At 46.4% G+C, this 133086-nt stretch overlaps 1 long non-coding RNA gene across 1 annotated transcript; it reads right to left on the reverse strand.

Moving 5' to 3' along the window:
- Positions 1-48390: 48390 nt before the first annotated feature.
- On the reverse strand, positions 48391-117041 carry LOC141089329 (uncharacterized). Its single transcript, XR_012232249.1, has 3 exons — positions 116811-117041; positions 67666-67894; positions 48391-48475 (listed from the first exon to the last, which is right to left on the reverse strand). It is a non-coding gene; the product is annotated as an uncharacterized lncRNA (long non-coding RNA).
- Between the last annotated feature and the right edge of the window lie 16045 nt (positions 117042-133086).

Below are 133086 nucleotides of genomic sequence, written 5' to 3' on the forward strand. Positions count from 1 at the left end.
GGGGGGGTGAGAGGACCATGCATACCAGGATAGGGGGGTGAGGGGACCATGCATACCAGGATTGGGGGGGGTGAGAGGACCATGCATACCAGGATAGGGGGTCAGAGGACCATGCATACCAGGATAGGGGGGTGAGGGGACCATGCATTTCAGGATTGGGGGTGAGAGGACCATGCATATCAGGATTGGGGGGGTGAGAGGACCATGCATACCAGGATAGGGGGGTGAGAGGACCATGCATACCAGGATAGGGGGGTGAGGGGATCATACATTCTAGGATTGGGGGGCAAGAGGACCATGCATACCAGGATAGAGGGGTGAGGGGACCATGCATACCAGGATAGGGGGGTGAGGGGACCATGCATACCAGGATTGGGGGGGTGAGAGGACCATGCATACCAGGGTAGGGGGGTGAGGGGACCATGCATTCCAGTATTGGGTGGGGAGAGGACCATGCATACCAGGATAGGGGGGTGAGAGGACCATGCATACCAGGATTGGGGGGTGAGGGGACCATGCATACCAGGATTGGGGGGTGAGGGGACCATGCATACCAGGATTGGGGGGTGAGGGGACCATGCATACCAGGATAGGGGGGTGAGGGGACCATGCATACCAGGATTGGGGGGGTGAGAGGACCATGCATACCAGGATAGGGGGGTGAGAGGACCATGCATACCAGGATTGGGGGTGAGAGGACCATGCATACCAGGATTGGGGGGGTGAGAGGACCATGCATACCAGGATAGGGGGTGAGAGGACCATGCATACCAGGATAGGGGGGTGAGGGGACCATGCATTCCAGGATTGGGGGGTGAGAGGACCATGCATACCAGGATAGAGGGGTGAGGGGACCATGCATACCAGGATAAGGGGGTGAGAGGCCATGCATACCAGGATAGGCAGGTGATAAGACCATGCATACCAGGATAGGGGGGTGAGAGGACCATGCATACCAGGGTAGGGGGGGTGAGGGGGCCATGCATTCCAGGATTGGGTGGTGAGAGGACCATGCATACCAGGATAGGGGGGTGAGAGGGCCATGCATACCAGGATAGGGGGGTGAGAGGACCATGCATACCAGGATAGGGGGGTGAGAGGACCATGCATACCAGGATTGGGGGGTGAGGGGACCATGCATACCAGGATTGGGGGATGAGGGGACCATGCATACCAGGATAGGGGGGTGAGGGGACCATGCATACCAGGATAGGGGGTGAGAAGGCTATGCATACCAGGATTGGAGGGTGAGAGGACCATTCATACCAGGATAGGGGGGTGAGAGGACCATGCATACCAGGATTGGGGGTGAGAGGACCATGCATACCAGGATTGGGGGGGTGAGAGGACCATGCATACCAGGATAGGGGGTGAGAGGACCATGCATACCAGGATAGGGGGGTGAGGGGACCATGCATTCCAGGATTGGGGGTGAGAGGACCATGCATATCAGGATTGGGGGGTGAGAGGACCATGCATACCAGGATAGGGGGGTGAGAGGACCATGCATACCAGGATAGGGGGGTGAGGGGACCATACATTCTAGGATTGGGGGGCAAGAGGACCATGCATACCAGGATAGAGGGGTGAGGGGACCATGCATACCAGGATAGGCAGGTGACAAGACCATGCATACCAGGATAGGGTGGGTGAGAGGACCATGCATACCAGGGTAGGGGGGTGAGGGGACCATGCATTCCAGTATTGGGTGGGGAGAGGACCATGCATACCAGGATAGGGGGGTGAGAGGACCATGCATACCAGGATTGGGGGGTGAGGGGACCATGCATACCAGGATTGGGGGGGTGAGGGGACCATGCATACCAGGATAGGGGGGTGAGGGGACCATGCATACCAGGATAGGGGGTGAGAAGGCTATGCATACCAGGATTGGAGGGTGAGAGGACCATGCATACCAGGATAGGGGGGTGAGAGGACCATGCATACCAGGATTGGGGGGGTGAGAGGACCATGCATACCAGGATAGGGGGTGAGAGGACCATGCATACCAGGATAGGGGGGTGAGGGGACCATGCATTCCAGGATTGGGGGGTGAGAGGACCATGCATACCAGGATAGAGGGGTGAGGGGACCATGCATACCAGGATAAGGGGGTGAGAGGCCATGCATACCAGGATAGGCAGGTGATAAGACCATGCATACCAGGATAGGGGGGTGAGGGGGCCATACATACCAGGGTAGGGTGGTGAGAGGACCATGCATACCAGGATAGGGGGGTGAGAGGGCCATGCATACCAGGATAGGGGGGTGAGAGGACCATGCATACCAGGAATGGGGGGTGAGGGCACCATGCATACCAGGATATGGGGGTGATAGGACCATGCATACCAGGATAGGGGGGTGAGGGGACCATGCATACCAGGATAGGGGGTGAGAAGGCTATGCATATCATGATTGGAGGGTGAGAGGACCATGCCTACCAGGATAGGGGGGTGAGAGGACCATGCATATCAGGATTGGGGGTGAGAGGACCATGCATACCAGGATTGGGGGGGTGAGAGGACCATGCATACCAGGATAGGGGGGTGAGGGGACCATGCATTCCAGGATTGGGGGGTGAGAGGACCATGCATACCAGGATAGAGGGGTGAGGGGACCATGCATACCAGGATAAGGGGGTGAGAGGGCCATGCATACCAGGATAGGCAGGTGATAAGACCATGCATACCAGGATAGGGGGGTGAGAGGACCATGCATACCCGGGTAGGGGGGTGAGGGGGCCATGCATTCCAGGATTGGGTGGTGAGAGGACCATGCATACCAGGATAGGGGGGTGAGAGGGCCATGCATACCAGGATAGGGGGGTGAGAGGACCATGCATACCAGGAATGGGGGGTGAGGGCACCATGCATACCAGGATATGGAGGTGATAGGACCATGCATACCAGGATAGGGGGGTGAGAGGACCATGCATTCCAGGATAGGGGGGTGAGGGGACCATGCATACAAGGATTGGGGGTGAGAGGACCATGCATACCAGGATTGGGTAGGTGAGAGGACCATGCATACCAGAATAGGGGGTGAGGGGACCATGCATACCACGATAGGGATGAGGGGGTACCATGCATACCAGGACTGGGGGGTGAGGGAACCATGAATACCAGTATATGGATGACCATGAGAAAAGCATGGAGATTGCAAATCGATCCCTACTACTTTCAAGGACTGTCCCTGAGCATTGTTAATGGACATTGCAAATAGCAGTTGAACTGGAAACTGGAGGCATTTAAAATCAAAAAACAAATCAGATGGAATGAGTGAAATTATTGGAATGAAAATGTCCTCTCCTTTGGCACATCCTGTTTCTGAGCTGTGTATCTAACCCTATCCTGTGTGATAATGTCTGCTGAGCTGTGTACCTAATCCTCTCCAGTGTGATATTTTCTGCTGAGCTGTGTATCTAATCCTATTGTGTGTTACTGACTGCTCAGCCGTGTATCTAATCCTATCCTGTGTGATACTGACTGCTGAGCAGTGTATCTAATCCTATCCTGTGTGATACCGTCTACTGAGCCGTGTATCTAACCCTATCCTGTGTGACACTGATTGCTGAGCCGTGTACCTAATCCTATCATGTGTGTTACTTACTGCTGAGCCGTGTATCTAATCCTATCCTGTGTGATACTGACTGCAGAGCCGTGTATCTAATCCTATTCTGTGTGATACTGTCTGCTGAGCCGTGTATCTAATACTATTCTGTGTGATACTGTCTGCTGAGCCGTGTATCTATTCCTATCCTGTGTGATACTGACTGCTGAGCTGTGTATCTAATCCTATCATGTGTGTTACTGACTGCTCAGCCGTGTATCTAATCCTATCCTGTGTGATACTGACTGCTGAGCTGTGTATCTAATCCTATGTGATACTGACTGCTGAGCTGTGTATCTAATCCTATCCTGTGTGATACTGTCTGCTGAGCCGTGAATCTAATACTATTCTGTGTGATACTGACTGCTGAGCTGTGTATCTAATCCTATCCTGTGTGATAATGTCTGCTGAGCCGTGTATGTATTACTGTTCTGTGTGATACTGACTGCTGAGCTGTGTATCTAATCCTATCCTGTGTGATACTGACTGCTGGGCCGTGTATCTAATCCTATCCTGTGTGATACTGGGCTCCCCCTGCAGTCTGTGTCAGAGGGTGGTCTGTGTTGGCATGGTAATAAATTGTGTTATTTCCAGCTTTACAGAAGGACGATAACACCATAGAAATGATAAGAATAGTCAAAATTGTTTGTTGAATTGGAACGCGCTGGGTTAAAATTTCACCTCACAACATAGCCTATGACGCTCTCGGGGTCCAGACGTGTGACTGTGCCAAATTTTGTGGCTGTAGCTGCGACGGTGCAGATGCCAATCCCGGACATACACACATACATATATACACACACACACACATTAAGCTTTATATATTAGATATATATCTATAATAATAAATGCCCTAACCAGCTTCCGGTTGTAACAACTTCCGTCCAGTTGTAACCGGTGACGTCACCACACACACACGCACATGTTAACCCTCAACACACCACACCGCCTCAACACACACTCCTCTCACCTTTCACCTCCACTCATGTCCACTCACTCTTTCACTCCACATACGTTCCTTTCTCTCACTCCGTTTCTCATACTCACACCGTCATCGTCGCTGCCCCGACATCTTCCTCCGCCGCCGCGATCCAGGATCCAGACGTTCTCCAGGCCGCCGACATGTTCTTGCGGGACGCCATCTTGGATGTCGTGAAGTCCCGCGAGATTCAAGATGGCGTCGCCGCAACAATATGTCGCTGGCGTGGACGACATCGGGATTCAAAAAGATGGCGTCGGCGAAATCTCGCGAGATTACGCCGACGCCATTTTGGATCCCGATGTCGCCCATGCCAGCGACATGTTGTTGCGGTGACGCCATCTTGAATATCGCGGGACTTCACGACATCCAAGATGGCGTCCCGCAAGAATATGTCGCTGGCGTGGGCGACATCGGGATCCAAAATGGCGTCGGCGTAATCTCGCGAGATTTCGCCGACGCCATCTTTTTGGATCCCGATGTCGTCCACGCCAGCGACATATTGTTGCGGCGACGCCATCTTGGATGTCGTGAAGTCCCGCGATATTCAAGATGGCGTCGCCGCAACAACATGTCGCTGGCATGGGTGACATCGGGATCCAAAATGGCGCCGGCGTAATCTCGCGAGATTTCGCCGACGCCATCTTTTTGGATCCCAATGTCGTCCATCTTGCATTCGTGAAATTGCGTCATTTACCTCACGCCGACTTGCTGTGCGGACGCTTGGCATTGCCTGTACCACCATAACTACTGCTGCCTTGGTCATATGCCTGTTTACTGCCAGTGTCTAATTACTGGACCAATTTTCCTGTACCGCCATAACTACTGCTGCCTTGCTCCTCTGCCGGTGTCTAATTACAGGACCAATTTGCCTATACCGCCATAACTACTGCCTTTGTCCTCTGCCGGTGTCTAATTACAGGGCCAATTTGCCTATACTGCCATAACTACTGCTGCCTTTGTCCTCTGCCAGTGTCTAATTACAGGGCCAATTTGCCTCTATCGCCATAACTACTGCTGCTTTGGTCATCTGCCTGTTTACTGCCGGTGTCTAATTACAAGGCCAATTTGCCTCTACCGCCATAACTACTGCTGCCTTGCTCCTCTGCCGGTGTCTAATTACAGGGCTAATTTGCCTCTACCGCCATAACTACTGCTGCCTTGCTCCTCTGCCGGTGTCTAATTACAGGGCTAATTTGCCTCTACCGCCATAACTACTGCTACCTTGCTCCTCTGCCGGTGTCTAATTACAGGGCCAATTTGCCTCTACCGCCATAACTACTGCTGCCTTGCTCCTCTGCCGGTGTCTAATTACAGGGCCAATTTGCCTCTACCGCCATAACTACTGCTGCATTGCTCCTCTGCTGGTGTCTAATTACAGGGCCAATTTGCCAATACCGCCATAACTACTGCTGCCTTGCTCCCCTGCCGGTGTCTAATTACAGGGCCAATTTGCCTCTACCGCCATAAGTACTGCTGCCTTGCTCCTCTGACTGTTCACTGCCTGTGTCTAATTACAGGGCCAATTTGCCTCTACCGCCATAACTACTGCTGCCTTGCTCCTCTGCCGGTGTCTAATTACAGGGCCAATTTGCCTCTACCGCCATAACTACTGCTGCCTTGCTCCTCTGCTGGTGTCTAATTACAGGGCCAATTTGCCTCTACCGCCATAACTACTGCTGCCTTGCTCCTCTGCCGGTGTCTAATTACAGGGCCAATTTGCCTCTACCGCCATAACTACTGCTGCCTTGCTCCTCTGCCAGTGTCTAACTACAGGGCCAATTTGCCACTACCACTTCATAACTACTGCTGGGCAATTACAGGGTAAATTAGTATCTGTTTACTCTACAATACTCCAGGACGCCTTCTTCACTGCCAGATAACTGCCAAATAAACTCCTTTACCTGTGCCAACATGAGTCATAACAAAAAGTATGCCAATGCCAGTGAAAGGAAAGCAGCTTTAGCACTACGACAAAAACAACGCCGTGCTAATGAGACTCCTGAGGAAAAACACCATCGCCTTGAGAAGATTAAGGCTTATAAACGCCGTCGCCTCACACACGAATCCCCTAACTCTAAATCCATAAGATTGGCTGAAGAAGCCTCTGCACGCCGTCACCGCCGACAACAGATGGCCTCTTCCTCATCATTATTATTAGACTCACAACAGGATGCTTCCACATCAGCATGTGGAACAATTTACTGCTACACTTCATCCCATATGCCGTTCACTGACATAACTAATCAGCAATCTGTTTCTGCCCTATCAATACCACCATTCAATACCGATGCACAGTATGCCAATGCCAGTGAAAGGAAAGCAGCTTTAGCACTACGACAAAAACAACGCCGTGCTAATGAGACTCCTGAGGAAAAACAGCATCGACTTGACAAGATTAAGGCTTATAAACGCCGTCGTCTCACACACGAATCCCCTAACTCTAAATCTATTACATTGGCTGAAGAAGCCTCTACACGCCATCACCGCCAACAACAGATGGCTTCTTCCTCATCATTATTAGTAGACTCACAACAGGATGCTTCCACATCAGCATGTGGAACAAGTTACTACCACACTTCATCCTATATGCCGTTCACTGACATAACTAATCAGCAATCTGTTTCTGCCCTATCAATACCACCATTAGTCAATACCAACGCACAGTTTCTTCACATACAAGCTGCAGTTAGCCCGCAGAAAGTGCAACCAAGACAAATATACGTTGGTCTCAAAACTAGGCGCACCCCATCGGTTGGACATGCACTTCTACTACAACCTCACATTTTCACTAATGATGAAAATAGTATTACCGAACACAGCTGTGGTGACATGACCCATGTATGTGAGCATTGCGAAGCTTTGCATTTTGTAGCAGAGATACCTTCTGATAACAACTTTACGCTCTGCTGTCAGAAGGGTAAAGTCCATGTACCCATACTACAATATCCTGATGTCTTTACACGTTTGCTGAAAGGGCAAAGTGAATTTAGCAAAAATTTCATGGATAATATTCGAAGTATTAACAGTTCCTTTGCTTTTGCCTCCATGGGTGCAAATATTTCACCACCTCCTGGATATGGCCCATACTGTTTCCGCATACATGGCCAGATCTATCATAGAACTGGAACACTACAACCCTCAGATGACCAGCAACGCGCATTTGCCCAACTTTACATTCTCGATACCACTACCGCAAACGAACAACGCTTACGATGTAAAGAAAATAAAAAATGTCATCCTGCATTGATGAACATTATTGCCCTTCAAATCCAAACTATTAATCCTTTTGTGGAAGCTTATCAAATGTTACGTGATGTGGAAGAACAAGAAAAAATTAAATCTCTACAAAACGGAACTGTCATGCCAAACATCACTATGGCTATTAAACAAGATCGTACTCAAGACCCTCGACGCTACAATAATCCCACTGTCAGTGAAGTAGCAGTCGTGTTTCAAAATGACAATGGTGAGCCACCTTTCAATAGAGACATATTAATTCATTTAAAACCTGATCCCCATAACCCTTTAGCTCCAAAAACACAACAAATTAGTATTCTCCATAGCAATTTGGATGCCCTCCTCTATCCAATATTTTTCCCTTATGGAGACCAAGGATGGCATGATGGACTCAAACAACAAGGCAAAAGTTCGAGGAGGATCACTCAACTCCAATACTATTGCTATATGTTATCTGTCAGAAATTACTTTAATCCACTCCTCAATGGTGGTAAGCTAACACAGCAATATTTAGTAGATGCTTATGTCAAAATCGAAGCTAATCGCCTACATTACATCCGCAAACCCCAAAAAGATTTAAAAGTGGAGGATTACTGCCTCCTTCAAGAACATCTACTCAAAAAATCGGTTCAAAAGGGCATCCCTATTGGGAAAACCGTCATTTTACCATCTTCTTTTGAAGGCAGTCCAAGAAACATGCAGCAGCGCTACCAGGATGCTATGGCTATTGTTACAAAGTATGGTCGACCAGATCTATTTATCACCATGACATGTAATCCTAAGTGGAATGAGATTACTACACATTTAGAACCGTGGCAGCGTGTTGAACACAGACCAGACTTGGTTGCACGTGTCTTTAAAATTAAACTGGAATCCCTCTTAAAAGACATTAGCAGTGGATTATTTGGAAACGTCACTGCAATGGTCCATGTCATTGAGTTTCAGAAGCGTGGTCTCCCACACGCTCATATTTTAATTATTCTTGACAGCCTGTCTAAATTACGGACTGAGGCGGACATAGACAATATAGTCTGGGCTGAAATACCTGATGAAACAATCTACCCTCAGCTCCATAACATTGTTCTTCAACACATGATTCATGGTCCCTGTGGAGAACACAATCCTAATTCTCCATGTATGGATCTTGGAAAGTGTAGCAAAGGTTTCCCAAAACAAAACCAACCATATACCATCAAAGAAAAGGATGGCTATCCCACTTACCGCAGACCCATTGGCAAAACATATGAACACCATTCTAAGACGATTGACAATTCATGGGTAGTTCCATATAACCCATTTTTACTCACCAAATACAAGTGCCATATTAATGTAGAAATATGTGCTTCCATTCAAAGTGTAAAATATTTATTTAAATACGTTTACAAAGGACATGACAAAGCCAACCTTGAAATTTCCCAAAATAACATCCAACATGATGAAACACACCAATTTACGGATACCAGATATGTTAGTGCACCTGAGGCTGCATGGCGGATATTTGCTTTTCCTATGCATAAACAATCTCATGCCATCATTCGCCTAGCCGTACATCTGCCTAATTCTCAACCACTCTATTTTCATGAGAATGATTCTGCAGACAACATCCATCAAAAGCTCAATTCCAATTCTACACTTATGGCGTATTTCAACCTTAATAAGATCGACCACAATGCACATAACTATTTCTACCGCGAAATTCCAGAACACTACGTTTGGAAACAAGGCACATGGGAACAAAGAAAACGAGGGGGTCTCACAGTTATTGGAAGAATGTATACTGTTAGTGTGAAAGACCAAGAACGCTATTATTTACGTTTGTTGTTACTGCATGTAAAAGCTGCTACCAGTTTTGACAGCATTAAAACCATCAATGGAGTTATGCATGAAACCTTTAAGGATGCTGCGTTAGCACTTGGATTATTATTCGATGATAGCATCTGGAGACATACTTTAACAGATGCTTGCATTCTTAACATGCCTTCCCAACTTAGAGACATGTTTGCTTATATCTGTATTTTTGGCCCCCCCAGTAATCCACTTGAATTGTGGAATGAATTTAAGGACCATTTTTTACAAGACTATTGTCATACATACCACAGCAACACTGAAGAGTGTATCGATTGTGAAGGATATGCTATGAAAGATGTCCAAGATGTCCTCATAGTCCATGGAAAAACTTTTGCTGATTATAATTTACCACGCCCAGCAAAAAATATTAAACAACTCCTTAAACAATATGATAAGGATTATGAGTTAAAAAAAGCTGCAGAGATGAAAGAAACTCTTAATCAGGAGCAACTTTTTGCCTATGATGTCATTACTGAAGCTTTACAAAATAGCAGTTTAATACCAAAGTGCTTTTTTCTCGATGGACCTGGTGGCAGTGGAAAGACCTACCTATACCATCTACTTACACATCATTTAAGAGGACAAGGAGAAATTGTGTCACCTGCAGCAACTACAGGAATAGCATCTAACTTGATACAAGGAGGCCGAACAATCCACTCTCTATATGGCATACCTATTCCGATCAACGAAACATCTGTTTCCAGGATTAAAAACGATACAAATGCAGGAAAACATTTACAGAGTACAAAACTTTTTATTATTGATGAGTGCACTATGGTCCAAAAACATGCATTGAATGTGATAGATAGACTTCTACGTGACATCATGACAACAAATGTTGCTGAAAAAAATAAAACACCATTTGGAGGTAAAGTTATTGTTCTTGGAGGAGACTTCAGACAATGTCTTCCCGTCATCGCTCATGGAACAAGAATAGACATTGTAGATTCCTGCATTAAATATTCAGAACATTGGCAACATTTTACCAGACTACCGCTAATTAACAACATGCGCTCCACTGATCCTGAATACAGCACTTGGTTGCTTAAACTTGGAAATGGTGAGCTGTCTAATGAACATAACCTTGGAGAGGATGTCATTGAAATTCCTCCAGACATGCTTTGCACTGGCTCTATAGTAACCGAGATCTTTGGAGACCATATTTGCATTGATGTTAATGACCAACAAAGCCTCGACACTGCTGCATCACATGCTATACTATGTCCGAAAAATGATGACGTCGATTTTCTGAACTGTAAAGTAATGGATCGCATTAGTGGTGATTATACTGTATATACAAGTGATGATTCTGTCGATGCTGATGAGGCAGAGGAATGTGAAAACTACCCAGTTGAATTTTTAAACTCTCTGACACCATCAGGAATGCCATCACATCTCTTAAAACTTAAAATTGGCACCATTGTGATGCTATTAAGAAACCTAAACACCAAGAAAGGTCTCTGCAATGGCACTCGCCTCATTGTCATTGCCTTACTCTGCAACATCATACAGGCTAAAGTGATTACTGGCTCAGCTGAAGGAGACATTGTGTTTATTCCACGCATCGATTTGTGTCCTTCAGAAGCTGGGTTACCTTTTAAATTAAAACGTCGACAGTTTCCTCTAAAACCTGCTTTTGCTATGACCATTAACAAATCCCAAGGACAGACCCTCAATCGAGTTGGAATTTTTTTGCCCGAACCTGTATTTGCCCATGGACAATTGTATGTTGCATTCTCCCGAGTAAAGCAACGCAGCAACGTTAGGGTCAAAGTGGTGGATACACCACTTCAAGGACAATTGCTACCTAATAGCCCAAAAATCTTCACTAGAAATGTCGTTTACAAAAATGTCTTACTTTAAACTATTTAAGTTGGTCCTGGAATTGATAGATATATAGATATATAAATAATAGTTACATTCTAAATAGATATAGATAATAGACTTCTAAGACTTCTATACATAGCTTGATATATGTTATATATATAAATATTTTAAGCAGATAGATATATCTTACACTAATTATCTCTTTCACATATATGTCATAGACATATTTAAATCCATAAAAATATACATAGGTATAGGTATATATAGATTAAAAAAAAAAAGGCAAAAACAAAAAAAATTTAGGCAAACATACGTAGATTTCAACTACATAGCTAACACATACCTACATAACTTAGGTAATAATAATTAATTTTTTATTTATTAATAGAGTACTATTATTTCAATAGCACTTTACATACATCAGTAATACTGTCCTTCTTGAGGCTCACTATGTAAATATCTTATCCACATAAAAACATAGGTGTGATACATCTATCTACTATAATAAATGCGCTAAGCAGCTTCCGGGTTGTAACAACTTCCGTCCAGTTGTAACTGGTGATGTCACAGCACACCTCTTGCCATGTTAACCCTCAACACACCACTCCTCCTCAACACACACTCCTGTCACCTTTCACTATCTCCACTAACGTCCAGTTGCAGGATTTTAGAATACTCAAGATGGCGTGGCCGCAAGAACATGTCGCCGGCGTGGACAACGTCGGGATTTAGGATGGCGCCGGTGGAAGAAGATGTCGGGGATCGTGGAGCAGCGATGATGACGGTGTGAGTATGAGAGACGGAGTGAGAGAAAGGGTCGTATGTGGAGTGAAAGAGTGAGTGGAGATGGTGAAAGGTGAGAGGAGTGTGTGTTGAGGCGGTGTGGTGTGTTCAGGAGGAGTGTGTGTTGAGGGTTCACATGGCAAGAGATGTGTCACAATCCTCCCGATGCGATAGCATCGGGCCTTAATCTACTATAATAAATGCGCTAATCAGCTTCCAGGTTGTAACAACTTCCGTCCAGTTGTAACTGGTGACGTCACAGCACACCTCTTGCCATGTTAACCCTCAACACACCACTCCTCAACACACACTCCTCTCACCTTTCACTATCTCCACTAATGTCCACTCGCAGGATTTCAGAATACTCAAGATGGCATGGCCGCAAGAACATGTCGCCGGCGTGGACAACGTCGGGATCCAGGATGGCGCCGGCGGAAGAAGATGTCGGGGATCATGGAGCAGCGACGATGACAGTGTGAGTATGAGAGACAGAGTGAGAGAAAGGGTCGTATGTGGAGTGAAAGAGTGAGTGGATGTGAGTGGAGATGGTGAAAGGTGAGAGGAGTGTATGTTGAGGAGGTGTGTGTGTTTTGAGGTGTGTCACTATCCTCTCGATGCGATAGCATCGGGCCTTAATCTAGTATATATATATATATATATATATATATATATATATATATATATATATGTAGGTTTGTCCCCATAAAAGGAAGGTGGCCCAGACACATTTCTTGCACAGGAGCCCCAAGCTGTCAGTGTCCACCCCTGCTGACATCTATATATATATATATATATATATATATATATATATGTATTCTATGTGTATATATCTATTGTTTTGTAAGCTGACAGTGTGATTTTACAGTAGCTGCACATGAATTGCTGGCTTTTCAAAGGACACTGGTGCGTAAAAGTCGGACAGCACTCGTATGGTGCGAGTGCTGTGCGATTTTTTTCTCGCACCCATTGACTTCTATTGATAGATGCGATGCAATTTCTGATTGCAATCGCAGCATGCTGTGATTTTTCTTCCAGCCCGATCGTGATCCGATCTGAGCTGTAAAAAAAAAGCCGATGAAGACACAATCATAGATTAACATTGGTCCAAATTCAATTCGATTTTTTATCAGATTGAATTCTTCTGATTGCATCGCAAGTGGGCATAAGCCCTAACTCTATACCCCATCTATTCTTTCCATATTGATGTAGCAACTCTCCCTACACTGGTGATTCTGGAGCTGACTGGGATGAGCAGGGCGGCGCCAGGTCTGATATAGACCTGATGACGCTGTGCGGTCAGACAATCACTGTAATGCCACAACCAACTTGGCTGCGGCATTATAATGCGTGGCAGACAATCCCTGCATGTTGATTGGCTCTCTAAAGAGCAGCAAACATGCAGTATTGGGACCCGAGCTCCCTCCAAATAATCCCAGAAATGCTCGGCGGTCGCCGAGCACCGCGAGTACAGGGATGCTCAGGTGAGTACCTAGCATTACCAAGTATGCTCCCTCATCACTAGTGCCTAAATGGTGGAAGCCCCACACAAATGGCACCATTTTGGAAATTAGACCCCTTTGGGACCTTATCTAGATGTGTATTGAGTATCTTGAACCCTCAGGTCCTTCACAGAAGTTTATAACGTTAAGCCGTGAAAATAAAAAAATCACATTTTTCCTACAAAATTTTTTTTTAGCTACAAATTTTGTATTTTCACAAGGGCAAAAGGAGAAAATGGAGTTCACTGATTCCCCGTATGTGGTCTAAGGCTGGAGTCACACACAACGAATAAAAAATCGGTCCCATTTTAACGGTACGAAATCGCACAAAGAATTCTTGTCCAGGGATCCGTCTGTCATCCAATTTTCCGGCGATGAACCGATTTTATTCGCATCTAAGCATCAAATTGACATCCAATGTCAATGCCTGATGATCTTTCCTGTTGACTTGGAGAAGTCTTGCGATTTAATCGCAAGTCACACGTGTGGTGCGTTTTCAATGTGATTTTTAATCGCATCCATAGACTTGCATTGTCGAATCCGATCTGAAAATCGGTGACAATCACAGCATGCTGCGATTGTCTCGGTCCGAGGAATGGATGCGATAAAAAAACGCATGATGGGAGCAGCACCATAGAGTAACATTGGGACGAATGCAATGCGATTTTTTATCGCATTGCATTGGTCCGATTTAATCGCTAGTGTGACTCCAGCCTAAAACTACTTTTGAGGCACAGTGCAAAGCTCAGAAGGGAAGTGGCTCCATATTACAGTGCAGATATTGCTGCACTTGTTTAAGGGTACCATGTTACAGTGACAGTGCCCCTGAGGTGCCAGAACAGCAGAACCCTCCATAAGTGTCCCCATTTTAGCAATTAAACCTATCAATGAATTCATCTAGGGATGCAGTGATTATATTGACACCACAGGTGTGTCACAAACGTTTATACCATTGGGCAGTGAAGAAAAAATAAATTACATTTTTACCACCAAGATTGTGTATTAACCCCAAGTTTTACATTTTTACACTGGGAAATGGGCAAAAATGGCACCAGAATTTGTCCCACAATTTCTGCTGAATGTAGAAATACTCCATATGTGGCTGTATAGTACTACTTTGCCATACGGAGTGACTCGGGAGGGACAGAGCGCTATTCGCCTCCTGGAGCGCAGATTTTCCTAGACAAGTTTGTGGATTCCATATAAAGAGCCCCTAAGTGCTAGAAAAGCAGAATCCCCCTCAAGTGATGCCATTTTGGAAATTATTACCCTTTGGGAATTTATCTACAGTTGTAGTGTTGAGTTTGACTCCATGGGTGTTTTCCAGAAACAGGCATCAGTGGATGTTGCTGAGTGAAAATTGCAAACTGCCATTGTAATGGCCAGCACGTTGTAGTGACCAGTACATTATGCCCAGCCCATGCTTCTAGAAACATGTGTAGGGGGGAGGGCCCCGGAAAAGGGGCCCGTTGTGTGTCTGGGCCGGAACTAGGAGGGCTGTCACCTGAGCTCCCGAGGGGTACGTTCCCGGGGGGAGCAATTACAGGCCAGGACGGACCATTGGCCAGGAAACGTGGAGGCGGGTCCAAGAAAGGGGGCAGAGCGACTATAAAACAAGCGGTGCAGACCAGCAGGGGGCACTCGGCGGGGAGAGAGACGATAGGCAGGAGGGAGGTGTCTAAATGGCATCCAGGAGCGGGAGTGAGTCAGGACTTTCGGGATGGCAGTGACGGGGGCCCACCTGACAAGGGAAGAGGACGGTGCCGAGCAGCGTGAGGACAATACACAGCGAGACCCATGGCCACCTCTGCCTCGCTCTATACCGTGGCTGTGGCCTATACAGCAAGACCCGCGGCCACCTCTGCCCCGCTCTATACCGCAGCTGCAGCCTGTACAGCGAGACCCACGGCCGCCTCTGCCCCACTCTGTACCATGGCTGCAGCCTGTACAGCGAGTCCCACGGCCACCACTGCCCCGCTCCATACCGCGGCTGCGGCCTGTACAGCGAGACCAGTGGCCGCCTCTGCCCCGCTCTGTACCGTGGCTGCAGCCTGTACAGCGAGACCCGCGGCCGCCTCTGCCCCTGTTATGATTAGGTAATCAAGGAAGATAGCAGGGGAATAGACTAGGCAACCAGATAACCAGAGAGGTTGGTAACTTAGCGGATTGCAGACCCCTAAACTGACAGCACAACTAGAATTAGCCGTGGGATGTACCTACGATGCCCTAGATGCCTCTGCACAGCCAAAGAATTAACTAAGCCTCTAGAGAGAAAAGGGAAAGCTAAACTGCCCCGGAGTAGAACCCCAAAGGAATAGATAGGCCCCGAACATATATTGCCAGTGAGACAAGATGAGGCACAAAACACAGGCAGAAAATATTGTAAGCAAATGATGGTGCCCAAACTGTCTAGATAGAACAGGACAGGAAAGGATACTGTCTGCAATCACGCAAAAAAAGCAGCCTCATGAATTGGACAACGGTCCACTGCCAGACCGCTATGACCGCAGTGAGTCTCTCCTGATGAACCCACAGAGGGGGAAACGCGTTGAGAGTGGGCGGACTCCATCTCAGTGATCATACTATCGTGTACTTATGGGCTTATACTATGCAGCAACTGATGGTCACAGATAAGTACAAAATTTGGTTTTTGATGTGTGGGTTCACATTTATGCATAGATGGGCATCTGTATATCTGCCTAAGGTATTGATAGTGGTGTTTAGCCACTGACTGTTTGTATGCATTCATCAGTATGTGAACCTGTTACCTTATGTGATCCATCTTTGGTGTCTACGGATTTGTTTTGAGGGTATACTGCTGTTGTCTAGAGTCCAGGATCGAGGCTTTAGTTCGTCTTCATGTGTGTATGTCAGCAGATATGTTGGTATCATTACCCTTGCACGCAAAAATGGTATCACTGTAGCAACATGATGGATCAATAGACATATTTGTTGTGACTAATCATATATTGCGTATCTCTTTTAGTGGATTTTTTTTTTGGGGGGGTAGGGACTTTGAGGTTGTATCATACAATTTATCTAATACTTATCTAATGTGAGTGGTGTGAAGTAACTTAGGCTGCATGGACCCTTTACTCTTTCTGAACACCTATATCTGATTGCATAAAATACTCTATTGCATCCACAAAGATCTCATAAACAAGTGGATACAGGCCACCTGGCTCTCTTTTTCTGATCTTGGGTCTTATAGGGAGATATAGGAGAATAGGGACAGCCGACGCACGAGCCGGGACGCCATTCTCGTATTTCTTAGGGTGCCAACCTCCGCACCTAGGTAGGTGTTCAGTTAGGTCAAGCTATCTATAGGGCCAGATCACTCTTTTCCACACATCGGCTGAGTGTAATTGTAATTAGTGTGCAGCACTACATATCAATCTTGTACATATTGTTTTTGTCCCTCCCCTTTTCGTTTTTCTTTTTTTGAGGCTCTTATGGGCTGTTCTTGCAGGAATTTTTCCTGTTACAGTTTGTTATATCTCGCCTGAAACAGTTAACTGGCTTTTTGACTGGGTAGATCAGTTTCATCTGCAAGTTATCATCTATTTTCTAGTAATGATGGAAGCCCAGTTAGCCCATGGAAAAGGGGATATTTGTATCAAAAATCAGGATTAAGGTTTTTTAAAGGTACTTAATAAAAGTTACATTTTAATAGGGTTTTTTTCAGTAAGTCGAATCACGCAAAAAACCCTAACAAAAAATCCAACACATCTGATATGCAAAAATACTGAGGTCACACGACCTCTCTCCCACTAAATCAGAACTCTCGTATGAACTGGACGCAAAACAAAAGATACTGATATAACACAGGATTAGAAATACTGAAAAGACTGACATGAGCTGTGGCATATGGAAGAGTCCAGCACATGTCCCAGCAGGGAACAAGGCTGGACTCACACCAGCCATGCAGAAATCAGAGCAAAGCAAAAAATGGATCAAATGCAAAAATATTCAAGCAGACAAATAACTTATCTGAAATATGCAGGACAAAGCAGGAGGCAAGAAGACTTCCAAAATACTCAGAAAGAAAACCAAATCACAGGCAAACACTGAGGGAAGGTTGCTCACTTAAATCTCTCCAGTCTGTAACACCTGACCTCCAATCATCCTCCTCAGGTGATTGACTTCTGTCAGCCAGACCAGCTCTATTACCAGCAGCAACCACCAGAGGGAGCCCAAACTCAGAAGCCAGGTCAAAAGTGATCACAACAGCCCCGCTCCATGCCGCGGCTGCGGCATTTACAGTGAGACCCGCGGCCGCCTCTGCCCTGCTTGATACTGCGGCTGCGGCCTGTGCTCCGAGACCAACGTCCGCCTCTGCCTCGCTGCCCGACGAGACAACCCCGGCGGTGGTGGAATGGCCCGGGGCCTGTATCGCCCACCCAGCCCCAGAACGCAGGAACTTCCGAAGCCTTCAGCAACTCTTCTTTGGCTGGACCCAATGGCTAAGGCACTGCCCGGACATCTCCCGGACACCAACTTTGCAGGAAGTCAGAGACCGATAAGTGAATCTCCGTTGTTCATATCCCCGTTTAGCCCAAAGGTCTTTAGTCGGCCATACCGTGGCCATATAGCCGTCACTTCTCGCCGTACCATTTAGTTCTGTGTTATTGGTGTATTTGTGTTTGGCTTCCCTGCGTGGAAAACTGTTTGTCAGCTTTATCCTTTATCCATATATAAAAGTTGAGTTTAACCCTTACTCTGTCTCCGGCTCGTCACTGCATCCTGCATACCTGCTAGTACCACACAGGCACCTGTAAATTAGGCAGGCTCTCATCACTACAGAATTGCCAAATATGTGGGCGCTCTATGTGGTTTAGGCACACTGAGGCTCAGAAAGGAGGGGGCATTTGAATTTGGGAACCGAGAAATTGCTGAATTTCTTTTGGCAGGTGAGGAGCCATTTTGCTTTTCCAAAGCTTTTGTGCTACCAGTAACATGGAAGCCGCCTATATTTCATATAACAGATGACAGATCTGAGTGGAGACTTGCTTTTTTGTGGATTGAGTGGAAGCTTTTATTGGGAACATTTTGCATAACGTTTGGGATCATAGCTATCTGGCGCTCTACGCTGACCACTTACTTTGTGGTTTCCATCTAAATGTGATTCAGATGAAACCCCGATGGATCCATTCAGTATAGAAAGGCAGCAGAGTTACACTAGACTCCATCTGGCCTCTGTTCCGCTGTTTTCTTCTTTTCAGAAGTGCCCAAAACTGTGGCCAACAACATTTTTGTGCAATCCTAAAGAGACAGACACTCCCAGATCACAGGTGCTATGGCGTCCACTGTGCCTCCATCTGCCTCATTATAGGGAATTTCCCCCCGGGGTTTTGTCTGAATCACGTATTTCAGAGATTTACATGGAAAACTTCGCTGTAAGCGCTCAGTGTAGAGGGAAGGATAAATGTTCACCGAGCCTTACTGCGATCTTTGGGAGGCAGAATGAAAAAATCAACAGCATATGAAGAATTGGTTTTATTTATTTTTTATGCCATTCCTTGTGCGGTATAAGTGATTAGGTGACTTTAGTCTTTGGGTCGGTGCAATTACAGCAATACCATATTTATATCGGGTTTTTATGTTTGGCTGCTGTCACACACTAAAAGACACTTTTTATTGCGAAAATTAGTTTTAGTGTCACCATATTCTGAGAGCTATAATTTTTTCATCTTTCGGCCGACAGTCATGTAATGGTTTGTTTTTTGTGCGACGAGACGACGTTTTTAGTGGTACTATTTTCGGACACATGACATTTTTTGATCGCTTTCTATTCTGATTTTTGGGAGACAGAATGAACAAAAACCAGCAATTCAGGAATTGCTTTTTTTATATACAGTACTGTTCTTGGTATGGTAAAAATGGTAAGACAGTTTTATTCTTCGGGTCAGTACGATTACAGCGATACCTCATTTATATCTTTTTTATATTTTGGTGCTTTTACACAATAAAAACTATTTTATAGAAAAAATAATTATTTTTGCATCGCTTTATTCTGAGAGCTATATCTTTTTTATTTTTCTGCTGATGGAGCTGTAAGGTGGCTTGTTTTTTGCAGGACAAGATAATGTTTTCAGAGGTACCATTTTTATTTACATCCGTCTTTTTGATCGCGTTTTATTGCACTTTTTGTTCAGCGGAGATTGACAAGGAGAAATGATACTTCTTGGATATCGGCTAGATGCCTCTCACACAGCCAAACCAGATCTCACACTTTGCACTTATGAGGGGCAGTACCCCAAAACACAGTGTCTGCAAACTGAGATTCTGGTTTGGCTTTTATCCTAAGTCATGTAACAAGGCTCATTAAAGGGTCGACATTGACTGTTAGAATTGCTACTTCCAATAGGTGACACTAGAGTCCTAGTCCTCTTCCTCTCTGAAGAGACAATTTTCATATTTCCCAGAGCAACAATTTGCATGTTTTGAACTCAAAATTTGCTGGAATTATTAGCCAACGCCATATCGATTTTGAAGAGCAACTGGTATGTCTAAACAGTAGAAATCCCCCACAAATGACACCATTTTGGAAACTAGACCCCTCAAGGAATGTATCTAGATGTGTGATGAACACCCAGGTGCTTCACAGAAGTTTATAATGTTGAACTGTGAAAATTAAAAAATAAAATTTCATTTCTCACAGAAATTTATATCATTGGCCAGTGAAGAAACAATAATTAAGTTTGTATGCCAAAAATGTTGTTTTAGTCCCAAATAGGAAAAAATGAACCTCTCAGGTTGTTTTACAATTTCTCCTGAGTATGCCAACATCCTACATGTAATAAGGAACTACTTTTGAGGCACAGTGCAATATTCAGAAGGGAAGGAGTCCCAAAATTTAGTGCAGATTTTACTATTAAGACTTGCAGGTGCCATGGCCCACTGAGAGTACCCCTAAGGTGCCAGAATAGCAGAACCTCTCATAAGTGACCACATTTTACAAACTACACCTCTTGATGAATTCATATAAGGGTGCCGTAGTCATATTGACAACTCGGGTGTGTCACAGAATTTTATATCATTGGGCAGTGAAGAAAAATGATTACGTTTTTAAAACAGAAATGTTGTTTTAGCCCCAAATTTTACCTTTTTACAAGGGAAAATGGGTAAATGTGCCACCAAAATTTGTCACACAATTTCTGCTGAAAGTGAAAATGCCCCATATGTGACTGTACAGTGCTGCTTAACTACATGGCGAGACTCGGGAGGGACAGAACACCATTTGCCTCCTGGAGCGCAGATTTTTCTATTATTATTTGCAGACTCCATATACAAAGCCCCTAAGTGCTAGAAGAGCTGAATATCCTCCTCATGTGACATCATTTGGTAAATTATACCCCTTTGGTAATGTACAGGTGTAGTGCCCAATCGAATGTAATGCCCAGTGTCACGCTCGCGCCTTGGCTGAATGGCGCGAGCCGGGGGGGTTGTGGCCCCACTGCGCCACAAACCAGACTACCCTGGAAGGGGCGTAACTACGGCAACTACCTTGGTTTTCACTGGAGCCTCTGATGGTGAGGTCAGGCTTGTGCGGCAGGTAGCTGCCGGGTGCCACTCCAGGGTGGTGTCTGGCTGTGGCTGCTGATCCCACTCGGGAACAGGACACCTGGACAGGTGCGAGTGACAAGCAGGCTGAGACACAGGGCAAGCTGGCACGGCTTGGAGACACAGGACAGGCGGGCACGGCTTGGAGACACAGGGCAGGCGGGCACGGCTTGGAGACACAGGACAGGCGGGCACGACTTGCAGACACAGGACAGGCAGGCACGGCTTGGAGAAAGGACAGGCGGGCACGGCTTGGAGACACAGGACAGACGCGCACGGCTTGGAGACACAGGACAGGCGTGCACGGCTTGGAGACACAGGACAGGCGGGCACGGCTTGGAGACACAGGACACATTGGCGTGGTATGAGAAGGGGCAGGTTGGGACCTGTTCACACAGCAGGTGTATGCAGGAGGGAGTGGTGTATGCTGGAACAGGATCTGGACCTGTTCACACAGCAGGTGCAGGTATGCAGAGCCGCAGGAGTGCGGAGCAGGCAGAGCCGCAGGAGTGCGGAGCAGGCAGAGCGGCTAGGGAGCCGTGCAGACAGAGCGGCTAGGGAGCCGTGCAGACAGAGCGGCTAGGGTGCAGATGCACAGATAAAGCTGCGAGGGTGCAGATGCACAGATAAAGCTGCGAGGGTGCAGATGCACAGATAAAGCTGCGAGGGTGCAGATGCACAGATAAAGTTGCGAGGGTGCAGATGCACAGATAAAGCTGCGAGGGTGCAGATGCACAGATAAAGCTGCGAGGGTGGAGATGCACAGATAAAGCTGCGAGGGTGCAGATGCACAGATAGGGAGGACACATGGAAAGACACGGCAGAGAAGGAACGACAAACAAGGAGACTGACAGACAGAGGTAAGACTGAGTTCAGACAGAGACACAGGGACAAAGACACAAGGGCCAGGATATTCTGCCTCCTGGCAGGTGGACAGAGAACAGACAAGGCACCGGGAACAAGACTCAAGGGCCAGGATATTCTGCCTCCTGGCAGGCGGACAAGGTACAAAGCGAAACAAAGAGTATTCCTACAGAGAAGGAGATACACAGAACAGGGCCTGGCTTCCTCAGCAGCAAGATACTAACTGAGTTTAGACATTGCACAGGCAATGTTTCAGTGGGAGTGGCGAAACTAAATAGTCAAGGGCTCTAGGTGATTGGTAAGGGACAGATTACACAGGTGCACCCTGACTGCATAAGAACCAGAGAGTTCAGGCGCCGCCCCCCCTATACACACAGTCTGGAAACATGGAGAGCAGAGGCACAGAGCTGGCAACAGACAGAATTCACAGCATGGCTTGAAGCAGAAAGTAAGTTGGTGTGCGGGGGATGGGAGGCCATGCAGTGATGCCATCAGGGTTGTTACACCCAGTACTAGAGTTGAGCGAAACAGGTCAAAAAAATTGAAAAGTCGCCGACTTTCACCAATTTCACCTTAGCGTGAGGTCGGCCACGAGGTCGGTGACTTTAGCGCCAAAGTCGCGTTTCAAAAGATGCTTGGGCGCCCTTTTTGCAGCCAATCAGGAAGAACGGACACTGTGGGCAACGTGATGACATAGGCAGCGGTCACCACCATCTTGGAGAAGAGCATGCAAGTGATTGGCTTGCTTTGTGGGGCGTCACAGGGGGTATAAAAGGGCAGGGATGCTGACCGCCATGTTACTCATGCTGATCACAGAATAGGGAGAGCTGCTGCTGATTCTGTAGGGAGAGTGTTAGGCAGGGAAGAAGATACCAAAAACTGATTCTGCTGCTAGCGATTTTGCCTGTACAACACACCAGTCACTGTGCAGTGCAAGGGGAGGCTATATTTTGGTGCATCAGCTCTGTTGGTTATTAGGCTGCCTTTTAAGGCTACCTGGTAGCTGCATTCCTGTGTGCCCACTGCTGAGCAAACTGCTTTTTTCAAAGCAATCCAGATTTTATTGTTTTGTCCTTGTGAGTTACGGAGCGTTCATTTTTCACACACCGTACAGCGGTGTACGCTCCTCTCTCAGTACCATGTAACGGCTGTTATCACAGCCACAGTGAAGCTATCTGTGTGTGACTCTGTAAGGATAAGTCGAGGAGTTGTTCCGTTCTTACAGACCTCAACCTTATAGTTTTGTCTGGTTTTCAAACAGTTTAGTATATTTGCTGTTTGATTACATTCAAAACTATAGACAGACAGCGTGTGTCAGTCCGTATACTAAAACACAGAGCTTGACAATTTTACATACACTGGACAGCGGTGTACGTGCATGCTCCTCTCTCAGTGCCATGTAACGGCTGTTATCACAGCCACAGTGAAGCTATCTGTGTGTGACTCTGTAAGGATAAGTCGAGGAGTTGTTCCGTTCTTACAGACCTCCACCTTATAGTTTTTTCTGGTTTTCAAACAGTTTAGTATATTTGCTGATTGATTACTTGCTGATTGATTACATTCAAAACTATAGAGAGACAGTGTGTGTCAGTCCGGATACTAAAACACAGAGCTTGACAATTTTACATACACTGGACAGCGGTGTATGTGTACGCTCGTCTCTCAGTGCCATGTAACGGCTGTTATCACAGCCACAGTGAAGCTATCTGTGGGTGACTCTGTAAGGATAAGTCGAGGAGTTGTTCCGTTCTTACAGACCTACACTGTAGGGAGATTCCAGTTCTGCCCAATTCTATATACACCTTGTAGTTTGTCATACACTAGGCAATTTCTGCCGGTCACATTGCGGTGTTAAATAAACAGGGCCTGACTGAATCCCACAGTGTCCTGAAGTGTAGAGACATTCCAATTCTCCACAGTCCTCTATACACCCTTCTAACAGCATAGAGAATCTGCCTGTCATATTGCGGTGTTAAATAAACAGGGCCTGACTGAATCCCATAGTCTCCTGAAGTGTAGAGACATTCCAATTCTCCACAGTCCTCTATACACCCTTCTAACAGCATAGAGAATCTGCCTGTCATATTGCGGTGTTAAACAGGGCCTGACTGAATCCCACAGTGTCCTGAAGTGTAGAGACATTCCAATTCTACACAGTCCTCTATACACCCTTCTAACAGCATAGAGAATCTGCCTGTCATATTGATTGCGGTGTTAAATAAACAGGGCCTGACTGAATCCCACAGTGTCCTGAAGTGTAGAGACATTCCAATTCTACACAGTCCTCTATACACCCTTCTAACAGCATAGAGAATCTGCCTGTCATATTGCAGTGTTAAATAAACAGGGCCTGACTGAATCCCACAGTCTCCTGAAGTGTAGAGACATTCCAATTCTCCACAGTCCTCTATACACCCTTCTAACAGCATAGAGAATCTGCCTGTCATATTGTGGTGTTAAATAAACAGGGCCTGACTGAATCCCACAGTCTCCTGAAGTGTAGAGACATTCCAATTCTCCACAGTCCTCTATACACCCTTCTAACAGCATAGAGAATCTGCCTGTCATATTGCGGTGTTAAACAGGGCCTGACTGAATCCCACAGTGTCCTGAAGTGTAGAGACATTCCAATTCTAAACAGTACTCTATACACCCTTCTAACAGCATAGAGAATCTGCCTGTCATATTGCGGTGTTAAATAAACAGGGCCTGACTGAATCCCACAGTCTCCTGAAGTGTAGAGACATTCCTATTCTCCACAGTCCTCTATACACCCTTCTAACAGCACAGAGAATCTGCTATCATATTGCGGTGTTAAATAAACAGGGCCTGACTGAATCCCACAGTGTCCTGAAGTGTAGAGACATTCCAATTCTACACAATCCTCTATAAACCCTTCTAACAGCATAGAGAATCTGCCTGTCACATTGTGGTGTTAAATAAACAGGGCCTGACTGAATCCCACAGTGTCGTGAAGTGTAGAGACATTCCAATTCTACACAATTCTCTATACACCTGTTGTGAGCTCATCTGTTCATTCATCTTTTGTGTCCGAGGATCTCCCTCTTCTGCTGAAGGAAGGTAGTGAGGCTGATTTGGATGAAAGAAACCAAACACCTGATCAGGTGGATTGTGACTGGGTAACGGGAACTACAGACTGGATATAAGGCAGCCGACGCTCTTCTGAGTCGCTGGTGATTTCTCTGCTGGATTCTTGGAGACCAGTCTGATTCCTGCTTCCCAAAGATAATTTTTTGCTCTGCTATTGAACTTATTAGTTTTGGTTTGGTTTACCTTGCTTTTTGAGTTCAGCCATCCCCGGCCGGGGGTGTGCTGGATTCTTTTTCTTTGATCAGTGTTCTCTTTTGCTCTGCTTACAGAATATTCTGAGTGCTGATATAGGGTTTGAAGTCTAGTGACTTCAGGGTCCTTTTTGCTTATCAGTTGCGTAGGTAATATTTTTAGCAGGGTTTTCTCGGATTGCATACAGCAGCTTTTCTGTCCTGTCCTTTTTAGTTAGCTTGGGCCCCAACATGTGCTCAACCTATCTTTCTATCTGTGTTAGTGTTTTCATCTTGCTTCACCATCATTATATGTTGGGGGCTGCCTATTGCTTTGGGGTCTGCTCTGGGGCAGTCAGTTTTTCCCTTTTCTCTCTTTAGGCTTATTTAGATCTCCGACTGTGACGAGGTGTCTAGGATCACCGTAGGAACACTCCACGGCGGGGATATCAGAGAGCTTGTGGGGTTACTAGGAATTAATTTTTATATAAATCTTCTACTAAGGATAAAAGCACTAATGCACTGGTCAGATTGACGAGTGCACAGCAAGTGTTAGGCTCACCTGATAGGGTTGTGAGAGTCACAACACCTATAATCGCATAAAACAGCTGCAGCAGTCTGCACGAGGTCCAAGGACTTGGTACAAAGAGAAGGCTGGTAGTGCAACAAGAGACTGCGCTGCTGTGGTAGAATTCAAGATATCTTTATTTCCAACGCGTTTCCTGAGCCAGTCCCAGCTCACTTCATTAGGGCATCTATTTTGTATTGAGCTGGATGTATATTTTTTTGCTCTGGGTGTATACTCTCTTTTGAGCTATATGGTAGGGATATTTTTAGTGTGTCTATGTCTTTAATTTTATATTTAAGTTGAACAACACAATTAATGAATAATATTTTCACTAGTTTTGAATGTGTATTATGATAATACATCACTTAGTAATTTTTTGCAAATTTTCACAAGTAATTGGTCATGTATGTAATATTTTTCATTACACTGTCTTAGTGCTATCTATAATCTTACTATGTATTATGATCACATATCACGCAGCAATTTTTGCATTTTCATAAGTAATTGGTCATGTATGTAATTTTTTATTACTTTGCACCAAGTCTCATTTATAATTTTAATTTTTAGATGCACATATTGTCACAATAGTAGTATGGAGCTCTACGTATAGTTCATTGAGACATGGTCCTTTGGATATGTATTAGAATTAAATGATCCTTCATATAGTTCCTTGCATGATATAGTCTAATTTGATTTAACCGCTGCTCCTAGGGCGCATGTCTAGCTTTGTCAGCTCCGACTTTCTGGCGAGTAGACAGTAGGAGAGGAGTGCGCTTGCGCGGTCGCTATAGCGACGCGTCGCCGCTTCTACTCCAGGTCTGCGAGCCCGTAGTCATTTTCTTTGGAGTGTGACATTAGCGGCACATGCGCCATAAAAGCAGGAAGCGGCGGCACGTATTTAGGATGCGCCACATGGCAATTTAGCGGCTTTCTCATTTGTGATTGGCTGTCCACTGTATATAATGCTTACTTACCAAGCCCTTAGACACGCCTCCTGACGAAGAAGCGAAACGCACGTTGGGGCGACGGGGAAGCCAGCGCCATATACTTTAATCTTGTAAGTGCCCTTTTGGGGAATGTCTTTTTAGTCACACACCACTTTTTGGGATTATGAGGTATTTACTAATAGTGTAGAGATACAATTTGGGCACTTAAGCTCTATATAAAATAGTAGATAGGCTATGCCTGTTTCCATTATGGAAAGCTCCTATTAGTCCTGATAAGTTTATATGGATTTAATCCCAATGTGTTTATTGACATTTTAGTATAGCATATATATGATGTCTCTCCATGATATACTATTTAGTATTTCTTATAGTACTTTATGAATGTATGCTAATTTGGGCAATTGTGCAATATAGGCTCCCTGTTTTGTATAGCAGTGTCCTTGTCATTTCTTGTTTCATTAAATACTGTATGGTATGCTATTGCATTTAAGAAAATTTGTAATTTTTGGCAATTTATACTTTTTTCTTGTGGTTTATGAATTGAATTTTGAGTTTTTGCCTTAGTAATATTTTCTGGGTTGTGTTGGTTATCATTGCCCATCAATGCGGCCTGATCAGTGCCCATCAATGCGGCCTGATCAGTGCCCATCAATGCGGCCTGATCAGTGCCCATCAATGCGGCCTGATCAGCGCCCAGCAATGAGGCCTGATCAGAGCCCATTAATGCGGCCTGATCAGTGCCCATCAATGCAGCCTAAGCAGTGCCCATATTGGTGGAACTCCACTTTTACCACAGGCTCAGACTAGTGTGGTGCAAGAATCCCCAATAGGCAGCATTGGTCCCTAAAAGGTAACAGGTCCCCAATAGGTAGCACAGGTCCCCAATAGGCAGGTAAATGTCCCCAATAGGCAGCACAGGTCCCCAATAGGCAGGGAAATGTGCTCAATATGTAGCACAGTTCTCCAAAAGGCAGCACAGTTCCCCAGTAGGCAGGTACAGGTCCCCAATAGGTAGCACAGATCCCCAATAGGCAGCACAGGTCCCTAATAGGCAGGTACAGGTCCCCAATAGGTAGCACAGTTCCCCAATAGGCAGCACAGGTCCCCAATAGGCAGGAAAATGTGCTCAATATGTAGAACAGTTCCCCAATAGGCAGCACAGGTTGCCCAATAGGCAGCACAGGTCCCCAATAGGCAGGTAAATGTCCCCAAAAGGTAGCACAGTTCCCCAATAGGCAGATACAGGTCCCCAATAGGTAGCACAGATCCCCAATAGGTAGCACAGGTCCATAATAGGCAGGTAAATGTCCCCAATAGGTAGCACAGGTCCCCAATAGGCAGCACAGGTTCCCAATAGGCAGCACAGTTCCCCAATAGGCAGCACAGGTCCCCAATAGGCAGGAAAATGTGCTCAATATGTAGAACAGGTCCCCAAAAGGCAGCACAGTTCCCCAATAGGCAGCACAGGTTGCCAATAGGCAGCACAGGTCCCCAATAGGCAGATACAGGTCCCCAATAGGCAGCACAGGTCCCCGATAGGTAGCACAGGTCCCTAATAGGCAGGTAAATGTCCGCAAAAGGTAGCACAGGTCCCCAAAAGGTAGCACAGGTCCCCAATAGGCAGGTAAATGCCCCCAGTAGGTAGCACAGGTCCCAAATAGGCAGGAACATGTCCCCAATACGTAGCACAGGTCCCCAAAAGGTAGCACAGGTCGCCAATAGGCAGCACAGGTCCCCTATAGGCAGATCCAGGTCCCCTATAGGCAGATACAGGTCCCCAATTGGCAGGTACAGGTCCCCAATAGGTAGCACAGGTCCCTAATAGGCAGGTCAATGTCCCCAACAGGTAGCACAGGTCCCCAATAGGCAGCACAGTTCCCCAATAGGCAGCACAGTTCCCCAATAGGCAGCAGAGGTCCCCAATAGGCAGGAACATGTCCCCAATACATAGCACAGGTCCCCAAAAGGTAGCACAGGTCCCCAGTAGGCAACACAGGTCCCCAATAGGCAGCACAGGTCCCCAATAGGCAGGTACAGGTCCCCAATAGGTAGCACAGGTCCCTAATAGGCAGGTCAATGTCCCCAACAGGCAGCACAGGTCCCAAATAGGCAGGAACATGTCCCCAATACGTAGCACAGGTCCCCAAAAGGTAGCACAGGTCCTCAAAAGGCAGCACAGGTCCCCAATAGGACCCGGAGTTAAAAAGAAAAAAAAACAGTACTCACTTATGTCCCCTGCTGCTCTGAAGAGGCGCCCGCTCATCTCCGTCTTCTTCCTGCACAGGCCGCGTGACGTCATCAGGCCGCTCAGGCGGCGTGATGATAATCACGTCGCCTGTGTGGTCTCTGCTGCATACTAAGGGCTGCGCAACGCCTTTCCTCGGTGCCTCGTCCCGCCCGCGATTACAGGGCCCGTCAGCCCTGTAATCAGTGCAGTTTACTGTCGGCCTGGCCAGGGGCCGGATAAAAGTCCTTGTGGCCCGCGGCCCGTAGTTTGAGGACCCATGCTCTAGACCTTACTGAGTGTGCGGACGCTCCTAATGAATGCTGACCACCGAGGAGTGCAGACTTTGTGCACCGTGGTGTACAGAGAAAGCCACCGGTGGATGTTGATGCCAGTCTCTGACTCTGTCTTTACCTGGACCTCAGCCTGGGCGCTAGCAGGCTAGGCTACACAACACATGCGTACCAAGGGTAGGGGTTTCATAATGAGTCATTCACCAGAGACATTCATACATGCATACAACACTCACTCCATATGGTCTAATCTTTTCCTATATTAGCGCACGACCATGCGGTCGTGCAATCCTTTTATAGATGCAGCCTTCCGGGACCTTCCTGATGGTACAATCCGAGATGCAATAGGACCTGAGCATGTGAGCTCCGACCTCCAATGAGAGGACCTCCCACGGGCATGCTCAGTAGGAGAAAAGCAGGACTTAGTCCCAGGAGCGTCTGCTGGCCGCTGACTCATACATGGTACAATAGCTGAGCCTGGAGTAGCAACCAGACAACTAACATTAGCCTGGGCAAGACGCTGGGACCCACATCTCTGCTGAGCAGGAACCTCTGCGGCCTTAGAGGAATGGGAGACCACAGAGGACATGGCTTGAGATTCCCCCTGTGCAGTGGGAGAACCTCGGCGCCTAACATAGCGACACACCATTTGGCTGCTGTGGCGCCCTGCGCCGCTTACCCCGCCTCACACATTGAACTTATCAGCATCATAGATACCGATATGGTTAAAAGCAGTAATGGAGGAGAGAGCATCAGCTGACGCTCCCTCTCCCATCACTCTCCCTCTGCTTCTGACTCAGCAGGCACACGATGATGTCACATCATCGCGACCCACCAGTGAAGCTGATGATAGACTGAAGCAACACGAGGAACAAGGAGGAGGGGTGTGTATTGTTTCTATGTGTCTATGAGTAGTGTATGTATGTATGTCTATAATGTGTGAGTGTGGCTGCATTATAATGTGTGTGGAGCTGCATTATACTGTGAGATGGGGCTGCATTATAATGTGTGTGGGGGGCATTGTCACGGACACGTGTGTCTGGACACAGCGAGTACCTCAAGGCGAACCCATATGACACACGTGACCCTGGATACACTGCCTCCAGTGGGGCGAAATTAAATAATAACACGTGCAGCTGGATACGCCACCTCCAAATGGCGAATTTAAATATTACACGTATATATAAAGTAGTCTGGAAACTCCGCCTCCAGTAAGGCGAATTTAAATAATAAGGGGGGGGACCTGGGTAACATTAACAATGGTGGGCCCTGCAATAGGGAATAGGGAAGTGGAGACCTCCTGAACTCCCCTGAGCCAGAGTCCCTGCACTCCTAACGTTCCCTATGCCAATTCCGCACCGGGCGACGCACAGGAACCTAAAACCCTAGCTCGCCCTGAACCTAAAGCCTCACTAGGGAATTGGTCGGTGCGGAAACTAATCCCACCACTGCACTAAACACACGAGGGAAAACGACAATACAGGGGAAACTGTTGTGAGTTCATTTTTCCCTTCACCAGTGAGGTCTGATGAACTCCCTCTTCTGGCGAAGGAAGGTAGTGAGGCTGATTACCAAACAGCTGAGCAGGTAGATGATGACTGGGTCACAGGAACTGATGACTGGGTCACAGGAACTGATGACTGGATATAAGGCAGCCGACGCCCTGCTGCCTTGCTGGTGATCTTCCTGCTGGATTCTTGGAGACCAGTCTGATTTCTGCTTCTCAAAGCTAAGTTTTGCTCTGCCTTTTGTACACTTTGGTTCTGGTTTTGTTTGTCTTGTTTTTTGGAGTTCAGCCATCCCCGGCCGGGGGTGAGCTGAATTCCATTTTTGTCTCTGATCTGTTGATCTCTGGTTCTGTCTTCAGAATATACCTGAGTGCTGATATAGTCTTTTTGAAGCCTAGCGACTTCAGAGCCTGTTTTTCCTATCAGTCTGTTGGTTCATTTTTGGATAGGGTCTTTTGCGGATTGCAGAGAGCAGCTTTTCTATCCTGTCCTATTTAAGTTAGCTTGGGCCCCATCATTTGCTCAACCTATCTTTCTATCTGTGTTAGTGTTTTTCATCTTGCTTCACAGTCATTATATGTTGGGGGCTGCCTATTGCTTTGGGGTCTGCTCTGGGGCAGTTTAGATTTCCCCTTTCTGTCTTTAGGCTAATTTAGTTCTCCGGCTGTGATCGAGGGGTCTAGGGCACCGTGGGAACCCCCCACGGCTACTGGTAGTTGTTGTGGATAGGTTCAGGGGTCTGCAATCCGATAGCTTCCAACTTCTCTGGCTTTCTGGACTTAGCTATTATTTTTGTTTTTTCCTCCTTCGGTGACTCATCCATAACAGAATCGCCAGCCATACCGCAGATCCTAGGGTACTCAATAGCAGGAAAGAATTGTAAAAAAAAAAAAGTGTCAGAATTTCTTTGTGTATCTTTTTTCCTCTATATCTCTGAGGCCGTAGGGGGAATTTTTTTTCTCTCTCAATGGAGATGAAGCAATTGTCTGATCGTGTGGAGCAGCTCGCTGCAGAAGTGCGGGGAATTTCCGCCTATCTTACTCATTCACATGCTGCTGAACCAAAGATCCCTACTCCTGATGTGTTTTTTGGGGATCGGTCTAAATTTTTGAATTTCAAGAATAATTGTAAATTATTTTTTGCCTTGAAGCCTAACTCGTCGGGGAGATCCGCGCAACGGGTTAAAATTGTCATCTCTTTGCTGCGTGGCGATCCCCAGGATTGGGTGTTTTCTTTGAAACCTGATGATCCTATTCTAAATAATGTGGATGCATTTTTTCAAGCCTTGGGGTTGTTGTATGATGAACCTAATGCTATTGATCAGGCTGAAAAGGCCCTGTTGGCATTAAGCCAGGGTCGGGATTTTGCAGAGTTGTACTGTCAAAAATTCAGAAAGTGGGCGGTCCTTACTACCTGGAATGATGATGCCTTGGCAGCTCTCTTTCGGAAAGGTTTGTCAGAAACCGTAAAAGATACTATGGTGGGATTTCCTGTTCCCTCTGGTCTTGACGATTCTATGTCATTAGCCATTCAGATTGATCGGCGTTTGCGTGAATGCAAGACCGCACGAGAGGTGCTGCCACCTGTTGAACAAATGTCTGAACCTATGCAATGTGATAGAGTTTTGTCCAGGGCGCAACGTCAGGAGTTCAGAAGGCATAATAAGCTGTGTTTTTTTTGTGGAGATGCCGCGCATATTATTTCTGTCTGCCCTAAACGAGAGAAATGTTGTGCTCACACGTTTTCTATGGGTGGTGTTCAACCTAAATTTCTTCTGGCAATTACTCTGATCTGCTCCCTGTCCACATTTTCCGCCAAGGCTTTTGTGGATTCGGGAGCAGCTCTGAACCTGATGGACTTGGATTTTGCTAAACGTTGTGGATTTCCTATGACGCCTTTGCGGACGCCTATCCCTTTGAGGGGTATTGATGCGACTCCTTTGGCGAAAAATAAACCTCAGTTTTGGACCCAGGTGGTAATGCGGGTCGCCCCAGACCATCAAGAAAATTGCAGATTTTTGGTGTTGCATAATTTGCATGATACCATTGTTCTGGGGTTTCCCTGGTTGCAAATCCATAATCCAGTTTTGGATTGGAAATCTGTGTCTGTGGTGAGTTGGGGTTGTCGGTGTGCCCTTAGTGATGCTCCTGTTTTCTCCACCTCTCCCCAGTCGCATGATGTTCCTGACTATTTGGCTAACTTTTATGATGTATTTAGTGAGAATGAGTCTGCGTCTTTGCCTCCTCATAGGAGTTATGACTGTGCAATTGAGCTGAGCCCGGGGTGTAAATTTCCCAAGGGTCGGCTTTTCAATTTATCTGTACCCGAGCATGAGGCTATGCGATCCTATATTAAGGAGTCATTCGAGAAGGGTCATATTAGACCATCCTCTTCACCCTTAGGTGCTGGGTTTTTTTTCGTGGCTAAAAAAGATGGTTCATTAAGGCCTTGCATTGACTATCGTGCCCTCAACAAAATTACTGTTAAATATCAGTATCCGTTACCCCTGATTTCTGATCTATTCTCCAGAGTTAAAGGTGCTTGCTGGTTTACCAAGCTTGACCTCAGGGGGGCGTATAATCTTATTCGCATTAAGCATGGGGATGAATGGAAGACGGCGTTTAATACTCCGGAGGGACATTTTGAGTACCTGGTGATGCCTTTTGGGCTCACTAATGCCCCTTCTGTCTTCCAATCCTTCATGAACGATATTTTCCGAGACTTTGTGGATAAATTTTTGATTATCTATCTGGATGATATTTTGATCTTTTCCAAGGATTGGGACTCTCATGTGGAACATGTTCGGACTGTGTTCCGGATTTTGAGGGAGAATTCCCTGTATGTCAAGGGATCGAAATGCCTTTATGGGGTACAGAGGATTTCATTTTTGGGATTCATTTTGTCTCCATCAACTATTGAAATGGACCCGGCCAAGGTACAGGCCATTTATGATTGGGTTCAGCCCACTTCTTTGAAGGCCCTCCAGAAGTTTTTGGGTTTTGCTAATTTTTATCGGAAATTTATAGCTAATTTTTCTAGTATTGCCAAGCCATTGACTGATTTGACTAAGAAGGGTGCTGATGTGCTGAATTGATCTCCGGAGGCTGTTTCTTCCTTTCAGGAGCTGAAGCGAAGATTCACTTCTGCTCCGGTTCTGCGGCAACCTGATGTCTCACTCCCATTTCAGGTAGAGCTGGACGCCTCTGAGATTGGTGGAGGAGCTGTTTTGTCCCAAAAAGATCCTGTGACATCTAAAATGAATCCCTGTGCTTTCTTTTCCCGAAAGTTCTCCCCATCCGAACGTAACTATGATGTGGGGAATCGGGAACTGTTGGCCATGAAATGGGCATTTGAGGAGTGGAGACATTGGTTGGAGGGAGCTAAACACCAGGTCGTGGTCCTTACTGACCACAAGAATTTGATTTACCTGGAGTCGGCCAAACGCTTGAGTCCTAGACAGGCTAGGTGGGCATTGTTTTTCACACGTTTTGATTTTGTGGTCTCTTTTCTTCCTGGCACTAAGAATGTGAAGGCAGACGCCCTCTCTAGGAGTTTCTTTGCTGATTCTCCTGTTGTGACCAAGCCTGCTACCATCTTATGCGAGGAGGTAGTTCTTTCTACCATCTCGCCCGATTTGAGACGTGCTCTGGAAGAGTTTCAGGAGGACAAACCTGAGCGTTGTCCCAGTGGAAAGTTGTATGTTCCTGACCAGTGGAGGAAGAGAATGATGTCTGAAGTTCATTGCTCTGCATTGGCTGGTCATCCAGGTATTTTTGGTACTAGAGATCTGGTGAGTCGATCTTTTTGGTGGCCCGCCTTGTCTCGTGATGTCAGGAATTTTGTGCAGTCCTGTGGAACTTGCTCCCGGTCTAAACCCTGTTCTCGCTCTAGTGGGTTGTTGATGCCTTTGCCGGTGCCCAAGAGGCCATGGACCCATATTTCAATGGATTTTATCTCTGATATGCCTGACTCTCAGAGAATGACCGTTATTTGGGTGATTTGTGAAAGATTCTCTAAGATGGTCCATCTTGTTCCACTCCCTAAGTTGCCATCTTCCTCTGAGTTGGTGCCCTTGTTTTTGCAACAGGTAGTTCGCTTGCACTGGATTCCTGAGAACATTGTGTCTGACAGAGGAGTTCAGTTTGTGTCTAGATTTTGGAGGACTTTCTGTTCCAAGCTGGGAATTCAGTTGTCCTTCTCCTCTACGTTTCACCCTCAGACCAACGGGCAGACTGAGAGAACAAACCAGACTTTGGAGTCGTATTTGAGATGTTTTATTTCGGCTGATCAGGATGATTGGGTTTCATTTTTGCCCTTGGCCGAATTTGCTTTAAGTAATAGAGCTAGTTCTGTCACTTTGATGTCACCTTTTTTTTGTAACTTTGGGTTTCATCCTCGATTTTCTTCAGGGCAGGTGGAGCCTTCTGCCTGCCCAGGTGTTGACACTGTGGTGGAGAGAATGCACCAGATCTGGGACCAAGTGGAATAGTTGTCTCTCTCCCAGGAAAAGGCCCAGCGGTTTTCCAACCGGCATAGGACCATTGGTCCCCAGTTTAAGGTGGGTGATATGGTTTGGTTGTCATCAAAAAATATCACTATGAAGGTGGCTTCTCCTAAGTTTAAGCCTAGATTTATTGGACCTTACAAGATTTTGGAGATTATTAATCCGGTCTCTTTTCGGTTGGCTCTTCCTGTCACGTTTAAGATTCATAATGTGTTCCATAAGTCCTTGTTGAAGAGGTTTGTTGAACCAGTAGTTCCTGGGGTGGCACCTCCTGACCCTGTATTGGTTGAAGGTAACATGGAGTATGAGGTAGAGAAGATACTGGATTCCCGTCTGGCTAGACGGAGACTCCAGTATTTGGCTAAGTGGAAGGGTTATGGTCAGGAGGATAATTCCTGGGTCTCTGCCTCTGATATTCATGCCGAAAAATTGGTGCGTGCCTTTCATCGGGCTCACCCTGATCTCCCTGGTGGCATGGATGAGGGTTCGGTGACCCCTCCTCAAGGGGGAGGTACTGTTGTGAGTTCATTTTTCCCTTCACCAGTGAGGTCTGATGAACTCCCTCTTCCGGCAAAGGAAGGTAGTGAGGCTGATTACCAAACAGCTGAGCAGGTAGATGATGACTGGGTCACAGGAACTGATGACTGGATATAAGGCAGCCGACGCCCTGCTGCCTTGCTGGTGATCTTCCTGCTGGATTCTTGGAGACCAGTCTGATTTCTGCTTCTCAAAGCTAAGTTTTGCTCTGCCTTTTGTACACTTTGGTTCTGGTTTTGTTTGCCTTGTTTTTTGGAGTTCAGCCATCCCCGGCCGGGGGTGAGCTGAATTCCATTTTTGTCTCTGATCTGTTGATCTCTGGCTCTGTCTTCAGAATATACCTGAGTGCTGATATAGTCTTTTTGAAGCCTAGCGACTTCAGGGCCTGTTTTTCCTATCAGTCTGTTGGTTCATTTTTGGATAGGGTTTTTTGCGGATTGCAGAGAGCAGCTTTTCTATCCTGTCCTATTTAAGTTAGCTTGGGCCCCATCATTTGCTCAACCTATCTTTCTATCTGTGTTAGTGTTTTTCATCTTGCTTCACAGTCATTATATGTTGGGGGCTGCCTATTGCTTTGGGGTCTGCTCTGGGGCAGTTTAGATTTCCCTTTCTGTCTTTAGGCTAATTTAGTTCTCCGGCTCTGATCGAGAGGTCTAGGGCACCGTAGGGACCCCCCACGGCTACTGGTAGTTGTTGTGGATAGGTTCAGGGGTCTGCAATCCGATAGCTTCCAACTTCTCTGGTTTTCTGGACTTAGCTATTATTTTTGTTTTTTCCTCCTTCGGTGACTCATCCATAACAGGGAACACCACTTAGCTTTGCTCTGTTGCGTACGCTCCTAGCAACAGAGCCCACCACCTGTGTGCATCTTCTCCTCCACCTGGATCCATCACCATAACTGGATCCTTCACCATAGTGCAGCCTTGGAGCAGAGTCCACCACCAGTTGCAGCTGCCCAGTAAACAGTGTCCCAAAGATGAGTCCAGCTTCTGCCAAAAAGTCCAGCATGCTTGAGTCCAGTTTTCAGTAACCAAGTCCAGCATCCTGAGTGCAACTCTCACCATCGTCGCCACTCCACCAAGCCATGCAAGCACCTCCTGCTGACACCGTAAACTGCGACTCCACCATGCCATGCCAGCCCTTCCTGCAGACCACATAGCTGCCACTCGTCCCCTCTGGCTTGGCTGCGCAGGACTCATGTTCAGCTCCTTCCTCACCCAGACTTGCTTCCCAAATGATGAACACAATATCACCAACAGTGATTGAACACACCTGGCTCTCTTTTAGAGAGCCTCACACCTGATTTATAATTACGTGCACTAAACCAAAGAAACTATAGTGCACTACTACTCACCACCACCGGGGCAATTTAGAATGAACGACACCACGTGTAATAATTCTAATGGCCACCGGGGGCAATCACATCACTTTGGCACCTAGCCAAAGGAAAAAAAGTTCACTTATCCATTTAATCTGTCAGATCCACGCTGGATCATGACAGTACCCCCTCCTTAATGAGGGGCCTCTGGACCCTCAAGACCACTCCTCATAAGGGAAAGACCTACAGCGGGGACGCCCAGATCCTGAGTTCACCCCACCCCCCCCCTGAAACTACAGGTTTATGACAAACACACTGCTGGTATTGGCAATACATGTTCTGGAGGCACCACTCATCTCCACAACGCCGACATGGGGAACGAGTTTCTGTATGTGTATGTTTGCTATGAGCTGATCAGACTCCACAACACACTTCCACAAGATGTTTTTTGGTGGCCACCTGTTGTGAGTTCATTTTCCCCTTCATTACTGAGGCCCGAGGAACTCCCTCTTCTGGTAAAGAAAGGTAGTGAGCCGGATTATCAAACACCTGAGGCTGATGATGATGACTGGCTGAGTGGAGTTACTGACTGGATATAAGGCTGCCGACGCCCTTCTGCCCTGCGGGTGATTTCTCTGTGGGATCCTTGGAGACCAGTCTGAATTTCTGCTCCTCTAAAGCTAAGTTTGCTGCTCGGCCTTTTGCTTTGGTGCTTGACTTTGTTTTGCTTTGTTTTTCTGGATTTCTGCCATTCCCTGCTGGGGTGTGCTGAATTCATTTAGCTCTGTCTTCTGAAAATACCTGAGTGCTGATTTAGTTTTTGAAGCCTAGCTGCTTCAGGGCCTTTTTCATATCAGCTTGTTGGCTTATGTCTTTGATAGGGTTTTGGCAGATTGCAGACAGCAGCCTTCCTGTCCTTTCCTATCTAGGTAGTTTTGGGCCCCGTCTTTGCTCGGTCTATCTTTCTGTCTGTGTTGGTGTTTTCATCTTGCTTCACCGTCATTATATGTTGGGGGCTGCCTATTGCTTTGGGGTCTGCTCTGGGGCAGTTTAGATTTCCCCTTTCTTTCTTTAGGCCTATGTAATTCTCCGGCTGTGTTCGAGGGGTCTAGGGCATCGTGGGGGCCCCCCACGGCTGCTGCTGGTTGTGTTGATGGGTTCAGGGGTCTGCAATCTGATAGTTGCCAACTTCTCTGTTTTTCTGGACTTAGCTTGTATTTCTGCTTTTGCCTCCTACGGTGACTCATTCATAACAGAATCACCCGCCATACCGCAGATCCTAGGGTACTCAATAGCAGGAAAGAATTGTAAAAAAAAAAAAAAAAAAAAACTGTGTATATTTTTTCCTCTATATCTCTGAGGCCGTAGGGGGAATTTTTTTTTTCTCTCAATGGAGATAAAGCAATTGTCTGATCGTGTGGAGCAGCTCGCTGCGGAAGTGCGGGGAATTTCCGCCTACCTTGCTCATTCACATGCTGCTGAACCAAAGATTCCTACACCTGATGTATTTTTTGGGGATCGGTCTAAATTTTTGAATTTCAAAAATAATTGTAAATTATTTTTTGCCTTGAAGCCTAACTCGTCAGGGAGCTCCGCGCAGCAGGTTAAAATTGTCATCTCTTTGCTGCGTGGCGATCCCCAGGATTGGGCGTTTTCTTTGAAACCAGATGATCCTATTCTGACTAATGTGAACGCATTCTTTCAAGCTTTGGGGTTGTTGTATGACGAACCTAATGCCATTGATCAGGCTGAAAAGACCCTGCTGGCATTGAGCCAGGGTTGAGATTCTGCAGAACTGTACTGTCAAAAATTCCGAAAGTGGGCAGTACTTACTACCTGGAATGATAATGCCTTGGCTGCTCTCTTTCGGAAGGGGTTGTCAGAAGCCGTAAAAGATACTATTGTGGGATTTCCTGTTCCCTCTGGTCTTGACGATTCTATGTCATTAGCCATTCAGGTTGATCGGCGTTTGCGCGAACGCAAAGCTGCACGAGAGGTGTTGCCACCTGTTGAACAAATGTCTGAACCTATGCAATGTGATAGAGTTTTTTCCAGAGAGCAGTGTCAGGGGTTCAGAAGGCATAATAAGTTGTGTTTTTTCTGTGGAGATGCCTCGCATATTATTTCTGTCTGTCCTAAACGAGAGAAACGCTTTGCACACACGTTTTCTGTTGGGGGTGTTCAACCTAAGTTTCTTCTGGCTATTACTCTGATCTGCTCCCTGTCCACATTTTCCACCAAGGCTTTTGTGGATTCGGGAGCAGCCCTAAACCTAATGGACTTGGATTTTGCTAAACGTTGTGGATTTCCGATGACACCTCTGCAGACGCCTATCCCTTTGAGGGGGATTGATGCTACTCCTTTGGCTAAAAATAAACCCCAGTTTTGGACCCAGGTGGTAATGTGGGTCGCCCCAGACCATCAAGAAAATTGCAGATTTTTGGTGTTGCATAATCTGCATGATACTATTGTTCTGGGGTTTCCCTGGTTACAGATTCATAATCCAGTTTTGGATTGGAAATCTGTGTCTGTGGTGAGTTGGGGTTGTCGGTGTGCCTTTAGTGAGGCTCCGGTGTTTTCCACCTCTCCTCAGTCGCATGATGTTCCTGATTATTTGGCGGACTTTTATGATGTATTTAGTGAAAATGAGTCTGCGTCTCTGCCTCCTCATAGGAGTTATGACTGTGCAATTGAACTGAGCCCGGGGTGCAAATTTCCCAAGGGTCAGCTCTTCAATTTATCTGTACCCGAGCACGAGGCTATGCGATCCTATATTAAGGAGGCGTTGGAGAAGGGTCATATTAGACCATCCTTGTCACTCTTAGGTGCCGGGTTTTTTTTGTAGCCAAAAAGGATGGATCATTATGACCTTGTATTGATTATCGTGCCCTCAACAAAATAAATGTTAAATATCAGTATCCGTTAGCCCTGATTTCTGATCTATTCTCCAGAGTTAAAGGTGCTTGCTGGTTTACCAAGCTTGACCTCAGGGGGGCGTATAATCTTATTCGCATTAAGCATGGGGATGAATGGAAGACGGCGTTTAATACTCCGGAGGGACATTTTGAGTACCTGGTGATGCCTTTTGGGCTCACTAATGCCCCTTCTGTCTTCCAGTGCTTCATGAACGATATTTTCTGAGATTTTTTCGATAAATTTTTGATTATCTATCTGGATGATATTTTGATCTTCTCCGAGGATTGGGATTCTCATGTGGAACATATTCGGACTGTGTTCCGGATCTTGAGGGAGAATTCCCTGTATGTCAAAGGATCTAAATGCCTTTTTGGAGTACAGAGGATTTCTTTTTTGGGATTTATTTTGTCCCCGTCAACTATTGAAATGGACCCGGCCAAGGTACAGGCCATTCACGATTGGTTTCAGCCCACTTCTTTGAAGGCCCTCCAGAAGTTTTTGGGTTTTGCTAATTTTTATCGGAAATTTATAGCAAAATTTTCTAGTATTGCCAAGCCATTGACTGATTTGACTAAAAAGGGTGCTGATGTGTTAAATTGGTCTCCGGAGGCTGTTTCTTCCTTTCAGGAGCTGAAGCGAAGATTCACCTCCGCCCCGGTTTTGCGGCAACCTGATGTCTCACTTCCATTCCAGGTAGAGGTGGATGCTTCTGAGATTGGTGCAGGAACTGTTTTGTCCCAAAAGGATCCTGTAACATCTAAAATGAATCCCTGTGCTTTCTTTTCCCGAAAGTTCTCTCCATCTGAACGTAACTATGATGTGGGGAATAGGGAACTGTTGGCCATGAAATGGGCATTTGAGTAGTGGAGACATTGGTTGGAGGGAGCTAAGCATCAAGTCGTGGTCCTCACTGACCACAAGAATTTGATTTACCTAGAGTCGGCTAAGCGCTTGAACCCTAGACAGGCTAGGTGGGCCTTGTTTTTTACACGTTTTGATTTTGTGGTTTCTTTTCTTCCTGGAACAAAGAATGTCAAGGCAGACGCCCTCTCTAGGAGCTTCTTTGCTGATTCTCCTGTGGTGACCAAGCCTGCTACCATCTTAGGCGAAGGGGTAGTTCTTTCTGCCATCTCGCCCGATTTGAGACGTGCTCTGGAAGAGTTCCAGGAGGACAAACCTGAGCGTTGTCCCAGTGGAAAGTTGTATGTTCCTGACCAGTGGAAGAAGAGAGTGATGTCTGAAGTTCATTGCTCTGCTTTGGCTGGTCATCCAGGTATTTTTGGTACTAGAGATCTGGTGAGTCGGTTTTTTTGGTGGCCCTCCTTGTCTCGTGATGTCAGGAATTTTGTGCAGTCCTGTGGGACGTGCTCCCGATCTAAATCGTGTTCTCGCTCTAGTGGGTTGTTGATGCCTTTGCCTGTCCCCAAGAGGCCATGGACCCATATTTCAATGGATTTCATCTCTGATGTGCCTGTCTCTCAGAGGATGACTGTTATTTGGGTGATTTGTGATAGGTTCTCTAAGATGGTTCATCTTGTACCACTCCCTAAGTTGCCGTCTTCCTCTGAGTTGGTGCCCCTGTTTTTACAACACGGGATTCCTGAGAACATTGTATCTGACAGAGGAGTCCAGTTTGTGTCTAGATTTTGGAGAACTTCCTGTTCCAGGCTGGGAATTCAGTTGTCCTTCTCCTCTGCTTTTCACCCTCAGACCAATGGGCAGACAGAGAGAACAAACCAGACCTTGGAGTCATATTTGAGATGTTTTATTTCTGCTGATCAGGATGATTGGGTTTCATTTTTGCCCTTGGCCGAATTTGCTTTAAATAATAGAGCTAGTTCTGCCACTTTGATGTCACCTTTTTTTTGTAACTTTGGGTTTCATCCTCGATTTTCTTCGGGGCAGGTGCAGCCCTCTGCCTGCCCAGGTGTTGACACTGTGGTGGAGAGAATGCACCAGATCTGGGACCAAGTGGTGGATAAGTTATCTCTCTCCCAGGAAAAGGCCCAGCGGTTTTCCAACCGACATAGGACCATTGGTCCCCAGTTTAAGGTTGGTGATATGGTGTGGTTATCATCAAAAAATATTGCTATGAAGGTGGCTTCTCCTAAGTTTAAGCCTAGATTTATTGGACCTTACAAGATTGTGGAGATTATTAATCTGGTCTCTTTTCGTTTGGCTCTTCCTGTCACATTTAAAATCCATAATGTGTTCCATAAATCTTTGTTGAAGAGGTTTGTTGAACCTGTTGTTCCGGGGGTGGCACCTCCAGACCCTGTATTGGTTGAAGGTAACATAGAATATGAGGTAGAGAAAGTACTGGATTCCCGTCTGGCTAGACGGAGACTCCAGTATTTGGTTAAGTGGAAGGGTTATGGTCAGGAGGATAATTCCTGGGTCTCTGCCTCTGATATTCATGCCAAAAGATTGGTGCGTGCCTTTCATCGGGCTCACCCTGATCGCCCTGGTGGCGTAGTTGAGGGTTCGGTGACCCCTCCTCAAGGGGGAGGTACTGTTGTGAGTTCATTTTCCCCTTCATTACTGAGGCCCGAGGAACTCCCTCTTCTGGTAAAGAAAGGTAGTGAGCCTGATTATCAAACACCTGAGGCTGATGATGATGACTGGCTGAGTGGAGTTACTGACTGGATATAAGGCTGCCGACGCCCTTCTGCCCTGCGGGTGATTTCTCTGTGGGATCCTTGGAGACCAGTCTGAATTCCTGCTCCTCTAAAGCTAAGTTTGCTGCTCGGCCTTTTGCTTTGGTGCTTGACTTTGTTTTTCTGGATTTCTGCCATTCCCTGCTGGGGTGTGCTGAATTCATTTAGCTCTGTCTTCTGAAAATACCTGAGTGCTGATTTAGTTTTTGAAGCCTAGCTGCTTCAGGGCCTTTTTCATATCAGCTTGTTGGCTTATGTCTTTGATAGGGTTTTGGCAGATTGCAGACAGCAGCCTTCCTGTCCTTTCCTATCTAGGTAGTTTTGGGCCCCGTCTTTGCTCGGTCTATCTTTCTGTCTGTGTTGGTGTTTTCATCTTGCTTCACCGTCATTATATGTTGGGGGCTGCCTATTGCTTTGGGGTCTGCTCTGGGGCAGTTTAGATTTCCCCTTTCTTTCTTTAGGCCTATGTAATTCTCCGGCTGTGTTCGAGGGGTCTAGGGCATCGTGGGGGCCCCCCACGGCTGCTGCTGGTTGTGTTGATGGGTTCAGGGGTCTGCAGTCTGATAGTTGCCAACTTCTCTGCTTTTCTGGACTTAGCTTGTATTTCTGCTTTTGCCTCCTACGGTGACTCATTCATAACAGCCACCAATACATGCTCGTTCACACACAGGTCCGGACCTGAACGTTTATTGCCACACATTCGTTTGTCATTATTCGGTGAACTCATTCTTGGATCGACAACAGAGGTGTCCCCCTGCGTCACCACACTCACACCCCCGCTATTCACCAAGGGATACCACCCTCCAACCCTTTCACCATGAGATCTGCACCTCCCAGGGTTGGTTAATGGCGAGGGGTTTGATTTGTCCCTACTGCCCCGCAGCACACCTGCTGCTCACACCTGGAGGAGAAGGGGACAGGAATAGGAAGGAAATGTACACTCGCTGGTCGCCTTCCTCCAAACGACCAGGAGGGGGCGGCCTCTTCGGTGATATTGAAGATTTGGCGTGAGCCCCGCGGACTATACACCAGTCTGCTCACTACAGGGACGTACCCCTTCACCTCGGGGAACCCCAGACAGCAACATGGGGATCACCAACTCCACCCACCTGTCTGGTTACGTCCGCCTCTATGAACAAGTCCCGCTCCCCAGCAGCAACTCTAGGGGGCTTTTTACCAGACCTCAGCCGCCATTTTGATTTTCTGGTTGCCTGAGCAGAGGCCCCAGACCCTGATAACTGATGCTGCAGCGGCTCTAGCACACCTTGCCGCTCCCCACTCACCCCAGTGAGGCCCGGCAATTACTCACAGGTCTCCACATGGCCAAAGCTCACCAGAAAAAAAAAAGTAAGGGTTGGTGATACTGTCACGGTCACGTGTGTCTGGACACAGCGAGTACTGCAAGGCGAACCCATATGACACACGTGACCCTGGACACACCGCTTACAGTGGGGCGAATTTAAATAATAACATGTGCAGCTGGATACGCCACCTCCAAATGGCGAATTTAAATATTACACGTATATATAAAGTAGTCTGGAAACCCCGCCTCCAGTAAGGCGAATTTAAATAATAAGGGGGAACCTGGGTAGCATTAACAATGGTGGGCCCTGCAATAGGGAATAGGCAAGTGGAGACCTCCTGAACTCCCCTGAGCCAGAGTCCCTGCACTCCTAACGCTCCCTATGCCGGTTCCACACCGGGCGACGCACAGGAACCTAAAAACCCTAGCTCGCCCTGAACCTAAACCCTCACTAGGGAATTGGTCGGTGCGGAAACTAATCCCACCACTGCACTAAACACACATGAGGGAAAATGACAATACAGGGGGGAACACCACTTAGCTTTGCTCTGTTGCAAAAGCTCCTAGCAACAGAGCCCACCACCTGTGTGCATCTTCTCCTCCACCCGGATCCATCACCATAACTGGATCCTTCACCATAGTGCAGCCTTGGAGCAGACTCCAGCTTCTGCCCAGTAAACAGAGTCCCAAAGATGAGTCCAGCTTCTGCCAAAAAGTCCAGCATGCTTGAGTCCAGTTTTCAGCAACCAAGTCCAGCATGCTGAGTGCAACTCTCACCATCGTCGCCACTCCACCAAGCCATGCAAGCACCTCCTGCTGACACCGTAAACTGCGACTCCACCACGCCATGCCAGCCCTTCCTGCAGACCACATAGCTGCCACTCGTCCCCTCTGGCTGGGCTGCGCAGGACTCATGTTCAGCTCCTTCCTCACCCAGGCTTGCTTCCCAAATGATGAACACAATATCACCAACAGTGATTGAACACACCTGGCTCTCTTTTATAGAGCCTCACACCTGATTTATAATTACGTGCACTAAACCAAAGAAACTAAAGTGCACTACCACTCACCACCACCGGGGCAACTTAGAATGAATGACACCACGTGTAATAATTCTAATGGCCACCGGGGGCAATCACATCACTTTGGCACTTAGCCAAAGGAAAAAAGTTCACTTATCCATTTAATCTGTCAGATCCACGCTGGATCATGACAGGCATCAGCTGACGCTCCCTCTCCCATCACTCTCCCTCTGCTTCTGACTCATCGGTCACACGATGATGTCACATCATCATGTGCCACACTGTGCCAGCAGCTGATGAGAGCCTGGAGCAGCACGAGGAACAAGGAGGAGGGGTGAGTATTGTATATGTGTACTGTGTGTATGTATGTCTATACTGTGTGAGTGTGGGCTGCATTATACAATGTGAGTGGGGGCTGCATAATACTGTGAGTGAGGACTGCATTAAACTGTGTGTGGGGAGGCTGCATTATACTGTGTGGGGGCTGTATTAAACTGTGAGGGGGCTGCACTATACTGTCTGAGTGGGCTGCACTATATTGTGTGTGTGGGGACTGCTTTATACCGTGTGTGGCAGTGCTGCATTATACTGTGTGGGGGCTGCACTATACTGTGTGGGTGTGCTGCACTAAGCTGTGATTGGGGTGCTGCAATATTATGTGTGTGGGGGGCTGCATTACGCTGTGTGGATGTGTGGGGGCTGCACTATATTATGTGTGTCTGCATTATAGTGTGTGCAGGGGAGCTGCATTATACTGTGTGTGGGGGGCTGCATTATACTCTGAGAGGGGCTACATTATACTCTGAGAGGGGCTGCATTATACTCTGAGGGGGCTGCAGTATACTCTCAGGGGGCAGCATTATACCTTGAGGGGGCTGCATTATACTCTAAGAGGGCTGCACTATATTGTGTGTGTCTGCATTATAGTGTGTGCAGGGGAGCTGCATTATACTGTGTGTGGGGGGCTGCATTATACTCTGAGGGGGGCTGCATTATACTCCGAGAGGGGCTGCATTATACTGTGTGGGGGGCTGCATTATACTGTGTGTGGTGCTGCAGTATACTCTATGAGGGGGGCGGCAGTATACACTATTCGTGGGGTTTCAGTATACTCTACTGTATGAGGGGGCTGCAATATACTCTATGAGGGGGGCTGCAGTATACTATTTGAGGGGAATGCAGTATACTCTGAGGGGGGCTACATTATACTCTATGAAGGACCATGGTGAGTGCATTATACTAATGAGGACATGCATTATACTGTATCAAGGACTATCTGTACCCATCATTCTTCCTCAGCTGGTGTAAATAAACTCGGGAACATGCGTTGAACGACTTCAATATTGCCGATCACGCTCGCTTAACTGTCTGAACTCAGCACAGGTAAATAAAACCAAAAACTTTGTGTGATGGTGCAATATGTGAGCATTTGGGGCCCTCTTTGTCTAAAACCAGCCCTGCATGGCTGTGTAAGGGGGTACATTATGTCCTTGTGTTTCTTACTTGCCCCGGTACTATACATTTTAATATATACAGTATATATATATTTGTATTTAGAGTAATGATTTACTTCTAATTGATGCCACTGTGTATAATTTGCTATATGTGACAAGTGTACATATGTATAGTATTCTAGCTGCTGCACATTGTATATTGTTTTATTATAGGGAAAGTGAAGTGTTCCTCTCTGGCCACTAGATGGGGGCACAGAGATCATTGTTTCTACATAGTTAATATAGGAGGGGTCACTGTGGTTAAGACAGGAGGATTTCCTCATTATAGTCAGTCAGGGCCAGGGTGTCCATTAAGCTCGAGTGGGTTCTATAGCCCAGGCACCATTGTGACCACGTAACGTTATAAGCAGGAGCCCAGCCATCCACAGCAGCAGGCTAGAACAGCAACGGACTACAGCAGTGTTGGAACAGAGGCTAAGAACAAGGCCAGGGCAGTACAGGGATGCAGGTGGCTCCAGAATGTGGCAACTTATCGCATGGGCTCATGTCCTCAGATCTGGGGCAAAATGGCTGAGGGAAGGTGCAGTGAGTTTGGACTGGGAAGATGCTGCATCACCGCAGGAGACAGTGCAGAAGGGCAGGTCACTCACCATGTGGCAGCTGACTTGATACTGATACTCTCACGTCTGGGGTGAAACAGACTAAGGAAAGTCTAACTGCAGCAGAGCTGAACAGGGAGGACGCTGAGGAACCGTATGATATGGCCCGACCCGAGTATGTACTGTGTGACAGAGAGAGAAGTGCAGGGAAAGAGGAAGAAATGTGCAATGTGGAACCGGTAGTTAATGCTGTGTTGAACATGGATGTGCTGCCTAAGTAAAACAGTAAAGTTGTTAATTTGAAAGTTGAAATGGACTGTGTCTCAATTTGTGTGGATCCACCTAAAGGGAGCCTTCAGAAACACAGAGGAGACCCTGATGGAGCAGAAAGTGAAGCCACAGGTATGCTAAGTAATGGACACTGTCTTCATGTGATGGGAGGTCAGGGCACGACTAAACAGCTGGCCTCGGTCATGACTATGGCTCTGGCCCTCCCCCACAGCTGCATAGTTGCAGCCAGGTATATTTTTATCTGAAAAGCTCTGATATTTCAGAAAAGACATAGTTTAAAAATCTGGATGTGGAGCATAGGGAGAGAAGAGGAGACTAGGCTTCTTCCCACACTGATGTAAACAGAAACCTGTCAATCACCTAGAGTGGAGGTGGGAGAATGCGGCAGACAAAACTTGTTTTTCCTTATAGTTCTTGGCTGGATCATCAAACACCCAACTTCATTTTCAATGAAATGCCAAAGCGTTTCAGAGCAAAGTAAACCTGGCTGCACGATTTGTCGATTCTTTGTGCAGCCAGGGTTTGATTCATACTGCCTGTGGTTTAGGCAGCATATATCAGTTGACAGGTTCCCTTTAATTCTGCAGTGTGTGTACAGAGTAAGATGTCACTGCTGCACATGTTTGAAGAGTTATTTAAGAGCATTGTTGTCACAACAGTGTTGCGTATCCCAAGGCCAGGGGCTCTTTCCCTATCACTAGTGCAAGGGGTTTGATTACGTCTAATGGTAAAGATACCGAGGCCACGTACCTTGCTGAACTCATGAAATCAGATGGTGCAGTCTTCTGGCTCCTCTCTGTTGCGGCAATTCCGTGGCAATTGTTCTCTGCTGTGCATCATCCTGTGTAAACGTAAAAGTTCATATTCGGTCAATGTAAATGGACAGTCACCCCTGTTGTGAGCTCATCTGTTCATTCACCTTTTGTGTCCGAGGATCTCCCTCTTCTGGTGAAGGAAGGTAGTGAGGCTGATTTGGATGAAAGAAACCAAACACCTGATCAGGTGGATGGTGACTGGGTAACAGGAACTTCAGACTGGATATAAGGCAGCCGACGCCCTTCTGAGTGGCTGGTGATTTCTCTGCTGGATTCTTGGAGACCAGTCTGATTCCTGCTTCCCAAAGATAAGTTTTTGCTCTGCTATTGAACTTATTAGTTTTGGTTTTGTTCACCTTGTTTTGGAATTCAGCCATCCCCGGCTAGGGGTGTGCTGGATTCTTATTCCTTGATCAGTGTTCTCTTTTGCTCTGCTTTCAGAATATTCTGAGTGCTGATATAGGGTTTGAAGTCTAGTGACTTCAGGGTCCTTTTTGCTTATCAGTTGTGTTGGTAATATTTTTAGCAGGGTTTTCTCGGATTGCAGACAGCAGCTTTTCTGTCCTGTCCTTTTTAGTTAGCTTGGGCCCCATCGTTTGCTCATCCTATCTTTCTATCTGTGTTAGTGTTTTCATCTTGCTTCACCATCATTATATGTTGGGGGCTGCCTATTGCTTTGGGGTCTGCTCTGGGGCAGTCAGTTTTTCCCTTTTCTCTCTTTAGACTTATTTAGATCTCCGGCTGTGACGAGGTGTCTAGGATCACCGTAGGAACACTCCACGGCTACTGCTAGTTGTATGATAGGATTAGGGGTCTGCAATCCGCTAGTTTCCAACCTCTCTGATTTTCTGGGCTGAGCTTGCATTTTTGTTTTTTCCTCCTCGGTGACTCAATCATAAGACACCCCCCATGTAGACAAGCTAATGTGTGTTAAGATGAAACAAATCAAAAGAATAAATTTCCATCTTTATACTTTAAAATACTGTATATTTTGCCTTCAACAAAATACATGATTAGATAAGATATCATCAGGCGTAAATAGCTACACACATGCGTATCTGCAATATTTATTTAATCAATTAATTGAATTATGTTATTAATTTTTATGTATATCCCCTTACCTTTTTATTTATTCTTTAACATTTGTGTTGTCTATAGAGATCATGAATTCATCTATTTGACTATAATTCTGTTTCTGAGCAATGTTTTATTGTAAAACGAAAAAAGTGGTTTGGTACCGTGTTAGCCAGTAGAAAAAAATATATAAAGTGCTCTCAGTGAGAGAAACAAAATAATATGCAAATTGCCTCTTCAGAAAGAAAGAGGACTTTTACTCTACAGCGCCACCTATTGGTAGTAGCGATCCTACAAGTCACAATCAACCCTTTAACGAGTCTTGTAGTATGACTTAGGATACAAGCCAAATCAGAATCTTGTATCCTAAGTCATACTACAAGACTCGTTAAAGGGTTGATTGTGACTTGTAGGATCGCTACTACCAATAGGTGGCGCTGTAGAGTAAAAGTCCTCTTTCTTTCTGAAGAGGCAATTTGCATATTATTTTCCCAGAGGAGCATTGCACGGCGAATAAGTCTCCTTACCTTGACAAGCCACAGCTGGCATGTCACTCTCCGCAAGGAGAAACCTTACTTCTTAGACCCTAGAAACAAAATAGGAATCTTGTGGGTATGATACCTTTTAATGGCTAACAAATAATAGTGAATGTTGTTACAAAGCAAGCTTTCGGGACTGCTTATGTCCCTTCATCAGAAATCAGCCTGATGAAGGGACATAAGCAGTCCCGAAAGCTTGCTTTGTTACCACATTCACTATTATTTGTTAGCCATTAAAAGGTATCATACCCACAAGATTCCTATTTTGTTTCTCTCACTGAGAGCACTTTATATATGTTTTATTGTGTGACACTTTGTGGCTAGATTCTTATTGCATGTTTTATCGCTATTTAGAAAAACAAGCTCTTACATTTTTCTATTTGTACCAAATAAACATGTGACATTTTAAGCCATAACTATATAGATTAGATTATAGATTATATACAATTAGCTTACATGGGATTTGTGAAGCTTTTGGATTACAATTAGGCACTGTCAAAACACAAGTCAGTAACCCTTTACACAACCTCATATTTTATTGTAACCGTAAAGCTGTGCTACATCTTTATAGGGTCATTTCTGCAGTTTAATCTTTACAATAATTGTAATGAGAAAGTAATTACAAGAGATAGCTAATTTCATGAGAAAAAAACCTAACCCTCTCATTTAAATAAGAAGACAAAACCCCACAAACAACTTTTGTTCACACATGTCTACGTTTGCATGATTTACAGTATAATTAGTCCCTCAATACAGTGTTACACTCCAGCCCCTTTCCTATCAATCACTTTACAAGGCTTCACATGGGAATTACTGCTGGGATGAAAATTGCATTGAAGTCATCTATCAAGCTTTTTTTTCTCAGCATATGTGCAAAAAGAACTTTCTTCCTTAAAGGGGTTGTCCGGCCTTAGGCTACAAGTCGGCAATCACTGCGCGCTGTGAGATTTTCCAGTGCCGCTGCTGGGAGAGACCTCAAATATGTGATTTCCATGCACGTTATCACGTGACGACTGGATGGGCACAGCCTCGCTTAAAGCAAGGGTATTGAAAGCCGGAAACAGCTTAGTCAGAATGTGGCCCGAAATATATAAATCACATACTTGCAATCACATGACCGAGCACTCCCGGCACCTGTGAATCCTGACAGCACACAGTGCGCGATGTGAGGATTCACAAGTCTTCAGTCACATTGAGTAGCTGCAGAGTTGTAGTTTAAGACCGGACTACCCCTTTTACGTTGCTGAGTGCCCATGTTGGACTACGTACATCTTCCATTTCTAGTGTGTTATATATTAACAGTTAAGGTATTTTCACCTATCTGTAATTACAAGGCTGTTTTATGTAGAGGTTTGTGTAAAATGCTGTTTGTGAAGTTTTGTGTCCATAATACATGTGTACGTGTGTCGCAAAGTATAACTACTTCTAGTTTGTTTCACTGTGCACACATTTTTTATATAATGAAAATATTGCTTGCTAGTGTGAATCTCCATTGACTTCTATATAGCTGTTTGCTAATTTAATTATTTTACTCACTTATATAACGCCACCATATTTCACAGCTTCACAGACATCATCATCACTGTCACCATTGGGGCTAACAATCTAGATTCTTTGTCTTTGGAGTGTGGGAGGAAACCGGAGTACCTGGAGGAAACCCACTCAAACACGGGGAGAACATACAAACTCCTTGCAGATGTTATCCGTGGCAGAATCTGAACCCAGGACCTTAGCGCTAACCATTGAAAACCATTTTCACAGAGTTTTAAAAAAGAGAAATATCCTATTTTTAAATAACTTTCTGAAAATAACACAGGGTAATAATATTAATATTATTTATATACAGTATATAGCGCCAACACATTCTGTAGCACTTTATCATTGAGCGGGGACATGTGCCGACAATATACACATTCCCGAGTAACAGAACAGTTCCAGTAGGACAGAGGGCCCAGCTCAAAAGCTTACAATCTACAAGGAGATGGCGGGGGACCTAATAGGCAGAAGAAAAATCACATGCGTTCTATAGATGGTGTGCACTGGGGTGTACATGACATCCTCTTATAACACAGAAATCATATATAAATCAGGAAGGGCAGACAGGTTACCATGTCACACACCAGTTAATGCCTCAGTGTGTCCAAGATAGACGTTTTAAATAAATCTGTACAATTGTTTCCAATTAACCCTGTTCACTCTGATCTTTGCCATATTGATGTCTGTGCCCCAGGAAGGAAGTTGATGAATTGTAAATGATATCCTAGGGAGACAAGCGAGGCTGCACTTACATTTTTGCCTATAGCAATGGATCTATTACTTTACCCCACAATACAGGTTTCTCAGATAAACAAGTTACACCTAAATCTGTTATGTATCATGTGCTCTGTTTCTTTAATATAAAATTAAAATATCCAATAGATGATGGGTCTATACTGGCCCAGTGGAAATATAAAGCAATATCTTAAAACAAAAAACATAGGTATTTATTCAATCATTTACGTTTTTTAATTCACTTTTCTTTTTCTTTTTTTTTATTCCTTGTGGTTTTTTGCTCCAAATTCTCCCAAATGGCACACACTGATCATGAATTTTGCTTTAAAAATGTTTTTTAAATGTATCTTTTACATGTTTGTGACTTTTTAGAGCAAAAAATGATGCAAAAACTGCACCAACAAAAATCTGGCATACATAAAATCAGGGAGTGCTGGAAAGTCACACAGGATGAATCAATCAAAATATCTAGAAAACAGGTGAGCACAAATAAATAGACATCAGAAAAAGAGGGTTCATATTATTTCAAAACAAGTAGATCAGCACTCATATAAAGGCATGTTTACACTGGCCAACAAAAACTGAAGGGAACAGTGGTTTAATGTGATTTTTCTGTCCCTATAAAGCACCATGTTTTCAGCGGCACATTCCCTGTGTATGATCATTGTTATGCTGCACAAATGATTTGATCATTGAATGAATGAATAAACATTTGTCATTGATTGTCCAGCAGTCAGTCATTCATCGATTCTCAGCTTTTGTAAATGCACATTATGGGGTGGTCTGAAAGTAAAATTTATTTTAATCCTAAATATCTGTCTATTTAATGTAATAATCTTATTTCTTTTCTAATACACTTAATAATTTTATTAAGTCCTGCAACTGTTTTTTTGTTTGTTTTTGTTACTACTTCCTCTTCATTTGAGAATTCCAGTGCATGCTGGGATAGTCAGGAGAGTCGCCATCGGGATGCAGAGCATGTGGTCACTGCCGCAGCCTATAGGGGGCTTTACACATTGCGTTATCGCTAGCAATATCACTGTAAAGTCACCGATTTTGTGACGCAGCAGCGATATTGCTAGCGATATCGCTACATGTGATACTTACCTCCGACCGGCTCCCCGCTGGTTATCGCTGATCGCACGAGATCAGCCTAATCCATTTCTCGTTGTCGGCTTTCTGCTGGCGCCGATGAGCGAGCCACGGACGCAGGCGGAAGACAGACACCCTCGCTGCGTCTGATAGGTAAGAATGACCACCGATCGCTGCTGCGTCGCTAGTGAGATCTGCCTGTGTGGCAGCTCACTAGCGACCATTTAGCGATGCACCAGCGATCCTGACCGGGTCATATCGTGGTCGGGATCGCTGGTGCATCGCTAAATTTAAAGGGGCCTTAAGTCCCTAACCTGAAAGGAAGCGCCATCAGTAATCTCAGCAGTTGGGCTATTCCCTGCTCTATTGAGCATGAGTCTGTTGTCACACATATGCTCTTTAGGATCCTGTCATTGTGCAATATGCACACTGGCAGAGCGCTCCCATGCCTGCTGTGATCAGATGTGATAAGCCAGCAAGACAGCACTGTCAGTGGACATTTTAAAGAGAGACTGAGCAGAGCCCCCACAATTTGGTTGGAACTCGGATCAAAACTGACGAAAATCTGATGAAACACTGAAAAAAAATCACTGATGAAACTAGGACTGTTTTTCCTCATACGTATAAAAATGGACTTCTGAATGAGCCCTAATTCATAGACTACTACTCCCATCTTACCCAGTGCTGCATTTATTCAGCATATTACTTTCTGGGTGTTTGTCCAATGATTTATGGATTTATCTTTCCATCTCTATTGCTGAGATATGAGCTCTGACGTGCTTTCCCTTTCCTACATTCAATAAAATGGCTACTGTATTTCCTGCCTACTGCTTAAGTTTTTATACCAACCATGATAGCCGCCCCTCAAATAGATCAGATTCTATGCAAGTTGAATTGCAAATTGTTTAAATTCACCTGGACCTGCAAATGTAATAAAATTCTAGTCAAATTCGATTTGCATTGTGTCTATCTGATCACCTTAGTGATGTCAGCCCTATCTGATGAACGAGTGAATCCATTGTGGTTTCTGGGCTAAAAGAGTTTTGTTAAAGGGTTTGTCCATTCATTGCTTAATTGATGCTTAAGGAAATTACAGATGGCCGTCTTTCTGTCCCTCTTTAATAGCAGAAAACTATTGCAAAGGAGCAGCTTCTACTCCATAAAACATAGTTTCGATACTTGCTGTGTGATACTAAAACTAATATAATGGGATGGAGCTGGAATTTTCTCAGTGATCAGTCTGCTGTTATGATGTTTTGTTTTCCTAATGGGAAAAACCTTTTAATTTTGTAAGTTTAAAACGAAGCTAACTACAACTGACCTGTGCCATAAATATACTATCAGTCGACTATCACTACATTAGGGCAAAACAGCACCTACACAAATACTCTATACTCCATTTCGCTTTGATTTAGGAAAAATATTGATGTCCGCACAATAATAATTTTCCTACTACCTTTTTAGTATTGTCCGCACTATAGTAATATAGTGAGCATAATATAATCACTTGGAAGGCCCTAACATAGTTACTATTACAGGTCTCTAAATAGAAATGTGCCAGACTTGTGCCACTTTAATAAAGCACAATGGTCCTGTTCCAGAATGCTGAGAGTTCATGCAGAGTGCATTGCAGTGGCACACAGGTGAGTGCATGAGCCCCTTCCCTCATTGTCAGTGCAATGTATACAACAGAATATTTCTAGATTGCATTTCATGTCAATGTTATTTTTGTGTTTTAATTACTAGAATTGTACCCTGGCATCGTGAAATGTTCATGATTTGGACACTGTGTTAAGTTTTTAGTTGCTCTGATGTGATTACCAAAGGTCATTGCTAGTTTTCTGTATACTGCAGCATGGCTACTGTAAGGCTGATAAAATAGCCCACAAGTCATTTACCATCACTCATTGACTCTTTGTTTATTGTATTCACACCAAAATAAGGTGAATTTACTTTGTTTATGTTGTATTGTCTTCGGTAATATGCACATAGCTACCAATGATTGTAGATGTGACTCATGACCTGAGACCCCCACTGAGCAGTCCCAGCCATTAGCAGGCTTTCTGTCCTTTAGATCTCAGTATGAATTGATGTAGTGGCTATTCTGTTTGTGGAAAGAAACATGGTCTTCTATTCACTTGCCCATTTCCACTTTGTGTTGCTTTGTCTTGTCCTTCTGTTCCCTGTTTTGTAACCTGGTCACAACTTCTTGACCCTGTGTCCCCTCCTACACTGTGTTACAAAACCATGTACAGTAAAAGAAAACTTTTGCTTTTCCTGTTGAAGGATTGTGACAAAGTCTCAACATCCAACTGAGCCATGATTTTACCTTTACAGTTCATTTACAGGTAATGATTTTAGTTTTTTGTACCCAACATAATTGAATATACTGATCTGATATGAACATGACTGGTATTAAAAGTAGTGTTTTTCTACTTACTTTAGACCTCATTCAGAAGCCCATTTTTCATTTCTGCAAATAAGAAAACTTACTGACCTTACATACAGTATACTTTATAAAGACTTGCACTTTTCAATTTTGCTTTAACTGCATTTGCATATGTTACTATTATCTAATATATAAGGCTCAATGTGGGTTTGTATGTATGTGTGTGTGTGTGTGTGGCCGAGATTGGCATCTGCACCGTCGTAGCTACAGCCACAAAATTTTGCACAATCACACGTCTGGACCCCGAGAGCGTCATAGGCTATGTTGTGAGGCGAAATTTTAACCCTGCGCGTTTCAATTCACCAAACAATTTTGCCCCTATCTACATAAAGGGGAAAAAGTGAAAAGAAAAGTGTTGGAGGCAAATTGACACCTGCCAGATGTGAACAAGGGGGACTTAAAGAATGAGAGCAATGGCGCCAAAGAGTATATACTGTACAGTTGCTAAGGTGGGGCCCTGACATGGAATACTCACCACACACGGGGATATGAACACACACACAAAATGCGCCACACACTACCACGTGCTTCAACACATATACTACCCTCAGGACACATTTCACCACACATATGTAGGGTCAGTGGGCCGGACTGGGGGGTGGTTCCTCTTCTTACCGCGCAGAGACGAAACAGAGACAAGATGGAGGCAGGTTCTGGGTGCAACAGGTCCAAGTTTATTTTCCACCGTCCGACTGACGGCCCTCACAGCACACCGCAATATTTCTTTCTCACGGCCCTCCGTATCCAGGGCCACTTCACATACCGTACTTTACACCAGGGACGTATTTATACATACCGCCCCTTTTTCACTCTATGACGATCCTGTCAGCTCAGTCACTGTGGCCGCCTTAGGCCCGTACACCATCAGCACTTTACTGGTCAGTTTCATCGTTCCAAATACGGTGTCCTACACCTAGAGCCTCGTCTATACTGTGGTTCTTCCAGTCAGGACCACCCCCCTGACTTCCATTCACTTCAGTCCCCCTGGTCTGGTTTTCCTCACAGTGCACAAACTGTCATAGTCTTCCTGTCACTGGAACTTTCTGGAACGCTCCTGTCAAATTTATATCATTTCCGGTTCCCTGTAACTCCGCCCCCCATGACCAATGGTTTCCTAAGCCCTAAGCTGATGTCAAGTCCTTTGCTCACACTCCTCCCTGCCCTCTAAAGGTCAACTCAAGGTACTGCACGTCCACTACACTTTCTCAGCTGTTTCCCCACTGTAGTAACTGACACCTGTCTAAACTGTGCAAACCTTCCTTTCTCTGTTCTGACACGTCCGTCCGTCCGTCAGGTCACCTTCCCCACACACCCCCTTCCTTTGTCTATTGTCGTCCTCGACAATAATAATCCCTGCCTTCGTCGTTCTGAAGCTTCACCTACACTCTGTTGTCAGACCAGTTGTTGGGCCACACCCACTACCCGCGGGGGCCGAACCATACTGGGAGCACCATGCTCTGAGCAGCCAACTGCTACTCACCATCACGCACGCCACATGACAACGTCTTTCAAATTGGGCTAGGTACACCCATATTCTCTCTATGGCATGTACCTTCCCCTACTCTCCCCTTCTGTCACCTTCCACTGTACAGTATGCCATAATCGAGGCCTCACACCTACCAGATCATTGCCTGCGTCCATCTTTCTCCTTGAGTGGTGTCCATGGTGTCGGGGGACCTGACCTAGGACGGCTATCTTTCTCACGTCTTCCATCTCTTTTACCTTTCTTTCAGTTACAAGTCATGGTCGGCGTCTCGGTCTCCCAGACCTTCTCCACACATAGACCCCTTTCGGATCTCACACTTCCCTTTGGTCACACAGACCTTCCCTTACCCGGACCTGTTGCATTTTTCTTGTGGATATTATACAACAAAACAACTTTATAATATCACAGATATCCCATTTTTTATTTTTTTCATTTTCCTTTGCTTTTAAAACCAACATATAACAATAAAAACTTCACATGTTCTCCTCCCCCCTTCCTTGGATGTGGACACTCTCTCTTCTTAACATCCCCGCTTTGCCAGGCTTAAAACCAAAACTAAAAACCCAAACTTCTATATTAAACTCTTTTCTTTTTTTTTTAAACTCGGACGCAAACTGTCCTTGTGATTTGTGCAACGAAATTTCGAAAGTTCAAACCACTTCCTAGTGGCTGGCAGCAAGGGACCCCACAGCCGTGGAGCTCCTGGGATGAAGGGAGTGTCTGCAACAGTCCTCTTTATGGGGGCTTGTGTTCTTCTGGCTCAGCAATCACAGCTACCGCGTAGTAGCCGCGGGGGCAGTACTCTTTGTAGTACGACACCAAGTCCCCCTCTTGTAGAGCCCGGCCGTGACGAATAGAGGCCACATTAATATAGACCTACTGGCTGGTAGCTAGATTACGTATAAGCCCATACCCTTTGGCAATGTTAGTATACACCAGCCATCCCTTAGGCCTCTTAGCCGCCATTCCAGCCTCTCCCCCTGCGTGGAGCTGGTTCCATATCTCCCGCTCCCGGGCCTTCTACTTCCTTATAACCTCTGCGACCCAAACAGAGGGCACACTACAAGCTCGGGAGTCCGGTGGGCGGGACGCCGCCGAAGAGAGTGGGGCAGAGGCGGTCGATGATGTCAGTGGCCCAGCAGCCGCTGGGGCCGGGTGACGGATGGGAGCAGCTATGTTCCTAGGAGATTGGGCCACAAGGCCTGTCACACAGGCCGCAGTCGATTCCAGTGCCGGCATAGCAGCCACGGCCGCAGGGTAGGCGGCACCTGCAATTTCATCCGGAGCCAGGGCAGCGGCCGCCTTTTAAGATGCGGTCGCTAGCAGCAGAGGGGACGCAACAGTGTTGCCTACGGTCAGAATCCGCACCAGCGATACCGGGCGTGGCGCCACCGGGTGGAGTGGTTCAGGACCTGGAGCGGAGGCCCTGCTCAATTCTGCGCATATGGTAGGGCCCTCCTTGGCCGGGCTCTCGGGGACACAGGATGCCGCGCGCTGCGGCTGAATGGTAGGTGCCGCTTGCGGAGCCACTGTCGGGGCCGGGGGAACTCACACCTTCCCCGGCGCCGTAGCCTCCATCTCATCACGCGGCTCCTCCTGCAGTCTCCGCTCTTCATCCCGCCTTCCGGTGGGGCTAGCCTCCAGGCTCAGGGGCTCCGCAGGGAGGCTCTCCGCTGGTAACTTAGGTGGCCGCTCCCAGTGGTTCCGCACAGGCTCCGCTCCTTCACAACACATCCAGCTGCCTGCCCGGGGTTCTGAGGGGAACGTTTCCTGGCGTAACTCGACCTCCCGGTGCCACCGCCACTCTAGGCGCCCGATGCCCCGACATCCACAGCGTCTCATATCGTCCGGTGGGCAGCACTCGAATGGCGCCAGACAGCCACAGTCAAACTTTTTCCTTGTGCCACCCCCTCTGCTGGGTGGGGCGATGGCAGACCTTTCCACCCACTTGTCAGGGTCCAGTACATTGGAGCGCCGGCCTCCTGGCACATATCGCTGGCCCCAGGGGTACATAGGAGGGGGCCCCAGTCCATTGGGAACAACAGCAAACACCCGGAACTCTCCTCTGCGCTGTAGCAGCACCGCCATCTTGCACGAGTCCTGGTACCTCCCCGAATCTCCTGCTGGCGATGCAGATACGCCACAGCAGTTCCAATTTGTAATCCACAGGTGGGTAATTTGTATTCCACAGGTGTTTGTAATCCAAGCAGTGTAGTCCAAGTCTTTAGGGCAGGCCTGCCGCAGAAGATGATGTATTAATGGTGGCGATCCTGCCAACTACGCCAAGTGTAGGGTCAGTGGGCCGGACTGGGGGGTGGTCCCTCTTCTTACCGCGCAGAGACGAAACAGAGACAAGATGGAGGCAGGTTCTGGGTGCAACAGGTCCAAGTTTATTTTCCACCGTCCGACTGACGGCCCTCACAGCACACCGCAATATCTCTTTCTCACGGTCCTCCGTATCAAGGGCCGCTTCACACACTGTACTTTACACCAGGGACATATTTATACGTACCGCCCCTTTTTCACTCTATGACGATCCTGTCAGCTCAGTCACTGTGGCCGCCTTAGGCCCGTACACCATCAGCACTTTACTGGTCAGTTTCGTCATTCCAAATACGGTGTCCTACACCCAGAGCCTCATCTATACTGCGGTTCTTCCTGTCAGGACCACCCCCCTGACTTCCTTTCACCTCAGTCCCCCTGGTCTGGTTTTCCTCACAGTGCACAAACTGTCGTAGTCCTCCTGTCACTGGAGCTCCCCGTGGGGACTGGAACTTTCTGGAACCCTCCTGTCAAATTTATATAATTTCCGGTTCCCTGTAACTCCGCCCCCCATGACCAACGGTTTCCTAAGCCCTAAGCTGATGTCAAGTCCTTTGCCCACACTCCTCCCTGCCCTCTAATGGTCAACCCAAGGTACTGCATGTCCACTACACTTTCTCAGCTGTTTCCCCACTGTAGTAACTGACACCTGTCTAAACTGTGCAAAAACTCGCCACGCTGTCCCAGAGCTGTTTAAAAGATGAAAAATGAGCTGTGACTGGTTGCTTTCAGCAACAGTTTCCTTTGTAGACAGTTGTGGTAACTGAGGCCTATTATTCTTATCATTTCTATGGTGTTATCGTCCTTCTGTAAAGCTGGAAATAACACAATTTATTATCGTGTCAACACAGACCACCCTCTGACACAGACTGCAGGGGGAGCCCAGTATCACACAGGATAGGATTAGATACACGGCTCAGAAGTCAGTATCACACAGGAGAGGATTAGACACATGGCTCAGCAGGCAGTATCACACAGGATAGGATTAGATACACAGCTCAGCAGTCAGTATCACACAGGATAGGATTAGATACATAGCTCAGCAGACAGTATCACATAGGATAGGATTAGATACACAGTTCGGCAGACTGTATCACACAGGATAGGAATAGATACACAGCTGAGCAGACTGTATCACACAGGATAGGATTAGATGCACAGCTCAGCAGTCAGTATCACACAGGATAGGAATAGATACACGGCTCAGCAGACAGTATCACACAGGATAGGATTAGATACACAGCTCAGCACACAGTATCACACAGGACAGGATTAGATACATAGCTCAGCAGACAGTATCACACAGGATAGGATTAGATACACAGCTCCACAGACAGTATCACACAGGAGAGGATTAGACACATGGCTCAGCAGTCAGTATCACACAGGATAGGGTTAGATACACAGCTGAGCAGACTGTATCACACAGGATAGGAATAGTACACGGCTCAGCAGACAGTATCACACAGGATAGGATTAGATACACAGCTCAGCACACAGTATCACACAGGATAGGATTAGATACATAGCTCAGCAGACAGTATCACACAGGATAGGATTAGATACACAGCTCAGCAGACAGTATCACACAGGAGAGGATTAGACACATGGCTCAGCAGTCAGTATCACACAGGATATGATTAGATACACAGCTCAGCAGTCAGTATCACACAGGATAGGAATAGATACACGGCTCAGCAAACAGTATCACGCAGGATAGGATTAGATACGCAGCTCAGCACACAGTATCACACAGAATAGTATTAGATACACGGCTCAGCAGACAGTATCACACAGAATAGGATTAGATACACAGCTCAGCAGTCAGTATCTCACAGGATAGGATTAGATGCACAGTTTTTATGTGCAATATAATCATTATAATTTGTTATAACTACCCACAGTTGGTTACTATGCCCAGGCAATGCTGGGCTCTTCAGCTAGTTGTTTATAATTATACAGCATGCTTTGTAGGATGCAATATTATTGCTATGCTGTCCAAATAGAAAGCAATATACAGATTCATAAGACGGAATTTTTGACATTTGATCCATATTTATATCTGCAGAGTGGTAGAAAATGTTGAGAATGCAAATGACAATACAGTAAAACAATAAGGCTACGTCCAGTAACCGGCAGCACTTTGAACGCAGCACATGTACGCTGTGTCCAAAGCGCTGCCGGCTTTAGAATGCAGGTGATTCCGCATGTGTTCATTGAATCGTGCGGAATCACCGCTTCCAATACACTGGACTGGGGATATTTATCTTGTGGAGAGTGAGCGACTCCGCAAGATAAATACACATGTTGTGGTCTGGAAAGACGCACCGCATGTCCGTCTCCACAGGGAAGCCGTGGGAGCCAGTGCACCCATAGTGGGCATGGGATTTCTTGAAAGCCCATCCACTATGCTGTAACATCTGGCCCCTACAGGTTTCAAATAAATCTGTGTGTATTTTTCTATATATAAGGGATATTTATACAGAGGGCTAAAATTATAAACTTGGACAAAGTCGAAGGCCAACCTTGATCTCTATTAAAAAAATGTCTACAATTGAAGTTTTTCCTTATCATCAATGAATAATGAACATTTTATATGGAAACAAACTTAAAGGAGTTATTACACGAATAAAGTACATTTTAATTAAAAGATCTTATAATAAAACTAGCTGAAGAGCCCGGCTTTGCCTGGGCATAGTAACCAACTTTGGTTAGTTATAACAAATTATAATGATTATATTGCACATAAAAGCATTTCACATCATATATTCAACACTACAGATTTGCATCACAAATTAACTAAACGATTACCCAAGTGTTGATAGTATTTTATTTTCAACTCACTCAAGGTTTTTGGTTTTTCCTTTCGGTGCAAAGATGAACAGATTTTTGGCAGTTCCAACTCTTGAACAGACCACGTAAAGTTGACCATGAGAAAAGCATGGAGATTGCAAATCGATACCTACTACTTTCAAGGACTGTCCCTGAGCATTGTTAATGGACATTGCAAATAGCAGTTGAACTGGAAACTGGAGGCGTTTAAAATCAAAAAACAAATCAGATGGAATGAGTGGAATTCTTGGAATGAAAATGTCCTGTCCTTTGGCACATCCTGTTTCTGAGCTGTGTATCTAACCCTATCCTGTGTGATAATGTCTGCTGAGCTGTGTACCTAATCCTCTCCCGTGTGATACTTTCTGCTCAGCCGTGTATCTAATCCTATCCTGTGTGATACTGACTGCTGAGCTGTGTATCTAATCCTATCCTGTGTGTTACTAACTGCTCAGCCATGTATCTAATCCTATCCTGTGTGATACTGACTGCTGAGCAGTGTATCTAATCCTATCCTGTGTATTACTAACTGCTCAGCCATGTATGTAATCCTATCCTGTGTGATACTGACTGCTGAGACGTGTATCTAATCCTATCCTGTGTGATACTGACTGCTGAGCCGTGTATCTAATACTATTCTGTGTGATACTGTGTGCTGAGCTGTGTATGTAATCCTATCCTGTGTGATACTGACTGCTGAGCTGTGTATCTAATCCTGTCCTGTGTGATACTGACTGCTGAGCCATGTGTCTAATCCTCTCCTGTGTGATACTGCCTGCTGAGCTGTGTATCTAATCCTATCCTGTGTGATACTGCTGAGCTGTGTATCTAATCCTATTCTGTGTGATACTGACGGCTGAGCTGTGTATCTAATCCTATCCTGTGTGATACTGACTGGTGAGCTGTGTATCTAATCCTATCCTGTGTGATACTGACTGGTGAGCTGTGTATCTAATCCTGTCCTGTGTGATACTGACTGCTGAGCTGTGTATCTAATCCTAAATTTAAAAAAAAAAAAAAAATCACTCCTTCAGCAGCGTTATTAACACCACCTGAGGATAGCAAATCATGCCAGAGGATGATTTCTTTAGGACAAAGGAATGATTGGTTATATACAATTATTTCTGAGAGGAATATTATTAACAAACTTAAAAAAATAAATAAATAAATAAATAAATAAATATACCAGTATTTATTTTACTGGGGCCAAAGACAAGTCCAGAATGAGGAGAGGACTTAATGCTCTGTAGAACTACTATTTCTCTGAGTGGAGATAGAATAGAAAAGATTGAAAGAAAAAAAAAAACAAAGTCTAGGTAACTCACCTAATTTTCTAACCGCAGCACCATCGGTTTATTCCTATTAGGCCGGGGTCACACTGGCGAGGAATACGGACGAGTGAGAGGCGTTAAAAGCACGCATTACACACGGACAAATTATTCTCTATGGGGCAGCTCCCAACAGCCGTATATTTCTCGTCTGTATTCTATGGTCCGTGCCAATCGCAGCATGCTGCGATTGTCAGCGTAATACGCCAATGCAAGTCTATGGGTGCGCAAAAAATACAGATTACACACGGACCACACATGTGACTTGCGAGAAATGCGCAGGTCTTTTGGCTGGTGACAGGAAAAGGCCCAATCCATCATCAGGAAGCCTAGACATGCAAATCACCACAAATAGCGCTCCAGACATCCAGGAAGTCAGCCTCCACGGAGTACAGCAACGTCATGGCGCCATATTTCCTTAATGTGGAGATGCTCATTGTACTGGTACAGGAGCAGCCAGAACTCTGGGACTAACGGGATGCCAATTATGCAAACGGGACAAGAAAGGAGGCGTCATGGAGGCGTATATGTCGCCAGATGTTCCATGACTTTGGTGATCGGCCACGTGAGGAGCAGCAGAAACTGAGTAAGTACAAGGCCCAAAAATTATTAAAATTACCTCACAACCAAAAATGCATACAGATTCTGCCCCCCTCCCCTTCCTGTGCTTCTACTTTTTTCCTCATGAGGTGGTTAGATTTTGATGTAACACATAGTTTCACACTGCCATAATTTTGCCCAGGCCACAAGCTACAAATCATCTTCTTAGCCAACCAAGTTATTAAGTGTAGTTACTTGATACACGAACTATTCAGACCCTGTGTATCTGGCCTGGATGGGCCAATTAGATATGCCACCCTGGCTAGAAAGCACACCCCAGAAGGCCACATGCCTAGACTACTGGTAGCAAATGTGACCGATCAAATATGTGAAATTGATAATATTTCCAGTCACATTGCAGTGGAAGATGTTCTGAAACGCTGGCGCAGCATCCGGGATCAGTACCGGCGGGAACGTCAGCAGCGGTCCAGGAGTGGGGATGCGGGCTACGTAAAAAGAAAATATGTATATTATGACTGCCTCTCCTTCCTCGCCCCAATTCTGAATCTGAGACCGTAAGTAGATACCTCACACCACATTGCACCCATACTTTACAGGGCCAAAAATATTGATGTATTTTTGGCTCTGTTCTATTTCATAACAGAACTCAATCCAACCTTACGGATCGAGGAACGGGCTCAGAGACAGAGGCCATAATTGATCCTGTAGGGGATGAGGTGGCTGGCCCATCTTCTCCCCCAACAAGAAGCATGGGTGAAAAGTCATCACAAGAGAACCCATTGCCTGCCCAACAAACACCACCAGGACCGTCTGCTGCTGGGCCATCACCCATACTGGAGGAGCAGGGCAACATGAGCAGCAGCCCAACTGCCCAGATCCGGGGCTCCCCACAGGCTGCTGTAACATCCCGGCGAGGACGAAGAAGGCGGCAGTTGGCTGTTCAAGATACCAGGACCAATGTGGACACTGGGGTCCTAAATTACCTATCTACAGTCAATGCAGATGATGGGGAGGAGGCCTACTCACGTAGCCTTGCCCTTTATCTCCGTGCCCTTTCCCGTGAGGTGAGGTTCCGTATTCGAGGATGTTTTCAGATCCTGCTTGATGCAAGCACACCCCCCAATACCCCATATGAGCTTTTTGAATATCTGGAGAGGTGGCAGCTTTCCCCCAGAAATCTTATGTGCATGAGACCACCCACACAGATGCTTGTTCAAGCAGGGTCTGAACATCCTCAAATACGTGGCCCTACACCTCACCCCCTTCCTCCCCCTACCCAACCTTCCCTACAGCAGCAACATATGTCTGCCTCTAGCCAACCCCACCAATATGGCCACTTTTTCCCACCCAGTATTGGAGGCTGGTCCCAACCTGGTTGGGGACGACATGGCTATATTGGTGGGTACGAGACACGGGCCTACCCGCCCCAACAAGAAGCCCCTCAGCAGTATTACTCTTGCCACTACCCCCAACAATCACAGGAGGAAGGTCAGTACCAACATCATGGGGAACAGTATGCCCCCACATAGGGCAATGTTGGTCTAAATAGTCAGCAGCAACCACAGGCTGCTCTTCCGCCTTCTCCTTCCCCAACATTCTACAATTTATAAGTGGCTACAAACATGCAAATTGTTGATGCATACTGTACATCAGTGTCCATAAGCGGACTGATGGCAGGAGATGTCCAGTGTGTTACAACTGGTGCTAAAAATCACAATCCTAAGTAAAAAAGAGGTGCTCTACATCATCAAAATGATGAAAAAACTATAAAACGAACATTTATTATGTAGGTTTTCAAAGCATATTAATAAGCCACCATGACAGGCAAGGCTACCTTATGCGTTTCTGAGACATATTACATGTCTGTAAGAAATACAATATTTCACCGCGCTATACTGGTAAAGTCAAAGGATCAAAATAGACTACTCACTTGATAATACATAGAAAAGCCGTGCTGTCCATATAAAATTTGTAAATTTTTGGGCTGCTAACTTTCTTTCCAAATCAAGGCAAACAGCCTCAAGAACATCACGCTCTCTCTATGTATTATCAAGTGAGTATTGTAATGTGAACCTTTGAGTTTCCCTGTATAGTGCGCTGAAATATTGTCTTTTTTGCAGACATGTAATATGTCTCAGAAACGCGTAAGGTAACCTTGCCTGTCATGGTGGCTTATTAATATTATTTCAAAACATTCATAATAAATGTTTGTATTATATTTTTTATATCATTTTGAGGATGGAGACCTCCTCTTTTTGACTTTGGAATCCAATTGTCTAATGTTGCAGTGTTGTTATTGCATTATATTGTGACGACTCCTGGAGTGGACCCTCTGAGTCGTGACACCAACCCTCCCAGGGCGAGCTGACCTAGTGAAGACCACCCCCTATACAGGGAGTGTCAGGGGCAAGCCCCAGGGGGTGAGGCACCACGACTGCTGGCACCAGGCGGCCGGCTCACAGGAGACACGAGTGGGTGAGTGTGTCTGCAGGAATGTGTAAAGTGTGGACACGGGAACACGTGGTATACAGAGACTTCGTTCGTCCGGGTGTGAGTGAAGCAGGATGCGTGCAAGGAGCACGTCAGAGCTCTGAGTCAGGCAGCAGGTGTGCCAGGAGGTGTAACAGAGTACAGGAGCAGGGTGTGCGCCAGAGGGCACAACTGAGCATAAGACAGAGCGCAGGATTGGTATGTGTGCCAGGAGGCACAACAGAGTAAGAGACTGAGTACAGGATCAGAGCATGTGCCAGGAGGCACAACTGAGTATGAGACAAAGCACAGGGTCCGAGTGTGTGCCCAGAGGCACAACTGAGTATAAGACAGAGCATGGAATCAGAGTGTGTGCCAGGAGGCACAACAGAGGATGAGACAGAGTACAGGGTAAGAGCGTGTGCGGCACAACAGAGGATGAGACAGAGTACAGGGTAAGAGCGTGTGCTAGGAGGCCCAACCGAGTATGAGACAGAGTACAGTATCAGAGCATGTGCCAAGAGGCACAACAAAGTGCAAGGCAGGGGACCTGAATACAGCGCACAGCCAGGCAGGGACACGGCAGACCAAGCCAGGAAGCACAACAATTATCAGGCACCTCCCCTAGGGGGAGGTCGTCTGATATAGCACATGACTACTACTGGTTCCGGGTCAGGACCTAGCCAGAAAGCACATGACCACTACAGGTTCCGGGTTCCAGAGCCAACAATACAACAGAAAAGTATTGTTTATAATTGAAGAATTGGGAGCCAGAGTTCGGCGGCTTACGCACCCGGATATGTTTGCCATCAAGGGCCCCAATACAATTTGGAAACTGGCATTCCTCCTCAAAGTCCCTTGATATCCTCAACCTGTCGTCCATCCTGGGCTCGGGCATGACGACTTGATGTAGTCTTGTCCAGATTTCACTACATGTTGACCTGACTATGCCAGAAATGGTAGATCTTCCAATCAGAAACTCATGGTGTAGGGCAGCATAAGACAGGCCAGTGGCCAGGAAGCTGAAGAACAACAGAAAAGGAATATTTTAGAATGCACACATTTACAAAACAAACAGGTCCAAACATAACAAACTTGGTAGGATTTCAGAGCAAATAACACACACATCTTTGTTTGCACAATGAGTTAGTGATATTCAGTACATATTACACATAACATTCTGGTCTGTAAGTTGACACATAAGTGGACTAAGATGAGGGCATAAAAGTTCCTCCTAGAAGCAAAAAATACATACTTTGGCCAACACATCTTGAACATAGAGAATGTGGTTGTGTAGTACATACCGTATTGTGAGTAGAAGTCGCTCCTCTGCAGATATGGCTTTGCGCATCCTTGTGTCCTGAAAGGTGATCCCAGGGCGCACTGTCTCCAAGAGTCTATCAAATGTTGCAAGGCTCATGCGACAGTATTGGTAAAATTTAGCCAGATGCTCGCGCAGAGAAGAATAGAGGCGGTTAAAATGACCTCTTGTGAGTCGTTGCCTCAAAAGTGGATGTACCCACATGCGTCTCCTCCTCCGCGGATCCACTATCACTGTTGGCAGGCCTCAAAACCGTTAAATGTCCATTTTGCAAGGCTGCGAGAAAATCTCGTCCATACGGATGCCATACGGATTACATACGGATGCTGACGTGCAAAATACGCGACCACACCTTGCTTACGGATGACATACGAGCACTATTTAGGGGTCATTCTTCCGTATTACGCCTGTAAACTACGGACCGTATTTTGCGTCGGTTAGTGTGACCCCGGCCTTACTGTGGAGCACTAATAGTTAATAAGTCTCTAAATTTAAAGGGCTTACTAGACATAAAGGAGTATGATGGAAATTAATATAATAAAAGCACATTAAAAATACTTCCCTTATAAAACATGAATAAGATCTTTTGTAACAATTAAATAATCAACCCATCAGGTATTTTATGGTGAAATTCTTTAAAAACTCCCACCGAAAAATAAATATTAACCCCTTCACGACCTTTGACGCCACGTAGGCGTCATGAAAAGTCGTGCCAGAACGACCCATGACGCCTATGTGGCGTCATGACTTTAAAGCCCCCCTGCGGGTCGGGTGACCGGGGTCACTGAAAGGTCACCCGACCCGCAGATACAGGGGGCTTTGTAATTCACCACAGGGGGCGTGGCTTCGCCCCCACGTGGCTACGATCGCTCTGATTGGCTGTTAAAAGTGAAACAGCCAATCAGAGCGATAGTAATATTTCATCAATGAAAATTGATGAAATATTACAATCCAGCCATGTCCGACGCTGCTGTAGCATCGGACATGGCTGGAGACACCAATTCCACCCCCCCCACCGGCGATCGCCCCCCCCGCAACTGAATGACAGCGGCGATCTGCCGCCGCTGTCATCATCTGCCCCCCTCCCATTCCCTCTGCTCCCCGCCAGCCTCCGATCCCCCCCTCACCCCCCCCGGTACCTCCTGAGTCCCCCCGTCCCTCCCGGTGTCCTTCGGGTCCGGATGATGGGCGCCGCCATCTTTGAGGGCCCGAATCTGCCGGCTGCAGATTCCATTCTTTCATTTTGATCACTCTCACAGTGATCAAAATGAAAGAAAAAGTAAATAAACCCCCCGATTATCACCCCCATAGGTAGGCAGAACTAATAAAATAAAGAAAATATTTTTATTTTTATTTTTCCATTAGGGTTAGGGTTAGGGTTGAAAAGAGGGTTAGGGTTAGGGTTAGGGTTGAAAAGAGGGTTAGGGTTAGGGTTAAAAAGAGGGTTAGGGTTAGGGTTGAAAAGAGGGTTAGGGTCGAAAAGAGGGTTAGGGTTAGGGTTGGAAAGAGGGTTAGGGTTGGAAAGAGGGTTAGGGTTAGGATTGGAAAGAGGGTTAGGGTTGGAAAGAGGGTTAGGGTTGGAATGAGGGTTAGGGTTGGAATGAGGGTTAGGGTTGGAATGAGGGTTAGGGTTGGAATGAGGGTTAGGGTTGGAAAGAGGGTTAGGGTTGGAATTAGGGTTAGGCTTGTGGTTAGGGTGATGGTTGGGATTAGGGTTCGGGGTCTGTTGAGGTTAGGGTTATGGTTAGGGTTGGAATTAGGGTTAGGGATGTGTTGGGGTTAGGGCTGTGGTTAGGGGTGTGTTGGGGTTAGGGCTGGAGTTAGAATTGAGGGGTTTCCACTGTTTAGGCACATCAGGGGGTCACCAAACGCGACATGGTGCAACCATTGATTCCAGCCAATTTTGCGTTCAAAAAGTTAAACGGTGCTTCCTCCCTTCCAAGCCCCGACGTGTGCCCAAACAGTGGTTTACCCCAACATATGGGGTATCAGCGTACTCAGGAAAAATTGCACAACAACTTTGGGGGTCTAATTTCTCCTGGTACCCTTGGGAAAATAAAAAATTGGGGGCTAAAAAAATATTTTTGTGGAAAAATTTTTTTTTTTAATTTTCACGTCTCTGCGTTATAAAGTTCTGTGAAGCACTTGGGGGTCCAAAGTGCTCACCAGGCATCTAGATAAGTTACTTGGGAGGTCTAGTTTCCAAAATGGGGTCACTTGTGGGGGGTTTCTATTGTTTAGGCACATCAGGGGCTCTGCAAACGTAATGACGACCTCAGACCATTCCATCAAAGTCTGCATTTCAAAACGCCACTACTTCCATTCCGAGCCCTTACGTGTGCCCAGACAATAGTTCCCCCCATATATGGGGCACCAGCGTACTCAGGACAAACTGTACAACAACTTTTGGGGTCCAATTTATCCTGCTACCCTTGTGAAAATAAAAAATTGCGCACTAAAAAATAATTTTTTGAGGGAAAAAATTTTTTTTTTATTTTCACGGCTCTGCATCATAAACTTTTGTGAAGCACAGGTGCTCACTACACATCTAGATAAGTTCCTTAGGGGGTCTAGTTTCCAAAATGGGGTCATTTGTGGGGGAGCTCCAATGTTTAGGCACACAGGGGCTCTCCAAACACGACATGGTGTCCGCTAACGATTGGAAGTAATTTGCATTTCAAAAAGTCAAATGGCGCTCCTTCCCTTCTGAGCCCTGCCGTGTGCCCAAACAGTGGTTCCCCCCCACATATGGGGTACCAGCGTACTCAGGACAAACTGTACAACAAGATTTGTGGTCCAATTTATCCTGTTAGCCTTGTGAAAATTAAAAATAATGTGCTAAAAATCATTTTTGAGGAAAAAAAAATATTTTTTATTTTCACTGCTCTGTGTTATAAACTTTTGTGAAGCACTTGGGGGTTCAAAGTGCTCCCTACATGTCTAGATAAGTTCCTTAGGGGGTCTAGTTTCCAAAATGGGGTCACTTGTGGGGGAGCTCCAATGTTTAGGTGCACAGGGGCTCTCCAAATGCGACATGGTGTCCGATAACGATTGGAGCTAATTTTCCATTCAAAAAGTCAAATGGTGCTCCTTGCCTTCCGGGCCATGCCGTGCACCCAAACAGTGGTTTATGACCACATATGAGGTATCTGTGCACTCAGGAGAAATTGCGCAACAAATTTTAGGATCCATTTTATCCTGTTGCCCATGTGAAAATGAAAAAACTGAGGCTAAAAGAAAATTTTTGTGAAAAAAAAGTATTTATTTTTTTTACAGATCAATTTGTGAAGTACCTGGGGGTTCAAAGTGATCACTATGCATCTAGATAAGTTCCTTGGGGGGTCTAGTTTCCAAAATGGGGTCACTTGTGGAGGAGCTCCAATGTTTATGCACACAGGGGCTCTCCAAACACGACATGGCAACCGCTAAATATTCCAGCATATTTTCCATTCAAAAAGTCAAATGGCGCTCCTTCCCTTCTGAGCCGTGCCGTGCGCCCAAACAGTGGTTTATGACCACATATGAGGTATCGTTGTACTCAGGAGAAATTGCCCAACAAGTTTTAGGATCCATTTTATCCTGTTTCCCATGTGAAAATGAAAAAATTTATGCTAAATTAAAATTTTCGTTGGAAAAATTAAAATGTCCATTTTTTCTTTCCACATTGCTTTAGTTCCTGTGAAACACCTGAAGGGTTAATAATCTTCTTGAATGTAGTTTTGAGTAGCTTGAGGGGTGCAGTTTTTAGAATGGTGTAACTTTTGGGTATTTTCTGCCATATAGACCCCTCAAAGTGACTTCAAATGTGAGGTGGTCCCTAAAAAAAATGGTTTTGTAAATTTTATTGTAAAAATGAGAAATCGCTGGTCAACTTTTAACCCTTATAACTTCCTAACAAAAAAATATTTTGTTTCCAAAATTGTGCTGATGTAAAGTAGACATATGGGAAATGTTATTTATTAACTATTTTGTGTCACATAACTCTCTGGTTTAACAGAATAAAAATTCAAAATTTGAAAATTGCAAAATTTTCTAAATTTTCACCAAATTTCTGATTTTTTGACAAATAAATGCAAAAATTATCAACCTAAATTTACCACTAACATGAAGCCCAATATGTCACGAAAAAACAATCTCAGAATCGCTAGGATCCGTTGAAGCGTTCCTGAGTTATTACCTCATAAAGGGACACTGGTCAGAATTGCAAAAAATGGCCAGGTCATTAAGGTCAAAATAGGCTGGGTCATGAAGGGTTTAAAAGACATCCATAAATATTGAAAAATAAATAAATACATATAACGAACTCTATTAATAAATTAAATAAAAACCTCTGTGATCTCATTAACCCCTTCACACCCGAGCCTGTTTTTGCCTTCGTGACCGGGCCAATTTTTTCAATACTGACCAGTGTCACTTTATGAGGTCATAACTCTAGAACCCTTCAACGGATCCTACTGATTCTGACATTGTTTTCTCATGACATATTGTACTTCATGATGGTGGTAAAATTTTTTAGATATGAGCTGCGCTTATTTGTCAAAAAAATCAAAATTTGGCGAAAATTTAGAAAATTTTGCAATTTTCAAACTTTTAATTTTTATGCCCTTAAATCAGAGAGTGATATCGCACAAAATAGTTAATAAATAACATTTCCCACATGTCTACTTTACATCTGCACAATTTTGGAAACATAATTTTTTTTTTTAGGAAGTTATAAGGGTTAAAAGTTGACCAGCGATTTCTCATTTTTACAACAAAATTTGCAACACCATTTTTTTTAGGGACCACCTCACATTTGAAGTGAGTTTGGGGGGTCAATATGACAGAAAATACCCAAAAGTGACACCATTCTAAAAACTGCACCTCTCAATGTACTCAAAACCACATTCAAGAAGTTTATTAACCCTTCAGGTGCTTCACATGAATGAATGGAATATGGAAGGAAAAAATAAACATTTAACTTTTTTTCACAAACATTTTACTTCAAAACCATTTTTTTTTATTTTCACAAGTGTAAAAAGAGAAAATGAACCACAAAATTTTTTGTGCAATTTCTCCCGAATACGCAGATACCCCGTATGTGGGGCTAAACCACTGTTTGAGCACACGGCAGAGCTCAGAACGGAAGGAGCGCCGTTTGACTTTTTCAATGCAGAATTGGCAGGAATTGAGATCGGATGCCATGTCGCATTTGGAGAGCCCCTGATGTACCTAAACAGTGGAAACCCCCCACAAGTGACCCCATTTTGGAAACTAGACCCCTTAAAGAACTTATCTAGATGTGTTGTGAACACTTTGAACCCCCAAGTGCTTCACAGAAGTTTATAACGTAGAGCCATGAAAATAAAAAATCATTTTTTTTTCACAAAATGACCTTTTAGCCCCCAATTTTTATTTTCACAAGGGTAACAGGAGAAATTGCACCCCAAAAGTTGTTGTCCAATTTGTCCTGAGTACGCTGATACCCCATATGTGGAAGAAAACTACTGTATGGGCACACGTCGGGGCTCGGAAGGGAAGTAGTGACGTTCTGGAATGCAGACTTTGATGGAATGGTCTGCGGGTGCCATGTGCGTTTGCAGAGCCCCTGATGTACCTAAACAGTGGAAATCCCCCACAAGTGACCCCATTTTGGAAACTAGACCCCCAAGGAACTTATCTAGATGTGTGGTGAGCACTTTGAACCCCCAAGTGTTTCAGTAAAGTTTATAATGTAGAGGCGTGAAAATAAAAAAATCATTTTTTTCCCACAAAAATGATCTTTTAGCCCCCAATTTTTATTTTCACAAGGGTAACAGGAGAAATTGGACCCTAAGAGTTGTTGTCCAATTTGTCCTGAGTACGCTGGTACCCCATATGTGGGAGAAAACTACTGTTTGGGCACACGGTGGAGCTCGGAAGGGAAGTAGTGACGTTCTGAAATGCAGACTTTGATGGAATGGTCTGCGGGTGTCATGTGCGTTTGCAGAGCCCCTGATGTACCTAAACAGTGGAAACCCCCAATTCTAATTCCAAACCTAACCCCAACACACCCCTAACCCTAATCTCAGCCCTAACCATAACCCTAACCACAAACCTAACACCAACACACCCATAACCTTAATCCCAGCACTAGCCCTAACCCTAGCCCTAACCCTAGCCCTAACCCTAGCCCTAACCCTAACCCTAACCCTAGTCCTAACCCTAGCCCTTGCCCTAGCCCTAGCCCTAACCTGTGTACCTGCTTTTTTCTTTTTTTTTCTTTACTTTTTTTTTATTTTTGTGACAAAATCGCTGCGCTGCGATCTGACTCATAGTAACACCACTTCTCCTCTGATCTCACACTGACAGATGATCAGAGGAGAAGCAGCGTTACTATGTGACAAGATCGCTGCCTGGCACACAGTAACGTGACTTCTCCTCTGATCTCACAATGACAGATGATCAGAGGTGAAGCAGCGTTACTGTGTGACAAGATCGCTGCCTGACACAGCTGTGCCAGGCAGCGATCAGCTGTGCCAGGCAGCGATCTAGTCACACAGTAACGCTGCTTCACCTCTGATCATCTGTCAGTGTTAGATCAGAGGAGAAGCCGCGTTACAATGAGTGAGATCGCCGGGAAACAAGCAGCTTTCCCAGCGATCGCTCCCATTGGCTGCTGTGACGCTGACGTCATCAGGACCTGAACCAATCAGGTCTCGATGACGTCGGGGGTCCCAGCATTCATTGTGCACCGGGATCCCCGCTTTGTAAGGTATGTGGGGGTCCCGGGGGGCACAAAACCGCCGACAGTAGATAAACGTCGGCGCTGCACAAAGCCCAGCAAGCGCCAACGTTTATCTACTGTGGGCGGTCGGGAAGCGGTTAAGACCCTGTGGTTTGAGGCTTCTTAATTTATAGATCCAATATACCTCTTTCCTGTTTAATTTCATAATCCTATTTGGAATATGAGCAGGGATATGATCAATAGGAATATTTTTTAACTTATCAAAATCTTTATTATGAACTAAGGTATAATGTCTCGAAAGACCATGGGTAAGAAGACCTTTTTTATGTTGTGTCTGTGGGAATTCAGACGGAGATGAAGTTGTTGTTTAGTTCTTCCTATGCATTGCTTTCTGCAGGGGCATTCAATCATATAAATAACAAATTCAGAATTACAGTTTAGGAAGTAGGGTATATTGAATTTCTCTTTAGTGGAAAAGGAGATAATATCCATCATCTTAGGCCCAATACTCTGGCAGCATAAACAGTTCTAAAGTATCACATTTAAAAGCCCCTTTAATAGTGTTTGAAATATGCCTCTCATGGCTGTTGGTTACTGACTTGAGGCGACTAGGTGCTATGATGCTCCTGATAGTAGGTGCTCTACGGTACGTTATTCCAGGATTTCTTGGGAGGATTTTACTGAGGACAGGGTCATCAAGTAGGATGGACCAATTTTTCTGTAAAACCTCGCGGATTTCCTTGTGTTGATTGCTATATTGAGTTATAAAATTCATGCAAAATTTATTATCAGTTCCATTTTTAACATTATTCTCTAACAGCGCTGTCTGTTTTAGTTTCATAGAATTTTTATAGGCTCGTTTTACCAGATGTGAGGGATATTTCTGGGTTAAACATTTTTTTCTGAGAATAGCAGACTGATGTTTAAAATCAGTATCAGTGGTACAGTTCTTTCTGATATGGCGAAATTGATTGTTGGGGATATTTTTCAGCCATTTAGGATAGTGCCCACTGCTGAAGTGGATATAGCTATTAGAGTCAACTTTCTTAAAAAAGGTTTTACTACAGATCTTGTTATTTTCTACGAAAAGAGTGACATCTGAAAAGTTAATGCTAAAAACATCATAAAAAGCAGTAAAGGAGATACCCCAGTATCTATATTTTTTATTTTTTATTAATAAAACATTTATTTTTAATTGATTAAAATTTAGATCCTTGCAATTTAATTTTTAACTAATGGTTTATTTCAACATATGTCTCTTCCACATTGGATACACTTGCAGGAACCTGTTAGCATAGCCGAGTGGTCTAATTGCCAGGCAGCAGATCTGGAGGAAGCTGAGGCATATCTCTAGGAGTTTGTGTCCGAGATTTGCTTTTCTTGCTCAGTATATATGTGCTTTTTAATTTTTGTTATATGTTTTTTTTTTCCTTTTATTCAACAACCTGTGAAATTAAAATAGACATGTCAATATAAGAACAGCTTGTAACTATTACTATGAATTTTTATACTGTCTGCTAACTATGAACTTTGACATGTGTCATCTGACTGTTTGGAGCTCATTTTTTTAAATCTGTGTGTACTTAATGCACCACCTATGTATGCTTCATGTGGTATCTCCTGAAGAAGAGGTTGCAAAAAACCTTGAAACACATAGAATAAACCACTGTCAAACTTTATCAACCTTCTGGAATTTCATCATTTGGGCAGCGTGGACGAAATCCAAGTATTCCTTTGCAGAGCTCTGTTTCAGATAGTCGGTGACTGACTTGTGGATCTGCAGCAGCCCTTATCTATACATGCCTTGAATATCTACTACCAGGTGAGCAGTTTTTTGTCAAACCACTTACTTTATTTGTGGGGTAAGACCCTATATTGCGCTTGTGTCTCCCTCTTTCCTCACAATACTTATTCCTATCCAGTGTGATACTGACTGCTGAGCCGTGTATCTAATCCTATCCTGTGTGATACTGACTGGTGAGCTGTGTATCTAATCCTGTCCTGTGTGATACTGACTGCTGAGCTGTGTATCTAATCTTATCCTGTGTGATACTGGGCTCCCCCTGCAGTCAGTGTCAGAGGGTGGTCTATGTTGGCACTGTAATAAATTGTGTTATTTCCAGCTTTACAGAAGGACGATAACACCATAGAAATGATAAGAATAATAGGCCAAATTGTTTGGTGAATTGGAACGCATGGGGTTAAAATTTCGCCTCACAACATAGCTTAAGACGCTTTCGGGGTCCAGACGTGTGACTGTGCAAAATTTTGTGGCTGTAGCTGCAACGGTGCAGATGCCAATCCCGGACATACACACATACATACAAACATACACACACACACATTGAGCTTTATATATTAGATTAAAACATAATCACAAATGGGGCAGACTGGAATAATATAATATGTTATGTAACAGTAGTATAAATCATATGGCTGAATAACCTAATTTAAATACACAATAGCAAAGGATAAAAAAATGTAAATTAATAAATATAGATAATTAGATATGATGCCAAAACAAAAGTGCCCCCAAACACAGTATGATACCCCCATGATGAATTCCTGCACAGTACCCTCCACATGCACAATATGTTGACCCTACTGTACCCCCCAGCAAACTATGGTGACTCCAACACTGTACAATCTCCAACCTGTATTCCCCACACAGAAAAATGGATCACACATAATCCTCCATACAGGATAATAGCCACACATAGTTCTCAATACAGTATAATGGCTCCAGTTGGTCCTTTATACAGTATAATAGCCTCACGTTGCCTTTCATACAGTATAATGGCTTCACATAGTCCTCCATACAGAATAATGGGCCCATAATAGTTCTCAATACAATAGCCTCATATACAGTATAATGGCCCCACATAGTCATCTATACAGTATAATGGTCCCACATAGTCCTCCATACAATATAATGGCACCACACAGTCCTTCACACAGAATAATGGGCACCACAGTCTTCCATACAGTATAACACGCCATCGTTACTCCACTACTAAAGAAACCTGCTCTCGACCCATCCTGCACAAACAACTACAGACCAGTCTCCAATCTCCCCTTCATCTCTAAACTTTTGGAACGCCTAGTTTACTCCCGCCTTACCCGTTACCTCTCCATTCACTCCCTTCTAGACCCTTCACAGTCCGGCTTCCGCCCCCTACATTCGACTGAAACTGCACTCATCAAAGTGACCAATGACCTTCTGACAGCAAAACGTAACGGTGACCACTCTCTGCTCATTCTTCTTGACCTATCTGCAGCTTTCGATACTGTTGACCACCATCTCCTACTCTCTAGGCTCCAGTCACTACGCATTAAGGACACTGCACTCTCCTGGTTCTCTTCCTATCTCTCTGACCGCTCCTTCAGTGTTTTGTTCTCTGGCTCCACGTCATCTCCTCTTCCTCTTGCTGTCTGGGTACCTCAGGGCTCAGTCCTTGGCCCCCTTCTTTTCTCTCTCTACACGGCCCCAATTGGACAGACCATCAGCAGATTTGGCTTTCAGTACCATCTTTATGCTGATGACACACAACTATACACGTCTTCCCCCGACCTTACCCCCGCTGTACTACAGAACGCCAGTGACTGTCTGTCCGCAGTCTCCAATATCATGTCCGCTCTCTATCTGAAACTCAACCTCTCCAAAACTGAACTTCTTCTGCTCCCGCCGTCTACTAACCTCCCTAAATCTGACATTTCCTTCTCCGTGGGTGGTACCACAATAACACCCCGGCAGCTGGTGCGCTGTCTGGGTGTTATGTTTGACACCAATCTCTCCTTTACATCCCATATACAATCCCATGCCCGCTCTTGCCGCTTACACCTAAAGAACATCTCTAGAATCCGCCCTTTTCTCACTATGGAAACAACAAAAACCCTCACTGTTGCATTGATCCACTCTCGCCTGGATTACTGCAACGCTCTATTAATTGGCCTCCCCGTCACTTGACTATCCCCTCTCCAGTCCATACTCAATGCAGCAGCCAGGATCGTCCATCTGGGTAATCGGTACTCGGACGCGTCCGCTCTTCGCCAGTCCTTACATTGGCTGCCCATTCATTATAGGATCCAATTCAAAGTACTTGTTCTCACCCACAAAGCTCTCCACAGTGCGGCACCCCCTTACATCTCTTCTCTCATTTCTGTCTATCGGCCTAGCCGATCGCTGCGCTCTGCAAATGACTTTCGACTAACCTCTGCACTAATCCGTACCTCCCACTCCCGACTCCAAGACTTCTCCTGTGCTGCTCCTATCCTCTGGAATGCTCTACCCCAAGAAATCAGGACTATCCACAATTTGCATAGTTTTAGGCGCTCCCTCAAAACACACCTGTTCAGAGCGGCCTATCACATTCACTAATCAAAGTCATTCTCTGTGTAAGTGTGCGTGCGTAGCCCATTCACTATCTCCATCCATCCTTCACTCCTGCAAGATGGCTGGACCTTCATTGTAAATACACCATTGTAAATACACACCTGTACTCTGTATCTCCCTCACCTCATTGTAGATTGTACGCTCTCACGAGCAGGGTCGTCTTATTTCGTCTTATTTTGCTTTAATTATTGTATTGTTAGCGTTGTTACTTATGACTTGTGTTTTGAAACTGTTAAACTGTAAAGCGCTGCGGAATATGTTGGCGCTATATAAATAAAGATTATTATTATTATTATTATTATTATTATTATTATTATTATAATGGCCCCACATAGTCCTCCATATGAAATAATGGCCCCACCTAGTCTTCCATGCAGAATAACGGCCCCACATAGCTCTTTATACAGTATATAGGCCCCATATAGTCCCCCATACAGAATAACGGGGCCCACATAGTCCTCCATACAGTACATTGGGCCAATATAGCCCTCCATACAGAGTAATGGGCCCAACATAGTTGCCCATACAGAATAATGGGTCATCGTAGTCTTCTATTATTATTATGCATTTATATAGCGCCATTTATTCCATGGCGCTTTACATGTGAAAAGGGGAAATATAGACAAGTATAATAAACATGTGTAAGACAAGGGACACACAAGTACATAAGGAGAGGGGACCCTGCCTGCGACGGCTCACAGTCTACAGGGATGGGTGAGGATACAGTAGGAGAGGGTCTTCTATAAAGTATAATGGCCCAAAATAGTGATTTATACAGTATAACATCCCCACATAGTCATCCATATAGTATAATGGGCCCCACACTAAAAAAAAATAATAAATACTCCTCTCTCCTCATTCCCCCCTGCTCCGGTCTCCTCAGCATCTTTGGAAGCTCTGACAACATCGCTCCTGCTGCACTGAGAAATCAGATGCAGAGGAAGAAAGATAGCAGAGGAAGCGTGAGCTGACGGTTCCCTCATCTATAATTGCTCTCAAATGTATCAGCCTCCAGTATGTAAAATCAATTGAAAGTGCATTTCCGGGCAGGTGGGAGACAGTGTTTACGTTTCAGGCCAAATATAATTTCTCTGCTGGCCAGATTTAACATGTGTTGTCACACCTTGGGACTGTGGGCACTAACCGGGTCCCTAAAACTAGGGGTACCCTAGTCTAACCCTGTCCCCCGGATTACTCCTGAAGGTGGAGATGCCGGGTTAACATGACTTGCTGTGCTCTTATATCAACCTTTATCTGTCCCCTCCCCCACCTAAGTTGGTCGGAAGCCAAAGTGTATAGCAATACACTAACAAAAAAAGGGAAAATGGACAGAGATAAATGAAAATAACTATGATACAAAATGCATTCACGAAACAACAGAGTGGAACACGAGTGCGTTAAAGGGGATGTGCATACAAACAAAACTCCAAGCAAGGAGCTCCTAAACAAATTACCAAACATCAATTCCAACCACAAACTACACCTCCAGCTCATAACCAGGCAGTAAAAACTAACACTGGCAATTCATACTGTGAAGATCTGAAGTTATGGGTTGTAATAATCACCTAGGCAGGTTAACGACACAACTATTTTTATTCCATAAAATCCATGGTTGTACAACAAATCCATGTAGCCAGCATACAATGTCCTCAGTCCACAAGTTCCCAGTCTGGGATCTGTAATCTCCAAAACTCCATAGTCCATTGATTCATTCATCCCAGCTCGGATCTTCTCACATCGAAGTCACTCCAACCACTGCCTGATTCAACCCCTGTGTCAATTTCTTCCTCCCCCTTAAACATTATTCTTTATCTCACAGAGCAAAGCATATTCTTTTACATGGGGCTGTATGTGAGACCCCCTGTGGTGACTGCTCCCCTGGGTCTATTATTTCCATCCACACAATGGGCCTAGGAGTGGGAGTACAATGGTGTGAAACCTTGAGATACAAAGGGGATTGATAGGATGACTGGTTTACATTTAACTTTAGCAATCTACTTTCTGGCCTTAGGGGCCTGTCACACATAGCGAGATCGCTAGCAAGATCGCTGATTTTGTGACGCCTCAGCGCTCTCGCTAGCAATCTCACTGTGTGTGGCACGCATCAGCGACTGGCCCCCCCCTGCCGGGTATCGCTGATTGTGCAGGAATGTCCTGGGCCATTTTTTGATCGTTGGTCTCCCGCTGGCAAGCACTCATCGTGTGGCAGCGGGAGACCAACGATCAGCGAGCTCCCAGTACTGTAAGCAGATGTTGGGAGCTGGTATCCAAGGTAAGCAGCGGGTAACTAAGTGCCGCGCGCTTAGTTACCCGATATTTACCTTGGATACCAGCTCTCTGTGCGAGCACGCTGGTATCCAAGGTACACAGCACGTAACTAAGCAACATGCGCGCTTAGTTACCCGATATTTACCTTGGATACCAGCGTCCTCGCTGGTCCTGATCGCTGGTGTGTCTGCCTGTTTGGCAGCTCACCAGCGATCATGTAGTGATGCACCAGCGATCCTGACCAGGTCGTCTCGTTGTCGGGATCGCTGGTGCATCGTTTGGTGTGACGGGACCCTATGGTATACATAAGATCTAGCCTGCTCTTCTTCCTCTGCTTACTGTCACTGAATGGAACATTGATTCTTGAGGATGAACTGACAAGCAAGCAAATCACTAATAAAACACAGCAAGAAAATATCTAATAAAACACAACAATAATGGTGCTCCGTGCTGGAAAAAGTCTCTATCTCAGAGCTGTTGACTTGGCTCTACGTCTATTTGTCCTATAGTCTTTAGTAAACGGCCATATCCTCACATTCCTCCCCCACTTTTTTCAGCATGGACATGAATGTAAGAGGTTTCACCTTCATGAGAATGAAACTTTGTATCATCCAGTTTCCTCAAGGCATATGTGGTGCTTGCAGGTAAGCAGGATGCAGTGACGAGTCGCGAGACAATTTGGTGCTTTCTATAGTAACGTTTATAAGACTAGAGGGAACTTTCCTCAGTCACGGCCTGATCATCAAAAGGGGTAACACGGATTGCCCTTGCAGGGGTTCTATACAAGCAAACACAAACGGGTAGAACACGACTACTACCGGCAGTAGCCGGTCACTATAGGGCCATGGTATGGCCGACTATGGGTCCTTAATTATATAGCCAACTTAGCCGTCCAGACGTCCCTCGCCATTCGCGATGGTGGTCTTTTGGCGTAGTAGTCGCTGGGCCCAGCTGCTGAGGCTTTGATGAAGTCTTCTCGCACTCCGGTGCGCTGATGACACTGGAGCCCCACAGGCCCTGGCAGAGTCCTTGTACGGATGAACCGCAGCCCCTGGACTGGGGCAAGCGGTGGCTATGCGGGGAGGCGGGTGATAGGCCACCTGTGCAACTAGCAGCTGCGACGGGGACTCCGCGGTGAGAAAAAAGGCCCAGCCCTTGCCACGGAGCGGGACAGTGGTGGCCGCCGATGGCACTGGACTTGCCGCGGTCCCGGGTGAGAGCAGGGCGGCTGCAGGTGGTGGGAGACAGGCCGCAGCCGTTAGCTGGGGAGAGGCAGCAGCGGCCGCGAGCTGAGCTAAGGCGGCAGCGGCCGCAGGCTGGAGCGGGGCAGCAGGTCTCGGACGGTCGTCCTGGCACCGTCCCTCTGATGTCCTCTGTGAGTGTCTCCCCTGGCACTGGTAAGTCGCTCTGGCTCTCAGTCGCTCCCACGGTCTCCTGCTGCTTCTGTCCCGGTCTGCTGACACATTGTCACGGGAATTCCCCGCCTCCTTTATACTGGTCCCTCCCCCAGCCCATCTGTCTGTCACAACGGTCCGTCCCCGAACTCTGTCCCCCGGGGACAGTTTACCCCGGAACCTAGATGACGTGACGGCTCCCTTGGTTCCGGCCCAGACTCTCGACTGGGGCCATTCCTCCCACACATATTCCATGTGGTCCTTGCAAATAAACTCCTACAGTCCCCATTCTGCCCTGGTGTACATTAGCATAGAAGACATCTCCAGCTGGTCTCATATGATTTTTCAGATCCTGCCAACTCCCCGATAGGGGAAGCCCTGAGACGAGGACTCTGTATTTAGCTAGCTGGCACAGGTGTCTGTTTCTCCAGCGGTGTTCTCCATATCCTCCCCCTGATCCACGGTTGGACCTGGGAAACTCCACATGTACCTGATGGGAACTGAACTTGTATCTATTGCGTCCAACCCCAAAGTGCTGACCCCCAGATGGGGGGATGGGGTGGCCTGGTAAATAATGTTCTGGGGGGCCAGTATTTGGGCTGACCAGGGTGATGGTAGACCCAGAGTCCCTGGGCCCCCTCCCTGATGTCATTTACCTCCCCCAGGTCACATTCCTTCGTGGCAAAAGTCATTACATTTTGCATTTTGGCAGGGGAATGGTCAGCATGTTGAGATTGTTCAGTTCCTTCTAGGCTGATGCAGTGTGAACTGGTCCTTGGCTTTGGGTTACGACATTGGCCCAGTGGCACACCAACCCTGCACCTAGATTGTTTCCCAGCAACACATCTACTGGTAGGTGCCGCACTACTCCTACATCCACCATTCCATGACTGTGACCCCAGTCAAAATGCAGTCGGGCCCCCCAAATGTTCAGAGATTCTCCTCCGGCTATGTTGACTAACATCCGGCTGCCGTGAACAATCCACTGGTCCGGTACTAGATGTTCTTTGATCAATGTAACAGAGGTTCTGGAGTCATGGAGCCCCGCAGCCTCCACGCCCTCTACCCAGACCGGCTGCAGATGCTGGTTCATGGTCGCTGAGGTATCCCATCTTGTCCTGGACACTTGTCCTTGTACCACATATGCCTCTTCCTCTTCCGGTCGTGGTAGTGGGATCCTCGCTCCTTCAGCATTCCAGCCCCATTGTAGCACAGTTTTCTCCGGTTGATGACGAGGATGGTGTGGGCTAGAAAGTTCCCAGCATTCACTGGCAAAGTGTCCCTTGCATCCACAGTTATGGCAGCTTAACCCTCCATACCCAGATGTGGGCTGCACTGGGGGGCTTGGGAAATCTCACCCTCTTTGCACAGTCTGAAATCCCCTCCATTCCTCCTCTTGCCAGTCCATGGGTCTCGATGGTCTCCATGTAAGCTCCAGTGCGCAACTCGCTTCTTTCACATAGCCCAGGTCGATTAGCAGATGATCATCAGCCAATCTTGCAGCCTCATCCAAGCTGAATGATTTTCTCTCCGCCTTCCATTAATTTAAGTCACCTGAATATGTCCAAGACAGGTTCTGCTTCCCAAGCCACCAGTCGTACTATTCACTGGCTGCTTGCTACTGTATATGTAGTGTGTTAGCAAACTCCCAATGTTTGTGTGCTCCGGACTTGTCAGTCTCCCGAAACCTCCTCCAATAGGTTTCAGGCGTGAAGGCATACCTCTCTAGTAATGTGCTGCAAATGTTAGAGTAACATCTCTGGTCCCCAGAAGACATGTTATTGAAAGCTTCTCTTGCTTTTCCAGTCAGGCAAGCACTCAAAAATCTGGGCCATTCACTGACTGACATCTCATGTAGTAGGCAGAGGTTCTCAAATAACCGGAGATGTTCATCAATATCCGAGGTGTCCTCATTGAACTGTGGTACATTCTGGTACCTTAAAGATGGGGGCCAATATCGCCTGTAATCCACTGTCCTCTGTGCGGTGGCTGGTGGGGTTATTGTTACATGCACACCCAGATATTTGCATAACACTGCTGCCTGCCCTATCTCCGTGGCCAGCTCTCCTAGCGCATCCAGCATCCGTCTCGGCCATCTGGATGTCGGCCCTAAGCTGTGGTCCCTCCTCATGTTGTTGTTCACGGTCCCAGTCGTCCAAACATTGTTGCCTGCTTGTCCTCCGGCAACCACTCTAGCTCTCTCTCAGAGCAAAGCGTTCTCTGCTCATCTTTCTTGAGCCTCTTGTAGATGTAGTCTGCCATCTCTTCTGCCACATCACAACTCAGTTACTTTCCCTGGTATGCTGTCCAGTGATCCCACCAGCTGCCACCACTTGTGAAGATCTGAGGTTGTGAGTTATAATAATCACCTAGGCACGTTAACTATGCAACTATTTTTATTCCATAAAAACCATGGTTTTAGAACAAATCAATGTAGTTGGCCAACATACAATGTGCTCAGTCCACAAGTTCCCAGTCTGAGATCTGAGATCTCCAAAACTCTGTATCGGTGCTCCGTGCTGGAAAAAGTCGCTATCTCAGAGCTGTGGACTGGGCTCTACATCCATTTGTCCTATAGTCTTTAGTAAGCGGCCATATCCTCACACATACGTTCCAGAGGTGAGCATATATAGCAGAAGGGAGTGCACAACACTGAACAGCTGAGACAATCCATGTAGGAAAGCTCCAGGAGCTTCAACTGAACAGATCAACCTGGGCTGCTAGCAAGAAAAAAACTGCACTGTTTAATAAAATGGTGAAGTACTTCTCACCAGTGCAGGAGTGCTGGCCGCTATCGGTCACGGTATCCCCGTGACATGTGTGCTCTACATAAGCATACCAAAAACTGAGGCCTACTGAAAAGTGTCACACTTCTAGTATATTTCTACAGGGCCTAGTAACTAATGTATGCAGGTTTCAAAAATTGCTGAATACCCTAATGCAGGACAGACAAGGTGTACAGCAGCAATAAACTAGGTATTCATCAATTCCATTTATATTGTGCAAAATTACATTTTAATATTCATGCATCAAATTTGCATGCAAGTCAGTAAAATAATGATAACATAAAATAATTTTTTTTCCCTTTTATGTCTGAAATATTGCATTCTAAGATCTTAACACTATAGTAGCGCAAAATACCACTGCACGCACGCATATAAGCAATTAAAGTTTAATTGACAAATCAGCATGTGCAAATAGAGAGGACAGCAAGTGTTTTGGTTTGTCCCAGACTTTGATCACAGACTAGTCCATGCTCTATGATGGATAGCAGATACAAGGGCTAATTGGCCCATAGCAGTCAGTCCCTGTATCTGCACAGATATTAGGACATTGGCTGTGAACTTGTGAACATTGACTGTCCTTTCTATTTGCACATACTGACTTATAAATAAAACTTTAATTGCATATTTAAGTGAGTGTTGTATTTTGTATTATTGTTTGGCAGGACTTGCCCTACTACAGAGAACCACTGTTTTCTAGATACAAATGCTGACCAATTTGATTCAACACTAAAATGCTCGGGTGTGCATCGCTCGGGTCGAGCAAATTGGAATGATCGGATGCTCGACCCGAGCAATGTGCCCAATGTAAGTCTATGGGAAACTCAAGCATTTTTCCAGCACCCCCCCCCCCTCAGCGGTCTGTAGAGGGACTAGAAATTGTAGAAATCAATGGGAACAGTGCTCAAAAAACATGGGAACAGCATAGAGATCTCTGGAAGCATTTTTGACTCTTAAGGTACTGTCACACTTAGCGATGTACCAGCGATCCCGACCAGCGATATGACGCGGTCAGGATCGCTGGTACATCGCTAAGTGGTCGCTAGTGAGCTGCCACATAGGCAGATCTCACTAGCGCTGGGGACGGGGGTCGCTACTTACCTGTCACACCAGGCGATCCTGCGTCCTCCCGCCCGGCTCCACAGTCCAGCCTGTTCTCGCGCGATCAGCGATAACCAGCGGGGGAGCCGGTCGTAGGTAAGTATCAGACATAGCGATATCGCTAGCAATATCGCTATAACGTCACTAGTTATAGCGATATTGCTAGCGATATCTCTTAGTGTGACAGGCCCTTTAGGTCACTGCTGTGAACAATGTTGTCAGAGTCTTATGCCACTTTTACAGACTCACAATAAAATATACAAAAACGAAACCAAAATGGATTTTCCTGGGAAATATGTTAAGGAACATCCTTTCCAGGGTAATGACTTGTATATAAGGCAAAATAAACAACCAAAAACAAAAATGCTCCTCCACACCTTGGGCTATGTTCACACATAGCGTTTTTTTATGTTTTTTTGAACTTTAGCATTGCTTTCAACCAAGCCAAATGCATACAGTGGGAAATGTCATTTTAACATTTTACAACCTTATCTGGCCATGTGGTGTGTGACACATTATCAGACACATCCTGTTTCGTTTATGAAGGAGTGACTCTGAGAGTCACAAAGCCTATTTATATAGGGCCATCAGGTGGCCTTAATTCTTAAAGGACCAGCAGTCGGCCTTCATTATTCTTAGAGAGCCATCAGCAGGCTATGCTTTGTTGTTCCCATTATTAAACAGTGGGTCTCCTATACTGTTGTTGCGTATGCAATGTGTGGCAGGGCTGCCCAAAATTTGGACGCACCCCAATACCCCTTTGAAGAGGCGTACAGGAGGGCCTCCTGAAAAAATGTTCCTATTATTAGGAAGTGGGTCTCCCATAGTGTTTACTTAGGCTACTTTCACACATCCGTTTTTTTAAATCCGGCATGATGCGGCGAAATTTGTGTAAACCGGATCCGGAATTGGATCCGGTTTTTTCACATAGAATGTAATGATCGCCGCATCATGCCGGATGGACATGCGGCGCCTCCGGGTTTTGCCGGATACGGCAAACATGCGCCGTCCGGCGTCTGCAAAAAACGTTGGCTGCAACTTTTTTTGCAGCGCCGGACCGGCTTTTTCAACTGCGCATGCCCGGGCACTATGAGTTTTAACCCCACAAGTGCCCGGCGCGCATCTCTCTCTCTCTCCCCCTCCCCTTCTCTCTCTCCCTCTCTCTCTCTCTCTCTCTCTCTCTCTCTCTCTCTCCATACGCTCCATACCTTTCTTTGGCTGGCTCTCTCGTCCCCCTCTGTCTCTCTGGCTGCTCTCTCATCCCCCGCTGTCTCTCTGGCTGCTCTCTCGTCCCCCGCTGTCTCTGTCTGCTCTCTCGTCCCCCGCTGTCTCTCTGGCTGCTCTCTCACCTCCCGATCTCTCTCCGGCTGGCTCTCTCGACCCCCGGTGCTGCGGCTCCTTTAAATGTCCTCCAAGCCGCATCAGGGGCCGCATGTACATCCGGTGTCACCGCTGCAGGCCGGATCCGGCGGCCCGGCTATTCGCCGCAGGCCGCCGGACCCCTGACACCGGATGTCTGAAAGAGGCCTTATGCAGTGAATGGCTAACGTAGAAAAAATTAAAAAAAAACCTCATACCACAAGATATGGCCTTCCCAAAACCCTGTCTGATGACAAATGCACATATAGCAGGATGCAGCAGGCCCCCACTAATAAAGGCAAGGGGCACTACAGGTGCAAACTACTGGTAAAAACAACCACCTCACACCTACCAGACCATGGCGGGGTTGGTTGCCTAGTAGAAAAAATGCACATAGATAGAATCGTACAGTTGGAAGGGACCTCCTGGGCCATCTGGTCCAACCCCCTGCTCAAAGCAGGATTCGCTAAATCATCCCAGACAGATGTCTGTCCAGCCTCTGTTTGAAGACTTCTATTAAAGGAGAACTCACCACCTCCCGTGGCATCCTGTTCCACTCATTGATCACTCTAACTGTCAAAAAGTTTTTTCTAATATCTAATCTGTGTCTCCCCCCATTCAGTTTCATCCCACTGCTTCTAGTCTTTCCTTGTGCAAATGAGAATAAAGATGATCCTTCTACAATGTGACAGCCCTTGAGATATTTGTAGACAGCTATTAAGTCTCCTCTCAGTCTTCTCTTCTGCAAGCTAAACATTCTCAAATCCTGCAACCTTTCCTCATAAGACAGGGTTTGCAGACCGGTCACTATTCTGGTCGCTCTTTTCTGAACTTGCTCCAGTTTGTTGATGTCTTTTTTAAAATGTGGTGCCCAAAACTGGACACAGTATTCCAGATGAGGTCTGACCAAAGAGGAGTAGAGGGCAATAATTACTTCACCTGATCTAGACTGGAAGCTTCTGTTAATACATCCTAGAATTGCATTTGCCTTTTTTGCTGCTGCATCACATTGTTGACTCATATTCAGTCTGTGATCTATTAGTATTCCCAAGTCTTTTTCACATGTGCTGTTGCTTAGCCCTATTCCTCCCATTCTGTATATGCTTTTTTCATTTTTATTGCCCAGATGTAGTACTTTGCATTTTTCCCTGTTAAAAACCATTCTGTTAGTTGCTGCCCAATGTTCCAGTTTACTTATATCTTTTTGAATCCTCTCTCTCTTCTCTAGTATTAGCTATCCCTCCTAGCTTTGTGTCATCTGCAAAATTAATCAGTTTACCCTCAATTCCTTCATCTAAATTGTTGATAAAGATGTTGAACAATACAGGGTCCAGGACAGAGCCCTGTGGTACCCCACTTGAGACATTCTTCCAACTGGATGTGCAGCCATTTATGACCACTCTTTGGGTACGATCACTAAAGGTACTGTCACACTAAGCGATATCGCTAGCAATATCGCTATAACTTGTGACGTTATAGCGATATTGCTAGCGATATCGCTGTGTCTGATACTTACCTACGACCCGCTCCCCCGCTGATTATCGCTGATCACGCGAGAACGTCCAGGACTGTTTCTCGTCATCAGCGTCCTGCGGCGCTTCCTGCTGTGATGATGAGCGACGCGTGGACTCGGGCGGGAGGATGCAGGATCGCCTAGTGTGACAGGTAAGTAGCGACCCCCGTCCCCAGCGATGTCGCTGGTGAGATCTGCCTGTGTGGCAGCTCACTAGCGACCACTTAGCGATGTACCAGCGATCCTGACCGCGTCATATCGCTGGTCGGGATCGCTGGTACATCGCTAAGTGTGACAGTACCTTAAGCCAGTTATGAATCCACCTATCAGTTGCCTTGTCCATTCCATGCTTAGCCATTTTTTCAATAAGGATTGTGTGAGATACTTTGTCAAATGCTTTGCTGAAGTCAAGATATACTATATCTACAGCATTTCCCTGATCCACCCAATCAGTGATTCTGTCATAGAAGGAAATTAAGTTAGTCTGACATGACTTATTAGTTACAAACCCATGCTGGCTTCATTCTTATTCAGGTACTTACAGATCTTTCCTGGTATAGAAGTCAAACTCACCAGCCTATAGTTGTCTGTGTCCACCTTCTTCCCCTTTTTGAAGATAGGGACAACATTTGCTCTTCTCCAGTCTTCTGGGACTTCTCCTGTTCTCCATGAATTTTCAAAGATTATGGAGAGGGGTTCAAAATTTTCTTCTGCTATCTCCTTCAGTACTCTGGGGTGTAATTCATCTGGACCTGGAGACTTGAATTCATTTAGGTTAGCTAAGTGTTTCCTCACTATCTTTCTGATAATAGATATCCTGGATTCTTCTATTCCCCTAATAGGACAGTGAAGAACAGTTGATGTTACATTTCCTTTCTGAGAGAAAACAGATGCAAAATAGAAATTTAAAAGTTCGGCCTTCTCAACATCCTGTCTTACCATTTCATCATTTTCATCTTGTAAAAGTCCTATAGCATCTTTGACTTTTCTTTTACTTTTGACATATCCCCAAAATCCTTTATTATTGCTTTACGTTTCTTGCAAGCCTCAATTCATTGCCAGCTTTAGTAATCTGATTTGTGCCCTGCAAGTTCTGCAGACAGCATTATATTATTCTTTAGATATGCCACCCTCTTTCCCTTTTATAAACATTTCTTTCTTTTTAGCATGTGCTTAAGCTCTGTGTTCATCCATCCTGGTTTCCGTAAATGCTTTCTATTCTTTCATTCTTTTCGGAATTGTTAACAATTGTGCTTTGAGAATTTCATTTTTCAAGATTTCCGATCATTCCTGGATATTTTTGTCCTTAAGGATATTCAGCCATTGGATCCCTCCAATTCTCTTTCTGAATCCCTTAAAATCTGCCTTTCTGAAATCTAACCTTGACATCACACAGGCAAGTATGATACAAAGTGTCTTGCTTGCAACCTAATAATGTCGCCCATAGTATTATCAGGTGGGCTGCTCCAGCACTATAATATGCAACACACAATGACAGACCCCCAATAGACCAAGCCAACAGAAAGAGACCCGGCTACATCCTGCAAAAACTGATATGTTAAGTGCAAAAAATTAATGCATACAATGAATACATTAAATTAGGTATTGATTAATATATTTTGGCCAAAATAGATTAAGCCCGCAAGCCGCGTCAAGGCTCCTCATATTTGCGAGTCCTAACACTAATATCAAACAGCTAACAGAAAACACACAAGAGATGGCCTTCCCAAAATGGCCTTCCCAAAACCCTGTCTGATGACAAATGCACATATAGCAGGATGCAGCAGGTCTCCACTAATAAATGCAAGGGGCAGCACAGGTGCAAACTACTGATAAAAACAACCACCCCACACCTACCAGACCATGCGGTGGTTGGTTGCCTAGTAGAAAAAATGCACATAGATAAGGCTTGCATAGGACGCCAGTCACACAGGCAAGTGTGATGCAAAGTGTCTGACTTGCAACCTATTTGTTACGGCCACCACGCCGCGCGCCCTGCTCCGGTCTCCACCACGCACTCTGCCGCTTGCCTCCATACTGACCTGTCGGCACCGCAGTGTTCCTCCTCCCAGCGTCGGCGGCAGCGTCCTCCTCTGGCCGGTCCGCGGCCTGTGACGTCACTGCGACTCCTGCGCATGCGTCCTAGGCCGCGGCCGGCTCTCCCTGGCTGACTCACTATTCCAGCGGTGCCCTGACCGGCTAGCACCACCGGACCAATGGGAGCGGGTCCCTGCCTATATCAGGCCGCCCTCCCTTAGTGGAGGCGCCTGATCTTTAATGTTCCATTAGTACCCTGGGCCCCCTTGCGTTAACCTCTCTGCCTTGTGCTCCCTGCAGCCTCCGTTCCTGTTGTCCGTGCTCCAGCCTCCGTTCCTGTTGTCCGTGCTCCAGCCTCCGTTCCTGTTGTCCGTGCTCCAGCCTCCGTTCCTGTTGTCCGTGCTCCAGCCTCCGTTCCTGTTGTCTGTGCTCCAGCCTCCGTTCCTGTTGTCCGTGCTCCAGCCTCCGTTCCTGTTGTCCATGCTCCAGCCCTCCTCCTGTTGTCCGTGCTCCAGCCTCGGCTCCTGCTGTCCGTGCTCCAGCCCTCCTCCTGTTGTCCGTGCTCCAGCCTTCCTTCTGTGGTCCGTACTCCAGTCTCAGTCCTGCTGCCCGTGGTTCGTTCCTGCCATCCTACTCCAGTTCGCCTACCCGGGCCTAGCTCCTCAGCACGCTCCGAGCCGCCCCTCTTGGTTCCGGCTACCGTGGCATCCGAATCCCCGGACCTGCTCCTAACGGTCCCTGTATAGGGGTCAGTTCCACCTGGTTGCTCGTCCGGGGCCCCTCGGTGCCGCGGTCCAGAGGGTCCACTCTGGGACTTACGCCTTGCCTAGCGCGAAGGTAACAGTACGATCAGGCCATGGACCCCGCCGGTACCTCCGCTCCCTCTTAAAAGAAGTTGCTTTTCCTACGGGAGAACCAAGGGCGGATCATGTCCATAATGAAGTCTATGGAGTCACGTCTGTCAGCTCTCCAGGCCGCCGATCCGGGGAATGCTGCCCAGCTGGCCAGTCTCCAGCAGGAGCTGGGTCAGCAGCGGGATGCTCAGTCCCATATCTTGTCGTACATGGCTTCCGTGGATAATCGTTTGGTGGCCCTCCAGTCCGCCGCTGCGGCCGCTGTCACACCTCCTAGTCCAGCGCCGTTTCCTTCTCCCCGCCTTGCCAAACCCCCCCAATTCAGTGGGGACCCCAAGCAGTGTAGAGGGTTCTTGAACCAATGTAGCCTGCAATTCGAGCTTCTGCCTCATCAGTACCCCTCCGATAGGGCCAAGGTGGCCTTTGTCATGTCCCATCTGGAGGGAGAAGCCCTGTCTTGGGTCAATCCTCTTTGGGAGAGGGATGATCCCGTGGTGTTAAATATCCAGCTCTTCTTGGACACCTTTCAGAGGGTATTTGATGAGCCAGGCCGTGTAGCCTCCCTTACCGAGTCCCTTTTCAACCTTCACCAGGGCACCCTGACGGTCGGTCAGTATGCCATCCGGTTCCGCACAATGTCGTCGGAATTGAGGTGGAATAATGCGGCTTTGGTGGGAGCCTTCTGGCGTGGCATGTCGGGCAGGATAAAGGACGAATTTGCGGGTCGGGATACTCCCTCCACTCTCGAGGACCTCATCTCCCTGGCTACCCGCATAGACCTCCGTTTTCAGGAACGCGCACGGGAGTCTGCTAGGGATAGGAGACCCCCCAGGCCAGCTCCGCCTTCTGATCGGTCCTTTACGCCACGACCAGCGAGTTCTGCCCACGCTCCTCTTCCCGAGCCCATGCAGGTAGACCGGGTACGGTTAGCTGAGGCACGTCAGAGAGAGAGACGGGCGCAAGGTTTATGTCTCTACTGTGGAGGAGCCTCGCATTTTATCCATTCTTGCCCCGAGAGGACGGGAAACTCCTCCGCCTAGGCCAGGTAAGAGAGGCCTCCCTAGGTGAATATGATTCCTCTCAACCACTTACGTTATCTGTTCTTTTGCTTTCAGGGGAGAGGCGTGGGTCCGAGGTGGCCTACGTGGATTCGGGCTCGGCAGGCAACTTCATCCGGCGTGATGTGGTGGATAAATACCGGATTCCCTTGGTGGCCCTGAAGAATGCTCGTTGGATTGCCTCCGTTGATGGCAGACCACTACGGGAACCCATTTCCATGTTCACAGAAGAGGTTGTCTTGCAAGTCGGTGCTCTCCATCGGGAGAGTGTGGCCTTCTACGTGTTACCCGATTTGTCTCACGCCATTTTGCTTGGCCTTCCATGGCTCCGGACTCATCAGCCGGTCCTCGACTGGTCGTCTGGGGAGGTGTTGCGCTGGGGTGACCGATGTCTAGGTCGGTGTCTGAACTCTATTCCTCCTGTCGTCTCTGCACGCCCCCTCCGGGACTCTCGGGGCTTCCGGCGGCCTATTGGTCCTATGCCGACGTCTTCGACAAGAAGGAGGCAGAGGTCCTTCCACCGCACCGCCCTTTCGATTGCCCAATCGAATTAATCTCCGGTTCCACTCCTCCCAGGGGTAGGATCTACCCGCTGTCTCCTGCAGAGACTACAGCTATGTCCGAGTACGTCCAGGAGAACCTCGCCAAAGGTTTCATTCGGAAGCCTTCCTCTCCGGCGGGAGCCGGTTTTTTCTTCGTCAAGAAGAAGGACGGTTCGCTGCGTCCATGCATCGACTATAGGGGCCTCAACAACATCACTGTCAAAAATCGGTACCCTCTTCCTCTCATCCCGGAGCTGTTTGACCGACTCAGAGGGGCAAGGATCTTCTCCAAGCTGGACCTCAGAGGAGCTTACAACCTTATCCGTATCCGGGCCGGTGATGAATGGAAGACCGCCTTCAACACCCGTGACGGTCATTACGAGTACCTGGTGATGCCCTTTGGTCTATGCAACGCTCTGGCTGTGTTTCAGGAATTTGTTAACGAGATTTTCTGAGACCTCTTGTACTCCAGTGTCCTGGTATACTTGGATGACATCCTTGTCTTCTCCTCGGATCTTCCGTCTCATAGGAGGACTGTCCGTCTGGTTCTGCAGCGTCTCCGGGAGAATCGTTTGTATGCCAAGATGGAGAAATGCCTGTTTGAGCAGACCTCACTACCGTTTCTGGGATATATCATCTCCGACGCCGGGCTGCAGATGGATCCCGAGAAACTGTCTGCCATTCTCAAATGGCCCCGTCCCATCGGCACAAAGGCTATCCAGCGATTCCTCGGATTCGCCAACTATTACAGACAGTTTATCCCGCACTTCTCCTTACTCTCCAGGCCGATCTCTGCCCTTACCAGTAAGGGGGTCAGTTCTAGCTTCTGGCCATCGGAGGCTGAGGAGGCCTTTCACTCGCTAAAACAAGCTCTCTCTACGGCTCCAGTGTTGTCCCGTCCGGAGAGTAACAAACCCTTCGTGTTGGAAGTGGATGCATCCTCGACAGGCGCCGGGGCAGTTCTGTCCCAGAAAACCCCCTCTGGTCGCCTACGTCCCTGCGGGTTCTTTTCCAAGGCCTTCTCCGCTTCGGAGTGCAATTACTCGATTGGCGACCGAGAGCTCTTAGCCATCAAGTTCGCCCTGCAGGAGTGGCGCCATCTTCTGGAGGGCGCCGTCCACCCGTTTATTATTTACTCGGACCACAAGAACCTGGCTTACCTGCAGACCGCCCAGCGACTTAACCCTCGACAGGCCAGGTGGTCCTTGTTTTTCGCTCGTTTCGACTTTGAGCTCCACTTCCATCCTGGAGACAAAAACACCAAGGCCGATGCCTTGTCCCGAGCTTTCCAACCATCCGAGGCTAGGGAGGAACCATCTCACATCATCGAGCCTACGAAGATGATCACTGTGGCTCTGTTTAATTTGCTTTCTCCACCGCCAGGCAAGACGTTCATGCCGGAGAGTGCCAAGAGTAAAGTCCTACAGTGGGGGCATTCCTCCAAATTGGCTGGTCATGCCGGAATACAGAAGACCCTTGCTCTCGTGTCCCGGTACTATTGGTGGCCGACTCTCCACCAAGATGTAGCAGACTTTGTTGCCGCCTGTTCCTCCTGTGCCAGAAATAAAGTCCCACGTCGGTCTCCGTTTGGTCGGCTGCTCCCTTTACCGGTGCCTACATCTCCTTGGGAGAGCATCGCCATGGACTTTATCACCGACTTGCCCCGCTCCTCCAGCTGCACGGTGATCCTAGTGGTAGTGGACCGCTTTTCCAAGATGGCGCATTTTATTCCTCTGACCGGTCTTCCCTCTGCGCCCGAATTGGCCAAAGTCTTCGTCCATCACATTTTTAAGCTTCACGGCCTACCCCATCGTATTGTGTCAGATCGTGGAGTTCAGTTTACATCTAAGTTTTGGAGAGCGCTATGCCGGCTTCTGGATATTTCCCTGGACTTCTCTTCAGCCTACCATCCACAGACCAATGGGCAAGTGGAGGGAACTAACCAGACGCTGATCGCGTTCCTTCGTCACTTTTCCAACGTTCACCAAGATGACTGGGTGGACCTACTTCCCTGGGCAGAGTTCGCTTACAACAATCATGCCGGCGAGGCCACTACTAAGTCTCTGTTCTTCGTGGTATTTGGCAAACATCCCAGCATGCCCCTTCCTGTAATCCCGGTTTCCGAGGTACCCGCAGCCAACGTCTTCTCCCAAGAATTTTCGGAGGTCTGGTCCGAGACCAACTCTGCCCTCAGAAGGGCCAGTAAACGGATGAAGAGACACGCAGACAAGAAGAGGTTAGATCCTCCACCATTTCGCATCGGAGATAAAGTCTGGCTCTCTTCCAGGTATATCCGGCTGAAATTACCTTCTTACAAGCTGGGTCCCCGGTACATTGGTCCTTTTGAGATTCTGAAACGTGTCAACGAAGTCGCCTACAAGCTGAGGTTGCCTGCTTCGCTCCGTATCCCGAACATCTTCCACGTCTCTCTCCTGAAACCCGTGGTGCTGAATCAGTTTCAACCCTCACCTTGTCCTGTTCCCCGGCCGGTGGGTTCTGACGACACCTTCGAGGTAAGGGACATTCTCGCCATGAAGAGGGTTAGAGGTAGAACCTTTTTTCTTATTGACTGGAGAGGTTTTGGTCCTGAGGAGAGATCCTGGGAACCCCGGGAGAACATTAACGCTCTCCACATTCTTAGGAGATTTTTTGCCAATCGCAGTAAGGGGCGGCTTAAGGGGGGGGTACTGTTACGGCCACCACCGCCACACGCCCTGCTCCGGTCTCCACCGCGCACTCTGCCGCTTGCCTCCATACTGACCTGTCGGCACCGCAGCGTTCCTCCTCCCAGCGTCGGCGGCAGCGTCCTCCTCTGGCCGGTCCGCGGCCTGTGACGTCACTGCGACTCCTGCGCATGCGTCCTAGGCCGCGGCCGGCTCTCCCTGGCTGACTCACTATTCCGGCGGTGCCCTGACGGCTAGCACCGCCAGACCAATGGGAGCGGGTCCCTGCCTATATCAGGCCGCCCTCCCTTAGTGGAGGCGCCTGATCGTTAATGTTCCATTAGCACCCTGGGCCCCCTTGCGTTAACCTCTCTGCCTTGTGCTCCCTGCAGCCTCCGTTCCTGTTGTCCGTGCTCCAGCCTCCGTTCCTGTTGTCCGTGCTCCAGCCTCCGTTCCTGTTGTCCGTGCTCCAGCCTCCGTTCCTGTTGTCTGTGCTCCAGCCTCCGTTCCTGTTGTCCGTGCTCAAGCCTCCGTTCCTGTTGTCCATGCCCCAGCCTCCGCTCCTGCTGTCCGTGCTCCAGCCCTCCTCCTGTTGTCCGTGCTCCAGCCTTCCTTCTGTGGTCCGTACTCCAGTCTCAGTCCCGCTGCCCGTGGTTCGTTCCTGCCGTCCTACTCCAGTTCGCCTACCCGGGCCTAGCTCCTCAGCACGCTCCGAGCCGCCCCTCTTGGTTCCGGCTACCGTGGCATCCGAATCCCCGGACCTGCTCCTAACGGTCCCTGTATAGGGGTCGGTTCCACCTGGTTGCTCGTCTGGGGCCGCTCGGTGCTGCGGTCCAGAGGGTCCACTCCGGGACTTCCGCCTTGCCTAGCGCGAAGGTAACACTATTAATGACGCCCATAGTATTATCAAGCGGGCTGCTCCAGCACTATAATATGCAACACATAGTGACAGACGCCCCAATAGACCAAGCCAACAGAAAGAGGCCCGGCTGCATCCTGCAAAAACTGATATGATGAGTGCAAAAAATTAATGCATACAATGAATACATTAAAGGAGGTATTGGTTAATATTTTGGCCAAAATAGATTAAGCCCGCAAGCCGCGTCAAGGCTCCTCATATTTGCGAGTCCTAACACTAATATCAAACAGCTAACAGAAAAAAATAAAAAAAACTCATACCACAAGATATGGCCTTCCCAAAATCCTATCTGATGACAAATGCACATATGGCAGGATGCAGCAGGCAGGAGCCTTGACGCGGTTTGCAGGCTTAATCTATTTTGGCCAAATTATTAACCAATACCTCTTTTAATGTATTCATTGTATGCATTAATTTTTTGCACTTATATCAGGATGCAGCCAGGCCTCTTTCTGTTGGCTTGGTCTATTGGGGCGTCTGTCACTATGTGTTGCATATTATAGTGCCGGAGCAGCCCGCCTGATAATACTATGGGCGTCATTAATAGGTTGCAAGTCAGACACTGTGCATCACACTTGCCTGTGCGACTGGCGTCCTATGAAAGCCTTATCTACTGTATGTGCATTTTTTCTACTAGGCAACCAACCCCTCCTTGGTCTGGTAGGTGTGGGGTGGTTGTTTTTATCAGTAGTTTGCACCTGTGCTGCTCCTTGCCTTTATTAGTGGAGGCCTGCTGCATCCTGCTATATGTGCATTTGTCATCAGACAGGATTTTGGGAAGGCCATATCTTGTGGTATGAGTTTCTTATGCAGTGAATGCAAGGGCTGCCAAATCTTTGGAGGCACTCTAATGCCCCTTGGAAGAGACATGGAGTACGGCCTCATAAAAAAAATGTTCACATTAGAAAGGAGAAGGTCTCCTATGCTCGTAATACCCATGCACTAAGTGTATAGGCTGACAAACATTTACTCCTGTGGGGTATACATAAACACCCCATATACCAATTTTTTTTATGGGCATCATAAACACCCTTTAAGAAAATTATGTGGGTGTTGCTTTACAAACCACTTCACCATGGTGATATGGTGGTTGAGGATGAGGAGGACAACAGCAAATAGCCAAAATCAGGAAATGTATACTCATGTGTGGGTGTGAAGAGGTGCATGGGAACAGGCCTCCCAAAAAAGACACTGAATTTGAGTTTATGTTAGCTGCTATGATTCGGTGGTGTTGAGAAGTCTGGCCCAATTCAGCCCTTGTTCATTTTTATAAGAGTCGGCCTGTCAGCATTTTCAGTTGACAGGCGGATGTGTTTATCAGTTTTAATTCCACCAACGGCACTAAAAACCCGCTCTGACAAAGCTCTAGTGGCAGGGCAGGCCAGGACCTCCAAGGCATAGAGAGCGAGTTCATGCCACATTTCCAGCTTGGATACCCAGGGCTGCCACTAGGAATTTTGGGGCCCCATACTGGCAACATTTTCGGGGCCCCCTTGAGATTCCGCCCAGGCTCCACCCTAGCTCTGCCTCCACCTTTAAAACTGTCCACAGTCCCACCGCTCTGTACTGGAAAAACTACACCTCTCACCAATCACCCATTAACAGTTCCCATCACCAGATCACAAACTTAAACATCAGCTTTTGTTTTGGCTAAAAGATTTTTTTAATCTGCCACTAAGACAAGGTAGACTCCTCTGGTCGGGCTCTACTCTACTCTATCCTATTTATTAAACATTTGCTAAAATATCCAATACAATTTAGGTATATTTTTATTTATTTTTCAATTTTTAAAATGACCAATAATATCACATACAAGGGACAAATACCGCCATACCATGACCTAACACCATATTACCACCACATAGTGACCTATAATACCACATACAAGAACAAATACAGCCACACCATGGCCGGACCATATATTACCACCACATAGTGACCGAATACTACAATACTGATCATTAATAAAAAACACAATACTAATACACAGAAGCTCTGTATATAGTGTCAGTGTACAGGCAATAAAGTGATCACTGGTGACCTTATACACAGGAGCTCTGTACATAGTGTCAGTGTACAGGTTATACAGTGATCAATGAAATTATACACAGGAGCTCTGTCTATAGTGTCAGTGTACAGGTAATACAGTGATTACTGGTGACATTACGCACAGGAGCTTTGTATATAGTGTCAGTGTACAGGTAATACAGTGATCACTAGTGACATTGTACACAGGACCTCTGTATATAGTACACAGTGTATAGAGTCAGTGTACAGGTAACATACTGACTTACCAGTGATGTCTCTAGATGAAGTCCTTCATTTTTGTTTGTCATCTTCATCCAGCACAGACCGCTATCACTTCTTCCAGCCAGGGTTCATCTCTGAAGGAAATTACAGTTATCTAGATCACCGCTTGCAGAGTACTTTACTTTATTTTTTCCCAACTTGTACACTACACCAGATGAAGAAAAAAAGGCGACAGTGTTGCTCTGCACAGTGGCAGGACCACCCCCCATTTAAAACAGTATCCTCAAAAAATAAAATAAACACACCACTGCTGTAATAATATCCCTTAATTTGCCCAATGTCATGATCCAGGTTGGATTATGACAGATTTTGCACAAGTAATCTTTTTTTTTTCCTTTAAGCTGTTTGCTTAAAGTTAGTTTTGCCCCCGGTGGCCATTAGGGTCATTACACTCTGGTTACTGTAGTTCAGTTGCCCCCGGTGGCCGCTAGTTTTATTGCACGTGGTTATGAAGCAGGTGTGATTCCCTGGCTCCTACCTATAAAGGAGTTGCAGGTGGTCTCACTCACGTTTGGTGATATTGCTCATTTCCAACCAAGTCTGGTGAAGGAATGAGCTACAGAGAAGAGTTCCTGGCAGCTCAGGGGAGCTCTGGTGTAATAGCTTCAGGTGGAAGCTGAATTCAGGTGTCGAGCTTCAGGGGTGAAGCTGAACTTTGGTGTCGTACTCTGTTGCTGGGAGCAATAGTAACAGAGCTAAGCTAAGTGGTGTTTTTCCTTGTTTGTTACTTTCCTTGAGTGTGTATTAGTGCAGTGGTGGGATTAGTTTCTGCACCGTCTAATTCACTAGAAAGGGAAAGGTGCAGGGCGAGCTAGGGATTTGAGGTATCCAGCTTGTCGCCAGGTGCGGAACCTGCCTAGGGATCGTCAGGAGTGTAGGGACACTGATTCAGGGGGGTGCAGGAGGTCTCCACATCCCCGTTCCCTATTGCAGGGCCCTCCATTGTAACGGTTTCCCCGGTGTTTCCCTTAACTCTGTTTAAATTCGCCCTGCTGGAGGTGGTGTATCCAGTCACACGTGACATTACATTATCACCAACCTTAACATTTTTGTCTGGTGAGCCATGGGCCAGGTTCAGACTGGTGAGCAGTTGCTGCTGGTCCTCACTGAGATGAGCGAGGAGCTGAATGATGTGTTTAAGCAGCACCTGCAGCGGAATTATGGGTCTGAGGCCTACCCTCTGCCTCAACTAGAGGGTCCATTTGCGGCTTTGGCGAAGATGCGCCTTGGAGTCCCTGCTGGGGAGCAGGACTTGCTTATCCAGACGGATGTACCCAGGCAGGTGGGAGGAGTTGGTGTCCCCATGTTACTGCCTGGTGTTTCCCAAGGTGAAGGGGTACATCCCTGTAGTGAGCAGACTAATGATTTAGTCCTTGGTGCTCACGCCGAAACTTCAGTTCTGTCAGAGAAGCCGTGCCCCCCTGGCCATGTGAAGGAAGACTACCTGGGAGTGTATATTTCCTCCTCACCCTCAGAAGGTACTATGTCAGCGGAGGTGAAGGTTGGCGAGGTACGTGAGGGCATACCGGTGCTTGTGAACAGTGGAGAAAAAGTCAGTCTGGTGAATGCTCAGTTTGTCCAGACTCATGGTCTGAGGTGTGAGACACCGGACAAACCCATAAGCGTCCAAGCCATTGACTCTATCCCACTGAGCCAAGGGGGTTAAACCAAGTCGTAGAAGACATTGTGCTGCATAGTGGACATCATGACGAGTCCCAGTCATACCACGTCTTGGAGGGAAATCCAGCACCTATCGTTTTGGGCCCCCCTTGGTCTAAAAAACACAACCCAGTCTTAGATTGGTGGACTAGGGAAGTAGTCAGCTGGGAGCAGTCGTGAGAGGGCTGCTGCCTAGGGGTTACTGTCTCTGCCATCTCTCTACAATTGTCCCCTTCCTCTCCATTGAGAGCAGCGGAGGTGCTGCAGGAGAGTAGAGGCAAGGCTCAACCCTCACCATTAGCCAACCTTGAGAGGCGCAGACCTCGTAGTAGGAGGGGTTGGAGGGTGGTGTTTCCCTTGGTGAATTGCCGGGGTGTGAGTGTGGTGACACAGGGGGACGCCTCTGTTGTCAGTTCCAGAAAGAGTACACCGTATTGTGACAAACGAATGTGTGGCAATAAATGTTCAGGTTCGGACCTGTGTGTGAACGAGCATGTATGGGTGGCCACCAAAAACATCCAGTGGAAATGTGTTGCGGTGGTCTGGAATTCTCAGGTGATCGGGCCATATCTGGTGTCGTCTATCCAGGGCCCGGAGACTTACCAGCTGGAGTTACCCACAAACGTGCCCATACACCACTCGTTCCCCAGATCGGCACTTTGGAGATGGGTGGTGCCTCCGAAACATACATTGCCTATACCAGCGGTGCTCGTTTGTCATAAACCTGAAGTTCAGGTAATTGTTGGGGTGAACTCTGGATCTGTGCGTCCCCACTGTAGGTGTTTTTTTTTTTTGGTGAAGTGCGGTCTGGAGGGTCCAGAGGCCCCTCATTGAGGGAGGGTACTGTCATGATCCAGGTTGGATTATGACAGATTTTGCACAAGTAACCTTTTTTTTTCCTTTAAGCTGTTTGCTTAAAGTTAGTTTTGCCCCCGGTGGCCATTAGGGTCATTACACTGTGGTTGTTTTAGTTCTAGTTTTGCCCCAGTGGCCGTTAGGGTCATTACACTATGGTTACTTTAGTTTAGTTGCCCCGGTGGCCACTAGTGTTATTGCACATGATTATGAAGCAGGTGTGATTCCCTGGCTCCTACCTATAAAGGAGTTGCAGGTGGTCTCACTCACGTTTGGTGATATTGCTCATTTACAACCAAGTCTGGTGAAGGAATGAGCTACAGAGAAGAGTTCCTGGCAGCTCAGGGGAGCTCTGGTGTAATAGCTTCAGGCGGAAGCTGAATTCAGGTGTCGAGCTTCAGGGGTGAAGCTGAACTTTGGTGTCGTACTCTGTTGCTGGGAGCAATAGTAACAGAGCTAAGCTAAGTGGTGTTTTTCCCTGTTTGTTACTTTCCTTGTGTGTGTATTAGTGCAGTGGTGGGATTAGTTTCTGCACCGTCCAATTCACTAGAAAGGGATAGGTGCAGGGCGAGCTAGGGATTTGAGGTATCCAGCTCATCGCCAGGTGCGGAACCTGCCTAGGGATCGTCAGGAGTGTAGGGACACTGACTCAGGGGAGTGCAGAAGGTCTCCACGTCCCCATTCCCTATTGCAGGGCCCTCCATTGTAACGGTTTCCCCGGTGTTTCCCTTAACTCTGTTTAAATTCGCCCTGCTGGAGGCAGTGTATTCAGTCACACGTGACATTACACCCCTATGGTAATAATATCCTCCATCCTGGACCCAGTGTGTCTCTCTCCTGGCTCCAGCTATATGTTCTCCCATCCTCCCCTCATGAGTATCCATTCTGCCACCATGTGATGTCCCATCCTGCCCTATATACTCACCCCATCCTGACCCATCTGTCTCCATCCTGCACAGTGTCCTTCCATCCTGCACCGTGTGTTGCCATACTACAGCGTGTGTTTCCATCCTGCACCGTGTGTTTCCATCCTGCCCCAAGTCTCCATCCTGCCCCAAGTCTTCATCCTGCCCCAAGTTTCCATCCTGCCCCAAGTCTCCATCCTGCCCCAAGTCTCCATCTTGCCCCAAGTCTCCATCCTGCCCCAAGCCTCCATCCTGCCTTAAGCCTCCATCCTGCCCCATGTCTCCATCCTGCTCCATGTCTCCATCCTGCACCATGTGTCTACATCCTACCTCATCCTGGTCCATGTGTCTCCATCCTGCCACCTAAACATATTTAAAGCGGAAAGCCGCAATAAAAATAAAAACAACTTTCTCCTTACCTGGCCGTGTTTCAGTGGCGATGTTCCTTTCAGGTATTTCAACTGCGGACGTGCAAGCGAATGACAATGACATCATAGACCAGCGATGTGCACACTGACATCAGCTGCTAGCATCCGATTGGCTGGCGGCTTTTATCTATTGCTGTGCGGGTCCACACAGCAATAGAGTTTAACTGAACCTGCGTCTCGGACACAAGTTCAGTTAATGCATGGGCAGAATCCTGCTGCTGGAACCCAGTGAGCAGAAGAGATGGGCCTCATACCACCCCCTCTGCTCAATGGGCCCCATACGACAGTCAGGGCAGTAATGCCCTGATGGCAGCCCTGTGTATACCCAATAATTCAAAGGCACAGAGGAATCACGGAGGGTGTTGGTACGGTCAGCAAGGTACTCCCTCAGCACCTTCCCAAACTTTGCACTCCTTATGAGAGTACCCTGCTCCTCAGGACCTGTGCGATGGGAGGGTCTGAGAAAACTCTCCCAGAACTTTTACAGTGTTCCCCTGCCTCTGCTGGTTTGGAGTTATGTCTCTCTCGCCTGTATTCCTTGGTTGTCCAATGAACTGTGACCTCTGCGGCCAGCGTTTTCAGATGGAAATTTTTTCAATAATTCTGCAACATGGACCTTCTGGTACTTCCCCATTTTAGTAGACCTGTCTGCCTCGGGAATAAGAGATAGAAAGTTCTCCTTTTAACATGGGTCTAGAAGTGTCACCATTCAGTAATGACTGTCACCCAAAATTTTGAGAACGCTAGGGTCACAGGAAAGGCCGCGTAACACAATCTCAGCCATGCGTGCCAGACTGCTAACAGGCAAGACTTTGTGTCCTCACCAAAGGGTGACTGACCATGCTCTTCTCATTCTCCCTGTCCTCAGGCCATCCACTCTAGACAAACGGTGTGACAGTTGTGCTTATACTACCGTCTATAGCACAAGAAAGTATCTCCTGTTTTTCCTCCTCCTCTTCCTCATTGTCAACCAATCCACTTTGGGATGACATGAGGCTTGGCTGTGTGTAACTACCCTGTATGCTTCTTTGCTCCATGTCCTTGTGCTCTGCCGGCAAAGCATCCTCTTTCATTTTGAGCAAAGAGCTTTTCAGAATGCAGAGAAGCGGGATGGTGATACTAATTATGGCATCATCGCCGCTCACCATCTTGATGGATTCCTCAAAGTTTTGCATGATGGTACATAGGTCTGACATCCATGTACAATCCTGAGGTCTTATGTGTGGAGTCTGAAATGAATATCGATGGCCTTGTTGATGCTGGTAGTCAACAACTGCCACTTCTGCTCACAAATCCTTTCCAACATCTGCAGTGTAGAGTTCCAATGTGTGGAGACATCACATACCAGTTGGTGAGCTGGAAGCTGCAAGCGCTGCTGAAACACGGCAAGGGCGGCTGAAGCTGCAGCTGACTTTCTAAAATGAGCACACAGGCGGCATACTTTGGCAAGCAGATCCGGCAGCTCCAAGTAGGCTTTGAGAAACCGCTGAACCACAAGGTTAAGCACATGGGCCAGGCATGGTACGTGTGTGAGCTCGCCTCACCTCAGAGCCGCCACAAGGTTCCAGCCATTGTCACACACGACCATGCCTGACTGTAGGTTCAGGGGTGTCAGCCACAGATCTGCCTGCTCTTTCAGAGCTATCCACAACTCTTCAGCATTGCGCGTTTTGTTCAATAGTGGTGGGCTGCGGTCCCATAGTAATTGGGACAGGAAGGTCGGGCGAGAATATGTGGGTGTTTGTTGTGACACAATTTCAGCCTTCCCACGGCCTCGGCCTCTGCATGCAACATCACCATCACGTCCAGTTCTCCATCACATGCCATGTGCCTTGCCCATTTTAAATGGAGAAAAAAGGAGGTAGAGACAGAAGCGTAAGAACCAGTGCACACACAGTTCAAATATATATATAAAAAGGCTTTATTGAACACCAATGCCTGACAGACAGAAAATACATATTAAAAACACCATAAAAATCACAGAAAGCATGGACAGTTCAAACCTGACAAGGTAGACCATAGAGGCAATATATAAATGAGGGTGCAACAGTGAGTGATAAAAAGACTCTCACATAAATCACAACCAGGGCAACAGATGGAAAATAGTCTATATGCAAAAATATTGTTATATGTACTAATACCAGAATTAGGTCTTTAATAATCAATACCACATAGGAATTACTCCAAACTAGTGATTATACTAAAGCCATAGGCATCCTAAGCAATGATCATGTGCTATACGCATATATTATAACATTGTAAGAAAAACACACTCTATACAAAATGAAAAAATCAAAATAAAAATCACACATATATCACAGCTGGAGCACTATGCAATGTTACTTAAGCAGCTGCAGCGTATCGAGACTTAATTTGGACATGAGACCAATGATACAGTTAGGTCCATATATATTTGGACAGACACAACATTTTTCTAATTTTGGTTCTAGACATTACCACAATGAATTTTAAACAAAACATTTCAGTTGCAGTTGAAGTTCAGACTTTCAGCTTTCATTTGAGGGTATCCACATTAAAATTGGATGAAGGGTTTAGGAGTTTCAGCTCCTTAACATGTGCCACCCTGTTTTTAAAAGGACGAAAAGTAATTGGACAGATTAAATAATTGTAAATAAAATGTTCATTTCTAGTACTTAGTTGAAAACCCTTTGTTGGCAATGACTGCCTGAAGTCTTGAACTCATGAACATTACCAGAAGCTGTGTTTCCTCCTTTTTTATGCTCTGCCAGACCTTCACTGTGGTGGTTTTCAGTTGCTGTTTCTTTGTGGGCCTTTCTGTCTGAAGTTTAGTCTTTAACAAGTGAAATGCATGCTCAATTGGGTTGAGATCAGGTGACTGACTTGGCCATTCAAAAATATTCCACTTCTTTGCTTTAATAAACTCCTGGGTTGCTTTGGCTTTATTTTTTGGGTCATCGTCCATCTGTAGTATGAAACAAAGACCAATCAGTTTGGCTGCATTTGGCTGGATCTGAGCACACAGTATGGCTCTGAATACCTCAGAATTCATTCGGATGCTTCTGTCCTGTGTCACATCATCAATAAACACTAGTGACACACTGCCACTGGCAGCCATGCATGCCCAAGCCATCACACTGCCTCCGCCGTGTTTTACAGATAATGTGGTATGCTTTGGATCATGAGCTGTACCATGCCTTCGTCATACTTTTCTCTTTCCATCATTCTGGTAGAGGTTGATCTTGGTTTCATCTGTCCAAAGAATGTTCTTCCAGAACTGTGCTGGCTTTTTTAGATGTTTTTTAGCAAAGTCCAATCTAGCCTTTTTATTCTTGATGCTTATGAGTGGCTTGCACCGTGCAGTGAAGCCTCTGTATTTACTTTCATGCAGTCTTCTCTTTATGGTAGATTTGGATATTGATACCTCCTGGAGAGTGTTGTTCACTTGGTTGGCTGTTGTGAAGGGGTTTCTCTTCACCATGGGGATTATTCTGCGATCATCCACCACTGTGCTTTCTTTCTTTCTCAGGATGTACCAAACTGTAGATTTTGCCACTCCTAATGTTGTAGAAAATTCTCGGATGGGTTTTTTCTGTTTTTGCAGCTTAGGGATGGCTTGTTTCACCTGCATGGAGAGCTCCTTTGACCGCATGTTTCCTTCACAACAAAACCTTCCAAATTCAAGCACCACACCTCAAATCAACTCCAGGCCTTTTATCTGCTTAATTGAGAATGACATAACGAAGGGATTGCCCACACCTGTCCATGAAATAGCCTTGGAGTGAATTGTCCAATTACTTTTGGTCCCTTTAAAAACAGGGTGGCACATGTTAAGGATCTGAAACTTCTAAACCCTTCATCCAATTTTAATGTGGATACCCTCTAATGAAAGCTGAAAGTCTGAACTTCAACTGCATCTGAATTGTTTTGTTTAAAATTCATTGTGGTAATGTCTAGAACCAAAATTAGAAAAATGTTGTCTCTGTCCAAATATATATGGACCTAACTGTATATATAGTAATGCTGCATCCCAGAAAAACTGGTATGGACATAAATCTTCAATAATTTGTTTTCACAAGGAGGTTGTTACAGATCAATATCTAAACTATATCCATTACTGCCCTGAGTGGTGACCATGTGGCACATACATTAAGGATTACAAATAAGCACCCTCTGCAATAGCCCTGGGTAATATTTTTGCATATAGACTATTTTCCATATGTTGCCCTGGTTGTGACTTATGTGAGAGTTTTTGTATCACTCACTGTTGCACCCTCATTTATATATTGAACTGTCCATGCTTTCTGTGATCTTTATGGTGCTTTTAATACGTATTTTCTGTCTGTCAGGCATTGGTGTTCATTAAAGCCTTTATATATATATATATATATATATATATATATATATATATTTGAACTGTGTGTGCACTGGTTCTTGCGCTTCTGTCTCTACCTCCTTTTTTTCTATAGTGTTTAAGGCGCATGGTAGCACCCACTGTATTAATTACTAGCTGAAGAGCCCGGCGTTGCCTGGGCATAGTAACCAACTGTGGTTAGATATAACAAATTATAATGATTACTAGATTAAGGCCCGATGCTATTGCATCGAGAGGAGAGTGACACACCTCTTGCCATGTTAACCCTCAATACACACACACCTCCTCAACACACACTCCTCTCACCTTTCACCATCTCCACTCACATCCACTCACTCTTTCACTCCACATACGACCCTTTCTCTCACTCCGTCTCTCATACTCACACTGTCATCGTCGCTGCTCCATGATCCCCGACATCTGCTTCCGCCGGCGCCATCCTGGATCCCGACGTTGTCCACGCTGGCGACATGTTCTTGCGGCCATGCCATCTTGAGTATTCTGAAATCCTGCGAGTGGACATTAGTGGAGATAGTGAAAGGTGAGAGGAGTGTGTGTTGAGGAGTGGTGTGTTGAGGGTTAACATGGCAAGAGGTGTGCTGTGACGTCACCAGTTACAACTGGACGGAAGTTGTTACAACCCGGAAGCTGCTTAGCGCATTTATTATAGTAGATTAAGGCCCGATGCTATCGCATCGAGAGGATAGTGACACACCTCTTGCCATGTTAACCCTCAATACACACACACCTCCTCAACACACCACACCGCCTCAACACCTCAACACACACTCCTCTCACCTTACACCATCTCCACTCACGTCCATTCACTCTTTCACTCCACATACGACCCTTTCTCTCACTCCGTCTCTCATACTCACACCGTCATCGTCGCTGCTCCACGTTCCCAGACATCTTCTTCCGCCGGCGCCATCCTGGATCCCGACATTGTCCACGCCGGCGACATGTTCTTGCGGCCATGCCATCTTGAGTATTCTGAAATCCTGCGAGTGGACATTAGTGGCTCACCATTGTCATTTTGAAACACGACTGCTACTTCACTGACAGTGGGATTATTGTAGCGTCGAGGGTCTTGAGTACGATCTTGTTTAATAGCCATAGTGATGTTTGGCATGACAGTTCCGTTTTGTAGAGATTTAATTTTTTCTTGTTCTTCCACATCACGTAACATTTGATAAGCTTCCACAAAAGGATTAATAGTTTGGATTTGAAGGGCAATAATGTTCATCAATGTAGGATGACATTTTTGATTTTCTTTACATCGTAAGCGTTGTTCGTTTGCGGTAGTGGTATCGAGAATGTAAAGTTGGGCAAATGCGCGTTGCTGGTCATCTGAGGGATGTAGTGTTTCAGTTCTATGATAGATCTGGCCATGTATGCGGAAACAGTATGGGCCATATCAAGGAGGTGGTGAAATATTTGCACCCATGGAGGCAAAAGCAAAGGAACTGTTAATACTTCGAATATTATCCATGAAATTTTTGCTAAATTCACTTTGCCCTTTCAGCAAATGTGTAAAGACATCAGGATATTGTAGTATGGGTACATGGACTTTACCCTTCTGACAGCAGAGCGTAAAGTTGTTATCAGAAGGTATCTCTGCTACAAAATGCAAAGCTTCGCAATGCTCACATACATGGGTCATGTCACCACAGCTGTGTTCGGTAATACTATTTTCATCATTAGTGAAAATGTGAGGTTGTGGTAGAAGTGCATGTCCAACCGATGGGGTGCGCCTAGTTTTGAGACCAACGTATATTTGTCTTGGTTGCACTTTCTGCGGGCTAACTGCAGCTTGTATGTGAAGAAACTGTGCGTTGGTATTGACTAATGGTGGTATTGATAGGGCAGAAACAGATTGCTGATTAGTTATGTCAGTGAACGGCATATAGGATGAAGTGTGGTAGTAACTTGTTCCACATGCTGATGTGGAAGCATCCTGTTGTGAGTCTACTAATAATGATGAGGAAGAAGCCGTCTGTTGTTGGCGGTGATGGCGTGTAGAGGCTTCTTCAGCCAATGTAATAGATTTAGAGTTAGGGGATTCGTGTGTGAGACGACGGCGTTTATAAGCCTTAATCTTGTCAAGTCGATGCTGTTTTTCCTCAGGAGTCTCATTAGCACGGCGTTGTTTTTGTCGTAGTGCTAAAGCTGCTTTCCTTTCACTGGCATTGGCATACTGTGCATCGGTATTGAATGGTGGTATTGATAGGGCAGAAACAGATTGCTGATTAGTTATGTCAGTGAACGGCATATGGGATGAAGTGTAGCAGTAAATTGTTCCACATGCTGATGTGGAAGCATCCTGTTGTGAGTCTAATAATAATGATGAGGAAGAGGCCGTCTGTTGTCGGCGGTGACGGCGTGCAGAGGCTTCTTCAGCCAATCTTATGGATTTAGAGTTAGGGGATTCGTGTGTGAGGTGACGGCGTTTATAAGCCTTAATCTTCTCAAGGCGATGGTGTTTTTCCTCAGGAGTCTCATTAGCACGGCGTTGTTTTTGGCGTAGTGCTAAAGCTGCTTTCCTTTCACTGGCATTGGCATACTTTTTGTTATGACTCATGTTGGCACAGGTAAAGGAGTCTATTTGGCAGTTATCTGGCAGTGAAGAAGGCGTCCTGGAGTATTGTAAACAGATACTAATTGACCCTGTAATTGCCCAGCAGTAGTTGTGAAGTGGTAGTGGCAAATTGGCCCTGTAGTTAGACACCGGCAGAGGAGCAAGGCAGCAGTAGTTATGGCGGTAGAGGCAAATTGGCCCTGTAATTAGACACCGGCAGAGGAGCAAGGCAGCAGTAGTTATGGCGGTAGAGGCAAATTGGCCCTGTAATTAGACACAGGCAGAGGAGCAATGCAGCAGTAGTTATGGCGGTATTGGCAAATTGATCCTGTAATTAGACACCGGCAGAGGAGCAAGGCAGCAGTAGTTATGGCGGTAGAGGCAAATTGGCCCTGTAATTAGACACCGGCAGAGGAGCAAGGCAGCAGTAGTTATGGCGGTAGAGGCAAATTAGCCCTGTAATTAGACACTGGCAGAGGAGCAAGGCAGCAGTAGTTATGGCGGTATAGGCAAATTGGCCCTGTAATTAGACACCGGCAGAGGAGCAATGCAGCAGTAGTTATGGCGGTAGAGGCAAATTAGCCCTGTAATTAGACACCGGCAGAGGAGCAAGGCAGCAGTAGTTATGGCGGTAGAGGCAAACTGGCCTTGTAATTAGACACCGGCAGTAAACAGGCAGATGACCAAAGCAGCAGTAGTTATGGCGATAGAGGCAAATTGGCCCTGTAATTAGACACTGGCAGAGGACAAAGGCAGCAGTAGTTATGGCAGTATAGGCAAATTGACCCTGTAATTAGACACCAGCAGAGGAGCAATGCAGCAGTAGTTATGGCGGTATAGGCAAGTTGGCTCTGTAATTAGACACTGGCAGAGGACAAAGGCAGTAGTTATGGCGGTATTGGCAAATTGATCCTGTAATTAGACACCGGCAGAGGAGCAAGGCAGCAGTAGTTATGGCGGTAGAGGCAAATTGGCCCTGTAATTAGACACCGGCAGAGGAGCAATGCAGCAGTAGTTATGGCGGTATAGGCAAATTGGCCCTGTAATTAGACACCGGCAGAGGACAAAGGCAGTAGTTATGGCGGTAGAGGCAAATTAGCCCTGTAATTAGACACCAGCAGAGGAGCAATGCAGCAGTAGTTATGGCTGTATAGGCAAATTAGCCCTGTAATTAGACACCGGCAGAGGACCAAGGCAGCAGTAGTTATGGTGGTAAAGGCAATGCCAAGCGTCCGCACAGCAAGTTGGCGTGAGGTAAATGACGCAATTTCACGAATGCAAGATGGCGTCGGCGAAATCTCGCGAGATTTCGCCGACGTCGTTAACACCTCTTGCCATGTTAACCCTCAACACACCACACCGCCTCAACACACACTCCTCTCACCTTTCACCTCCACTCATGTCCACTCACTCTTTCACTCCACATACGTTCCTTTCTCTCACTCCGTTTCGCATACTCACACCGTCATCGTCGCTGCCCCGACATCTTCCTCCGCCGCCGCGATCCAGGATCCAGACGTTCTCCAGGCCGCCGACATGTTCTTGCGGGACGCCATCTTGGATTTCGTGAAATCCTGCGATATTCAAGATGGCGTCGCCGTAACAACATGTCGCTGGCGTGGACGACATCGGGATCCAAAAAGATGGCGTCGGCGAAATCTCGCGAGATTACGCCGACGCCATTTTGGATCCCGATGTCGCCCACGCCAGCGACATGTTCTTGCGGGACACCATCTTGGATTTCGTGAAGTCCCGCGATATTCAAGATGGCGTCGCCGCAACAACATGTCGCTGGCATGGGTGACATCGGGATCCAAAATGGCGTCGGCGTAATCTCGCGAGATTTCGCCGACGCCATCTTTTTGGATCCCGATGTCGTCCACGCCAGCGACATGTTGTTGCGGCGACGCAATCTTGAATATCGCGGGATTTCACGAAATCCAAGATGGCGTCCCGCAAGAACATGTCGGCGGCCTGGAGAACGTCTGGATCCTGGATCGCGGCGGCGGAGGAAGATGTCGGGGCAGCAACGATGACGGTGTGAGTATGAGAAACGGAGTGAGAGAAAGGAACGTATGTGGAGTGAAAGAGTGAGTGGACATGAGTGGAGGTGAAAGGTGAGAGGAGTGTGTGTTGAGGCGGTGGGGTGTGTTGAGGGTTAAGATGTGCGTGTGTGTGTGTGGTGACGTCACCGGTTACAACTGGACGGAAGTTGTTACAACCGGAAGCTGGTTAGGGCATTTATTATTATAGATATTGCACATAAAAACCGTGCGTCTAATCCTATCCTGTGTGATACTGACTGCTGAGCCGTGTATCTAATCGTATTCTGTGTGATACTGTCTGCTGAGCCGTGTATCTAATACTATTCTGTGTGATACTGTGTGCTGAGCTGCGTATCTAATCCTATCCTGTGTGATACTGTCTGCTGAGCCGTGTATCTATTCCTATCCTGTGTGATACTGACTGGTGAGCTGTGTAATTAATCCTATCCTGTGTGATACTGACTGCTGAGCCGTGTATCTAATCCTATTCTGTGTGATACTGTCTGCTGAGCCGTGTATCTATTCCTATCCTGTGTGATACTGACTGCTGAGCTGCGTATCTAATCCTCTCTTGTGTGATACTGACTGCTGAGCTGTGTATCTAATCCTATCCTGTGTGATACTGCCTGGTGAGCCATGTGTCTAATCCTCTCCTGTGTGATACTGACTGCTGAGCTGCGTATCTGATCCTATCCTGTGTGATACTGACTGCTGAGCTGTGTATCTAATCCTATCCTGTGTGATACTGACTGCTGAGCCATGTGTCTAATCCTGTCCTGTGTGATAGTGACTGCTGAGCTGTGTATCTAGTCCTATCCTGTGTGATACTGACTGCTGAGTCATGTGTCTATTCCTATCCTGTGTGATACTGACTGCTGAGCTGTGTATCTAATCCTATCCTGTGTGATACTGGCTGCTGAGCCGTGTATCTAAAGGGGGTTTTACACATAGCGATATCGCTAACAATATCGCTAAAGCATCACCAATTTGGTGACGCAGCAGCGATATCGCTAGCGATATCGCAATGTGTGATACTTACCTCCGACCGGCTCCCCCGCTGTCCATCGCTGATCGCGCAAGATCACGCAGCTCCTTTTCTTGCCAGGCGCTTCCTGCTGGGCTTCCTGCTGGCACCGACGTGCGACGCGTGGACGCGGACGGGAGGACGTCAGGATCGCCGCGTCTGAAAGGTAAGTAACGACCGCTGTATCGCTGTGAGATCTGCCTGCGTGGCAGCTCACTAGCGACCATTTAGCGATGCACCAGTGATCCTGACCGGATCGTATCGAGGTCAGAATCGCTGGTGCATCGCTAAATGTAAAGGGGCCTTAATTCGATCCTGTGTGATACTGGGCTCCCCCTGCAGTCTATGTCAGAGGGTGGTCTGTGTTGGCCCGGTAATAAATTGTGTTATTTCCGGCTTTACAGAAGGACGATAACACCATAGAAATGATAAGAATAATAGGCCTCAGTTACCACAACTGTCTGCAAAGAAAACTGTTGCTGATAGCAACCAATCACAGCTCATTTTTCATGTTTTAAACAGCTCTGGGACAGCGTGGCGAGTTTTGAGTGGCGACTTTTGTGTTTCGACTTTTATGTGGCGAGGTTGGTGTATGTGTGGTGAAATGTGTGCTGAGGATGGTATAGGTGTTGAAGCACATGGTAGTGTATGGTGCATTTTGTGTGTGTGTTCATATCCCCATGTGTGGTGAGTATCCCATGTCAGGGCCCCACCTTAGCAACTGTACGGTATATACTCTTTGGCGCCATTGCTCTCATTCATTAAGTCCCCCTTGTTCACATCTGGCAGCTGTCAATTTGCCTCCAACACGTTTCCTTTCACTTTTTCCCCATTATGTAGATAGGTGCAAAATTGTTTGGTGAATTGGAACGCGCAGGGTTAAAATTTCACCTCATAACATAGCCTATGACGCTCTCGGGTTCCAGACGTGTGACTGTGCAAAATTTTGTGGCTGTAGCTACGACGGTGCAGATGCCAATACATACATATACTTTTGCCCCATTATGTAGATAGGGGCAAAATTGTTTGGTGAATTGGAATGCACGTGGCTAAAATTTCGCCTCACAACATAGCCTATGACACTCTTGGGGTCCAGACGTGTGACTGTGCAAAATTTTGTGGCTGTAGCTGCGACGGTGCGGATGCCAATCCCGGACATACATACATACATACACACCCACATTGAGCTTTATATATTAGATTAAACATTGAATGTGGTGCCTACTTCTCTCTCTATTACTTCATTTTAAATGGAGGACAATATTTTCCACGTTCACTACAAATGGCTACATTTGGAGTGAACTTACATGTGATCCATGTGACGGACAAACCACGTTTTAAATAGTTGGCCTGAAGGTAACTATTTTTACCAGCAAACAGGTGTCAATAACTTCACTATCACACTGCAACAAATCTTAACTGGAGGTCAGAAATTGCAGAATTTTGAGCGCACTTTTTAGATGTGATCCATGTGATGGACAAACCATAGTTTTAAATAGCTGGCCTGTAGGTAACTATTTTTACCAGCAAACTGGTGACAATAACTTCACTAACCCACTGCAACAAAATTTAAATGGATTCCAGAAATGGCAGAATTTTGAGCGCACTTTTTAGATGTGAACCGTGTGATGGACAAACCACAGTTTAAAATAGCTGGCCTGTAGGAAACTGGTGTCAATAAGTTCGCTAACACATTGCAGCAAAATTTAAATGGAGGCCAGAAATGTCAGATTTTTGAGCGTACTTTTTATATGTGATCCATGTGTGATGGAAATATACTGTATATATTTCAAATAGATCTCACTTGCATACATACTCATACATACCCACAGATAATATACACTATAATCCATTGCTTAAAATGGCTGCCACAAACCAGACAGACTGTTCGGTACTTTCCAGGCAAAAAAGCGGAGCAACAACAGATGTGCTGAGTGCTGAGTAGATGTCTCAATTTTTAGCTTAACTGCACAAAAGGCGACAGTTACATTTTAGTTGCTTAATCAGCATTTTCCCATGCATTAATCACAATATTCCATATATTTAGATAGCCAATAACAAAGGAGCTTGATCATATGGTAATTAACTAACCACCCCTTTCTATATGCAATTATAAAAACATGTATGTGCAATAATCCATCAGTATTGATGGAATCTTATTTTGTCACCCCGGTGTACTGTGTCATTCTTGAGCCTAATACTCAGCCTGATTGGGAACGGCCGCAGCACACACAGGAATAGATTTATCCTAACCAAATTTCCTTCACATCTGGTGCCCAACGTGGGGCAGTGGATGAAACGCACGGGGACCCTGCTGACCGGAGAGACGGGGGTGTCAGCCACGGTCTCGGCTCATGGGACAGAGACTGCAGCTCCATGGTAAGGTAAGAAAATCTTGTCATCTCACCTGAATGTCCTCTGTGCCCAGTATGGGTCTATATCTCTTGCCAGTCAGATGTGGTCACCACTGCATTCCCAGGTAGTGTAAAAAATCCATGCCCTTTTGCAAACCCTGGGATATAAGCCAAGCTGTCTGCTGCATGCTGTGTTTTATGTGTGTTTATGTTTGTGTAGATTCAGGAGATAGTTGAAACAGTGATTGATTTTGCTTGTGGTTGCTGGGGAACAGACAACAGGAAGCCAAATCACTCGATAAGTTGCCACAGATTCCCATGTGCCGGAGGGCGAGGCGCTCCCAGATTTCCAGGCACAGATGGTGATAACTTAGAGGGATATCATAGATTCCCATAGCCGGTGAGCCAGGCAGGATATCTGTATCAATACAAAAAGGGTGGGGGAACAAGAGGCGCAATAGTGCCCTATCACTAGTGACACTACGATGTGAGTGGTGTAATGCAGTTCCACTCACCTATTCCAGTTGTGTGACCCACAACTGACTTGAAGACATAACACAGTATCAGCTGCTGCAGGACCTCCACCAACCACTCCAACGTGGAAAAACTGCCAGAAATATGGGAAGCAAGGTGTGCCACAGTCCGCGCTACTGAATCCACATCCCTGGATCCCTGAGGAAGGTGCCAGGAAGGGCGCCGAAACGCGTAGGAAGGAATAAAGAAGTACTTTGTTACAACATCTTGCATCCCAGGTGATTTTGTGGACTCAGCAGCGCGGACTGTGGCACACCTTGCTTCCCATATTTCTGGCAGGCAGGATATCTGGCACGGAAGGCATTTGAGTGCTCCGTGTGATTGTCGGTTACCAGAACAGCTCCTACATGTCACTGAATAATAAAGAGGGCTTTGATTCTCCCGGATGTCTATTCATGCTTGTAATGTACAGTCACTTGGAAAATAGGTTTATAACATAAAAAACTTTTTGGATATTTCCCCTGGCTGTCAGCAGGAAAATATCCCTTGTAAATCACACTGTCACATCTGTTTTTGCTCTGTTTCCTATTTTTTTGTATTCTAAGATAAGTGCTAGCTACAGTGTAGAAACGTTGAGGAGCTGAGCTGTATCTGTGACCATGCTGCGTGATACCTGTTTTTAGATACACCAGCAGAGCAGAGAAAAGGGGAAGTAAGTGTCTGAGTGCATCTGAGCACAGGCAAAATGTTAGAACGTATCAAATTTTTGAAGGTTTGTTATAGGGAATAAGTTGGGCAAGCAGGAGGGTCTTTTACTTCCTAGAGAGAAAATTGCCCCCCCCAGATAGTGGCTGAACAAGAAGGTGTTAAGTATGTGAAGAATTACAGACGGTTGATAAAAGTATGTGAAATCCACGAGAATGGTAGACTTCAGCCTGCAGAATGGCATGATGTACTGAAGAGGAAAAAAGGGAAGTTAGTTGATGTTAAGTTGCTGACCACTGCAAATGTGTGGTATAAAGTAGCAGCAGACTTATATCATTTAGGAGGTACAGAAAGATATATGAACAAACAGGGAAATGATTTTTATGTGTATAAGATGGGGAAAGGTGTTAAACCATGTGCGCCTCCCCGTATAGTGAGGGGAAATACTGGACATGTGCAGTCTGCTCTCAGCAGAATCCATTGCATAGGGAGACTTATGCAGTGTGTGGCGCGCCTCGCCTCTCTCTACAAGGAGAAGGCATCATTGTTCTAACCATGCCCTCTCAGGCTGCACAAAAGGGGAGGAATTCTCTCCTCCTCCCCGTCCATTTTTAAATCCCTCCCCTCCTTCCTCACTCCCCTCTCCTTCTCCTTCTCTGCCACACTTCTCTCCTCCTTCCTCACTCCTCTCTCCTTCTCCTCCTTCTTCTCTGTCACACCTCTCTCCTCCTTCCTAACTCCTCTCTCCTCCTTCTTCTCTGCCACACCTCTCTCCTCCTCCTCCTTCTTCCTTGTCACACCTCTCTCCTCCTTCCTCACACCTCTCTCACCCTCCTCCTTCTCTGCCACACCTCTCTCCTCCTCCTCCTTCTTCCGTGTCACACCTCTCTCCTCCTTCCTCACACCTCTCTCACCCTCCTCCTTCTCTGCCACACCTCGCTACGCCTCTTTCTCCTCCTTCCTTACCAGGTGGGCCAACGCCCAATCCAAGCAGAGTGGTGTCCCTGTATCCGGTGCTTACAGTACAAGGCACTTTCTATTTCCCAAGTACACTGCAGCCATTGCCAGTTATGATATCGGGAGAAGAGTGTGACCTCCTGGCCTACAGTACTTCAGGCAGCCCCCAGACACATCAGGCAGCAGACAACTCAGCACGGGATGGAGAGGGGGAAGGACAGACATCACCATCTGCTGATAATGTATAATCTCAGTACCGGTCAGAGCTGCTAACATTTACACCAACATGGAACTATAATCCTCATCCACCGCAGCCTCAGGCAGAGGGGACATCCTCACACAAAAATGCAACTTCTAAGTATAAATATCATCCCGTGCATGACCCCAATATGCATTATCACAACTACTCCTCTGATGAAGAGGGAACACCATACATGCTCCCCAGTACTAGGAAAAGAAACCCACAGGCACTAAGAAGGCAGGGGCAGATAGAGGCACCACCTTTACACTATGTGCACTTCACCCCAAGCCAGGTGACTAGTATTCTGAATAATCTGCCAGACCCAGATATGCATCCTATGTCATTTTAGCAAAGAATGCAGCAGAGAATGATCTCTGGGCCGTAATTGTCATGGTCACGTGTGTCAGGACGCAGATGTTTCCGCAAGGCGAACCCATGTGACACACGTGACCCTGGATACACCGCCTCCAGTGGGGCGCATTTAAATAATAATACGTGCAGGTGGATACGCCGCCTCCACCTGGCGAATTTAGGTATTACACGTTAATAAACATTCTGGAAACCCCGCCTCCAGTATGGCGAATTTAAATAATAAGGGGGACCTGGGAAACATTAACAATGGTGGGCCCTGCTATAGGGAAAAGGGAATTGGAGACCTCCTGAGCTCCCCTGAGCCAGTGTCCCTGCACTCCTAACATTCCCTATGCCGGTTTCGCACCGGGCGCCGCACGCGTACCTTAACGCCCTTGCTCACCCTGACCCTAAACCCTCACTAGGGAATGGGTCGGTGCTGAGACTAATCCCACCACTGCACTAATAACACACATGAGGAAAGAGACAATACAGGGAAAACACCACTTAGCTTTGCTCTGTTGCGTGCGCTCCTAGCAACAGAGCCCTCCACCTGAGTGCATCTTCTCCTCCACCCGGATCCATCACCATAACAGGATCCTTCACCTTAGTGCAACCTTGGAGCAGAGTCCAACACCAGTTGCAGCTGCTTAGTACCAGAGTCCCAAGGAAGTGTTCAGCTGCTGACACGAAGTCAAGCATGCTTGAGTCCAGCTCAGCGGCCAAGTCCCACATGGTGAGTGCCACTCTCCATAGTAGCCACTCCACCAGACCATGCAGACACTTCCCGCTGACTCCATCACTGCGACCCCACCACGCCATGCGAGCCCTTCGTCCAGACACCATAGCTGCAACACGTCCCCCCTGGCTAAGCTGCGCAGGACTCCTCACCAGCTCCATCCATCATCCAGGCTCTCCAAAAACAGAGTGAACAAAAACTCACAATATCACAGGCAGTGATTGCACACCTCTAGCACACCTTTATAGGGTGTAACACCTGATCCCTAATTAAGTGCACAAAAACCTAAAGTGCAATACTGCTAACCACCACCGGGGACAGTCAAGACACCTTGGAACTTTCCAAAGTAAAAAAAGTTCACCCAGTGCAATTTAATACCGCCAGATCCAACACTGGATCATGACAGTAATGGAATTTAAAGCAGGCGATGCATTCAGGCCAATTATGAAGGAACACTTCAAACTTCCAGCAGAATTAGATGTACAGTTGTACACGCTTGGGAGCTTGGGGCCAAAGCTAATTGACAAGCTCAGAGAGTGGGCCAAAGGCAGACTGGCAGGGCAAGCTCTCAGCTTATGTGACATGAACCATGACAAGACAGAGTCTGTAGAGAAGTTTCATGGCAGAATAATGCAAGTTTTCCAAGATTTGGGCTTCACTATTCATGGTCAAATACATAGGCAAATGTTGGTACAGGCCTTTGTGCATGGACTAAGAGAAATAATCAGGAAACCACTGATAGTGGCCAGACCCGAGTACAGGTCAATAGCAATGGACACACTGCTCACAGTAGCCAAAGGGATTGAGTCCCAACCAGGAACCAGGAGTGTGGAAGACAGCCCCTCTTATGGTGACCAATGACCTGGAAGAAGAGTCACCCCACAAGGACAGAAGAAATGTCAAGTATTACAGCTGTGGTAAGTTTGGCCTTTCCGGAACCAGTGCAGAACACCTATGCAACCCAAGAATTTGCCCAGAGGAATGGGTCAAGGAAGAAACACTGAAAACAGTGAATAGCTCTTTCCATAGGACAGGGGCAAGCCAGGTCCACCAGACATCACCCTCCTAACATGCAAAACCCCACCAGTGGGAACAATACCTCAAATTACCCTGAAAGTGGATGGGGTTGTCAGATCTTTCTTGTGGACACTGGTGCAGCCAGAAGTGTGATGAGACATGAGGAACTCCCTGACCCCACCTGCCTATCATAATCCTCTGTGTCTTGCGTGGGGATTGATGGTCAAGTCAGATATTCCCAGCTTACAAAGCCCCTGAGCATGTGGACTCAGCCAGGGTAACTCTATCCTGTCCCAGTTCGTGGTGTCAAGAACCTGTCCACTCAACCTGCTGGGAGCGGACCTACTGTAGAAGTTGAAGGTGACCATAGTGATCCAGGAAGATGGGACCGTGACACTTTCTTCACCCCTTACCCAAAAAGAATCAATCATACTGGTGGCCCTACAAGATCCTCACAACTGATTCAAGCCTACCCAAGCAGGTACTGGACATGGTACCAGAAAGCCTATGGTCCAAGGGGCCCCAAGATGTGGAAAAACTTCAAGTTGCCCCAGTATGGGTGTCACTCAAGCCAGGAACCCCGTCCCCTCATAAGGCCCAGTATCCCCTGTCCATCACCCAGAGTCAAGCTGTCTCTGACCAACTGAAGGTCTTCCTGAAAATAGTAATCATTATTCCTTGCACATCGCCTTGCAATACCCCACTTTTCCCGCTCAAGAAAAAGACTGTCAAAGGAGAACCAGCCAAGCTCAGAATGGTGCATGACCTGATGACCGTGAACGAGGCTATGGTATTTGAAACACCAATTGTGCCAAATCCGTACACTCTGCTCTAGAATGTCCCAGCCACAGCAACAGTGTTCACAGTGATCGATCTGGCCAACACATTCTTCAGTGTTCCCTTTCACCCGGATGACCAGTATCTGTTTGCCTTCACGCACCAGGAAACACACAGTATATATGGACAGTGATGACCAAGGGTGCCCAGAACAGCCCTTCACAGTTCACGAAAGTGATGTCTTCCATCCTTGCCAACTGGATTATAGAAAATGCAGAAGTCGCTCTTCTACAATATGTGGATGACCTTCTCCTTTGTGCAGCGGATATCGATACCTGCACAGCCCATTCCTTGTCTCTCCTCTACCTGGCTGAGCAGCAATGCAAGGTCTCAAAAAACAAAGTCCAGTGGTGTCAGAAGCGAGTTACGTTCCTGGGACACTGTATTTCCCACCAGGCGAAATACCTGACAGATGACCGGAAGACCACTGCGGAGAAGATAGCTCCCCCAACAACTCCAAAGATGCTACAGGCCTTCCTTGTTCTAGTTTCATATTGCAGAACTTGGATCGCAGATGCCTCGGTCTTAATGCAGCCTCTGTATGATTGCATCAATACGACCCCATTCCTTCTCTCGGATGCAGCCTTCAACTCGTTCAGGAAACTGAAAGACTCCATAGTCTCAGCACCAGCACTAGGACTATTTGACAACAAGAAGCCATTTCATCTATACCTGATAGAAAAAGAAGGACATGCCACTGGAGTCCTGACACAGATTCACAGGGGAAAGCAGAGACCTCTAGGCTACTTTATCAACTTGCCTGGATCCAGTTGCAAGGGGAGCCTGTATGAGGGCAGTATTTGCAGCACATGCCCTCCTGGACAAGACTGCTGACATCATTCTTGGACATCCGCTGGACATCCTGGCTCCACACGACATTTCAGCAATCCACAGCCAAAACATCTGTCCACCGCCAGGGATCTATGCCTCCAGTGCTCTCTGCTCTTGCCTGACAATGTCACCATCTCCAGATGCACGATCCTCAACCCGGCCACTCTACTCCCACTCCCAAGCGGGGATGCGGATATGGACTCTTCTGATCAAAATCTGCATGATACCTTTTTTCACAAGGATCTGGATTTGCTCTGGACTGAATACCATGATTGTTTCAGCATCATGCAACAGGAATCAGCAGGATTACCCAATGTGGTGGATGAGCCACTGACCGACCCAAAGTTGATCCTTTACATAGATGACTCCAGATTTGCAGATGATGAAGGAAGATTCCACATGGGATGTGCAGTGACTAGCAATCAAGAAATCGTATGGTCCAGAAGTGTGCCTCCCAGCCTGCAAGCCCAGGAAGCAAAACTGATAGCGCTGATGAAAGTCTGCCAGATGGCAAAAGGCAAAGCTGCGAACATTTATGCCAATTCCAGGTACTCGCATGGCATAACACATGACTTTTGGACTCACCTGGCTGCGAGGGACTTCATCACGGCAAGTGGGACAAACGTGAAGCATCATTGAGCCATCAGAGACCTGCTGGATGCACTCCAACTACCAAAGGTGGTGTCAATCTTAAAAGTCAAGCACATGGGAAACTGAACACAGTAGAGGCACGGGGCAATAACATGGCAGACATGGCAGCCAAAGAAGCAGCCAAAGGAAGACAATATGGAGAGGTGGGAGAGGTCTTAGAGCCGGATGGCTACTACATGACGACTGAGGTCAAGAAACCTGATGAAATGACGTCCTAGGATCTGTTCAAGAAATTGCAGGACCAGGCTCCAAAGAAGAAGGAAAACTGGATGCGGAAGGGAGCAACACATGAAGAAGGAAGGGTATACACAATGAACTCCAAACCCTGTCTACCTTGAAGAATGTACCCTATGGTGGTTCAATGGGCACATGGGCCCACAGACAGATTGAAGACACAGATGAATGATCTGATCGGTGTTTACTGGTTCGCTCCGGGGATTTCCACCCTAACAGCTAAATTTACTAGCAGCCGTTTGACCTGCGACAAATGCAACCCTGGACAAATGGAGAATGTTCCCCCACACCATTTGGCCAGACCACTGTACCCCTTCCAGAGGATCCAAATAGACCACATCCAGATGCCGCAAAGTGGAGGATTTGAATATGCCCTTGTGATCATGGATGTATTCTCAGGATGGCCAGATGCTTTCCCAGTGAGGAACCAGTTGGCAAAGACTACTGCAAAGAAAGTACTTTCAGAAACAGTGTGCAGATATGGGGTTCCAGAAGTGATAGAGAGTGATCAGAGACCCGCATTCACAGCAAACCTGACACAAGAGATCTGGTCAGCAGTAGGGTCAGATTTAGGCCTACACACTCCTTACCATCCCCAAAGTAGGAAGAAAGTGGAAAAACTAAATGGAACACTTAAGAACAGGATGTTGAAAGTTGCTCAAGAGACAAACAAATCACACTGTTTAGTGTAGGGCACACTCACAGAGGCCCAGAAAGGTAGGGGTATTCTTCCCTCAGCAGCTGACTATGTAATATGATACTTTGTCTACTTATGTAATTGAACTGACCAAAAAACTTACTAATGTCCATTTTCAAGTTGTCTCTTCATTGCCATATCCAGAATCCAGTATGCACTCCTTGAAACCAGGAGACTGAGTGTTGGTGAAAAAGTTTGTAAGGAGAACACTCAATCCCAGATTTGATGGTCCTTTCCAAGTGCTGCTGACAACATCAACCTTTAGAATCATAGAATCGTAGAGTTGGAAGGGACCTCCTGGGCCTTCTGGTCCAACCCCCTGCTCAAAGCAGGATTCGCTAAATCATCCCAGACAGATGTCTGTCCAGCCTCTGTTTGAAGACTTCTATTGAAGGAGAACTCACCATCTCTCGTGGCAGCCTGTTCCACTCATTGATCACTCTAACTGTCAAAAAGTTTTTTCTAATATCTAATCTGTGTCTCCTCTCACTCTGTTTCATCCTATTGCTTCTAGTCTTTCCTTGTGCAAATGAGAATAAAGATGATCCTTCTACAATGTGACAGCCCTTGAGATATTTGTAGACAGCTATTAAGTTTCCTCTCAGTCTTCTCTTCTGCAAGCTAAACATTCCCAAATCCTGCAACCTTTCCTCATAAGACAGGGTTTGCAGACCGGTCACCATTATGGTTGCTCTTTTCTGAACTTGCTCCAGTTTGTTGATGTCTTTTTTAAAATGTGGCGCCCAAAACTGGACACAGTATTCCAGATGAGGTCTGACCAAAGAGGAGTAGAGGGAAATAATGACTTCACGTGATCTAAACTGTATGCTTCTGTTAATACATCCTAGAATTGCATTTGCCTTTTTTGCTGCTGCATCACACTGTTGACTCATATTCAGTCTGTGATCTATTAGTATACCCAAGTCTTTTTCACATGTGTGGTTGCTTAGCCCTATTCCTCCCATTCTATATATGCTTTTTTCATTTTCATTGCCCAGATGTAGTACTTTGCATTTTTCCCTGTTAAAAACCATTCTGTTAGTTGCTGCCCACTGCTCCAGTTTATTTATATCTTTTTGAATCCTCTCTCTCTCTTCTCTAGTATTAGCTATCCCTCCTAGCTTTGTGTCATCTGCAAATTTAATCAGTTTACCCTCAATTCCTTCATCTAAATTGTTGATAAAGATGTTGAACAATACAGGGCCCAGGACAGAGCCCTGTGGTACCCCACTTGAGACATTCTTCCAACTGGATGTGCAGCCATTTACGACCACTCTTTAGGTCCGATCACTAAGCTAGTTATGAATCCACCTAACAGTTGCCTTGTCCATTCCATACTTAGCCATTTTTTCAATAAGGATTGTGTGAGATACTTTGTCAAATGCTTTGCTGAAGTCAAGATATATTATATCTGCAGCATTTCCCTGAACCACCCAATCAGTGATTCTGTCACAGAAGGAAATTAAGTTAGTTTGACATGACTTATTAGTTACAAACCCATGCTGACTCTGTTTAATTACTTTATTCTTATCCAAGTACTTACATACATATTGTTTAATTATTTGTTCAAAGATCTTTCCTGGTATAGAAGTCAGACTTATCGGCCTATAGTTCCCTGGGTCTACCTTCTTCCCCTTTTTGAAGATAGGAGCAACATTTTCTCTTCTCCAGTCTTCAGGGACTTGTCCTGTTCTCCAAGAATTTTCAAAGATTATGGAGAGGGGTTTAGAAATTTCTTCTGCTATCTCCTTCAGTACTCTGGGGTGTAATTCATCTGGACCTGGAGACTTGAATTAATTTAGGTTAGCTAAGTGTTTCCTCACTATCTTTATGTTTATAGATATCCTGGTTTCTTCTGTTCCCTTAAAAGGAAAGTGAAGAACAGTTGATGTTACATTTCCTTTCTGAGAGAAAACAGATGCAAAATAGGAATTTAAAAGTTTGGCTTTCTCAACATCCTGTCTTACCATTTCATCATTTTCATCCTGTAAAAATCCTATAGCATCTTTGAATTTTCTTTTACATTTGACATATCCCGAAAATCCTTTATTATTGCTTTTGACATCTCTTGCAAGCCTCAATTCATTGTCAGCTTTAATAATCTGATTTGTGCCCTGCAAGTTCTGCAGACAGCATTATATTCTTCTTTAGATATGCCTCCCTCTTTCCATTTTATAATCATTTCTTTCTTCCTTCTTAGCATATGCTTAAGTTCTGTGTTCATCCATCCTCTAGTTATCCAATATTCTAAAATAGCATGGTCGCTACCTCCTAGGGTCCCAGCCACTTTTACCTCCTCAACCATTTCCTCCCTGTTTATAAGGATTAGATTCAAAGTAGCAGTTCCCCTTGTTTTCTCCCCTACCTTTTGGAAGATAAAGTTGTCAGCAAGAGAAGATAAGAATTTCCTTGACCTGTTAGCTTTGCCTAAGAGAGATATTCCAAACAAATGTCAGGATAGTTGAAATCTCCCATGACAACTATGTCATATTTTTTGGAGAACTTGGCCATTTGATGCATAGAGTTCATCCATATCTTCAGCTTGCACTGGCGACCTGTAGTAAATGCCTACAATGGTGTCCTTTCCATTCTTCTATCCTTGTATTCTTACCCAAACAGTTTCCACAGAACTCCCAGTCTCTGAAGCTTCAATCTCTGTGCAGATATACGCGTTTCTAACATACAATGCGACACCTCCTCCTCGTTTATCAAGTCTGTTTCTTGCAAATAAGTTGCATCCTTCTAGCCTTGTATTCCAATCATGTGTACTGTCCCACCAAGTTTCAGTGATTCCAATGATATCATATTTCTTTTCCTGCGTTAGTAGTTCCAATTCTCATTGTTTGCTGCCCATGCTTTGTGCATTTGTATAGAAACATTTTAGTTTGTGATTGGTTTCTCTTTCTCCAATATTTTTATTATTTAGATTCAAAGTCACTGCAGATGGTTTCCAGGTCGTTTCTTGCTGTGTCATTTGTCGCCACATGTATTAGCAGGAATGGGTGGTCATCTGTAGGTCTGAAAAGTCCTGATATCCTGTCAGACACATCTTTAATTTTTGCACCTGGAAGACAGCACATTTCTCTTGAGGTTATATCCGGTCTGCAGATAGCGGCCTCTGTTCTTCTCCGTTTCTTCTTCACAACATTTTGCTTTCTCCATCCAGGAGGATTCTGAAGGCGTACAAGGTTGCTGTTTGTGGGCAAAGTCTTATCCTGATGTATTTCTTCATCGTTCTCCTGCGTAAGAGCCTGGTACTGGTTCCTTAGCATTATGGTCGCTGACCACCTCCCAATCCTCCTGCTTCTCTGGGTCACATGTTTCAATTCCTCTGTTTCTTCAGGTGCACTTCGAATTTCTTAATTTCTTCTCTTTCTGTAACATGAAGCGATAACTCTGCTCTGTCTAAGAACTCTTCACCTTCCTTAATGATTTTCAGTGTAGCTAACCTCTCTAGCTTGCATTTGTGGCATGTGAAGTTTGGCTTTTCCACTGGTATGTCTGTGAACATATAGGAAGAAATGCAGCTCACTAAATGGCTCCTGGCCTCTTCCATATTGTTATTGTTAAAGAGATTTCAAAGCGATGAAAAATGAGCCTGTTTTTATTTCTCAGCGCATCCAATTTCACAGCATTAATCACATGTTCAATATTATACATCTCTTCCTCTTTCCCTGTACTTCTCTCACTGTTACACAGCACGTACCTGGGTCGGACCATCTCATATGGTTCCTCAGCATCCTCCCTGTTTAGCTCTGCCACAGTTTGACACTCCTCTGTCTGTTTCGCCCCAGACATCAGATCATCTGTTCCTGAAGTCAGTTGCCACATGGCGAGTGACCTGCCCTTCTGTACTGTCATAGTGTCTCCTGTGGTACTTCCTATGGCCTTCAGTACATTACGGGGACCTACTGCCTATAACGGTAGTGCAGCGTCCTCTCTGCTTTAACTCATTGCAGTTTGGGAATTAACTCAGCCGTTTCTCCCCGGATCTGAGGACATCAGCCCATGCAATAAGCTGCCACATCATGGAGTTTCCTGCGTCCCTGTACTCTCCTGGCCTTTCCTTCTGCTTCTGCACCACACTGCTGTAGCCCACTGAAGTTCTTTCTTGCTGCTTTCCTGACCTGTTACTGCAGATGGCTGGGCTCCTCACTTAGCATAACGTTGCATGGTCACTGCTTCAATTCTGGACACTTAAGTCCATGCCTTAAGTCCATGCTATAGTCCTGGGCACTTATGCCCATGCAGCGGTTTGGGCACCATGGCCCATCTGTCTCCTATGAGGAAGTTCTCCCTCTTAGCTGCAGCTGACCCCTCCTACATTAACTATTTACTCTGTGAAACTTTTGAAACATCAACCCCCCAACTATTACCCCACTTGCCACCACTACAAGGCAAGTGGGATGAGCAAGGCTAAGTGCCAGAATTGGCGCATCTTAGAGATGCACCTTTTCTGAGGCAGTTGAAAGCTTATGTTTTTAACCGGGGGGAGCAAATATCCATGGCCAATTCCTAGGCTATAAACATCAGCCCCCAGTCATCGGCTTTACCTCTGCTGGTTTGGAAAATTGCGTGGGAACCCACTTCATTTTTTCCCCCCAAATAATGTTTTATTTATTAAATACATGTCCAGTAATCTGCACGCACACTGTACTAATTGTATTTGTCACACACATGTATATACAGTATCTACCTATTCTCAATGTATTTACTGTAAGCAAACCATCTCTTCTATCCTGTCGGCTACTGCTGTGATTTTACAGAACCCGGCAAATGAATTACCGGTAGAGTTGAGCGAAACGGGTCGAAAAATTTCAAAAGTCGCCGACTTTTGGCAAAGTCGGGTTTCATGAAACGAAACCCGACCCTAGGATGAGGTCGGCTACGAGGTCGGCGACTTAAGCGCCAAAGTCGCGTTTCAAAAGTTTGTTTTGCGCTCTTTTTCAGCCAATCAGGATCCATGGACACTGTGGGCAACGTGATGACATAGGCAGGGGTCACCACCATCTTTCAGAAGGGCATGCAAGTGATTGGCTTGCTTTGGTGGGCATCACAGGGGGTATAAAAGGGCGTGCACGCCGACCGCCATGTTACTCATGCTGATCTCAGAATAGGGAGAGCTGCTGCTGCTGATGATTTTGTAGGGAGAGCGTTAGGCAGGGAAGAAGACACCAAAAACTGCTTCTGCTGCTAGCGATTTTGCCTGTACAACACACCAGTCACTGTGTGTGCAGTGCAAGTGGAGCCTATATTTTGTTGGATCAGCGGTGTTGGTTGTTAGGCTGCCTTCTAAGGCTTCCTGACAGCTGCATTGCTGTTTACCCACTGCTCTGCAAACTGCTTTTTTAAAAGCAATCCCAATTTTTTTTTTTGTCCTGGTGAGGTACTGAGCGTGCATTTTTTCACACCATACAGCGGTGCACACTCCTCACACAGTACCATGTAACGGCTGTTATCACAGCCTCAGTGAAGCTATCTGTGTGTCACTCTGTAAGGATAAGTCGAGGACATGTTCCGTTCTTACAGACCTGCACCTTCTAGTTTTGTCTAGCTTTCAAACAGTTAAATATATTTGCTGTTTGATCACATTCAAAACTATAGAGAGACAGCGTGTGTCAGTCCGTATACTTAAAAAACACAGAGCTTGACAATTTTACGTACACCGGACAGCCGTGTACGTGCATGCTCCTCTCTCAGTACCGTGTAACGGCTGTTATCACGGCCACAGTGAAGCTATCTGTGTGTCGCTCTGTAAGGATAAGTCGAGGACATGTTCCATTCTTACAGACCTGCACCTTCTAGTTTTGTCTAGTTTTCAAGCAGTTAAATATATTTGCTGTTTGATCACATTCAAAACTATAGAGAGACAGCGTGTGTCAGTCCGTATACTTAAAAAACACGGAGCTTGACAATTTTACGTACACCGGACAGCCGTGTACGTGCACGCTCCTCTCTCAGTACCGTGTAACGGCTGTTATCACGGCCACAGTGAAGCTATCTGTGTGTCTCTCTGTAAGGATAAGTCGAGGACTTGTTCCGTTCTTACAGACCTACACTCTAGGGAGATTCCTATTCTGCCCAATTCTATATACACCTTGTAGTTTGTCATACACTAGCCAATTTCTGCCTGTGACATAGCGCTTTGATATTCACTGGGCCTCACACAATCCAAAAGTGTCCAGTGTCCACAAGTGTGTGCTGAAATTCAAAATCTCCGTTATCCTCTAGTCACAATTTTCACACCTGCGACATCGAGCCTGTGACATAGCGCTGTGATATTCAGTGGGCCTCACACAATCCAAAAGTGTCCAGTGTCCACAAGTGTGTGCAGAAATTCAAAATCTCCATTATCCTCTAGTGACATTTTTCACACCTGCGACATCGAGCCTGTGACATAGCGCTGTGATATTCAGTGGGCCTCACACAATCCAAAAGTGTCCAGTGTCCACAAGTGTGTGCAGAAATTCAAAATCTCTGTTATCCTCTAGAAAAATATTCAGGATTGAGAGTCCTCAATCAAAACGGTACAAAGATATACATCTTCCCTGTTATCCTCTAGTGACATTTTTCACACCTGCGACATCGAGCCTGTGACATAGCGCTGTGATATTCAGTGGGCCTCACACAATCCAAAAGTGTCCAGTGTCCACAGGTGTGTGCAGAAATTCAAAATCTCCGTTATCCTCTAGTGACATTTTTCACACCTGCGACATCGAGCCTGTGACATAGCGCTGTGATATTCAGTGGGCCTCACATAATCCAAAAGTGTCCAGTATCCACAAGTGTGTGCAGAAATTCAAAATCTCCCCTGTCCTATAGACACCTTGTACCTTGTTTTACATTGCTATATAGTTTGTTGGATTTTGTCTACATTTCTACCAAAAATGAGGAAGGCTGGTGGAAGAGGCCGTGGAATTGGGCGGGGGTTGGCAGCTGGTAATGATGGTGTTGGTGGTGGATCTGATGGTAATGGCAAAAGCAAAATAGGACCGAATGCAGGAGGTGTTGAGCCTGCGTCATCGTCTGGCTCCACAAGGCCTCGAAGGCTTAGTTTTCTAGGCGTTGGCAAACCGCTTTTAAAGCCAGAGCTTCAGGAAAAAGTTTTGTCTTACATTGCTGACTCCAGCTCTATCGCCTCCTCTTCTGAAGTTGTAAAAAATAAAAGCACTGAGTCGTCATTGGAGGCTCATGTTCATGAACCACACCTTTCCTTGTGTCCTTCACCCCAACCAAGATTGAAGGATGACGCAGGCCATACTACTGATTACTCCATGGAGCTGTTTTCACATACCATGCCTGGATTGTCAAGTGAAATGGTGAATTACCCAGGCCAAGATGAATCTGACATGGAGTGCACTGATGCACAACCACTGACAGATGATTCTGCTGGAACATTCACTCAGAGCACTACATTGTCCTTGCAGTGTACAGAGCCAGATTCTGACCCTGATGAGACTCAGGTGCCCCTTCCCGCACACTATACCACCATACACGGTGACACAGAGGAAGGTGCACATGACATTGAAGAGGAGGTGATGGATGACCCAGTTGTTGACCCAGATTGGCATCCATTGGGGGAAGAGGGTGCTGCTTCCAATAGCTCAGATGAGGAGGAGGAGCATCCACAGCAGACATCGACATCGCAACAGCTGTTATCTGGCAGTCCCGGAGCACTCCAAAGACAGGTTCCAAAAATCAAAGAGATGCTGGACAGCTTGTCCAGAGGGTCAAAATATCACAGCATGCTAGGCCGCAAAATGTCTGCCAAAGTAGGAAGAGTGCAGTGTGGCACTTTTTTGAACAAAATCCTCATGATCAGGCCAAGGTTATCTGTAAGAAGTGCGCAAAGACCTTTAGCCGAGGGAAAAATCTGAAAAATTTGAATACCAGTTGCATGCTTAGACATTTAACCAGCATGCACTTGCAAGCGTGGACACAACACCAAATCTCAAGTACCACATGTGCAACTGATCACAAAGAAGGTAGTCAGCAACGCTACATTGTTTCCCCCACTTTAAGCCCACCGGATAGCACAGAGCAAATGTTGAGGTTTCGTTGCAAGGCCACAGCAGTCAGGGAATCCCACTGTTATATCAACGAAAGACTGAATCTAGGCCATCAGAAAGAACACCAACTCCATCACCATCATCAAACCTCTCTCAGTCCGCCCTGTCCACCGCTACTTCCACCATATGCAGCTCTCAAGTCCAGCTCACCCTCCCAGACACTATGAGTAGGTCAAGAAAGTACTCAGTCTCTCATCCGCGTACACTGGCTTTGAACGCCCACATTGCCAAACTAATCTCGTTAGAGATGATGCCCTATCGGTTGGTGGAAAGCGCAGCTTTCCACGAACTCATGGCCTATGCAGTACCACGCTATGACCCACCCAGTCGCCACTTCTTCTCTCGCAAAGCCATCCCAGCCCTCCACCATCATGTGAAAGACCGCATTGTCCATGCACTCAAGCAGTCAGTGAGTGGAAAGGTGCACCTCACAACTGATGCATGGTCCAGTCGGCATGGCCAGGGCCGATACGTTTCCATCACTGCGCACTGGGTTAATATGGTGGATGCAGGGTCCACAGGGGACAGCGGTGGTGGGACAGTGCTGCCTAGCCCACGGTATAGGAAACATTTGGCTGTAGGCGTTCGACCCTCCTCCTCCTCCAGAAGCGAAAGCTCGTCCACAGAGCGCAGTCGTACGAGCACTCCATCTGCAGCTGCCACTGTTGCACACGAGGTGTCCCCCTATCGAGCAGCTAGTGGAAAGCGTCAGCAGGCTGTGTTGCAGATGATGTGTTTGGGCGACAGACACACTGCCGAGGTGCTGGCTGATTACTTTCAGCGACAAACTGAGTCATGGCTGGGCAGTGTACATCTTGAGGCAGGCAAGGTAGTTAGTGATAACGGCCGTAATTTTGTGGCAGCCATAGCCCTTTCAAAACTCAGCCACATACATTGCTTGGCTCACACCTTGGACCTGGTGGTGCAGTGCTTCCTCAATAATTATCCAGAGTTAACAGCTCTGCTCCAGAAGGTGTGAAGACTGTGC

The sequence above is a fragment of the Dendrobates tinctorius genome, unplaced genomic scaffold (genome assembly GCF_039654945.1).
Source record: "Dendrobates tinctorius isolate UK_male_01 unplaced genomic scaffold, ASM3965494v1 ptg000045l, whole genome shotgun sequence".
Taxonomy (NCBI): domain Eukaryota; kingdom Metazoa; phylum Chordata; class Amphibia; order Anura; family Dendrobatidae; genus Dendrobates; species Dendrobates tinctorius.